The sequence below is a fragment of the Channa argus genome, chromosome 5 (genome assembly GCF_033026475.1).
Source record: "Channa argus isolate prfri chromosome 5, Channa argus male v1.0, whole genome shotgun sequence".
NCBI classification, from domain to species: Eukaryota; Metazoa; Chordata; class Actinopteri; order Anabantiformes; family Channidae; genus Channa; species Channa argus.
The window spans coordinates 25,360,751-25,504,917 of record NC_090201.1 but is presented as its reverse complement, the minus strand read 5'-3'; the positions used below and the strand labels follow the sequence as shown (position 1 = coordinate 25,504,917).

General features: G+C 41.4%; 2 protein-coding genes across 3 annotated transcripts; one reads left to right on the top strand and one right to left on the bottom strand.

Moving 5' to 3' along the window:
• Positions 1-7,010: 7,010 nt before the first annotated feature.
• On the top strand, positions 7,011-22,863 carry asip1 (agouti signaling protein 1). The gene is made up of 4 exons (XM_067506007.1): positions 7,011-7,340; positions 20,858-21,027; positions 21,125-21,174; positions 21,923-22,863. The coding sequence occupies exons 2-4, from the start codon at positions 20,862-20,864 to the stop codon at positions 22,085-22,087; spliced, it is 381 nt and encodes a 126-aa protein (XP_067362108.1). The 5' UTR covers positions 7,011-7,340; positions 20,858-20,861; the 3' UTR covers positions 22,088-22,863.
• Positions 22,864-36,402: 13,539 nt separating this feature from the next.
• On the bottom strand, positions 36,403-129,639 carry raly (RALY heterogeneous nuclear ribonucleoprotein). 2 transcript variants are annotated; one of them, XM_067505754.1, is made up of 9 exons: positions 129,480-129,639; positions 72,331-72,651; positions 67,216-67,288; positions 64,682-64,729; positions 57,337-57,500; positions 53,253-53,372; positions 47,637-47,821; positions 45,354-45,401; positions 36,403-36,579 (listed from the first exon to the last, which is right to left on the bottom strand). In XM_067505754.1, exons 2-8 carry the CDS (start codon positions 72,584-72,586, stop codon positions 45,357-45,359), a joined length of 891 nt encoding a protein of 296 aa, XP_067361855.1. In that variant the 5' UTR covers positions 72,587-72,651; positions 129,480-129,639; the 3' UTR covers positions 36,403-36,579; positions 45,354-45,356. The 2 variants fall into 2 exon arrangements, with proteins under 2 accessions (XP_067361855.1, XP_067361856.1); XM_067505755.1 differs by lacking the exon at positions 64,682-64,729.
• Between the last annotated feature and the right edge of the window lie 14,528 nt (positions 129,640-144,167).

Genomic DNA, 144,167 nt, shown 5'->3' with positions numbered 1-144,167 from the left:
TGTTTGGCTGCTGTGAGCCCGACTCTCTCCCTCCCCGACTTGGTTTTTGTTCTTCTTCTGCTGCTAGTTTGCTCTGCAGCATTGGAGATGGATAAAAAGAGACTGGTTTTGCTTTAATGTGCTATCAACACCATAACTGCGCTCATGTCGAACCCGTGACATAAATACGTTAAAATGAGATGTCAGTCTTGTTTTTGGGGGCCTCCGGGCGAGCAATAAACCACTTCTCTGTGGGAAGAATGTCTCTGTCCTCAAGTATGATGCTGGCAAAAGTCACACGTCTGAATAAAATCTTGTGAAGGAAGAATGCAAACTTTGTCGTGCGAGCGGTTCGTGAAGAGCTGCATCAGTCTTGACACACACATTAAAAAAAAAGTTTCCCACTGGCAGATCACAGTCGATCGGTATCTGTTCCGATCAGGGAGGGAAAAAGCCCAACAAGTATGCGCGTTAGCCGCCGCACTAACTCAATGTGGTCTCAGCTCGATCTGAGGCAGTTCACATGTGGTAAGAATGTGAACCGCCCTCGACCAGGCCCACAGCAGCATGTTTTATCCCAACAGTATGTATGTTTCCTCGAAGAGCACTCAGCATCTGCTGCGACATTTCGCTGGGTTTAACCAACTGCGTTCGGCTAGTTCACGGATTCCGATCAGAACAAATCAACTGCAGGCCTGAAAACAACCTCTTCAGATTCTTCAGAGTCGGCGGATTCAACACACACGTGTCATTTTAAAGGGCACCGTCACTGGTACTGAACAGAAACGCCATAAAAACTCCCTATATTAAAACGTCCCTGCTTCTAGCTGAGAAACGCCTACGGATAATAATGGAGGAACCTTTTCTTCAGTTTCTGCCGTCTCTTTGCTCACACCATGAAGTTCCAAATATTCAGGTTCAGTACCAAGCATCCGTCCCCTGTAGGCATCAATGATGGCTGTAAAAGTCCATGTATTCATGTATCCAGTTCCCCACTGTCCATCTGTTTGCTCGAAACCTTTGAAAGACCTGGAGTCCGGATGAACACAATGGTCTTGTTTGCCACTCGCTCGTAATCGGACGCACTGCAAATTAAAGTGGTCTTAGGCGTCTGCTTTTCTGTTGCAGGAACATCCTGAGAGTACGGAAGGACATCAGGACATTGCTTGCACCTGAGGAACTGGACTGTAGCCAATCCAACCTCTTTGTCGTCTTTCTCTTAGGCCTCCACAATCCACCTTTGTTAAGGTGTCGGTTTGTTGTTTTCATTGCACGTCTTCCCTTTTAAGGTCTTTAGCGATGTTCATTTATAATCCCCTTACTTTAAGTGTATTATGAATTGGATTTACCATTGATTCACTTTGAGGCAGGTCGTGACAAATGGGGGAGTCTCAATTTGGGTTGAGTCCTGGGCCGCGCTGTAACACCAAGTGACATTTACCTGAAACTCAAACTAGCAGGAACCTAAAATTAAGATGTCTTGTCCTAAAGCGAATAAAATCTAAAGGCACATATTAGCAGCTCTGGCACTTGCTGTGTGCTGCTGATAACCAGACCTGGAAATATTGTCAGGATGAACTCAAATCACCATCAGGGTTGGTGTTGTTGTCGTTCCATAGAATCAAATAGGAGACATTTAAAAATGTCAGTAGTGTTTCATTCAAAAATTAAATGTGTCCCTATGTTTGTATTAAACTTTTGGTTACGTAGTTCAGTTTGAAGGACGTAGAACACGAACATTCCCAGTATTATTAGGTTTCAATTTTTTTAAAAACCGGAGCAAAACTAAATTACAAGTCTAACGTTGACGGGGATTCTCGATTGTTACGTGAACACCGGAGCTGTGCCTGTGTGCACGCCGGCGTTTTTCACCGCCCTGTATAATGTGTGAGCCGTCTTTTTGAAGCCGTACAGATGCACGTGTTGAACACTTTGCTTGGATGGTTTGGCTGCACTTTAAACCTTACGTGGCTTAATTTAGTAAGTAATCTGAAATGGGAAGTTTCATACTGAAAACCAAAATATTGGACCCCACTAGTATCAACTTAAAAGGTAACATCACATTGTCTGCATTATACCTGGTTTGAAGAATTCAGACACTAAAGCCAACAACGACCTGTTTCCACTCAAAGTCGTGTCTGTCGGTCTGCAGCCCAGATTTGCTGGTTTCTATGTGCTGCAGACAGACCCATAGAGGTGGGCACGCACTGAATGACTGGTCGGCCTCTTTGGTTCCTGGTCAGTGCCGGTCTGGCTCAGTCGGCAGAGACCACTAATAAGTTTGTGCTGAGAATAGAATTCTTGCCGCTTGCTCTTGTCTTTGGTTCCTTTTACGTACAAATGAAGTTCAAAAGTGAAAATTCTTGGTTTCAGACATTTTTTTTGCCAAACGAACACACAATAATTGTCTGGTCTCGCAGGATTTTGGGGGTGTGTCTATCTTCGGGACGTCAGACGGATGGTTTTATTCTCTGCATTGAATCGTTGGAACTGAATTGTTGATAAAGATGATTATTTCGAAAGTGACAGACGTTTTCATTTATTACAATGATAACCGATGTCATTTTATGAGCAGTGCTGACTTTGTGTGCAGCTTCAAGGTAACTGCTCGCCACAGTCACGACACAGACCAACTGCAGCTCCCACTTTACAAGCCAAAAGGCCGCAAGAGGTCAAGAGGTGAAGTCAAGCTAAAACTGTGCGGTTTGAACTCTCTTCTTTTTCTTTACACAGACCTCAGAAGATAAAAACACTTAAACTGTCTCATTAGTTGCCTGAGTTTTTAACTTTCAAAGACAAGAGACCTCTGGCAGAGGATCAATCAGCTTGAACATCTGTGTCACATCTACTATGTGACACTTAGGGCACATTGCTCACTTTTACCTTTCCTCATACTTTGTTTCCCATATTGTATGTTCTTTCATAGAAACACTGCCTAACAAGTAAAATCCTGTGAAATGTTAGTGGTTTGTAAAGAAAACCACTGAAGTCGGGTAAGTCGGTTTTGCTTTTAAATCTCCATAAGGTGGCTCTTAGTTTAGCAAAAAGAATAAAAAATTAAAGGCCACATGATGGGTTCCATTAATTATGAATATGAGAGGGAATGAAAAACTACCACAAACTACCTTTGATGCACAAACAGTGAGGTCAAAGACACAGAACAGTGAATGCATACACATGCACACATGGTCCTGCTATACGTGCCCAGTGACCTCTGACCCTGATGCTCTTGTTTAGGGTTTGTTTTAAACCCCTGACTCCCTTTAATCTGCTCAGAAATACAATTTATGAGCTTTGCCTATTAAACATGATGCTGAACTAAATTTCAGCACCTTTGTTTGGGCTCTAAAAAAAAAAAGCACGATGATGTTGAAAGCGCTGCTTTATTCTGCGCGAGAGGACAAGTCTTAAAAGTTTAGCATGATGCACTCATTTCTTCTGAGGAAAGGTGTCCAACCACCGCATGGGCCATCAAAAACCAAAAAGTGTGTCATCATTTATAAATTCAATTGGGATTTTCCACAGAAAAAGTTAGACGTTAAGTAACAGCAGAGCGAAATATGAAATGAACATTTTTATTTTATTTCTCCTTTTACAACGAGGCTGAACACTGACAGCACGTGAAACTGAGAGTCAACGTTGAAGATGCCGACTTCAGAAGACTTGATTTCCAGCACATTCTCATCCCACATTCTCATCCTTTGGTGTATTATATGGACGTTACTCTTGGGAACGACATATCCAAAAGGATACTTCATTTTGCATTCGTGAACGTTACATCGATACAGGTCATCCAGTCAAATTGGTGCACGTGCTAACCGATGTGGGTTTGAGCCCATCTCCCTCAAAGCCTCTTGGTCCTTGCACGTCTGGTTCATCTGAAAACACCAGTTGTTTAGCGTCGTTCGGATACAGTCAGACAGCTAACTGCATGGCCATTTTGTGAATTTCCTGTTACTCTCTTTCCCTATGAACTGGAACAAGACTGAGTGTTAGCCCAGGGCTGAAAAGTACCAAATACATACAGTAGCGGGGGAACTAATCAAAAAATATCCCTGTTTAAAAGAACCATCTGCTACCGAGTACTAAGACTGGAAATCTAAAATGGCTAATTACGGGACAAAGAGGCGAAACACCGGCGGTCAAACGGCGACTGTAAATGCTCTGAAAAATAAAACAAGTGGTGAATATCTCCGAGCCAGAAAACGCCAAGAAAGCAAGAAAGGCTGAAGTCAATTACTCTCGTTCACACCCTACAGGCAAAACAGATGAAAGTCTAAGAAGATGTGAGAGTCGAGCTTTTGAACGATGTCAGGCAGCGAAACAGTGCATTGCATGTATGGCAGAAGAGTCAAAAACATTCTTGTACAGAAGAAAAGAGGCGGTGCAATCAAGTCCATGTGCTGGCGAGTTGAAAGCCAGGTGGCCTTCACTTTTCCATATTGATGAGGTAATTGCACACTTGATTTTTTTTTTCTCTCTCTCTCTCCCCCAGTTCACTAATTGCACAAATCACACATAACATTAAAGGTTCCAAAAGAAATGGAAACCGATAAACCTCCTATAAATAAAGTGGATTTTATAGCTGCAGTTTGATTTCTTATCACATTAATTCCTTTAGCCCTTGAGAGGACAGAAGAATCCCACAGCAAGTTAAGAGCACAAACTCTAAAAATGTGATAATAAAATATGGCTGGCGGCGGTTTTTTCTGTATCACACCTAGTCATTTTATCCACTTTAATGAGAATAACATAAGTGTCGCCATAACTGTGACTAACACAATCACAGCTGATTTGCAGAATCTTAATTTACGAGGTTAAAATTAGAATTAATCATTTTACAAGACACAGTAGCCAAAAAAGACCCTCACAACCGTGACTGACTGTGTCGCTCTTTTCTTTCTTTTCTTTTCCGTGCGTAACAGATGAATGCAGAATTCCAGCTCAGAACAACATTCCTACAATAGAAAACCTTCGTGGCACGTTTGGTCATTTACCCTGGCGGACATCTGTTTTCCAGAAGAAGGGAGGTGTTTGTGGACAGAAGCTGGCCAAACATCTGGAGGTCTCACCGGAGGTAAATACTGTAGGTTTAGTTTTGGGTCTGCAACTAATTCCTATTTTGTTATTGATTAAACTGCAGATTATTTTCTCACTTATTTTTAAAAGCTTCGAAATAGTGGAAAAAAAAAAAACATGTTACTATTTCACTGATCATCATACAACACAAAGAAAAAAATCTTTACAGAAGCTGAAGCTGAGAAGCTGAAAGCAGCTATTTAGCATTTTTGTTTTAAAATCCCTGAAACTAATTGATTGAAATATTAAGTTTAGACACCAAAAAAATATATAAATATACACGGATTTTAGATAAACATTCCGTAAAACGCTAAATGATGAAATGAACTAATTCAGAATTAGTTTCAGTGTCCATTTAAAGTCTTTACTTACACATACGCGTTAACATGAAGTGCAAGTATGTTGAGTAAAATCAACGTGATGCTATTTGTTTTAATTTTTTTGCAGCATAAACTGAGCTTCAAAACTGTCATTCACTTATTTAAATTAATGAATGGATTTTTTCGCCCACAGTGAGTAAGATCAACAATTGAGTCTTTCTGTCTTCAATCCGATGTTCTTGTGAATCAAAAGGGAGAAATAAACACACGTCCAAAGATGGTCCTAAAGAATGATGTTAAATTTTAAAATATATTCGTTCTATAAGCAAATGAAGTAGTTAGGAAGCATTTCAGATCTTAGTCTGTATAAAAATACGGATAATTCACGGCATTCAGAAGCCTTTGAGGCCTCCAAAGAAAAAGTGATTAATCCAGTCCGTTCTTTTAAAGTTCAACTTGGACGCACGTAGAACAGAATAACCGGAACTGGCCTGAGTTCTGTGTGTTTGTCCACCCACAGTCGGAGACGTGTCTCAATTATAAGATCGAGGGTCATTTTTCCATCGGCGTCTTTGCAACTTCAAGTGCAACCAGAGCTATTTTTCGTGGTCATTTGTTTGTTTGGTTTTTTAAACTATATTTTGCTACACATTAGTTAATAAGGTCTAACATTTATGGAAAAATGCAATTAGTATGAATTTTACATACAGCTGTGGGGTCTGTGGCACAGCCCCCACTGCACAGTATCTTACAAACAGATACATGTCGTTTAATGTTATTAAACCTGTAACTTCTTTGTACTAAAATTACAGTTTTGTGGTTTTATCATTCAAGGATCCACTAACTGGGAGCTTTTCGGAACAACAAACAGCTCTGTTCGCTTAGACCGTGAGTTTCCTCTGGCAGCAGGTAAGAGCTTTCACACGTCTGGATGAAAGCTGGGAAACGTATCCACACATCAACACTCGCTGCCGTGGCTCGCGGGGTAGAGCTGATCATCCATTATTCACCGAGTTGGCAGTTTAAGCCTCACTTCTTCCTGTCAACATGGTCAGAAGGTCCTCGAGCGAGATGCCAAAACCCCACATTGCTCTTTCAGCACCTGGTGCCGTTTGATTTGCCTGTTATTCAACAGCATGTGAATGAAAGGCAAACTGTAAAGCACTTTGAATAAAAGTGCTACATACGTTACATTTTACTGTCATATTCTGCGTGGAATTGGAATTGCAGAATTCAATACAAATGCAAAATACAATTTGTTCCATCCTCAACTGCTTCCGTGCAGACATTTCCTGACTTCCCCTGTGGGGCCAGCAGCAGTACACCTGCTGACTCTTTGTCTTTGTCTTCCTCTCACTCACATAGGGAACGAGCTCCTGACTCAACACCTGCTCGGTTCCACTGAACGTGTATCTGTAAATGCAACACAGCTTGTCGTGTGTTCTTCATAGGCGTTTTAGGCAAAGCAGGAAATCGCAAACATAAGCACACGAATATTGGGCTCCCAGACCTACACAAAACAACACCTCACAGGAGGGTCTGGTTCCCATTTCTCTGTCCATCCTCTGAATAATTTGACCTTTCCCATTATCCAGCCCACTGCAGCACTGGTCCCGCCTCCAGTACAAACCCTCCTATGTCTTCATTATCAACAGCAGTGCAAGGTACTACTATTTAAGCAGAGATAAAAGAAGAAAGGAAGGGGATTGCGATAAAAGAAGATTTGGAGAGAGAAAAAACGGACGGAGGCAAGAGAACCGAGACACAAGGCGAGACGACGACCAAATCGGAGGTGAAGGGTGGAAAAAGGGAGGGAGGGGAGGAAAAGAGAGTGGTGACTCGTGGACCAAAGAGGCAGACAAATAACCAGAAGGAAAACAGAGGTGAAAGGAGAGCAGAGCGTTTTCAGAGGCAAGAGAAAGCGAGAAACTGACTGAAAGACAGACGGCCTGCAATCCACAGGTAAGGCACATGGAAACTTTCACTCTGTCTTGTCTCGTTCAAACATTTCCAGGAACTCGTCCGAGCGATGGAAAAGCACGGTGAGAAAGCCCCTCGGAGCTTGGATCAGAGTTGTTAAAACATACTGGCTCTTGTGCCCTAATCTTAGTTGTTGGAGTCGAACTAATCCTCTGCAGGCTTGTTTGAAAATGCTACATCAGTATTTCCTCTGAGTGCCAGCTGCTTTTGAAGGATTTCCCTGACTGTGACCTGTGATGTTTAGTGGGTGCCGTGCACATTACGTGCCTCGCACGGCAATCAATACCCAATTATAATAAACGGTTAGCTGAGGCGTTCCTCAGGTTTTGCTTAGCAAGAGGAAGAAAGCAGGCTGGGAATTGTGCCCGAGCACTGCAGCTGTTCACAAAAACCTCCACTGTAAATTACTGTTGAAGTAAACTCTGCATCCGCGTCGCGTGCGGCCACAGCGTTCGAAGAACCTGGCGTATGTAATGCGATTTGCGTTCGAAGAAAAAGCACCAGTGGCATCAAAGTATCCGGCCCCGTTCTCAGCAGGTTGTCGAATAGATAAAGCGGGAAAAGCAGCAGAGCTAGTTGTTACTGTACAATCAATAGCACATTGTTAAGAAGAAAGAAGAAAGAAGAAGTTAAATCTGCCAGACTGAAAAAAACCCCCATAAAAAGTGGCCTGTACACAGGTGCATCCATACAGATCGTCTTTGCTAAATAACGCCGTTTAAATATCTTAAGATAATCCAACGAAATTGTTTTGGGCCTGCAAAGTTTAAAACGCGGTCAGAGGTTTCATGAAAAGCCTGCAGAAAAGTCACCACAACATCATGTGCTTCAAATCCAATCAAGGTTTTACTTTTACTGTTGTGTAAAAAGGTTTTTCCGTTGCCCCTGAGTATCAGTGAAAGGCCAACATTTTTTTATCGTGCTGTTGCTTTAATGAGGAGACCGCGTAACGACAAGTTCTCTGCCTGCTGGCTCATGGCACAAAAATGTAAATAAAATAAATACAAATGTGAGCAAGCATAAACGCAGAGGCACGAGCTCATTACTCGAGCCTTGCATGCTGCCGTTGCTCCTACACAAGCGAGGAAACATTGTTTCTGTTTATAGCAACCGACGCGGTGTAACCCTCCCAAATAATCTACACTTAAACTTCCCACGAGAGATCACTTTGAATTTTCGGCCATAGCCGTAAAAAAAATCCACTTGGATGCAAAAAAAAAAATTCTCGCGCTGCTAAATAGAATAGAATGAATAATGAATGAAATAACCACCAAGACCTCCTTTAAAAATATTGTTGATTAGGAAATATTAGGCACTGAATGCACCTTTACTGTCAGTGGCTGCTGGGAATCTGTGTTATACGATTTCTTTTGTTGCCAGGAAGAATTCTGTGTAAACAAAAGAATATTTCAATCAGCCACTTGATGGTTGATTGAAGTCATTCTTTGGAAATGTGATCACTACTTTTCCGCTGGGTCCTTGAGATCTTAGGAAACTGTGGCGGAGAGAAGCAGAACCATCCAGGCCCTCACTGCTATTAACACACTCGAAGACCAAAACATGTGTTTGAAATTTTATGTCACGACTGATACAACAAGTGCCACTGAAAGCTTTGATTTCCATCTTGACGAGGTGGAATTCGGGGGAGAGCTCCACGACGACGACTCCCCCCGATGTCTCAGGGACAATGTGAAAGCCTGCTCAGCCCGGCTTCCCACTCTTTTTACCGCTGGTGAAAACACATATGGACGCTTTGCATCCGTTGCTAAAATTACCGTGCAAATCAGCGCTTTAATGCATTTTTTCGTGTTTTGCTTTTTCTCTTCTGTTGCTCGTTGACTTTTTCTACTCTGGATGGTGAAGCGTGAAACGCATTTGACGTGACAGTGTTAAAGAAATGGTTTATTATGGTACTAAACACAAGTTAGTGTATAGGTGAAGAAATATAACAGACCTTTGTTTTTCTAATACAGATTTACCAGTTTTAGTGGATTTACATTGTGTCCCAGGCACCAGTTTACTCATAGGAAACTAGTAATGTAGCAAATGTGACATGTTTTCACTGTAGTAACCTCATTACTGCAAAGGAAAAGAGACCTGCAATAGGTTTAGTATGAATTTTACAGTTTTAGCAGATTTTTTTGAGGCGTATTATTCATCTCAGTTGGTGCTTGCTCCAAATTGCAACTGCACAAAATTGTCAGAACATCAAACCTGTAATGCTTGAATTTCTTGCATCACTCTTGGTCAAACCCAAATTGTTTTAATTCGGAAAACACATTGCTACACAGTCTCTCAAGCTCGTTTGCCTTCACTTTAATAAATCTAAAAAGCTGAGTTGAAAAAAAGGCCAAGACATTGATTGACATCGGCTTTCTTAAAAACCCCGGCACCAATGACGAAATCCAGATCCTTTGTCCAAATGGTGTGTTACGTTCTGCTTTTCATCATGTCAGAAAATACCACCAAGTGATAAAAACCCAATAATGTGCGATCATCCTGATTTATCTCGTTCTTCTAACACACTTGCTCCAATGCTGTCCAACAATATTTAAAACGACGGGCCGTGCTGTTGTACCCCTTTGTCTCTGAACACACACACAAACACACACACAACTAACTAGAGCCCCAAATGAGACCTAAGCTGCAGCTGAAAACTGTCCCTTCCACCAAGTGTTTTAGTAAAATCACTTCATGAAAGACAAAGCTGATCTATGTACTCGGATCCTCAGCCATGGTGGTTTTTAAAGTACCACTCCGACAGGTCTGTGGCTACGCGGCCCCCATGCTCAGTAAGCTGAGATGCACTGGTTCCAAACCCATGTTCGACCCCTGTCCAGCACATTAAAGGCCCATCTGGTCAGATGTAGTTACGATTACAAAAATATTACGTATGTGGTCATGAGGGGAATCTAAAAGAACATTTCTGACCGTAATTCGATTTAAAGAGGCCAACAGATCCACTTATGAAATTACTAACAACAGCATAATACCATTTCCTGAACTCTCCCATTCTTGTCCATGTGTCTGCGTCTGGGTGTCTACATCATTTTTAGACAGAAACCTTTGTTAGAGGGAGGTTAGGGTGGATGGAGGTCCGTCCACAGGAGACTGGAGTTTGGGTCCGTTTAGCGTCTAAACCTGATTTCTTTGGGCCGAAACCCAACGACTTGGTATGTTTGCACAATTGTAATGCAAAGTTTGGGACTGTTTGGGACAAAACGTGGTAATGCACCCAAGCTGTGTTCGTAAGGCAGATGGCTCCTGGGTCCTTATGGTTACTATTTTTAAAATACTTCCCAGTGCTGATTCCTGCTGTGGAATATGTTTGAACTCCTGACATGAAATGAAATGTCAACAGTTTGTAGAGTGGGACGTGCTGGATGTAAGGGGGAGAGGAACCGCGGCGTGTAGGTATTGAGAGTCACAGCATGTTTGCTTAAACGAGGCCAATTTCATTAAAACATCAGACACCGTTCCAACGTGAAAAGCTGGAGGAATTACTGGAGGAATGTCGTCTCTCCCGGATTCCCCACAGATTGAAAATAATTTACCTGGGAAACCACAAACAGATGAAAGGTGAGCAGTGTATGGAGCCGGACCAGATGTCAGATGACGTGACACAGGCATTAAAACTACTGTCAGGGTGATTTATCTTCTAGAAGTCCTCCCCGAGTCTGCCAGAAGTCCCTCGTCTTCACATATATTTGTCTTCTGACAGATTAAACGTCCTTAGATTCCAGCGAGCACAAACTGAAATTCCGAACACAGACGAGTGTTATCCAGAAAGCCACCTTTGACCTCTTCACCTGTGTTTTCTCTTTCTTTTTTTTTTCTTTTTTTGTGTTGTTTGCTTTTAATAATTTTTATGTTCATAAGGAGTTATACATAGATGAATACCATCTGCTGGATTTGATGTTGTGGTGGAGAGAGGTCAGCATGGGCACTCTTGCCTGTCTCAAACTACAAGGCCAGCATCACATTTGTCCCACTGAACCACCAGGAGGTCTTAATGTTGTGGCTGGTGGGTTTACAGTGTAGCTGCTCATAGGGAACGACAGCATGAGATTTAAATAAACAAAAATCATGTTCATGAAATTCAAATACCCAAACTTTGCCTAATGGTTTTTAGTTCGCTTGACAAACGTTCATGGGAGCGGCCAGTGATTTCAGGTAAATCCGTTTCTTTAATGTCAACGTTAACATTTTATATTAAAAAAAATTGAAGAAATTATAGGGCCAAGAAATTTAAACACAAGTTTTCCGCTCTTTTTTTTTTTTTTGATTAGAATTACTCTTGTTAGAGATGTTCAGAAAACTGGGTGAGCTCTCACAGTTTCAAACAAAGTATTATAAAATGGCTGCTTAATTTCATAATTCATTTCTAAATAGAATAGGTTTTTTTATTATTAAACTACTTTGTACACATGAAATAAATTATACACAATTTTAGTAAACCTCTAATAACTTTGATCATAGGTTTTTTTTAACTATGCTTTGCTTTAAGGCGTGTTTACAGTACCTGATGGTTCATTCTCATTGATGAAATAATAATTTTTTTCAGTAGCACTAAGCAGAGGGTTTGTTTGCAGCCATGTGTGTGAGATGTTTCAAATTGTTCTTTGTGTTTTTTTTTTTTCCTCATGAAACCTGTTGCACTTCATCATAACAACATATCCTGTCAATCAGTGCAGTTTACAGTCGCTAACAAGGAAGACGACAGCAGGTGACACGTGAGACAGCTGTGATGCAATATGTTTTAAGCAGTATTTGTTGTCCTGGTGTCCACAGAGACCTCTGTCAGTGTCCCTGTGGTCTGTTTGGTAACTTGCTGGACTGTGGACAGCTGTGGTGAAGAAAATGTGGACAACTTAGTTCGGCAAGTGAGAGAAGCCACAGATGTGACCACAGAGCTGGCAGTGACACATAAACTATTTATATTTAATATAAAAGTATAACTTGTATTGATAATATAATAATTCATTGACTGATACATGTTTTATTATAGATTATGTAAATCATGAAGCCTGTGGCCTGAGAGACAAAGCTGAGAGCAAATTTAAAAAAAAAATATTTGTGTCTGACACAGTTTGATTTTGAGACATAATCTCGAAAAACTAACACTATTTTTGTCAATATTCCTTATTGTTTTGTTACCATAAAATCTAAATTTGTCATCAAATGCGCAGTTCAACGTAAATTTGAAGTCACTGTTGAGAAATGGACTCTGCGTTTATTCATCTCTAACATGATTTTAACACGCGCACTAAAAGTCGATAATGGATCATGTCTCAGACACTTAGTGTGAGGGTGGGTCGCTGCAGCGTGTGATAAACCGGTGGTCCTGGTGCTATAGATGCCCACAGTGCACGCGCGCTCTCAGTCTTCTTCAAGGGAACTTCTCCTTTGACTCGCGGTGAATTGGGGGGAAATAATGCTCGCGCACGTGCGCTCATCGCCATGATTTGAGATTTGCAGGCAGAGCGTGTAAATCTGGCAGAAATTGTAACGTGTGCGCACAGTTCAGTCCCACGCGCGCACACGCAGTTTTGTGCATCTGGACATTGGGTTCACTGCCTCCGTCCGTCGCACGCACCTGTTTTCTGTTGTAATCAGCCTTTTGCCGTTTATAACGCCATCACTCACTCACGGTTCCCCGCTGGCTCGATGCTAAAGTCCCACGTTTTGTCTCTGCGTTTTGTTTGCTGGACAACGCCACTACGCCGGGGATGCACTTCCGCAATGTGGAAGCATTTAAGCCAAATCTCGGCGGCATCTTTAAACAGCAAGGTCACGTGTTATCACCTTATTAGCGTGCGCCGCCTTAAAAATGCTTTTAACTTGTAATGCAGTGTTGCTAAGTCACGCGGCAGTACCCGATTTCAAAATAAGAGACTGATGAAACTTGATAGCACTTTTGCTATACGTTAAATGAGACAAATTAAAAACCTCTTGTCAACTTTGTATTTAATGCAGATTAACTCATTATCTGAGTTTTTTTTTTTTTAGAGGCAATTAAGCAATGTTAACATATCCTTGTGTATACTGTAAAATATAAATGTCTAAATGTGGCTATTGTCGCTTTGAAGATTTGTAAATTATATTTATGCTTATTTAGAAAAGCAGAGGGTGAATAATTGGAGTTCAACATGTGTGTTCCTGCTGTTTCTCATTCAATTTCTAAACTTTTTTTTTTTTTTTTTTTTTAAAGCATAGGAACTGATGCAGGCCTGTGTGTGAAAGTGGAGCCAGCAGCCTCTGCAGCAGAGCAGATCAATTTAAAAAGGAACCCCGTGCGTTTATTGTCGACTTCCCTGGTGATGGAAATTGCTGAAAATTATTTCAAAATGAGAACCAGGCCACCGGGGCGCTGTGATGTTTCCTGGACATGTTGCGCGCGTTTGTGTGCGCGCGAGCGCGCGAACAAAGCATAAAGTGGGATCCTTGGGTTTATTTTGACTCGGTCAAAGTCAGATATTCTGTATGAAGAAAAACCTCCGACGGACCACATTTGATTGATATAATAACCAAACTATCTGAACAAGATTAATTAAAATTTCTGATATAAATCAGTTTAAAAAGTCCGATTTGTCTTACTTTTCACCTATAAATTGCTGTTTACATATATACATATGTAAACAGCTTTTTGATATTAGTAATCGTATTAAAATAATTGTACAAGCACAAGAACTGCTGTTTTACTGTGAGCCAGTAATCAAGAGGCGCATTATTTGAAAGTGATGCCATCTGTTTGCTCCGGGCTCACCTGCTGTCTGGACTTGAAGTAATTAAAGTGAGCCTCTTTTAATGAAAGTATGCGGCTGCAGTCCTTCGACTTTAAATGTATAGCACATAATTGGGTCCAATGGTTAAAAACAATTATTTGTGGCATCACTGATGCATCGTTAAACATTTTTGTGATCTTGTTTGCTTGCTGCAATGGAGATTGTCACATCTCTCTCTCCATCTATCTATATATATATTTGTGGACCTGATCAAAAAGTAGTTTTGCGGTTTGGCATGTGGAAAAATAACCTAAAAACAAAACCAATCAACTCTGAATGGCCTGATTTACATTATAAAAACATATTCTAATCAGATTTATTTGGAGAAAAGGGCGGACAGGGCCGCTAACAATGCATGAACTATACTGCAGCATATTCCAAGACGTGTGTTAACTGCTTTTGAAAGAGTCCGGTGCAAACATTACACCAGGAACCAGAAGCCTTTTCAAACACACGAACAAACAAAAAGAAAACTGTGCAGTGTCGAATTAAACCACGTAAACACGAGGAGATTGAGATGTTTTTCATTGTTTCCCTATTCTTAACTGTGAAGGAGCCACTTTATGAAGTCTGTTTTAAACATGAACATGCCAATCGATCATCTTTCAGATGTTTTAATGCAGGAGATTGAGACGTCAAAGCCACGGAGGAATGCAGTTATAGGTGCTAAATCAGTGCTGCACATGGCCACAGCTGTGCGTAACAGCCACGTGAGGTAACAATGGCTTAATGTTCCCCCTCAATCTGTCTTTTCTCAGGGAGAAATTCAGTCTATTTGAACTGAATTGTGGGAATATGATGATGATGATGATGGGGGGGGACACAATGAAACGATCTACTGAAAAGAACGCAAATGCATATGTCTGTCTCAGTTTTAGTTGCAAATATCCAGAGTTTTGAGTTTAGGGAAGCAGTGACAGCAGTTCGTTCCACCAAAGACACAGAATATTTGCACAACTCTAACGGTGACCGTGGCAATTTCTAGCTTCTCGTTGCAGTAATAGTCTGTTAACAATTACTACTTTCACGCTCGAGTGCAATTTTAGAGGATCAGAGGTGTTTGCTAACGTTGTGTGTCCGGATCCTCTGCTGGGTTTTCTCGTTGGAAGCGCGCATCTCTCTTGAGATTCCGCAGAGGCTGCATCTTGTCAAAAGTTTTCCCCGTCACTCATTCGTCGGATTCGTCACGCACGGGTGAGTCTTAGTGGCCACATTCTGCGCACCGTGACTAAATCGGCCAGTCGTGAAACCGTCCAAGCTGTTTATTGCGCAGTGTATTTGCTGTACTGTGTCTTTTACTGTGGTTCAGACCTGCGACTTGGGCAAAGTCCTTAGACTAGAACCTCCCTGCAGATCACCCCAGGATTCATCAGTATGCAGACTCACAGATCAAATGATGCATAGAGACATTGCAGGAGCGAGAGGCAAACTGTTCTCCTTTGACTGCACATGCGTGCGTGTCATTCAGTGAAGACAGCCGACACAAAACAGCTCGACATTCTTTTCAACCTCACCACATGGTGAACGAGCAGCTTCCCGCTGCCCAGCAAGCTTCACTCGAAAAGAGGCCGTTCTTTCCTGACATAGAAAGGTAACGCAAACGTGCCACAAACATCTCATTATCGCACACGCGATGAGTGATGGTGTGCGTCGGCGTATTTGGCTGCACATCTGCACAGGTGTTTGTTTTGCTCGTTAACTCGCCCTCCGCTTAGATCTCAGTCATTGCTTCACCTCTTTAAATCTCGGAGAGAAGACCGGTGCCATAAAAGTTTGGTTTCCATAACCTCATGAGAAACAGCGACTCAGGTTTGCTGCAGTTTTAAAGTTGAACCAGACACTGGGCAGGAGATGTGTCGAGATGGTTTGAGGTGATTTTTGACATACTATGTGTTTAAGTTTTTTTTTTTTTTTTTGTTTTTTTTTTGCTGGATGCTATGCTGCTTTCAGAGAAACTGCATAATGCTAAAAATGTGAAACCTTGGCTAAAATCGATTTTTCTTTTTTAGAAGTGGCTGTAAATAGTCAGTGGTTTTATTTGACACAAGGTACAGTAGTGGTTTTCTTACAATCAATTATAGTTGACAAAATCCAACATTTAAAGCCCTAATAATAAAGCACATGGTTTATTTGAACTCCATATGTTGTTGCTGGATAGTTTTCTGTCAGCACCAGACGGATACTGATGAAGTTAGATTAGTGCAACCTCAGTGTCTGGATTTACTAGGCCGTAAACAATCTCACATTTTACATTGTTGTCATGGTTGGGAAAAAAAAAAAAAAACATAAACGTGAGCATTTTACTACCTTAGCTTATTTTACTTTGTTCAACTAGGAGGTACTGCCAACGTGGTTGCACCTGAGTTCACTGAAATTGTCCAATCACATACTGCAGATTTGACCGACTGTGTGGCCTCTGCAAAAATGCTGAACAAAGAGTAAAGTTTCAAACTGCGTGCACTCAACGAAAATACGTTTTTACAGAATTAACAAATTACCTGTTGCAGTGATTTAAATTACTTATCAAGTAATTTTACATGGATGGAAATGTCACGCAGGGTTGTAAAAGTACATGTTGCAGGTCTTTGGGAGAGTTTAATCAATTAGCTACAGTTTTTTGTTACATGGAACATTCACGATTTCAGAAATGGTTCAACTTTCCCATTTTGCCAGTAAAACAAACAAACACAAAAGCTTCCTAAAGGACATTAAGCCACCTTACTTTGTATTCTACTGACCGAAACAATGTCCAATTTAATCTTTGGTCACATTTCCTTTTTAATTAGGTCTTTGACTTGTAGCTACAGTTCAGCCAAGCTGACAATAGAATAACGGCCACCTGCTTTATCCTTGGTAGCTCGTGTTTTGCTGATGCTGAAGCTCGTCCCTAACTTTGGATGCATAACGACCAGAAAGTGTGACTACTTGATTTGACGATGGAAAAAGGCTCAGTTTTCATATCCGGGTCTGTTTTTGGGATCAAGGAACAGTCAACAACTAAAACTAGAACTGCAACAACTTGATGTATCCAGTAATGTCTCCTTTTGTGTAACTAATTCATCATTATTTTCTTTAGGTTTTTCGTATTTCCCACTTGTCGCTAAGCTAAGTGGTTTCTGAGCGAAGCACATCTGTTTTTCAAAGTTGTTGTGGCTCTGATTTTTTTTTTTTTAACACAATTTCCTTTAAGACTCCCATTGTCAAAATATACATTGTGTATTCTTTGCATGTTCTCAGTCGGACACGTTGCTCCATGCGGTGACATGGTTCTTTATCCCAGAGCTCTTAGTTGAGCAGTTGCCCCAAATTGCCATAGTGTTTTACAGTGGTCGCGCATTCACAGTTGATGCTCGGTTTTCAAACGCCAGCTCAACCACATTTGTTGGAACGAAGAAAATGACCACCCAGGGGAACAGCCACAGTTTCCAGTCTTGCATCAGACAGAGCAGATCGAATAGATGCCTACACAGTTTGCAAAGCACACTCGTGCTTTTCATGCAGGATCATGTCTCAAATACATTTATGCTTCAAGTGTATTGTCCTGCACATGCATAATCCCAATCATTGTCTATTCATCTGGGGGGTTTTCCAAAACAAGGACACACACTTTGTGCTGCCCCAGAACTCCTCCAGTGGACACAAACACACGCACGCTGTTAAATCTTAAAATAAATAATATTTTTTTCCTTGACTCATATCTTCAGTTTAGCTAAACCAATCCCAGGTGCACAGCAGTCTAACTAAGAGCTGGTTAAGAAAAAGTTCCCGCAGATGCGGATTGTGCGGCACAATCTGTCCAGATGTGTGACGTATTCCATCCCGAGTCTGAGCTGAATCGTGAACCCCCCCGTGTTAATGTAATGAACTCTGACCTGCCTTTGTCACGCCCCTAAACCACCGCCTCAGAATTCAGTTCCACTGCTGTGTTGATCCGTCAGGTGGAGCAGTGGTTGGGATACTGCAGTGTTTAGTCTGAACTTCCTGTCAAGTCAAACCCCCTCAGTATAGTCCGCCCCTCTTTCTCTGTCAGTGATCTGCATTGTGGCCTTTGGGCTTCACACACGTCACCATAGCAGACAGGTGGAGGTCTGGCCGTGTTTATTTGCCCTTTAGAAAAACCATCAGAAAATAGTTTTATTTCTCCGATTTACTGCTTTGTTCTCTTTACTACTGCTCGCTCTCTTCCGCTGTCAGTTCACAGGGTCCAGTTCCTATAACACAGCGACTGTCCCTGCAGCAGTAACTATGAGTGACAGAAGTGCAGCTGTGCAGTGATGCCTGCATTAACCACGAATGATCATAATCTCTCCAAACTCCAGTCAGTACTGTTTTTTTTTTACTAAACGTGAGAAAATGTGTAGTCTAGCGGTGAGAAAATGAATAAACGAGATGAAATTACAATCCTACAAGATTAGAAACGAAATTGTGAAGATCGGTGGGAGAAAAGGTTGCATTAGGAAAATGGACAGAGCATCAGATTCAGCAGTAATTGGCAGCGGCCGAGAAACAGCTGAAAAACATTATGCAGCCTGGCCGAACTTTGCTTTTGGCTCCACAGCTGCAAACCTGTCCAGCAGCTCCCAGCCACTCGTCCCACACTGCTGCTGACCTCTGCTTATCATCCCGCACATTAAATTTAAATTTTTTTTCTTTACTGTTAATTAGAGTTTAATCAGTGTGAGAAATGCAGCTGAGTCTCTCGTGTTCTGCTTTATGCAGCACCGACGCTCAGTGGCCAGTGGACGTTTGAGGGTCTAGTTCAGACTGAAGAACACGACTCCTGGATTTTGACTCTGTGTTTTTGAGCAATTCAAAGAAAAAGGTGATAAAACTGTTTGCTATGTCCAACAGGTGGGAACAATAATTGATTTTACAATAGGTGTGATATGACCCACACCACCGTGCTCCTCAAATACCTCTGAACATCTCTGCCATAAATAAATATAAAATCAGAACAGTTCTTCTCCTGCTGGAATTTTCCTTTTTCATTCATTTATGATTTGTTTGAGCAACATGCAGATACAGCCCTTTCATTTCTATTTTATGAGCAGCTTGAAATCTCCACTATTTTGGGCATTTTCCATTTATGTTTGAAGGAAGTTGCTGTTATGCGATATGAGTCCTAACCTCAGACCAACCTGAGGCCTGAATGTTTTTTTTGTTGGACTAATATTGATAGTGGGGAGAAAGAAAATCCCCATATGAAGACTTCTAGTGGATTTTTGCCATTTTGTGACTACACACATTATATTATCATCAGGTGACGTGCACACGTTTACTCCAGAGCTCTAGGGATCGAAGCATGGAGTCGCTTTAAGCCCTCGTTGCGTGTTGCTTTCATTAGCTCCTCGATTGTGATTCAGAATCACTGTTTTCTATGTAGGAAAAACAGGATTTGGAATTAAATGACTATTTTTGGTAACTCGTACAGCCCTTTCCCCGAGTTTCGTAAATCAGGAATTTTTTTTTTAAATACACTCCACAGCCAGAAAAAAAAGTCACATGCTCTAATATTTCGTTACACTCCCTACAGCTTTGATTGGTTAACGACATTTCTTTCCGTCCAGAGTTGCCTTCATTTGGCCCCCGAAAATCGTTTGTGGATGATTGCAGCGTCTTCAGCACATCCCAAACATTCTCAGTGGAGTTAAGCTGGTGAATCCATGTGTCGAAATGACGTTTAATGCACTCGTTGCTCGATGAATCCCGTCACTGTCGTGTTGTCACGTCAATGTAGCAGCATCGGCGGAGGAAAGAAACATTAATGGCGCCTGGTCATTCAGTATGTTCAGGTAGTCAGCGACTCATTGCATCGGTTAGGCTTCAATGCCTTTTTACCAGCGGAGACATATTAATCACTGCAGTAACTATCCAGTGGAAAGCTCTTAGGCATTTGCTCAGTTAAAGCCATCTGGTGAGTTTTTTTTTTTTTGGCTAGTCCACAATTGCTGGGAAAAAATAGTCAGTGAAGACTTTGAAGAATCACTTACTGTGTGCTCCCACCGTTCCATGCAAACAAATGTCGGGAAGGCAAGCAGAGAGACATGGAAGTGATGTTAAAATAATTATGTCCACGTTGAACATTTGACAGATTTATCCTATTGAGATTTCTAACAGCTTGTCATCCTAAAATGTGTGTGAATAGATGCTACAGTTTTTTTTCATTATGCACCTAATGGTGCCTTTTATGAAAGGCAGTGTCGTGAGTCCACCACGTTGACCCAGACCGAAACCTACTGTGTTTTCCGCGCAATCCATCAGAATGTTCAGAACGTTGACATTTGTGGTTTTCAGTAAAATGTCTGTTGGGTGGATCGGCATAAAACTTAGTACAGATGTCCACGTTCTCCCAAGGGTGAATAGCAATGCTACTCCAATACTATTGACATCCCCTGCAGCCTCAGCTGCCTTTTGGTGACAACTGGCTGGCAAATGTGGGAATGTTAGAACCCTAAGATTCTCAGACCATGGTAAAAATCAGCATGTTGACACTGGACCATCCTGACGTTAACATCTGTACAGAAATGACACTCGAATAACTGGCACTTTGATATGTTCTTGTAAAATGTAGGTTTGCACTTCAACCCTTGTTGCAGAATTAGGCCACGTCATAGTGTTTTCATTGAGATGATTAATTCCTGCAGGGAACACGGAGCTATTTTTGCTGTTTTTTTTTTTTTTTTTTGCTGAACATCTGTATTTGTTGATCTATAGAAAAATGCACACTTTCCTGCTGCTTGGCTGCTTCATCCTCGCTGTGACAGAGTACTTCCTTGGCTCTGCCCACATGGTCCCCGATGAGAGACTGTCCACCAACAGGGTTGTTGTATCTAATGCTATGTCTCAAAGCTTAGATACAGACTCACCCCCTGTTGTTATCGTAGGTAAGTTGAACCTCAGTGTTTGCACTTTATTTGTTAAGCGTCACTTTTTGTGAGGTGAAACTTCTCACAGTGTGTTTGCGTTTTTGATTTCTTTCAGAGTTGCCCAAATCGGTGAAGAAAAACAAGAAGGCGGCGAAAACAAAAAAGGTAGGAAGAAATAAATGTACAACTGTGTTGACTATATGTTGAGAAACTGTTATTGTTGTGACTAAAAAGGAAAAAATAGTAGCTCGTCCATCCATCCATTCATTATCTTCCACTTATCTGGAGTCGGGTCACAGAGGCAGCAATTTCAGCAAGGTGGTGCTGATATCTACTTCCCAGCTACATTTTGCAGCCAGCAGCAGGATCTCAAGGCTTTCCCAGGCCAGTGCGTTCTGGGTCTACACCAGGGTCTCCTACCAGTTGGAAGACCTCCACTGGAGGCGCCCAGGAAGCATTTTGATGAGATGCTGGAACGGTGGTTCCACTCTGAACTCACTCGGGATGTCAGAACTCTGTGCCCATCTGACCCCGGCCGAAACTACAATGGAAACTCATTTTCGTCCACTCGTATTTGGGAATTCATTCTTTCAGTCATTTCCTCACAGGCTCATCATCATAAATGTGGTACAACATCCGCACTGCTGCGGATGCTGAACTGAAGAAGTTCAAGCTTTTCAGTTCTAGACGATCTTACCATGTGTCCTGGTGCTTAAGCTACGACCAAGATTTTGTGTTTTCTTAAAAAACACGATAACCTCATTTTATCATAGTCATATAAACCAATCAGCTAGAAATGTATCACGTCCTGGTAATTTTGGTGTTAAGTTGAAGTAACCATGTGGACCTAATGCGTCGTTGTACTTTTCCTAATGGTTCTTGCTGCTTCTCCCTTTTTTCTTTTCCCTCTCAGAACAAATTCAGTGTGAAGAAGCACCCTCCACCTCCAGCCGACTGCATTCCCCTGTTGGGAAACTGTAAATCTCCAGGCAACGTGTGCTGCGATTTCTGCGCCTTCTGCCAGTGTCGGCTCTTCAGAACTGTCTGTTACTGCCGAATGGGCAACCCTCGCTGCTGAACGGCCAGCTGCCCACCAACTCATCTCAAAGCTGATGGAACGAAACTCAATGCAAAAGCAAACCAACTCGAGTGAACACTGAGATGCAAATCACTTCTTGGTTCGGTCCTTTGGTTCACAACTTTGCCTAAAATTTGCTGCATGAAAGCACTTTATCACAGAGGACTACAAACAGTGAACTATCCCCAAATCTTACATTATATAATGTTTATAGCACTGCAATGGAACTCACATTTATTTCACTGTTTAGCATGCATAAATCCAATATGTTTGCACAAACAGCTTCATATGTTGCTTTATTTTTATACTGAAATATATAAATGTGCAATCACACACTTTAATTCCAATGGATATTGAATATTATATGAAGACATGTAGGAATAAAACTCCTCTACTATGCTTTATATGACCGCGTTTTGGTTTTATGTAGTATCCAGACCACAGGGCCACAGGGTACGAACATGTCATCCAGGGTGACTAAGAAGATCTAAATACAGTATATACAATTTTGGATAACAGCAAAAACCATCAAGGTCTATCACGCCAACATTTTCACTTAAAGATTTCACTTGAATGTGTAATAATTTTTTGTTGCTGTTGTGGAGAAATACTTCTAGTTAGTTCTCCATCTTACTTGTGCAGAAACATCTGCATCAGGCCTCGTCTTCCCGGGGACAATGTCGAAGCTCAAACAGAGCAACTACCTTTTTTGTCATTGAGCACATATAACATATTGCACATACATCTTACAATGAAATTCTTTCTCTGCATTTGATCCATCCTTCTGGGGGGAGGAGTGGGCTACCATGGTGGGGGGGGGGTGGTCCGGGGAGCTGGCGCTGAGTGGCTCGCTCAGGGACACACCTGGTGGGTAGGCTGGGATTTGATCCTGCTGTTCTACCCACTGAGCTACTAAGCCGCCTAGTGTCCAAAGTGGCCAGTATTGCCATGGGCTGGACACAGTGGGAGCAATTTTTCCAGGTGTCAAATATAACTGCAAGTAGATAAACATGAGTCAATTGGACCAATGAACTGGAAAACATATATTAGTGGATTAAATCACTATTTGACTGCTGGGCACATTTTCTCTGAGCTTCCGGTTCAGATTTTCCAGGTTCCAATTTCCTTTTGTTGATGAATTCTGAAGAATGATTAGACATTACTGAGAACTGTGGCCTTTTAAATGAATATTTAGATTGGAACGTCTGTAGCCTGGACGGTCATCAGGTTGGACTGGAAGGCAAATCTAGTCTGGAGGAGTGAAAAGGAAGAAAAGAGGGTCCATAAAGACCTCCACAGCCTCACAAACCACCAGTAAAACAGCCTTAGCCTAGACAGTGCCTGCTGCTCTATGATACTAATGTACAGTGCATTCAGAAAGTATTCCTAACACCGGCCATGATGTCCAAGGAATTTTCTGTAGACCTCTGAGACACGATTGTATCGAGGCACAGATGTGGAGAAGGGTACAGAAACATTTCTGCAGCATTGAAGATCCCAATGATCACAGTGGCCTCCATCATCCCTAAATGGAAGACATTTGGAACCACCTAGAGCGGGTCAGCTGACCAAACTGAGCGATCAAGAAAGAAGGGTCTTAGTCAGGGAGGTGACCAAGAATGTGATGGTCACTCTGAAAGAACTCCAGTGTTTATCTTTGGAGAGAGGAGAACCTTCCAGAAGAACAACCATCTCTGCAGGGTAAAGTGGTCAGATGGAAACCACTCCTCAGTAAAAGGCACATGACAGCCCGCCTGAAGGACTCTCAGCCCATGAGAAACAAAATTCTCTGCTCTGATGAAACAAAGATTGAACTCTTTGGCCTGAATACCGAGTGTCAGGTCTGGAGGAAACCAGGCCAATAAAATCCCTACCGTAAAGCATGGTGGTGGCAGCATCATGCTGTGGGGATGTTTTTCAGCAGCAGGAACTGGGAGACTAGTCAGGATGAATGCAAAAATGCACAGCAACGTCCTTGATGAAAAGCTGTTCCAGAGCGCTCCGGACCTCAGACCTGGGCGACGGTTCATCTTTCAGCAGGACAATGAATCTAAGCATACAGTAGTGACCATGGGACAACTCTGTGAATTCACTTGAGTGGTCCAGCCAGAGCCCAGACTTAAACTGGATTGAACATCTCTGAAGAGGTCTAAAAATGTCTGTGAACCGATGGTCCTCATCCAACTTTATGGAGCTTGAGAGGTACTGCAAAGAAGAATGAGACAAACTGCCCACAAATAGATGAGCCGAGCTTGTAGCATCATACTTACAAAGACTTGAAGCTGTAAGTGGTGCAAAAGGTGCCTCAACAAAGTATTAAGCAAAGGTTGTAAATACTTGTGATGTGATTTTTTTAAAATTTTTTATATTTAATAAATTTGCAAAGATTTCAAACAAATGTCTTTCACACTGTCATTATGAGGTATCAATTGTAGAAATTTGAGGAAAATAATGAATGTAATCCGTTTTGAAATAGGGCTGTGACATAACAAAATGAGACAATCAGTTCCAAACTGGTTTAATGCGCTTTTTGTAAGTCACTTTGCATGAAAGTGTCATAGAAATGTATTGCACAGAGTTTATTTGCTGAAAGCTTTTAGATCACGACTTCGTCCGATTAGAACCTTTAATGTTCTAATCGGACGAAGTCAAATCCCTTAAAAAGACAATGTTTAGGGTCAGTAAACAGGGAACGAAGAATGTTTAAACCTGCATCCAGTGAAATCACACATAATTAAATTACATTTTCATAATATTATATTATTTAGAAATTACCCAGTACTTCCCTGTCTGCCTTTGTAGATGGTGGCTGTTGTTTGTCCCTCCCTGACATTATATTTTAAAAAAGGGAAGTCGGAGGGACATTTAAAAGCATCATTTTACATTTACACCCTAAACTAAAGCCATAAAAAGCAAGTTGAGCATAAGTGAAGTTGCCCTTTAATTGGGATTGTGCCTACTTTTACTGCGTACGTCTGTTTTGAATCTGAATGCGTTTGATTCCACAGCAAGTTGTTGAGTAAAACTATGCAATTGTATATATTTTCATTATTATTTATATTTGTAAATCTCCAAGTTTTCATTTGCTGACAATTGGAACACAATTCCTTTGAAAGGTTGTGCTTTGTGCACCATTGTGAGCAAACTGCAGCTTTAAATAATTAGAGATATTAGAACACACGCACATAAATGAACAACTGGTACAAGTAGAAAATGAATGGGTCAGATGTATGTGTCCAACATCTGCCACATCACATGGAAACAAGTCTGACCATTTGCCATAAATACCGATAATAAAATTCATATGAGCGGAGTTCCCAGAAACATCTCTGAGTCTGGTAATAACTAATCAGGATCCAGGTCAAACAAGTGTGTAATAGTTGAGCAGTGGACTGAAAACAAATATGTATTTTGGGCAATTTTATATTTACAACTTCTCTTTAAGATCGTTTACTTGGTTCAGCTTTGTCCTGGAGCTTCTGGCGTGATGTGGATCTTGTTCTTGCTTGTGTAGATTTACGTGAGTATATGCCGATGCACGATTGCATTATTAGGAATTTGTCAGTACCCCTGATGAATATTCTTGTTCGAAGATCTTTGACTTGGAAACTTCACAATCAACTTTTTTTTCACCATTTTTACAGAGTGCAATTGGCAGATTTTAAGCGTTTCAGGCAAAGAGGATTTGCCCCAACATTACGTGTGTCAGATTGACTTTATTGGGTTGAGGCTGTATCATAATAGTCCTGAAGTGGGTTTTAAATCGTCTGATTTGGAAAGATAGGACGGAGGGGAAAAAAAAGATTACCGCACACAGCTGGGAAGCAGGCCGAGCTGTGAAAGGATGCGGGAAAAAAGCTGACAGAGAAAAATCATATCCAATCACCACCAGGGTCTGACGTTATGGGTTTGTTCCAGCTTTTTAGCTCACTGTTGTACCTCTGTGGCCCTTAAAACGTGTCTTGGGCACTAAAAATCTTTACGGCATAAAAGAAATTGAGGACATATTATATATGAACAACCCGCTGTTACTGCTGTCTGTGTAAGTCTGCACATTGGTGGTAGTGAGACACACGTTTTAGTGGGTCATCTACTGTCCCACAGAACAGGTCTCTCTATCAACATGCTATCAGTTGTTATTAGCCCATAACTATGGCTAAGTAGGCAACCTACTGCCTGCTCTTTATGTCATAGTTCCAGAATCTGAACTCCTAATCATGAGAAACTCCTCTGGATTATGTCAACTGGAGGAGTTTTTCAGCTAGAAACAGGGAAATCTTTTAATATAGGGAAGTTGAAAAGAAAGCAGGTTGAAAATTGCTGAATTCGCCCTTTGAGTTTAGACACAAAACCAGCACGGTTAGATTTAGGGAAAGATCTTAGTTTGGGTTCATAAAACAAAATAAGCAACTTTTCAGCTACATGGCCAACAGTCACTGCTGCCTCTCAAGAAATTGCCCTATTATCAGGCTGGTTTCCCACTTACCCATAGTTATGGGCTAATAACTAATAGTGGCAAATTAAATGGTGTTAACAACCCTCAAAAACAGAAATGGTAAAGCAGTTGCTCCAGCTACGATAGCGTGTGACCATGAGCTGATGTAATGCACGTTTCTTTTGGCTGTTTTTGTCAGTTTTATGCTACAACCTTGTTGTAATTTGGTAGCTATTAGTTTGTGTTTTGATCATAATTGCCCATCATATTGGCCAATAATCACAGGCATTAGAAAGGACGAGGAGCTAGTGGCCATAAAGTCGTAGTAAACGGAGTTCGGAAAGCATCTGTCGGCAATGCAACACCAGTCACAAGTGGACACGAATGTCTGTGCATGGAGCATCTGTTCCCCCCCTCCCTCGGGGGTGTCAGAAGACAAAGCAGAGGTCTAGTCTTGAGATAGTTTTCCAAAAGCAAAGCACAACACATGTTGAGTCAGAGGTCATGTTCTCAAGTTAACTAGCGCCCTGTGATGTCTGATCTCTTTTGGACCATAATAAATACTGCTTTCCGGAGCAGCTTTTGATGATTGAATTGATAGGTGAGAAATTACTGTGGCCAATGGGAGAGTTTATCAAAGCCCTCTTTGGTTTTTTTTTGCTGTGTAAAACCTTGCAGGGAGGGAGCAGCATGACTTAAAACATCAGGTAAAATGTGCAGTGGAGTTTCGCGTTCCGATTGTCTTTTAGAGAAACATTTGCATCTTTAACCAGTTTCTTTTTTCCTTTTTCATCAAAGTAAAAAAATTGTTCAATCAGGAAAGATGAGTTCAGAGAAAACTCTCACAATAGGTGTAATTTTGAAAGAGAGGATCATGAACTGGTCGTTCTAGCGGTGAACCGCTTCACCGCCAGAACGTTCTTGGATCGAATCTACCGGCCAGCTGTGGCCTTTCTGTGTGGAGTTTGCACGTTCTTCTCCTGGATTACGTGCTGACGCTGAAGGCGTCCGGGTGTGTCCGCGATTGACGTGCAAAGCTTTCAGTCTCGCTAATCAGAAAACCTGGCACTTCAATATTTGACACCAAAATTGATGATGTAAAATAAGAAGATAAAAGGTCTCATAGGGAGGAGGATGGGGGTGGTGAATGCTACAACAAGCCTATAGGTGTGGATGTAAGTCTGGTTGTCTGTCTGTGTATGTCTCTCTGTGTTGGTTCTGAGATGGACTGGAGACATGTCCAGGCTGGACGCTCCATCTTGCCCTATGACACCTGTGAGCCTGAACTAAATAAGTGGTTTATAGATGGAAGGATGCAACATAAACATCAGTCATTTTCTATTTTTTTTATTAATCACCTCAATATTAACCTGGTGGTGGGGAGGGTCAAATGGTGGCCAATAAAAGATGGCAAATGAAGATTACATGATTCTGCATGGTAGTTGAGAGAAGTGATAGTAATAATTAATAATTTTAGCTTCATACTTTTATTCTGGTGAAATAATTTTGGACAATTTCTCCTTTTGCACCTTTCGGCAGTAGTTCTCCAGGAGAGAGTCTCTTGAAGTAGCTGGAACACAGCACAGCAGACAAATGGACATGAGATTTAGTTTCATACTTTGGAACTTTGGCGTAGTTTAATACCGACATCCATCATCACAACAGTTGTATTCCAAAAATATGAAAAAGCAGAATATGGTCTGGTCAGGCAAACCTCTGTGTCTGACATTAATTAATTTTTTATTAATAATCATTTATTTGAATCTCTTGTGTGTGTCTGAGACATATTATATATTACACAAAATAAGTGAGGAAATGCTGTTTTGGGTGGACTGATCACTTTTTTTCCCCAATCTTCTCCTGATCCACAAGATGTTACAACTCGTGACTTTGAAGTTTAGGTTTGTTTTATTAAAAAAGAGGTAGCAGCCAGAGATGAAAGAAAGTCCAGCGAGACCATGTTCAAACCATTTATACATTGGGGACTAATAAACTACACACAATCTGTGCAAGTTATGAAGTCCATGTGTTTTCCAGTTTCAGTGGATTCTGGAGAACAAACAGAAGAGAATCACATAGAACACAAAATGCAGATGAAAGCTAAAAAATGTCTAGGAAATTATGGCTCATTATTCATAAAATATTGAGAGAATAACAGCGAGAGGATCAGTTCTTGTGTTGTTCTTGATATTGGTTTATATTTGGAGAACTTTCAGAAAATCAAACGTATTAAGCTTCTGAGACATTACGCATAGATGGTGTTGTGGCATCGTTTCAAACAGGAACTGATCTGAAGGACAGAGAGTAAAATCTTTACAAAATAAAATAAATGTCTGACTGTCACAGGATTAGGATTTAGCTCCAATGAGACCAATGAGAACATCATCAACACCGATCTGTCTCTTCGACATCTGACAGTTTGTAATATCCAAACACAATCTGTCAGATTCGACAAGTTTTACCTGCAGACCTTTGATTAAAACATCCATGTTCACATACACAAGCAGCTAATCACAAACCACATTCTTTTCTTATGCGCGCTCATGTTTTAAGTCCTCATAAGATCAGATGCAGCGTGTCCCTTCATCGATGTACGATGTCATCACGTTGTACAATGTACGTGTGTAAATATGAATTCATTCACATGGTAAAGTAAGTGCCGAACACAGCTTAGTGACCTTATCGGTTGGGAACGGTCACAAAAGGCCGAATGAGTCGCTCGGACCAGGAGAAGGTTCGAACAGTTAAAAAAGTCTCGATGGGCAACAGATGTTCTCAAGTTCAAACGTATGAGTGTGGCTCAAAAACACTGCAGCCAAGCTACAGTATTATTGCTCCTACTAATGGCACAGAGATAAAATCCTGCCTTCAACTGGTTAAAATAATTGCCAACATTTTACAGATGATGGTACAATCAGTACACAAAACCTGGCTGCTTTCTCCGAACTTTCTCCAAACGTCTGCTGGTTGGACTGGTGGCTTTTCTGTGTTGGATGTGATGTGTTACACTCTGATGTAATCTCTTCAAATATACATATCTTGCTTTTCACTTTGGCTGATAACATGCTGATAAATTATAAGGATGAAAACAAGAGGTCACATGTGTTTAGCCTGCCTCTGATTTGAAGTACTAGTGGTAAAATGCCAGTGTGCAGAGTGCTACACACCTAAAGCACCTGACTTGTTCAGTGAAGAGATTTGAGGCCTCTGCATTAAGGCTTAGTGTCACTTAGCAATAGGAGGAATGTCTGTAAAGCTCAGGGAGAACACATATATACGTAGAAACATTCAAAGCTTAAATGCTCCCAGCTGTGGAGGTTGGGGTTCAACTTGGATTTTAAAGGCCATGTGGGCTTTTAAAGCGCTCAGGTGAAACACGTTGCTTTGGAAACGGAGAAGAGCAGCAGCTTCCTTTTTACTCTTTTGAGGCTTTTTAAAGAAGGTGATTTCCATTACTACTCCCACTGGAGCACCCTGGTGCCAGTGTTTATATGTTTCATATGTTTCCTCCCGTGTCATTAGGGTTACGGCAAAGTGGGGTTTAGCTTACGGGGTGCCATTTTCGGCAGGCATGCAAAATTAGGCGGAACACTGGTCCTGTGAACAACAGGAGGGTTGAAAGCCGTTGATCGTCACATAATGAAGGCACATACTTTTATCACGTCAATATTTAAGATTGAATCATTTTTAACAATAAATTTTAAAAATTGTAAGTTTAATGCTGCGTCCACACTACGGGATAATTGGACGGACAATGGCAGACGTCGATTACTAAGCCTTCGGGGAAGTGATGTCTTTGTCACGTGACAATTCAGGAAGTACAGAGCTGGTGCTGGTGATTCCAAAGCCGTATGTTTTATTTGCCAGTATTAGCAAGAAGTTCATGAACTGATTCATGAAATTAAAAAAGACAAATCACAGTATATATGTGAACTACTACAATGACAAACCCTTCTACGCTGATTGTAATTTGACTTGAAACATCAGGTTTTATGGAGACGCTCACCAAGCTGATACTTAACTTTTACTCAACATGTTAGAAAATCCTGTATTTTTTACTCTGACTACTTTCAGTTGAAGGTTGCATATAACATACAGTAGGAGTAATTCTGTAACTTCTTGAACAATGGGACATTATCACTGAACATCAAAACATTTTTGGAACAACTTTGTCAGACCACCGAAAGGGTAGAATGTCTCTGAAAGGGTTTGGCCGTGGCTCTAATTTAAAGCTGACCATCTCAGCCAGTAAGCTTCACATACTTCTACAGGATCTGTCTACAGGAGAAATAGAAGCGATAAACGTGGTGGAAGTCTTTACAGTGAGTCAATTAAATTGGGTGATTGACATGATGCAGAGAAGGAAGGTGGATATACTGTGATTGGGGCAGATTTCAATGGACATGTAGGTGAAGGGAACAGAGGTGATGAGAATGTGATGGGCAGGTTTGGTCTTCAGGACAGGAACGCAGAAGGACAGATGGTGGTAGACTTTGAAAAAGGATGGAAATGGCTGTAGTGAACACTTTCTTCTAGAAGAGGCAGGAACATAGGGTGACGTATAAGAGCGGAGGTAGAGGAACTGAGACAGACTCTGGGTGGTTTGGAGGTGCTTCAAGATGACTGGAATACTACAGCTAATGTGATCAGGGAGACAGGTAGGAGGGTACTCGGTGTGGACAAGTGGACAAGGAGACTTGGTGGTGGAACGAGGACGTTCAGGAGTGTATACAGAGAAAGAGGTTAGCTAAGAAGAAGTGGGACACTGAGAGGACTGAAGAGAGTAGACAGGAGTACAGGGAGATACAGCGTAAGGTGAAGATAGAGGTGGCAAAGGACAAACAAAGAGCACATGAGGACTTGTATGTTAGGTTGGACACTAAAGAGGGAGACGTGGATTTGTACAGGTTGGCCAGACAAAGAGATAGAGATGGGAAGGATGTGCAGCAGGTTAGTGTGATTAAAGATAAGGATGGAAATGTATTGACAGGTGCCAGGAGTGTGATGGGAAGATGGAAGGAGAACTTTGAAGAGTTGTAAGAGTCCTATGTGTAAATGAGAGGGACCCACATGGAACAGTGAGGTTACAGGGAGCAGAGGTGAAGAAGGTTCAGGACTTTAAGTACTTAGGGTCAAAGGTTCAGAGCAATGGTGAGTGTGGAAAAGAGGTGAAGAGGCGAGTGTAAGCAGGTTGGAACGGGTGGAGAAAAGTGTCAGGTGTGTTGTGTGATAAAAGAGTATCAGCGAGAATGAAAGGAAAGGTGTTCAAGACGGTGGTGAGACCAGAGATGTTGTTCAGCTTAGAGACAGTGACACTGAAGAAAAGACAGGAGGCAGAGCTGGAGGTAGCAGAGCTTAAGATGTTGAGGTTCTCTTTGGGAGGGACGAGGATGGACAGGATCAGGAATGAGGACATCAGAGGGACAGCTCATGTTAGATGTCCCATTGTAGCACCCAAGCTAGCTGCTTAGCCTAGTTAAATTAAGCTAGTTAGCTGTAGCTTAGCCTTAGCTTCCCTGCCTCCCAGTTAGCTCTTCTGGATGTGGGTTGCTGTAATATGTACATTTGTTCAGCAAACACTAGCTAAAATGTATTTATCAGAACACACAGTGTAAATAGGTCCACGGTAAAGTAAAATTAAGGTAACAAAATGCTTACTTAATAAAATTAGAAAGCATAATGGAGCCCACAATTTAGAGCACATGGAAAGTCCAAGCGAAAAGTAAGAACAAAATGGTGGCACCTTTGTGTGTTTTGCATAGATTGTTCTAGTTAAACTGAAGTTAAATTATTTTGTTTTAACATGGAAAATATATCCTGGAATTTGGTAAATGTTATATATAGGATTAATTAACACATTCCAAGCCTAATTAAAATGCGTATCATCTAATGCTGGTTAAAACCCCCTTTTTTCAGTGCAGTTGTAAGTTGCTGCTAAATTACCGATTGTAACCACCTCAGACTCTTCTGCAGCCACTTTAGATTAAAGATCATTTTCTTGTGCTGAGTTTTACTTTGCATCTATACCTGTGCTGAGTAAACTTTGTATTTCGCGTAAAATCTTGTGTTCACAAAAAAAAAATCCTCATCTTTTAAAAATACGGAAGAAAAAAAAACACGCAGCTTCAATTAAAGCAAGAGTTCATATTTAATAGTTTTCTTATATGATCTAAAAAGTGGATTTTTTTTTTGTTATCTCAACGTTTCATCTTGACTGTTGGCTAGTTTGGGAAGGATTTACTCACATTTTTGCTGAGTGTCAATCAGGGACAGGTAAGCTGGTCTTTATTAAGCAAAGATCGGGGCAGCGTGCTGGCACATGGAAAAACATAACTTTAAAAGTGATGTTGCTAATAATGTGAACAGTGCAACCTTGAAAAACAAAGTCATTTTAATTTGAAATGAAAATAAATTAAATGAATGTGCTATGAAGCAACAATGGGAAGCGAATCTCATTAAATAACCAGAGGTGCAGCTGATTGCAGTAGAGAGAGAGAGAGAGAGAGAGCAGTGGTAGTGAAAGTGTTCTCACTCATTTTTATTACTTTTTGCAAACTTTCCTCTCTGTACTTTAAACCCTGATAATCCTCACAACACAGTTAAACAATTTCCATGTACTTGCTGTTTTAAAGAAGAAGGTGTGCAAAGCCAAAAAGTGATAAGAAAAGATTAACATAAGAAAAGAAAATACAGTTTTTCATATTAAGAGCACAAAAGTCCTCAGACATTGAGCACAAGTTTTAACTCTTTTTTTTTTTTTTTCTCGGATTATTTACAGGTGTTGTAAAGGCATCTGGCACTCTCTCAGTGCAGACAGGGGTCATCGTCATCACGTTCATCGTACAGGATAGTATGCACAAGACAGCAGAGATAACAGCAAAGGCTATTTCACAATGTCAGCGTGTACAAGTCATACGGGAACAAGAGGTCAAGCTGGAGTGTGAGAAAGATGTGAAATCCATTCAAGGTAAAGGAGAGTAAACTAAAGTCTTGTGCCAAACTTTAAATGCCCATATGTTCCCATCTCTTGGTTAAACTTAAATGAATAAATGCAACATACTGTAGTTTTGGAAATTGCCTTCACCTCTAAGCTCCCTTTTACATAAAGTCACGTGTAAAGTCTCTTAGCAAACCTGTGTAGTCATGGGATGTGTTTCCAAAGACGTACAATATCCGAAGAGGTGAACTTCAGAACGCCAACGCTAATTTCATAACTTTACTTTAAACAACTGATGAAGCATTAGGGATTATAGGGTTTTTATTGTATACTTTTCACCCCCAAATCAGGCCAACTACCTCGCGGCCGCTCACTGTCTGATGCTCGTTTGGCACCTAAGGACAGACTTCTTTCTTGGCTCTGAGGAAGTTCTGTGAGCCACTTTGTGTCATAAGCAATAAGTGCACATGTGAAGTGCCAATAGGAGATCAACAGTAAAAACGTGGGGTTCCCACATTGTCACAGAGGAAAAGACAACAAGACGGTGCTGAAGGCTCAAAGCGCAGCAGCTTAAAGCTACAATATGCAACTTAGGTTAGTTTTAAAAGGAGATTTACAAATCAATCCACTCTGCTCTGCTCAGCCCTCCCTCTCTCTGCTGCTGATCTTCTACCATGTGATTTGCCCCAACACGCTCTCCACAGCATGTCACACATTGGTCATTATCAAATTACAATAAATAAGAAGTTGTGAAACTTACTAATCAAGCACATTATCATAAAGATGATATAATTGGTTCCAGAAGCTAAATTCTGAGACTTAATTCACAAGAAGCGTCTGCAGCACTTCTCCAGATTAAGGTGACCTTTGGAAAATATTTCTCCAAACAAAAAAAATAAAAATACACATGAAAATGCACAAAACACAGGCAAAATAACCATAAAGAAACATCTAGACAACACAGGGACAACACAACCGTAGACAGACTGTATCCAGAATAATACCCGAATCATGCAATCAGAATTAATTCAACAGCGTACAGGTAATTAATTCCCCAACAAATCACTCAGGCCCACCATAGTGGGCCCACCGTGAGCACAGAAGACCAAGAGGCCTTTGTCTTTCTCCCCCTCTATCCAACATGAAGGGAGAGAGGTGAGAAGATGCAGGGAGAAGGAAAAATAAAAAATAAAAAAACAAGACAGGAAAATAAAGCATCGTTTAAAGAAGAGGAGGCAGGAAATAAAAGTTAAAGTGACAGATGCAATAGAGCGAAAAGTTAAATGAAAGGAGAAAGGAGGACGACAGGAGGGATAGAAGAGGTCAAGAGGACAGCCAGGAATAAATTACATGAATGGAGGTAAAAGACGAGCAAATGCTTTGGATTGATCAAACACTTATCAGAGACAGTGGTTGGACCGAAATATGTGCATTACATTTCCATAACGTCTTCCTGAAAACATGAGATGAATTTGCACCAAAGTGAATATTTATGAATCACTGTGCAGCATGTTAATTTATGTCATGACATGATTTGTCCATGTTTTTGTAAGAATCATAACACAAGTTATGAACTATGTTCTGATGAAACATATTTTTAAATGAAGCTGTATTGATGAATGGAATAATATAATCACAACACAGGTCGGTTTTATAATTCACAAGACTGTTATGGGCCTGGGTGTAACTCCACAGCCTTTTGTGTGGTTCAATTTAATCAACAAACACACTTCGGTTAAGGTTAGACAAAGATTGTAGTTTTAATTTTTGTGTGTTCAAAGTTTAATCCCTTTATTAATAAGGTCACCAACGTTCTGCAGGATTTCACAAACATATACTGACTGGGACAATTTTGTTGTTGCGCTTCGCATTAACAGATGTTTAAGTTAAATGTTATGTCATTATGTCAATAGAAAGCTTCAGATTGGAATTGTGCAAAAATCTAGTAGAATTTGCAGGGAAAGATCATTTGTTACAGTACAGTAGTTTTCAGTGTGTTTACTACAATAATGTGTAGCTGGAAAAGGGATTTTCCTTAAACAGCAGCTGAATTTCAACCAAAGTTAAGCTTTTATTACTGGGGAACCTTTATATCCAGTATGTTGAATTCCCCATTTAAACCTGCTCATCTGAGACTAAATGACGTGGCTGCGTTATTATAATCAGTGTGTGTGAAGTGTGTGTGTTGAACCCACAAATATTTAAAGGGAAATGAAATTTCAGATCCTAAATGAAATCGAATGAAATGCATTTACCTTTAAGCTGATTATGTCATGAGATTTGGACTAAGTTCACATATAAAAAGATGAAGAAAACTGTTGATAATACTGGTAAATGTTTTAGCTCAGTCCAACAGTGCATTCAAAGTTGTTGTTTTTTTCATTTGAAGATAAAAAAACTCCGATTTCCCCGAATACGTCTTCTGTCCGCTGCAGAGCTCTGCTGTGACTGTGTGTATTACTCATGTTGGCTGAACATAAATCTCTTCACAGTCACAATATGGGGAGTACATTTCCTTTTGAGGACGAAAAGAACCCGGGAGCTGTTATGTAAATCATTGAATTTTACGTTGAGAACTGGGATTAAGACAAAGGTGGGGTAAGGGCGATGCCGATGGTCGGTGGGACGTCTCCAGGAAGTCGACGTAAGCCACATTAACGTCGCCTTCATCGATGAAAACATGACTGTACGTGTGAGAAAATCCATCAGTTTTAGATGGATTTTGACAGCAGCCTGCTGTTTTACTATCTTCCTGTGGCTTTGGCGCAGCCTTGGATCTGTCTCCATCTTTGTGTGTTTTTTTTTTTCCTCCTCCTGGTGTGTGTGTGTGTGTGTGTGTGTTAGTGTGTATAACTCATCAGTTTATGATGTGTTCTGGCAGTAGCCTGCTGTTTTATTACCTTCCTGTGGCTCTGACAAAGTGACAAGTTTGTCTGTTCGCTGTGTGTGTGTGTGTGTGTGTGTGTGTGTGTGTGTGTGTGTGTGTGTGTGTGTGTGTGTGTGTGTGTGTGTGTGTGTGTGTGTGTCCGGCTCCCTGCTGTTTTGATGGCCTTCCTGTGCTGTTATCCAGTTTGGTCTCTCTCTCTGCCTGTCTGTCTCTTCCTCTGTAGTCCACAGTACCTGAAACACAGAGGCCAGATCGTTAAGAAGACAACGTGATAAATAATAAATGATAAGAATAAACATTCTCTTAAAACCAATGCACAAATTGATGTTCAGGAGGGTGAAAGGTTTGGATTAGATGTTCAGTTCGCATATAAAATGATAATTCATTTCACGGTTTCTCCTCTGCCGACAGTGAGCACAGATGGATTACGGCATGGGTTTATTAGGTACAGGCCCAGGGAACTGAGAGGTTCTGGGGCTGTGGGCCAGACCCTCTGAAATCCCGATTCATATGTTGTACTTTGAAAGAGCTCAGTAAAACCAGTGTTTGTGAACAGTGCAATCATCAGGAGAAAAGAATATTCTGGAGGATACTGGGACGCTTGAGCTGATTTTAAATATTTCTAGAATCCACTTCAGATTTATGATTGTTCCCTTGGAGCTGATGGACTGTACAAACAGGAGTTGCATGATTCCAACCTACAAGGTTTAAAAGATTTGAATCATTTTCTGACATATTTACTCACTTCACTCAATGCCAAAGGTTTTGTGGCCTAAAAAAACTGCAGTGCAATAAATTGTTGGACTGATAGCTTCAGCTAAAACTAGGGACTTTTTTAACCGTTTGAGTACAAATACAAATACTTTCATTTGAGTACTCCCTGACATGGAGTACAAATACAATGTAGAGTACTAAACTGTTATGAGTCATTGGACAGTAAAATCCTCATCAGTCCATTTCAGATAATAAAATCCCATAAGAACGGAAAATCTTGTGCATTCTTGTGATTAACAGAGCAACTTTCGCTGAGAAGGAAAAAGGACGATCCGGGACGGAGACGCTTGGACAACATGCAATGTGATGTCTACACAGGAACATGAATCTAAAATAACTTTGCAAAAACAAAGAACTGTTAGTGACTATCGACTTTAGCACAGTTTGAATTCGGCTTTGCTTTTGCCGTAAGAGGCAACGGTGGCTCAGGAGGTAGAGCAGTTGTCCACCCATTCCAGGGTTGTTGGTTTAATCCCCAGCTCCTCTGGTCACATGTCAAAGTGTCCTTGACTTAGGCCAGCTGCAAATGGGTGACTGAGAAGCAGTGATATTTGGGTACCAATAAGGTAGAGAGGCGTTATATTACCACGTTAACCTCTGCAGGTAGGCGTAACAGGCGCAGAATGGAGTAGAATGGAAGATTTACGAGTACAAGTACACAAAGGCAAGATCAGGCCGGATGTCCGATGCTGGTATCAGCATCCGGACATCCCTATCCCTACAATTCCAATCGCAGCTATACGCATCTGAAGGACACAGTGAAAATGGTAAATGGTGAATGTTCTGCACTTATACAGCACTTTTCTACCTGTTGGCTCTCAAAGCACTTTACACTGCTTCTTATTCACCCATTCACACTCACAACCACACACACACACTCACACACCGATGGAAGGAAGCTACAGTAGGTAGCACTTATCAATAGGACACTTATAGGACACAGGCATTCTGCTACATTTCAGTGACATATTCCTTTATTTTAATTTTTATTCTGCAAATGTGTTTCCTTTAGTCCATCGATGTAGCACAGCAGTGTAAACACAGATGCTCACAACAGAAATTTCAATTGAATTCAACTTTATAGTCGTGACTTTATTCTGTAAAGTGCTATATAAATGAAGATGTATAGATAGGACCCAACAAGGAAAAACTCCCTTTTAGAAAGTAATGTAAAAGTCACAAACACTATGCATAAATGCACCACGGACTCAGTAAATCATAGAGGATCGTAAAGCAGGTTGCATCCAACGAGTTCTCATCCCACATCGCCAGACACCGACACTTCCTGAGTCGCCAAACTGTGCCGCTTTCTACATCCTTCGGCGTATGGTAATGAAATGACCATAAACGGACATAAAGGTCCCACAAATAGGCACAAACATCACATCACCAAAAACCCACAAAACAACAGACACAATAACACAAATCCTAAACAAAAGCAAGTTCACCATTAATATTTGGCTTTTCCTCAGGCGAGCCCAGGGCCCCTTTGTCTCAGTGTCCACTCGTGGCCCGTTAGAAGATCATTTACTGTCACGAACAGTGACTTTGTCGAGTAAAGTTTAGAGAGAAACAGTGTCAAAGCAACACAGACCATCAGTACGTCCATCAAAATGCTGATGTTGCTCCATGTGTTTAACTGTTTGCTAACAGTCACAACATCACTTTTATTAGCTGAAAATGCGACCGACTTGTTTTCACTCCGTTTCATTGCCTCCGAGGCCCCAAAAGCTAAAGTAAAGTCGAAACGTTTGTGCACTCATTGAAGCTCGTCTGTAGCCGTCTTCCCACACACACACACACACACACACACACACACACACACACACACAGGCACTGAATATGATTTGAGAAACTCTTTGCATAAACTAGTTATTCGTCGTGTTTCTCTGACAGCTGTTTGTTTTCAAGCTTATGCATTGCAATTGCGGCCCATGTGTGAACAGTATGATGGCCTCGGCGGTTAAAATACGGCATGATGTGTTACATCTGAACAGGATGTAACACATCAGGAGTGGAATCCCGCACAAATAAAAGCTTTGATGTGCGACAGTGGAGAATGTAAAGAAGCTGGGCGATGTAAGGATAATACACACTGCACTCTTTCTTGTGCTGCTGCAAACTTTTCCAGGCAACTCAACACTCTACTACGCCCTAGTACCAGGCTGTTCTCGGGCACCACGTTGCCTGATGTGATGCACCTCAGGGCTCTTTCTGCTGCGTTTCATGCTCGCAGTCTATAAATCAGTTCAACTTTCACATAAAAGCTCAGCTGGAATTCATTTTCTGCCTGACGTTTTACACCTTTCCCACATTCCGCCTCGCCCAAAGAGCGACAGGTTGAACGCCACTCGTGCTAAAACTGTGTTGAGGTGATGTTATTTGGCACTAATTCATCTCGATAATCATTGTTCCTTAACTGCACCGCTGACACATGCTTATCATTAGCGCCGTTTGTTTAACCTGCATGAAGCTCCAATTTCAGATTCAAACCACCACAGGCTACCGCTTTGAAAAAGGCGATGATGTACAAGGATACGAGGATAACGTGATCACAAAGGACATATACTGTATGTGAAAATTATAATTATTATTATATTTATTATGTTTATGATGCAAACAGGACCTGTTTAAAGGTAATGCAGTATTATGGTGCAGGTTACTTTACGTTTAGTAGCGTAAAATACACAAATCTCAGATCAAGAGTATTTTTTTTTAAATCCAGACTGAGCTTTTAAAATGTATCTTTATAACTTCACAAATTCATGCTTCTGATGATTAATAATTATTTTTTCAAACATTGTTCTAGGAATTGAAATGTGGGGTCTGTTGGTTGGCCATTTGTATCCACACGGAGAAATGTCTTTACTGATAATGGTTAGTTCATGGGACCTACAACTGACAGCTGACTGCGAAACGGGTCTTAAGTTTGTCTATTAACAATCAAAAAACACATCAATCACAGAAAACAAAATTCATTTTATCTTTCGCCTCTCTTTTGGATAAAAGTGAAGCATCGTTCAGTCGGCTCTGGTTTCACCCAGCCCATGGGGGTTGTGTGATCTAGTTGAAATCACTATGACATAAATTACAAAATAGCAAATGTATTTAAAAAAATGATGCTTAAAGTAATGTATCGTATTTCACTTTCAAGCTTTAAAGCTGCAGCCGATTAGACTCACATTGGATCACAGACATGTTATCCTCTGAAGCTTGAAGCCCAAACTCTGCAGGTCCAGCCTAGTGGACTTTAAGTACACAAGTGCTAAAAAGGAACCAGAAACCCACATCTCTTTGTACTGGACTTGAATGGAAATTCCTGCAACGCCGGTCAGATCCTCTATATACAGGGACGGTCACCTTTCACCTCACTTCAGTCTGTGGGTTAACACTACACTAAGACTTCTGTAGGTTGTGGTTGGGTAGTGATGAAACGTTCTGTAGTGTGTCATCAAAAGCACTAAATTATGTAAACTTCCCCCTGCATACATGCATAACGTAGTATTACTTTAAATATTACCGTAGCTCCAGAGATAATATTTATATTTATGTACCATATTAGGAATCTGAGCAGACATGTATTTTATGGGAAGTAAAATACAACACTGTTCTCCAGAGGAATTATTGGTAAGGAATTCAGCCTCTATTTTTAGCCTCCATGTGTTGTGTATTATATTTAGAAAAAAACATGTGGACCACAGCGAATTAACCAACATTTACCGTGGCCGTTTGGCCTCAATTCTATAGTAATTTTTATCTGCATTTTGGAAGAATACGTGGATTCCCTACGAAGGATGACATCTAGCAGATGGGTGCCTTTAATTACTTTACCTGCAGGAAAGACAATGTATCTGAATCTCCGAAGAACTAACATAATTTTGTTTTTTACAAAATCCCAATTTTGTGTAAAGTGTGAGCAATTACTGTAGAGTTAATTGTGATCCTCAAAACCTTTATTTTTTATTAAATATTTTATTTTAATAATGTGATGGAGGACCAGGGTCTGCATGGCCGCTATGAGCCGTCTGCACGGCAACATGTGATACACTCTGTGCAGAGTTGGTAGAAGTACACAAACTCAGTACTCAAGTAAAAGTGCATGTATTGGCCTCAAAGAAAGGATCCATTTAAAGTAGTACTTCAACTACTAAGCAGATCATCCGCATTTTACTTAAAGTAGAAAAGTAAACTTACTCCACTAAGAAAACGAAATACTGTAAACAATTATGGGATTTAGGTCAAAACATGTACAGTAATTAATCAAAAATAAGGGGGTCAAAGGTCACAGTTGGTAAAGTTTTGTGCTGATTTTAACCACTTTATGTCCTGACAGGTCGTTAACCCATAATGATACAAAGCTTAAAAAAAAGCAGTGCGGCCTTTAACCTGATCTAAAAGGCTTTTGTAGGAGGCTTCAGTTTCCACGTTGACACATGAAGCTACTGGCAGTGAGGGTGTACTAATTTTTCAAACCACTCCAGGCATCTTTCTCTCGAAATACACTGAATTAAAAGCAGACAGGCTCCTTTGTCAGGACATGGGACGTCAATTCTCACTCTGGATTTGAGGGGGGCGAGTGAGGGGAAACCGGGGGGGAGTACAAGAAGCATGTATGAGAGGGAAGCAGGCACAGACTGATTTAACATTCCTGATTTAGTGGTAAAGGCGAAACAGGAGATCACTTTATACAAAACACAGCAGATAAATACAATTATTGATCCGTAAGATCAATAAAAGCCAGTAATGCTAAAGACACTGTAAGACTGACCATCAACTCAGAGTCCCTGAAAAGCTTTTAGAGCACCAGCAACAAGTCCTCTAACCTTAATGCCCACGGTAGTCATTTGCCCCATACTCGCTCTTTACCAACGCACGCGTGAAGACGACGGCAGCGTCAGCAGCATCCTCCACGCACTTCCATGGGTACTTGTATCTGTAGGATTTTAAAGCTCAGCCATGAGCGGGCAGACTCGAATCTACTGTTCCTTGACTAGCAACAGCCGTCCTTCCACGTGTACGTCCATTTTTCTGCAACATAAGGAGCCATGGCAACACTGGATAAGATGACGGCAACGATGACGCAAATGACTGGCGTTTGGAAGCTGTGGACAAGCTCAATGAGACTCAGCCGAGACTGATGTGTGTCACCATTTGGCAACATCTAACATCTCAAGTGAATATAAAAGCATCAGGTATTTAGAGCTTGAGCAATTTGGAGGAGGTTGGGGTGGTGCAGCAGACGGGTCACAACACACAGGAATTCCACACAGTTACAGGAGAATTCGATACTTTCTAACCTACTAATGTAGCTGATAGTTGCAAAAAGGCTTTTTCATTGTCAAAACTAGGTAGAAACACTTTTCTGTGTGAATTAGCGACATATTAGTAAAACAAATAAATACCCGTTTTATTTGTGAAATTCATATGAAGTATTTATATTAATTTGATTATTCACAAACAATGATAGTATGGAAATAGTCGGGGACTAGCTGCGATGCCTCTGTGGACCCCTGGAGGGGCCACGCACCACTGGTTGAATACCTCTGCAAACCTTCACACTCCACCATACTGTTCTTTTGAGGCGAGCTATTTTCCAGAGCTGCATTTTTTGTACGATTACAAATGTTACTGGCATTTTGAAGAGGCTCATTTCGTCTGACTGCTTTTTCCATACGCCTGCCCGGCCCCCCACAACATACCCCAACAACAAAAACCAACGAAACAATTCCTAATGGACTAATATGTAGGGAAAGCAAATGACTGGGGCCCAAACCTACGGTGGCCCTGAGAGCCCACAGCTTTAAGCAAACACAGGCAAAATAAAGACACAACTTCACCAATGTGACAACAGCTGCTTGTGTTGTGGCTTTTTGGAGTCTCGTTCGTAACCACAGTGCTTCGGATTCATAATTTGAAGCAAGTAAATCTAATTTAATTTCTATTTAATTACTCTGTGATCACTTTGTGAGAGAAATCAAAAAATCAAAACATCACATTTATTCTGCCAACAAAGTGGCAGCTGGTGCCGATATTCCTCAGCCTCAAAACGCTTTAAGCCAATGAAATGTTCAGTAAAAACAGCAGGACAGCCCACCACAGAGAAGAGACGAGCAATACACTATGAAACAATGCCTATTTGTTCTTAACTGTGGCACGATCAAGTTCTCAAGTTGTACTTCCACACAGCAATTTGCTTCTTTGTTTATCTCAGATGATCAAATATAGAAATACCCAGATAACATCCTGGTTCATAAGCACTTAAAGTCTCCTTTGGCCGATATCTGTGTACATTATCAAACACGAGCCGGAGGATTCAATTACAAGAAACACACATCGGTGCTCGTGTTTCAGATGGTATTTAAAGATAAGGGTCAGGGCTTAGTCCATGAGTTTCCTGTCAATTTCTGATAATCAGAAGCTTATATCCAGAGGTAACGGAGAATTTTTCCAATGCTGAAAGGCACAGAAAGAACAGTGTGTATGTTATGATAATATGCTACAACTCAAGAATTTATCTGATAAACTTCCAACAGTTTCTTTTTGAAGGAGCTGTGAAAACATTCACATTAGAGGACGGAATATTCAATGGATCCATTCACTCCCATAGAAGCAAGGAGAGATGAAAATGACAGTAAATGCGGGTCATGTGTCGAAGCCTTAATGGGAAAGGTGTAAAATCCCACATGGCGTTGGTTTTAACGAGCAGCTCCTCATCTTTGTTAGATCAGCTTAGCGGTTGGAGTTCAGGTAACTTATTCAGTCACAAATGGACAAATACATAAACAAACCGATGGACTAAATTTGAAAGATTTTTTTTTCGGGGGACGTTTCTGTAAAACAGAGATCATCTTATGTGTCGGCGCAACAGGGTCCTTTTTAACTCAAGCTTGGTTTAGTTCTGCATGTGAGAGCATCAAAACAAGCTTCTTCTGTGTTTGTACTAGTTTATTTATTGTTTTTTTAAAAAAAAAAAAAAAAAAAGAAATCCCTTCAGGAGAACAACTGCTGTGCACAACAGTTTAGAAATAGCTAAACGGGGCCAAAAACTAAGGAGTAAATTTGTATTTCTGCTGTAACATCAGGAGGAATCGGTGCTAAATCAAAACCAGACCTAGGACTCTGTTTAGATAAGATGTGGATATTTTTCCAGCCAATCATATTTGCTAAAACATGCAAGAATTAGTGTGTGTGTGTGTGTGTGTGTGTGTGTGTGTGTGTGTAAGGTTAAGGGTTAAACAAGTAGTGGTTACAATTAGGGCTGAGTTGATTTTCCAAACATTTTTTATTACGTTTTTTTATTTTTAACGCTGCTGAAATCACTAGTTCCTTTCTACCTTGTTTTTGATTATCAAATTTCCAAAATAAAAACACATTGTACAAATTTCACAATCTAAATTTTGATTATTTCTGACTTTTTATACACAGCTGAATCCAGATTTAATTTAAGATGCCTTTCATTTTTATTAACTCCTGATCAGCATAGAAAATGAATTTGTACCAGAAAAACAACTTATTAAAGAACATAATCCAGTGGAAAACAACTTATAAATGTCCAGCAGATCAGTATTGCAGCTGCGCTGAGCAGATTCAGATCTGAAAATGTGTAATTGTGTGTGATTTCTTTTCGCTGTGAGGTTCGACAATCAACCGTCTGCTTGGGTGCAGCATGAAACTTTTAAAGATTGAACTTGACTGATAGAAAGCATTAGTCTGGTAATGTGTTTATCCTTGAAGTCAGGTTCAAATGAGAAAGAGTCAAGGCTGATATTCATCTAATTTGCCCCTTCAAAGCATAAAAGAGAGCACTGTGAAAAAGTACTGAAGAGTAAATTAAGGCAATTTCATGTGATCAGGCCGCCCCAGATCATTTCAAACATCTGATGAAAGTCTAGAGCGAACATCGACGAGGGAGACTTTAACTCAGTGCAAATCTCCCACAAAGCGAAGGTTTTTACGAGAGGGCTTCAAACAAGCCTCCGCTTCTTTAATGGACGTTGAACTTTGGTCTTTAATTCAGTTTGGTTTTTTTTTTTTGGGTTAAGATGGAGGAAGATTTATCCGCAGAAAGCAAGAGAAGAGCCACTCATCTTAAAAACTGTAAGTGAAAGTGAGAACGACTGGTGTCGTAATTTTGAGCTAGTTTGATATTCAAGAGATAAATGTTCTGCATAAAGCGCGCGTGTGTGTGTGTGCGTGTGTGTGTGTTGCAACCCATCCGTACAGAAACACTCACCTCTCAGGGGTGAATGGAGTCCATCTCTGGCGATAGGTGACTGTTTTCCTGAACGAAATAACAGAAGAACAAAGCCGAGTGAGAACACACAGATATGAATTTTTCTGAGGGAAATGGCTTCGGATTATGTGGCTTAGCAGATGTATTGTAAGCGTAACAGCAGAAGGCCTCAATACTTTCATACACAAAAAGACAACAGAACCTGTAAAGTTTGCACATGTTGCATATCTGCATTCTCAAGACTATCAGTCCATGTCAAAACCCCTTAAATAACGCAAGCGTCAACAGAAAAAGAGTGAAATAAATATTGTACAATTTTTATAACAAAATCTTTTAATCGTTATAAATGATTTCAGTGATTAAACTGTTCTGAGCAACAAACCTGAACGAGTCCGATGCTAAAGCACAGCATTTCCTCCATGTGAAGGTTTTACAGTGAAACGTAATGGAACACTGGGATATTTAGTGATTGAAAAAATACATGAAATATCTGATAAATTGTAAATTGTGAATTAAAAAAAAAAATTATGTTTAATGTGTGTATAGTCAAAATACACATTTACCCTGTGGATGACAATTTAGTTAAAATCTTCTTTTGTCAGCAAACAACGGTAAAAAGTAGGAGATTTTATGCTGCCGTCAATAAACACGATGGTCTCTGAATAACCTGAACAAGCTTCATCATAGTTTAAAGACTAACACATGTTAGATTTAGGTGCTTCAGGTTTCCAGTGCTGCTTCTGGCTCAGTGAACTCGGGCTCACATTCCTCCCGCTCAGGGTCAGACTCATCGTGTCACATTTGGCGCCATGTTGTGCACGTCGCACATCGACACAGCGCTGTTCAGTTCCACACACACACACACACACACACACACACACACACACATGCACCATGCAAACAGTTCAAGATTCTTGTTTTCTGCATTTCACTAAAAAATATGAGTACAAAATATTTGAACAACAACAGGGGATGAGTTAAAATTATATTAAATTAATTTGTTATATTAATGTTTTAGTACAGAAACTACTTACATCTTTTTTTTATTAGATTTTTTTGCTCATTGTGTTAAATCATCTTCCAACTGATTGTTTAGTGCAAACAACATAATCATGGAGGACAAAGATCAACAAGCCGAACAGCAAATATCTACAACTGAAACACTTCAGCATTTGATTGATAATTTAAGTGGTTGCAGATTCATTTTCTGTCAAACATCGAGTTTATTAACCAAATTGAAACAGCCCAAAACACACTTTTGGTTTATTTTGCTTACGTCCGGGGGCCGGAGTGCCGGTAGGCAGTGTGAGCTAATGTGTATTCTGGACTGGGCCGACTGAGCGGAGGACACCTGCAGACTCTGGGTTAATGGGTCTCCAGGTATTTTTCACCCAAAAAATAGCTGGATGTCTTAGTTTTCCTCTCTGACAGATCACGTTTTTTTATTTGTCGGCTCCTGCAGCTGATTAAAGCTCTTAATTTGTGCCTGTGTTTTTGTTTTGTTTTTTCCCCCTGTGTTTTTAGGTTTTTACTTTATATGGGAAAAATGATTTTTAAAATGGGCAGTAAAAATGTGTTCATCAAGAAAAGCACAGTAAATAAGCGCTGCAGACCCTCACAATATTTAAATGAACTAAAACTCATTAACTGACATCTGACTTGTGTCAATGTCCTTAAAAAAATAAAATTAAATTAACAAAGGAAAGCCTTGTAAAAAAAAATGGTAAAAATACCAATAATAATGATGATAATAACAACAGTTAATGTCATTAACATTAATCAGGAAATAGTTAAAAATAGTCACAAATTCTCCTCACAACTAGCACTAGAGCACCACATTACCAGGAACCCAGTGCTAATGTTGACCTAAACTAGGACCAAACTCTAAATACTAGTCAGGATCCCGACATTTTTGTTGGGATAATGTATATAACAGATATATCGATTTAATGCAATGGCCCAACGATAATGCTGTGCTGGGATTTAGCTTCATGTTTTACTTGTCATGAAGCTCAACACGTACCGGGAGGAGGAAGCAGACGCACGTCATGTCGATACATCAGTAAGTTGTGTCTAATATTAGTCAGACGAAGGGAAAGTAAAGGAAATATAATAAAAACACAGGAGCTTTTGCCTCGAGGTGTTTTCAGGAGGCAGTGGGTTTTGTTGTGGGGACGTCAAATGTCCTCACAAGGCTGTAAAAGTACAAGAGGAGTTACTGTGTCTTTCTCACTCTGGCGCTAACTCTCTCTCTCACACACACACACACACACACACACACACCATGTGGTTGTGGGTATCATCCTGTGTGTGCTGTCCCTCCTCCTCCTCTTCATCTACTCCCTCCACCTCCTCTTCTTCGGCTTCGCTGTTCTGTCTCAGCTCGTCTTCATCCTCCACCTCCGAGCTCGACTCCTCCCCTTCCTGCCACGCCTCCTCGCTTTTACAGTCCTCCTCCTTCCTCGAGTCTGAGCAAAACACAGAGAGGGAAACAAACTAATGTTAGAACAACGTGGGATGTGTGAATTGACATGGACGCTGGTTGAATCACCCAAATTCTAACTTAAAATCCTCCAGTAGAAAGCAGAATAGTAAAGTCCTTTTTACAATCAGATCACAAATGCACAGTTGATGCCGTGCTGCTGGTCCTCACCATGTCCTGCGCTCGAGAACTATTTTGGCCAGGAGGCATCAGGACACGTTAGGGTTAACACCACAAAAGACGTGGGGACATGCATCCCAGGACCACCTCTGCAAATTATTTGACTGGTTGTAGTTTGGATGTAAACGGGGTTGATGATTCCCAAGAGCTTAGTCTGAGAGCTGGGTTTGGGTTCGATTTACGTCCTGTTACAGTGCTGAAAATGATACTGTTAAGCTTGATTAATTACAAATTCTACTGTCCCATCAGGATAAATGGATTTACCCTGAGTATGGGCTCCTGGAGCAGGGCCTCGGTATAAAGTGAGCGTTAATATTCAGTTAAAAGAAAACGACCAAGATAAACGTGACCAAGACAACACGAAGGCGGCCGCATTTGCCATTGCTCCACTTATTGGTGAAACTCCGTCCATGCCAGCAGAGTAAGTTGTAGAATGTACGATCAGAGGTTCCTTTACTTGTGCTTTTACTGCAGCCTGCAACTAGTGTCGTTTCATGCTATGACTGGCACTGAACTGTAAACAAGGAAAACACGCAACTAGTAAACTAGTCAGTTTCCATCCACAGGTACTAAACTGTGATTTGACAGTTTCCTGCTCAGCTACTGCCACACACACACATACTATAACCTTTTACTTCATTTTATGAAGCCATACTTTAACAATTTTTCATAGGATATTTTATGGTTACCGATTGCACAGAAGATATGAGCAGGAAATGTGTCATGTTTGCATTTCTTGCAGCATCTGTTTTCAGGGCAAAAAAAAAATAGCTACGCACAAAAACACGTTTCTGCAAAAATGCTGCTCGGAATAACGGTATTGCAAGAGGCAGTTTCGGAGAACGCAACGTGTTCACAGCGCTGATGGCAGCAGCAAGCATTTTAACACGCCAAAGGCCTCACGTCGAGCTTCTCCCTGTCAGACTGTGCAGGTCTAGCTCCAGAGCGGATTAGACGAACTATTTCTTGGTTTCCACCCCTGGAGCCTTTTTACAACAATCATACTCAACAACATGGGCAGATGTGGTGATTGTTTCCAACTGTTTGTCCAGCAGGGTTTCACATTTTTGTGGGATTTCACTGATCTGACTGTTCAGTGTTTATTAGGTTCGTACAAAAATGATAACAAACTAAAAAAAAAAAAAAAAACACGGTGCGTATTTTCCTGTTTCTGATTCTGATATGGTTTTAAAAGTCATAATAACATGGGTTTGACATGAGCATAAATGAAAAACTTGACACAAACCCGTGACACAAATCGCTGGCCAACGAGCTACAGATGCAAAACAAAAGAATGAAAAACCTTGTAATATTTTTTTTAAGTTAGAACTTTTTGGATATGTAGCTGGTATCGTTTGTGAGGCTAAACTGCAAGTGTTTACTTCAACGTGTGCGTTTAGTTTTTTGTTGGTCGTTTTAATATCTCCACTCCACACTCTGATTTAAGTGATGGTATTTATAACATGTATGACATTTTCGTCTTTTTGGCCAGATTATACACGTCTGCAGAACTACCGCACTTGTATTCCAATTAAATACATTGACCGTCTTTTATAGATTAGAGCCGGACGAGGAGACTTTTATAAATTGAAGATATCAAATTTCTAATTTGGTTGAGTTGAAGACATTCTCCCATTAAAAGTACATTTGTGCATTGTGTGTATTCTTTCTTCTGTTTTCAATTTTTCAAAAAAAAAAAAAAAAAAGTTTGCTTGATTCTTTATATTAGAGAGAAAGTGCTCATAAACAGGTCAAACTAAAAAAAATAAAAAAAATGAATCTAAGCCACCAACACCAGTTTGTGTACAGTCAATAATGATACAAATAAATTACTGACATACATTCTCACGTATTCATTAAAAAATAAACAATGGTTTGTTATTTGCAGGCTTTTTTCAGCTGCTATTTCGCGCAACACTGAGCCCGATTCCCTGTTAAAATAAAGATGTGGCCTCAGACACTTTTTCATTCATCAAAAGAAGTGTTTCACGTCTTCAGACGAAAGCAAGTGGAGCAACATCACAGAGACGAGACATATTTTACGTTGTTCCCCGCTCGTTCCTCTTGATGTGACAATCCTATTTTTGGTCCAGGAATCTGAGTCGCGCATGTGGCTGCCAGAAGTAGTTAATTATGGAACTGCCCCTTAAACTCTGGCGTTAAAGTTCAAGTAGCACAATTTCAGTTGAAGCAAACAGGTAAATACATACTGAGAGTTGAATAGGTAAAAATCTATCAGGACGGTGTGATTTGATTAAGAAACTAATGCTAAATTCTGACTGGTGCATAGTAACGTATTCATCCATAAATATGGATGTTATCATGCATTAAATTCTAACTTGTACATACAAATAGCAGCATATTTAGTGTCTCCTTTGTACAATGTACCAATATGACACATCATTTTCCCACTTCAGTTTGACAGGAGACCTGATGTATTTCAGTTGTCTGTTCGTCAGTCCCATTCCTATGAACCCAATATCTACAGAACACCGTGGGGCTATTTCTTAAAATTTTGCGCAAAGATTCAAGTACTCAAGGATGGACTGATTAGATCAACAGCTTTCGGCTGGTCCCTTCAGGGGTCGCCACAGGGTTACTTTTTCCACACGTTGATTTGGTATGTGTTTTTTTTTATGCTGGAGGCCTTTCTCGATGCAACCGCGTTTAGCCATCAGGGCGTCCTTAGAAGGATGAACTGATTAGATTTGAGGTTAAAAAGGTCAAAAACCACAGTTACTGTGACATATGTCATTCAAGCCATCCCATTGTTATAAATGTGATTTCACACGAATGCTTTAAGGGAATTCTGTCAAATTGGACTCAAGGATGAGCTGATTAGATTTTGGGGGTCAGGGGTCAATCGTCAAGGTCATTGTGACTTTGCAGCTGCCCAACTCTTGTAATAACTAAATCACATGAATGCCTTGAAGGACTTTCTTCAAAGGTAACACAAGCATCTACTCTGTTTCAAGGAGGAACTGTTGAGGTTTTGGTGGTAGACGACTAAAGGTCAAGGTCACTTTGGCCTCACGTCCTGCTCATTATCGTTAATGCAATGTCACAGAAAGGCCTTGATGGAATTTCTTCAAATTCTGCACAAGCAAGTACGAGCAGTCAAGGATGGATTTCGGTAATTACGGTGGTCAAAGGTCAAGGTCCAAGGTTTAAACTCAAATCCAATGACTTATTTGTAATTGTTGTCAATGTTACATCTCAGAAATATTTCATTACCTCTGTGGGTGAACATTCAAACTCCACACAGAAAGGCCCTGTTCGGTCCGAACCTGGGAGAGCGCGAACCACTCTTCCGCTGTGCTGGAACTAGAATATGTCTCAACAGACATGCATCCAAACTACAACTTGACGTAAAAGCTCCCAAGTGGCAAATGACAACTAGTGGAAGGAAAAAAAAAAAACTTTCCTATGATAAACCTTAAAGTGTGCTGCTGTTGTAAAGCAGCAGGCAAAAAACTTAACAACTTTGCAGTTAGTAGCATGACACAGACCAAAACCAGTAGTTGTTGAAACGTACAAATGCCTCCTTCATTGCCCTTTGAGATTTCTCCCACTTGGTGAGATGTTTTTTGAAGAGTTTGTCCTTATTTGATTTAAGGGTCTAATGACAGAGTGTGTTATATGCTGAAAGGCACCTTGACGCAAAATTTCATTTGTGACAGATTATAAATAAATCAACATTTACTTAACGAGTCACTTGTTAAGATTTTTAGAAAGTAGTTATTTATGCCGAAAAAAGAAAAATCAGTACAAATGATAAGTATTAATGATGACGATATAGTGAACAGATTACATTTTGCTTCAGTTTGTCTAAGTTACATATCATAACGGTATGTTGGAAATGAGTTATATTGATTGTGTTTGAACTGCAAAATCAATCACAGGGAGTATGATTCTGAACTTTCCCTGCGAAGAAAAGCCGATTGTTCATGATTTATGTGACAAGTCTGGACGGTTGGTAAATTCTGTTTTTCTTTTCGAGACAACAAAGGCGGTTTGTGAATGCAATAAATTCTCCCAAATCACTCATACGTGCCTCTTCAGCATGAATCTGTTACCATCGTCTCCAAAGCATGAACTTTGGTTGTACTAGATGCGTATTAGGCAGTTTATTTTTTTCCAGATTTCATTTTTTAACTCGTTGTTTTTGCCAAGATGTGAAAACCCGTCAATGCTGACTGTTGTCAGTCTTCCAAGTGCTTTAACTGCCAAAGACCGTCCACTTCATTTCCTATTAAACAATGCAGTCCTTTTTTTTTTTTTTATATCAGACCATCCAAATGGTAAATGAGCAAATGTTTTGGAACAGATAGTTAAAAATAAATTAAAGGAAATGCACTTGTCTTTAAATCCCTTGTTTGCAATAACAGCGATAATCCTGTGATTTACTGACATCACACACACTTCTCCTGGCTTTCACTGCAGCCTTCTTCAGTTGTTTGTTTTTGCCTCCTCTTCAACGGGAACAAACCTGATGTTCCGGTGGATTAAATCCTTCCACTTTTTCCCTCTGTTGACGTCCTTTGATAAACTGGCAGTTTGATCTGAATCAGTGTCTTGCTGCACGACGATGCTCCTTCCCCGTCTCTTTTGATGCACGTCTCTGGAAATTTGCAGACCTTTCTGTTCACCTCTGAATTCATGCTGCTGCGACCATCATAAGAAAAGATCAGTGAGCCTGTTCCCGAAGCAGCCATGCAGTGACACCACCTCCATCGTGCTTCACTGATGAACTTGTATGGTTGGAGTCAAGAGCAGATGTTCCTCCACAGTTTAGCCTTTCCATTGCTTTGGTTGTCATCTTGGTCTTAGCAAGACCCATAAAATGGATTCAAATCTTTCGAGATTCATCCAAACTGGCTTTTGTTTATGCTGATGATCGGTTTGCATTTCTTCACAGCCATCACAGTGCGTTGGCCATCACCTGTTGTTTAATCCAGGCTTAATCCAAGAGTAGAAAATCAATCTTACAGGCCCGTCAGGCATGTGTTCCAACACTTTTGCTCACTTAATTTAGGTGATCTGACTTTGAATATAATAATCCTCTGACTTCTGTGCTTCTTTTTTTTTCTCACTGTAGCTTAATGTTTGTATGCATGGGGCAACTGTGGAGGAGGAAGTATAGTCGGTTCGATCCCCAGCTCCTCCGATCACGTGTTGAACCTGGTGAGTGTGTGTGTGTGTGTGTGAGTGTGTGAGGGAGACAGAGAAAGAATCACCTGTGGCTGTGATGTGTGTGTCCTCTGTGATCTCCTCCAGTCGGCCCAGCAAAGCTTCGATGTTGGCTTTAATCTGAGTTAGCTCCAGCTTTATCGCCTGAAGTTCTGTACGTCTCACCGCTGTTAGAGACATCAGCATACAGAGGAGGACAATGAGATTGAGAAAGATGCAGAGAAAGAAAAAGTGAGGACAGAAAGAGAAAAATGCGTGCAACCATGTTCTGATTATGATACCAGCAGAGTTCCAGACCTTTCCGTTTTACATGGTCAAAGTCTCAGAAGCTTCAGTCGACTGTGTCGATTTTTTGAGATCGTACATTTTGTGAGGACAACGCCATGATTTAGAAACACTGCAATGTTCGAGTCCTAGTGTAGGACGGCCACGACATCACCTTCACCACTTTATCCAAACTTTAAAAACACATACAGACGTGATTCTTATAGCGAATCCTCCAAAAACAAACCAGGTTTATTGTCTGCTCAGTTTGTGCCTTGTGTACAAGTTGAACATCACTCTTACACATCTGGGAAACATTTACATTCAGTTTGGCGTTTGGCTTTTATCCAAAGCGACTTACAAGTGAGGCACGAGGCAGCAAAGATCTAAGTCAAGGAGAAAACATCAAAGCAAAGCACCATGAGAAGATGCGAGTGCGAGGAAGAACAGACAGGATCGATTTTGTGTTTGTACGTGGCCTTTCAGATTTAAGTGCGTGGGAAATTGTGGAGGAGTTCTGTTTTTTGAAGTGAGGCTGCTGAGCGTGCACAGTTTGGAAGCTTGTCCCACCATCATGGGATCACTGAGCTGAGGAGTTTCGCTCGGGATCTTTTGTGCGATGATGGACAACCGGACGCTGTGGACGGGTGAGACTGGAGAACCGAGAACCAATCATACCTGATTTCATAGCCAACATATACTGAAATATTCTAGAAGTGATGGGTTAGTGACAACGTTTTAAGAATTGTAGTTGCGGTTACATTTATTTGGAATGTATCTATTTTCCTCCAGGTTAAATAAATAATTAAATTAAATTAAGGTAAATAATTTATATTATATAATAATATCTATCAGTTACAGTTGTTTTATTTTAGTAGAACATATTTTAGCATCTTTTTCTTTGTGTAATTTGTTGTCTTTTCTACTTTTTAATTTTTATCTGCATATTCATTGTTTACTTCTGTAAAATCAACAAATGTAATGTGCTATTTTGGCTCCTCTTTCTTTGTTCAGCAAGAAAAGTGATAGGAAACGAAACCCTAACCAGTCACTTTGGTAAACAATTAAAAACAGGTGAGAGAAAGAGAGAGGGGGCGGGTTTGAGGGAGGGCAAATAAAATGATGAGTACATTAGTGGCAACACAAAACAAATGGAGACATGCAACACATCTGGCAGCTGTTTTTTCTTAAAGCAAACTCACAATCGCGTGTGTGTGTGTGTGTGTGTGTGTGTGTTTGCGTTTGTGTGTTGCTCAATACACATTTCACCACCATCCTCCAATTTTTCCTTTGGCCTGAGATCTTTGATTCTGTCTTTTTTTGCTTGTTATCTCCACCTACCGTTTGTCTTATCTTATTCTTTTACCTTCTTCTCTCCATCCTGCATCATTATGTACCTATTTGCATCTTCTGTTTAGTCCCCATCTCTCTGATCTTTCCTGACTTTTTATTAAGCTTTTTCATTTCTATCTCAGCATCATGCTTTCACACCTTCTCTTTCCTCCCTCCTAATGTTTTCCCCCTTAGCTGTTTTCTCATTTCTGTCTCATCTGTGTGTCTCTATTAGGTTTGTAACTAGAAATGTTTCTCTACAGAAAACGATCTTAGTTCAGACCAAATCATCTGCCTGGACTCATCTGCATACTTAACCTGTTAAAATCTACACAACAGTGAATTTCCAAACACAACTGAATACGGTTTTACGCATTTCAAGGACTGGATTGTGTCCTCCATTGTTTACAGTGATTCAAATGAAAGGATCAGAACCATATACATGAACCAAGATGCACAGGAGGAGATCAGTTAAATATTTTCCATTGAAAACTGTGGTTTAATAAGAACTAATATATAGAACACAGAAACCAAGTCAACTGGCCACCGAATGTACAGGCTGCCTGATAAATTAAAGTCCTCAACACGACATCTGTCTATTAATTCCCCAGTTTTCGTGTTAGATCACGATTAAGTGCTAGCTGCAAAAGCTGACCCTTGCGACCCTTTTTCGTCTGCGGTCGGGTTAAGATGTTCCTCAACACAGAGATGAGTTTTCACCCATACTGTCCTGGCCTCCTTTGGCCCGACCTTAACGCCGACGCTGAATTAGACAATGACGTAAAAAAATACTTGAAGCACCCAAAGTAACAAGTACTCCACAAATAATGGTAATTTGCGTTACGTTGACAGTCCTAGGTGTGTTTAGATGTTCTGGTTCTGTTGTTACTTTAAGTGGTGCATGCCCTGGCCGGCTTGTGTTATAGGAGTGACCCTCGAGGTGAGCGGCCTCTGTTTGGAGGCTATCTCTGATTAAAGGAGTAGCCCGAGACTCCCGGGGTCGTGCCGTGTATGGGGCACTGGTGTTCCTCGTAGAAAGGTCTTCGTAAGTCGAGTTGTACGGAGACGAGTGGACGGCGATTCACCGTCTTTACCAGCATCAGTCATTCTGCTGTAAGCTCAGTCTCTCCATCCTCAGAGCTGTCAGTACTCATTAAGAAGCAGGAGCACGTGGAACCCGCCTGGACACTGCCAGTGTCCTCGACTCTTCAATAGGCCTTTTGTGTCATGGCACAACGTTATCGTATTTTATTCAATGCTTATACCGATATACTGTATTTTTCAATCATCTGACTCCGGCAATTTTATTTACAAGACAAAACGGAGTCTAAAAAGTCCCAAAGTCCATAATCAGGATTTGATCATTTCATAATGATGACTTTAGGGCCAATGGTGGAAAGACTTCTAGTTGCACACTAAGCATTAGGGGAAGAATACAAACCGTCAGCTCTTCTTCTTCATAACGAGTGAATGCTGGGGAAAAAATATAATGCGTGTTCTGTTTCGATATTGCTTTTCAAAACCATTTCAAGTGTAAGTTTGATGAGGACACAGAAATCAATGACATGAAAACTGTGTGAGCGGAGTGAAATCCTGAAAAAAAAAAAAATCCTGCTGTTGGGAATGAAAAGGTTCAGGTCGAAGTCAAATGTGACAGGAGCTGACAGGGCATCAGAATCTCTCCTCAGATCTGCAATCTGAACATAATGTGAAATGAATGTTTAATAAGCAGAATGCAAAAGTAAAGTGACAACAGTCGCCCCCGATGCGTGAACTTTCCACTGACATGTAAAACACAAAAGTTGAAAGATAGATGAACAGGAGGTTCGGGTCAGAAGGATAGAGCCAGATTTAGGAAGATAAAAGAGAAGAAAACATGAAAGAAATGGAGGAGGGACATACAGAGAGAGAGAATGAAGATGAGTATGCGGCAACATGAGATTGTTGTTAAACTGCTTTATTACCATTTCATTACTATTTACTGTAATTGCATCAGCACCTATTTAATCAGTAAGGAAACATATTTGCTATTTTATTTCCCCCGATATTTTGTTACTTTGTTTCAAGTCACAGGAAATGAGAAAATGTTTCAGTCCGTGACAAATTCAGCTGAGATTTGTTTTTCTACCTTTAATTTCAACATAATATTATTTGTCTTATTATCATTTTATACTATTTTTATTTGACATACAGTGAAAACACCGAATTCTGGTTCTGGCTTCTATGAATTTATGGTGTCTTGTAGGCACATGTACACGCGATACTAAAAGTGATTTGTTTTTATTTTTGTTTTTTTAAACGGTGAAAGAACATATGTCAGCTATTGTCATAAGAGTATAAGTAAAAACAATTACAACTTGGAAAATAAAATTGTAAAAAATTTAAAAAAGAATTTGGGAGAAAAATGTTGATCTAAAGTTGTTAAGGATTTGGTAAATCTCTTTGAAGACTTGTTGTCATTGATTAAAAAAAAAAAAAAAAAAGAGGACGTGACCTAAATGTAAATATAACACAAATGCAGAAAGTGAGACCTACATTTCTGTTTGTTACCGTTGCTGGCGGTCAGAACGGAGGCGTTATGTGCCAGCAGCTTAACCGGCAGGGATTTGACCCGTCGTACCAGCGGCACAGCCGCCCGTGGTCGTTTGACCGGCACCACCCGAGGAACAGGAGACACTCTGCCGCGGTACTCAAATAACCTGAAGAGAGAGAGAGAGAACAGATAATTTACATCCACATGTCAGAAATGCAACGCTGGCCATGATGGACAGGTGTCAGAATACACACCACGAATATGCACCACGACGTGACAAACCACCAGGTGCTGATGACATCTGATAAAACTAAATATGACATCTTTTACTCAAGTAAAAATACTAAGGAGATTATGTACATTTTACTTAAAGCAGGAAAGTCAAAGTGCTCAACTAAGAAAACATTTTTAATACTGATAATGTGGATTATGATAATTCTAGCAAAACGTGTACAGTAACAAATGAGGGTCAAAGGTCAGCGTTGATAACGGTGGAGGTGGTTACCACATAATGATACATCGGCGTTTATTAGTTCATCATATTTTTATCAAAACCAGATCATGTTTTAATGTTGTAGCTGCTTGGTTAAACACATCAGTATGATATAAATATCATTTCTCTGAGGCAATGAAGCTAAATATAGTGTGTCTGTAAAATCAAGACCTCAACCCTTCAATAACAACAGAGAAATGAAACTAATCATTCACAGAATTCTTCCATCGTTGTGGTTTTGCCGTACACAATATGTACCAATGCTCAGAAGTGTGGTGTTTGGCAGTAAGTGTAAAAACGATCAAACTTTGATGAGCCCGTTTCAGTTTTTTGGAGCTTTACAAATAGTTCAACTGTTTTCTCTTATGATTTATTCCTTCGTATTGCTTTCAGGACTTTGGAATTATTTTCCAACATTTGATTTTACTTCTTTCCAGAAGAACATTGCGGGTCCATCAACATCCCACTCAAAAAAGCTCATTGGTTTCAATCTGCACAGTGACATTTTTATGTACACTTTCTTTTTGATTTGTGTGGATGAACCACATGCAACAGATTTCGTGATCTTGTTTTTAATTAGAATTAGGTCACAGCTTACGTAAATGGTAGATGGTCTGCACTTACACAGTGCTTTTCTACCTTAACAGAGAAACTGTATTCTCCACTTAACTGCACTTTGCACCTTTAGCACACTTGACTGTACTGTGATGTAAAATCGAAGCATACAATAGGTTTAGTGGACGGCACGGTCTCAGGTTTTGTGTCCTGTCCTGTGTTATTTTGTGTTGTCTGTCCACACTGTCTGTCTGTACTGTTTTTCGTCTGCACTGTTTGCACTCGATGCACAGCACCATGGTTCTGGAGGAACGTTATCTCGTTTATCCCAAGGAAACTTCACCACATAGACAGAAGTAGCTGTGGAGTAAAGCACTGACCCTGGTATTCGTGGACAACTGCTCGACATCCTGACCCAGAGCTGCAGGCTAAGGGCAACCAACCCACATGGGCGTTGAGATTGGAGGACTTATTGGCTCACATCTACAGTTACATCTTACCAAACCACCACCCAGGTTATGCACTCAACGGGTACTGAGGTCTCATGTGGTTCGAACTGGATCTATAGGATGTAGAACTCTGTATGTTTCCTCTGGCTGTATTTGACCTCTGAGTGAACAACAGAGAGAAGCCTCTGAAAGGACAACAAAGACGTGTGAGCAAAAATGGAAAACTTCCCAAAAACTGATTCTGATTAACTGGTGTGGAACAAACTTATGCTGCAAATGAAACATCGACCACAGCTGATTTGAACCAATACTTTGGTACATGTTTGCTTTGACTCCAGTAACTAAAGAGCTTCAAATCTGTGCAATATTGGCCCCGACATTTCAATGATTGTGGCTAGAAGGTTTGGGGAAAAGTGGAATCATATTTTGCCATTTTAGATTAAACTTATCCCAAAAACAAAACAAAGTCCAAACTGCTGCTCAGTAGATAAAACGTGAAGACAAACCAGAACGAGACGACACGGGAGAAATAGTTTTGGTGCCGGTTTTTCTAATGGTTAAACCTACACAATCCAACGATACTTTACACAGTGGAGTTGAATCAACATTTTTTTCCCCCCATGCAACCATCTGGTCTCTCCACACCGAAAAGATGAACCAATACTCAGAACCTCTCCCGATGAAGCAACGGCTCTCTGGACCTTAGACCCTTTCCACACTTTTTCCTCCAGAGACTCAATATCAGTAGAGTGAGGCTCCTGAGTGTGCAGAGCTCGACATTTTGTTCCACCATTGTGCAGCTGAACAGCTTTGCTCGGCATCTTTTGCCACCCGATGCCATTCACTGATGAGTGCAGCAGGCGATGGAGCTGGGAAGGTGCTGTCAAGTTAGGGTCAGACTACTCTGCAGGCAGGCATCAAAGCTTTAAAGCTGATGGGATCAGTGACCAGAATCCAGAAGAGAGATTGTTTTGGCTGATCCAAACTCAGACATGCTACTGTATTTTGGACTATCTGGAGAGGCTTGAGTGTGCATGCTGGCAGCCATATTAGTAGGACATTGCAGCAATCAAGACAATCTAGGACTAGTACCATCATGTCCAGAAAGGTAGGATCTGATCTCTCTGATGCTGTAGGGAGCAAATCTGCATATCCTAGTATATAGATTTAGTACACACATCATATTTTAGGAGGCCCATAAGTTTCCATTTCTGTTCAGATGATGTCAGACCGGGTCAGATGAACTCAATTAAAAACTAAAGGGACACGCAGGATGAAATGATGCAAAAGCAGCTCTGCAAACAAAACGAATGTGTCTGCCCAACACAACATTAGTGATATATTATTTACCGTAGATGTACATATATATCGTGAATTTATAGCTTAGAAATCGAAAAAGACGGTCAGATCAAAGTGACAGGTGTAAATCAGCATCTGTTAAACGCAGGTGCATGTCCACTAACGCTCAGCAGGATTTCTCTCATTCCAGGTACATGGAGAGAGGTCAAGGAAGACGGTTTGCAGCCACCAGATGACTGCGCTACTCTGATTCTTCGGCAGGTCGGGTGGACGCCGAGCGACGGCCAGAGAAGCACAGACATCTGGAAGGAGTGCAACTGGAATAGCATAGCCAGAGAGAGATTAGTGTCGTCCTTTGGACGTCTCAAAGTGGAGGACTTACAGAACAGCAATCAGAAATCGGGTGAAAACTTATATTACTATTCAATATTACTAAATGTGCAGAGGCCCTTAGTGTCAGTGGAGAGAAACCATCATTCCACGTATAGCTTACCATCACAAAACAAACATCAATCTAAACGGTATCTAAAATCTATTCTGCTGAACCACTGGGACAACAGATGAAATTACGTCATTCCATCAATCAAATTAGTATTATGTCGGTATTTTAATTCAAACGTAAGGAAGGTGCATCTCTCTCTCTCTCTCTCACACATTTTGATTCAGAGTTCATGATTTTATACAGAAATGATCAAATGCAATTGATTTGATTCTGTTAAATTTGTTCCATATGACAAAATATACAAACACAGTACATGTGTGTGTTGACATGTTTAACAGAGCAGTTGTGCACAATAGGAGCTCGTGCACAGTGCAAACTTTAACAGCTTCCAGGTAATATTCAGAGCGTAATAACAAATGGTCCTTCATTTCCGTTTTTTACTGCTTGTAATGTCATTTAAAAAAAAAAATGCAAACTTCATTCCCATCTGATATACAATAACTAATGATTGCACAAATAAAAAAATCCTATAAAAACTGGTTCGCTGAACATCTGGTCATGTTGGGGATTGTACGTTCATCTGGATTAGAAAGGAAAAAAAAAAAGTTAGATTCTTTGTAAAAACTGACAGCTGAAATAAAGCAGGCCCCTAATGGGTTGGGGGATCTGACTTTGTTATAAAATACAGACTTGGCTTCCGGATGATTATGTAGCAAATCATATTACCAAATTATTGATGGTTAATACTTTAATAGCCTGACATTATGTTAAATGCAGGTATATGTATTACAGAGAAGTTAAGTGAAAAAGAAAAAAGTGAGCAGGAAAAAATATAGAATCTTACCTTTTGCCACCATTAGGATGGTGGCACTTTCCTTCTAATCCACTTCGAGGGAATTGTGGAAGTGATGGGAGCATCACAGTCGTGGTTACTTCAAATGCTGTAGGTGAAAGCGTTTCAACGTGTACGGACACATGCTGCATGAGCTTGATGATGCTAAGCTGCTCACTGGGACCCATCAGTGCTGCTCGCCTCACTTTGGCATTTTTTTTGCGGGACCAGTCTGTTTGTGTGGGCAATGCATGAAATATGAAGTGTCGTTTCTGGCTCCAGATCATATTTCATGCATTAAAGTTTTTTTTCCCCCCCATTCGATGAAAGCTTACCTCAGTATTGCACATAATTTTCATGGACCTGTCTGGACAAATATAATGCACAGTACTTTTACATAAATTGCCCTTTTGGCTTGAGAAGATGCATCCTATGCACACTAACACTAGAGGATAAAGAATCAAGAGAAATTGCAAGAAAGTTACTTTTAATGAGTTTCTAATGTTTGGGTCTATTCAAGGGTCCATTGAAGAGCGTTATAATTGTACAGAGCACATATACCTGGATTCTACAACCATCAACCCAATAAGTTCTTCCTCATCCACTCTGATATTTTACAACATGCTTGAGCTGTTTCTCATTGAAGATGTTATAGGATCCAATAAAGGTGATACACAAAAGTGACAATGGCACCAATGGCAACTGTGTGCTAGAGTGCAACTGGTTGCTTGTGGTAAAGGTCACTAGATTTAGGGGTCAAAGTTGAACTTTAGCAGAAAAATTCCGAGGCAAGCAAAGACGGCGCGGTTTGGTTTGTGTAGCAACACGTGAACGACAGCGTGAAAATATCGGACTTTTTCTGTGCATTGTCGTACTTGAGTGAAAGCAGGGCACTCAGACGCCCGAGCTGTGACAGAAAGGGGCCGTGGTGGTTTAAAGGAAGCATTCCAGGACTGGAAAGGCTCATGTTAATTTCAGAGGACAAGCCATGTGTTCAGCAACACTCGGGAGGGTTACATTCTCTGGATTTTCCCTCTTTGTTCTGAGTGAGCACAGAGAAAATATCTGGGTAAGTGCTGTGTCATTCTGTGAATTAAGAGACACAACTGCTCTTCCTGGAGAAACCCAAATGTCCCTATAGTGGACTGTTTCACATCAAGAGACAAGAGCTGATGTCTTTTGACAGCAGTTTTTTTTTTTAACTCGTGCATTTAAACGATGCCTTCACTGACACTGAGTCTAGTTTGAGTAGTGCATGTAAATGAATGCCATTAAAGTTCTCCCTGACTTCCCTATATTAACATATCTCCCCACCTCTAGCTGAAAAATGCCTACAGATGACATCACTTGGAGGAACCTTTGATCCTCTATGGAGACTATGATTACGACCTCCACTATGGAGTTCGGAATTAGGGTCAACCTGCTTTCCCAGGTGATATTATCTGAACTCGTAATGATGAAGAACTCCTCCGGGGAAAGCTTTCATCTTCTCCTACCCACCTGCCATTTAAATGTTACAAAGCTGTTGACATTCAGGACATCAGTACTAGGACGATTTGCTCTGCCTCTACTGTACATCACCTCATGCAAACCCTGCTTTACAGCAGCATTTCCCATACATGCTGAAGTAAACACCAGAGAATCCTAAACACATTCACCGGATTTCCTTCATGTGCTAGAGAGGAACATTAGACTCAGCTTTTTGTGGCAGCTTAATATCTGAGGATGACTATGTTGTAGTCTTATTGCTTAAAACAGTAGTAGAAACCTGAAACATTGAGATATTTTAGAGCTCTAGCCCCAGAAACATGTTGAGGGAATAAATAATCCAACTTCCTGGCACCGAGACTACAGATGCAGTTTTTTCCTTTCACCCTCACCACAGTGATGGCTTTGATGATGACATTCTCCTGTCCTTGTCAAAGCAGTAATGGTTACCAGACTGTGACACGACTGCAGAGGTCAATGGAAATGTTTTGAATTTGACCAGATGTTGCCTTATGGTGAGACAGGTACAGCAAAGAACCCCCTGCTAATTAACTCAAATGGCCTGGGCCTGTGGAAATCACTGGGGGAATAAATGGTTAATAATCTCCAGACAGAGCAGTTCTTCTGAGGTCAATAATACTTTAAGACCCCATGGCGTATTTAATGTGGGGTGAACAGAGGGGGCGGACACGCACCAAGCTATGATGCATTGTGTTCTGACACCCATCAATCATGGCAAACGGCAACGTCGAACCCGCCAGATGGCTGAACATTGTCTGTTTAATAAAATGGTTAAAGTTGTGCACAAAACAACTGCAAATCTGAGCACGACTCAGACAACAATTTGCCTCGAGTGTCCATTTGGCTCTTGAACTGAATAATTGTCTATTAGCGTGTAAGAAAATATGTAAACCAGGAAAATATCATGGCCGTCATCTTGTTGTACAGCGGTTTGCTCAACTACACGAGGCACGTTATTAAGCAGCAAACAGGCAAACACACGTCGAAGAAATATATGACCACAAACATTCGGACCACAAAAACGAATGCAGGCACTCATTTGGGACTGAGATCTGGAGGAGGCACCGAGCCCTCAGGAAATCCACCGCTGGCTACGAACACTCATCCCCGAGGGTTTAGGGCCCTCAACAATTGAAACCTTATGTTGGACAAGATATATGACACTGACAGACAGGGGCTGGGGCCAATTCTAGCTGACAGACGGCAAAAGGCAAGGTACATCTTAGTCAGGTCACTAGTCTGTGTCAGGGTCCACACAGAGATGCACAACCATTCACGCTCACATTGACGGACAAAGGCAATTCAGAATCCTCCAGTTAAAGAAACAGGATCTTGTTAGTCTCGGTGCCAAGTACCTCAGCTTTGCGGTCTTGTTTTCAATTAAACGTCGGGTCATTCTTGAAAGCGATTTTTAAAGTCATACCCACTTGATATTGAAGCCGACGTGCAAATGAAAAGCAGGGAAAAAAAGCAAGTTAAAAGTGCCTGCTCCAGTAGCATCGCTTGTTTTTTTCTTTCATTTCCTTTGGAAAAAATCTTGTAATTTCTGTGTCATGTCAGGGTCTGTATTCTGCTATTAGAGCAATCGTCAAGATGCCCACCACGCGTTTCTCATGAGGAATATTCCGTTATAACTTTCCATTATTAATGATTGATAGACACGTGGTTAACCTGAAAACACGATTCGTCTTTGGTTTGATAGCTGTGAAGCCAATGTACGTCTGGTGGCTCAGAAATGGAGAAGAAAGCTCCCCGTCCCTCTTCTTACCTGTCATAGAAATCTTCTCTGTAGTGATCATAGTCAAACTCGTAGCCACTGGGGGAAAAGCACAACAGGACTAAATGACTGTACAAGACAAATGTGATACAATGCTGTTCATCACACAACCACATTAAAAGCTACACATGGCAACAAAAAAAAAAAAAAAACATTTTTTGTGGTATTTCTGTGCACTTAAGAGTTGCAAGTACAAAAAAAGAAAAATCATTAAAAAAAAACAAAAATACAGAAAAGCACAAAAGATGTGATAATTACAAACTGTGAAAAAGCAAGAAACAAACCACAACATCCTTCATTTCACCACAAGAGACAGAAAAACAGACACGAAAAGACAACGGAACCTGCCAACAGAAACTGAATTCTTGGGAACGTTCAGTGTGACACATGTCCAAACACACATTCATTTAGCCGAACAAGGATGACAAGAAATATCTTTAATTGAAAAACAGCTACATGATGATGGAGCTGAAAAACCTGCTCTAACGACGTGACTTGGGATTGGTGCTCTCTCCTCGACCATGCAGAGGGAAATTCTCAACCAAATCTGCAGCTCTACAAGATGCTTAGTGTTCAGGGTTTTGGTTTTGCAGTTTGCAGATTTAGTGTTGGGGGTTTGAGCTGCACTCTTGCCATCAAGCCTGTTCTCAGCAGGCTGGAAGCAAGTATACGCATAGTAAAGGGGAAGTACACTCAATTTTTACGTATAGTTTTGTTAATATACGACATCCACAATGGAGATTTTTTTGTAACTAAACTGTAAATTGTGAATTGTGGTGAATTGGAGCTATAGAAATAAAGTTGAATTGAATTAAATAAAAACTGCTCTTCGTATCACTAACTATGGTGGCCTAGACCTGATTTTGGGGACCTTTATACATGTTGCAATGAATACAAAACACATATTTGGTAGGAAATTGACCTTTTTAAAAATCCATTACAACCCTAGAATAATCCCAATGTGCTTTGATGTTCTTTCAGCCCAGTATGACAAGCTCCCTCTTATATAAGAGAAATGAGGCAACTGCTATCACGATATATATGATGACTGTCACCTCGTATTCATGCATTTCCTGCAGCTTTAAAATAGTTCTATGCTTAGCTAAAAAAAAAAAATCTGTTGTCATATTCATATATATATAATTTAGTTTCTTTCACAAATATGCACAAATCCTAAAAACAAATGCAGGTGCTCATGTGGGACACTGGATAACAGCACCGTGATGAAGGCAGAGACTGACGCGTGGGTGTTCAATGATACTCAATGCCCTGAAGAAAGTCACTCTTCTACTTTCTAACATCTTAGTCCTTGTTTTCATAACTGTAGGAGCATATAGTCATTTTGTTTTTGCTTTAGTAAACACTTCGCTCATTTCTTTTGCTCCATCTAACAACTTTTTCTGATGATTAGATTCATTGTTTAGTCTTCCAGCTGAAAAAAAATATTGGGGAGTTTTGCCAGCTCGAAGTCCCGCGTGAGATTTTCTGCATTGCAACAGTTTCAATAATCTTGTAAAAGTGTCAAGTTTGTTTGGGCGGTTTGGGTTTTTGGGTTTTTGGGTGTCATCATGGACACTGTAACAAGCTGTGAGAGCAAAACCGTCAAAATCAATTGCACTTCTTTAGAAAGCTAAAGATCTACATAAAAAAAAACTGTTCAATTATTGTTCCATACATCAAATCGAGGTCTGGGGGTAGTGACTGTAAAACTCACACTAATACAAATAATCATTTAACAGAAGGAAGCTGGACGATTTATCAATACATGTTCTTACCAAGAACCCAAAACCAAAATCTTTGGTTAAGGAAATTCAACACGATCTTTCAAAATAATGGGTTTGATAAGTACAAGAATTGAGTATAACATGACTTTGTGTCTCTTGGGGCAACGTCGTCCTCGTTTTTGTTCCTTGTTTTCTCATTGCTTGAAGAAGTCGTATAGATCTTTATTCATGGAGGGATGAAGACAAAGCCTTAGGTTTTCTAAAAAGGCCTTTTCAGTCTTACATGAGAGGACATCAATCCCCATGTATTAGAGCAGTGATTCAGCAGTATATTTTCCAAAGATGCAGGAGGAATAATATTTGAATTAAAAGAAAAACTGATGAAAAGTTGTCTGAAACAATCGCCTGCTTTTTAAAAACAAATCTTGTTGTCATAAAGAATTTAAAGCAAAACCAAAATTAATCTCACACACATACATAGTTATATTTCTTTCACGTGCCAAAGAACAGGCAAAGTGAATGTAAGAGTCAGAAGAGTAAGAGTCAGCGTGTTGTTCATAATACACCTACAGGTCTGGGCCTCCACCATTATCAGGGTGTTGTTATCCACTGTAGGTAGTTTAAAAGCCTTCGCCCAAGTTAAAGTGGATTAGATTTCAGTCCCACGTGAGCCCCCACCTGCATTTGTTACCGTGGCCAACATGGATCCGGCTGTTCTAAAAGAATCTGTGCTCGTTTGTCGAATTAGAATTACTCACATGCTGGGCCGTCAAACAAAATCCAGTAAATGCTGGTTTGTACCTGTAGAGAGAAGCAGCCGATCGCTTCAGGCCTTTGGGTCTGTTCGGCTTCGGTTCTCCTGCCATGTTGATATCTGAAAGACAAGAAAATTACTGGTTGCTTTTTTTTTTAACTTCTATTAAAAGTTCCAACGGAAAATGAGAAGTATTCCAATATCTAAAAATCATTTCAACCTTTAATGCAGTCAGACAGTCATTGTCAGTATTAGATTTGAAAAGATTTGGAGACAACTGTCATCGAGTGACGGTGAAGCATCGCTGCAGGATGTTTCAGTGCCTCTCTCCACTAACCAAAATGGTGCTTCAGTGCGTCACTCTCCTATCAGAGACATCTAATTTTTATCCTGTCACATGGTGTGATTAGTTTTTGCACGACCACTTATATCTCAGATTTACTTCTATACAAACACAACATCAAGGACTTTGCCAGCACATGTCAACTTTTCTAAATGGGTCAGTTCTTCAACAGAACGCTTTGTTTTCTGTGTCACAAGTTATTGATGTCTGAAGCTGGTTGGTGTGCTGCCTGGTGATCTCCACTAGAGGAAGCTGTTGACCTACTAATCATCCCCTAGACCATCTCCCCCACAGTGCAAACAGCTGTTCAGTCAGGCAGCTTCGGCACTTTCCATCGAGGAATTTTATCTCACATAGCCATAAGTCATAAATCTGGCGTCGATTTCCTCCTAAAGCAGCGGAGTTGATGTCAGTGGTAGGTCAAAAATTGGGATGCATTTTGTAATGTTTTTATGATGCAAGGTTGCACAAAATTCACTGGGGGTGAGTAGATAAATTAATCGTTGCAATCACAGCACTGCTCGTTTGTTTTGTATTGGTTACTGTATGTTGCAGGTAACTAAAGGGTCATCAGATTCCACTGCATCTACAGAGACAGCTGAGAAATGTCAAAATGTAAACTAGAATTTCATACATTATTGCACTGGCCATGGAGAAGATAAAGTTTTGTAAACTTAATAATAGAAACTGAAGATTAATGAGAAATGTGCACGTTTGTGAAAAAAAAAGGGTCGGGATTTGAAGTGACCATATGGAAAACATGAGTTAGAGGAGAAACCGTTAAATATTTAGCCTGCACAGTTATCAGTGGAGAGAGAGAAAAAAAAATCCTCTAATGTTGCAATAAAACAATATAATGTTAAGCAGTATTTGGTTAAGACTGTGAAAAATGTACACATCACCACATCTGTTATGAAGTATAAAAACATCAGAGATACCCAAGAGGCGATTGCTACTTTGTGTTCTTTAGACCTTCTTTAAGGTTCCCTTTGTTTCCCCCCAAGCATCTGTGGGTGGTTAAGAGCTGCTCTGTGCCGCTAACGCAAGGAAACAGCCGTGTACTTTCACCGATCAGCCACAGCCTCAAAGCAACGCAGTGGTTTTAATGTTATGGTGGACAGGGGTCAGCATGGGAGCCATGATACATCTGCAGCTATGCAGCAAGCTGCGATGCACTGTGTGGAGCGTTTTTTTTCCCCTCTTGACCCCTGTTGAAGAGGACTTTAAAAAATACAACGGGGTTGTGGCTGATTGGCGTATGAGTCATCGCACCATTTTCGGAAAAGGGGGGCGGACACCGTCCCGTCGTGCACCGGATGAAAGGCGAGGGACAGACTGCACTAAGAAAAAGACGGAGGAAGCACAGACACTGAGCCACCAGTCATGAATCAGTGGAGGTTCAAAGTGAGCGGCTGGAAAATCCCCAAGAGAAAAATCTGCTCGGGATTCTGTGTAACGTTCAGAGTCACGAAAGAGAAATCACGTGATATAATGGCTTTGCTGCACACCTGCATGGCTCATTGGGAGCCGAGCAGCTGTTAGTAAGTTTTTACATGTGTTTTTAGGATGCGTGTGGTCACGTTCACGAGCCTTCCAGGGTTTCCAGGGTTACAGTCAAGCTAAATCAGCGGTTCTATGCAGGGGTGGAGCTGGACGTTTTTCAGTGGGGGGGCCAAACTGGGGCACGAGTCAAAATAGGAGAATGATTTAAAAACCTAGTTGAAAACGTTTGTTTAGTGTCGACGAACCGTCAAATACATAACTTATCCACCACGTTAAGCTTCAAGCGGCACTGAACAAATGATCATAAACAGTTGGGGAGACGTGAATAATCTGCCAGGTTATAGGGACAAAATATAGGAAAGTGCTTTGAATGTAACTAAATGTTTCCTAGAAAGCTTCCTGTGCCTGTGTATGTGTGTGATCCAACACTCTACACACAGCCAGATGTGTGTGTGGCAGGAGTCCAGTAGTTGCCCCCAACACACACACACACACACACACACACACACACACACACACACACCTCTGTTATTGACCCTATCATTTATGTACTAGGTCCTTCAATTTATTACCATGGGGAAATTGTTGTTGGACGGCTTTACACTTCCGTGTCTTGTCCATGACACTTAGACTTGAGGCTCGGAATCGAACCACCAGCCCTGGTGTTCACGGACGACTGCCTTTCCACCTGAGCACTTTGTCTGCCGTCATCGTCTCAGGGATCTCTGGTCACATTGCTAACTTCTAAACTGGTATAAAGTAATATGATAATGAGAAAAAGGTGTAATAACAATGTGGGGAAAACATTTTATAGTAACAAAAGAAAAACTAATTGTGTTTTCAGCCAATCAAGCAACATGCTGCTGTAATTCAAAAACTAATTAAAACCAATACAAATCTCTCATTTTAATGTTAAGGGAGAAAGTTGTATTATTATAGTGTTAATATAGGATTATTACAACATTATCTAAACCCATTAATACTTTCAATGCATGAGCAGCTCAGGCTCATCAAATCAATCTTTTAATTTTTGTTCTTAAGACTCATTACAGTATTTGGTCTACTGATAAGCTTCAATCTCACATTTCAGTAATTGTTCTGTTACCCCCCCCCCCCCCCCCTCCACCCACTCTCTCTCTCTCCTTAAAAGCAATCTTTATTAATATTATTATAGTATTTTTATTGTGTGAGACAGTACTTATGTGTTAAAAGAGATAAATGTGTCCAAATAGAAACTCTACATCATCCCAGCAATGCGCACAGTGGGCTGAAATTAACTGGGGAGCTAAAGATGAAAAGAGACATAAAAAGAGAGAGAGAGAGAAAAAAAAAAAGGGGGTTGAGGACCTGAGTGGTGCAGAAAAATATGGCAATACAAACACACACACACACAGTCGATCTTAAAGTACGTTACCCACGCACACACGCACAAATTAATAGAGGTTATGTTTCCTAAAAGGTTTCCTGTGTGTGTGTGTGTGTGTGTGTGTGTGTGTGTGTGTGTGTTGCTAGGGAGACAGCAATTAAACATTGAACCCAGAACGCACACACAGAGATGCACACATTTTCACACACACATGACCTCACGCTGTCGAGCCGGAGTCATTCAGATATATTCTTTTCCGCCACACAGCGAGAGAGACTATAAAAGAAATGTGCTCGCAGCTCTGCAGCGACTGAACATAAAGTAGAGTTCTTCACAACGGCTCACTGACAGCTCGTCTCGGCCTGCTCCGTAGGGGGAGGGGTGGGGTGGGGTGGGGGGGACTGATGGAGCTTAACTTAAAGGCACTCTGCTCAACTCTGATTTCCCCTCTGATGTCTTACTGCACAGTAACACAGAGGAAATGTGGAAGAAGTGGTTTATGTACAAACTCAAGAACGGGAAACAGTTGTGAAGGTGCTGTAGGGGTCGTCAGAGGTCACAGCAGGTTCACCCGATGTTAGTATGGATCTTATTTATTCCCTGAGAGCAAACACGGAAAACATGTGCACAGGGGTGTTTGGTGTCGTTGAGGACAGTTTCAGTGCATTGGATGAACTGGATTTTTTTAATAACCTGTCATTTCAGCTCCTTCTTATTGCCGAGGTGCCAAAAGCGCCGCTCTGTGTCGGTGATCGGTGCCCTGAGCTTTCAGCCCTGAAGTTGTTTTCCTTAACCGTAACTCAGTATCTGCCTGTATATAAAGTCGTTCCCATGCCGTCAAACGGTGGCACTTCTGGAGCCTCCTGACACCAACGTGTACTAGGAGCGTCAATATCAGACGCCGTTTGTTACCGTGGCGTCAAAAAAGTGGTTCTGGTTAAAAAAAGCAACGCAATTTATTGGACGCTGCGGGATGAAAATGTGTTTCTCATTTACAAGTGCGAACCAAAAATGTCCACAGAAAAGCCTTCAACATCGAGCAGATGTGGGTGTTTCACGAGTTTTTATTTCCCAAACCAACACTCAGTAAGACCTACTGTGATGTTCTTACAAGTCTGCTAAATCTGAGGACGTGGATGTTATTTGTGTCCCTCACCTTTATTGTTCCGGCCGAAAATCCCTGACACGTGCTCTTATGCAAATATTGCAGGAGGCGGCACATACACTTATATACTGACCATCATCCGTTGCAGCCTACTGTACATACCGGTTTATGCTGCATCTGGCTAAATATTTTTCGAGAGAGCAAGAGAAATGCCGAAACTCGGAGTTACAAATGTGACTTTTAATTTTTTTTTAGCTGCTGTTGACAGTCCTGACATCTCCAAGGGTTTCTGTAGGTTAGCGTATAGCTCACAAGCGTGAAGAGTCTGCTTGTCAAATCAAGAAATACACATATTGCTGAAATAAGGAATCAAAAAAAAAAAAAGTACCAAAATAAAAGTAAACCAAAAGATATTTGATATTTTAATTTCCGGGCAAAGATGAGTTTGAGAACTTCCTATTTACATACATATTGGCTTTGAGTAGTTTATTAGAGCCTTTAGGAATCCACAGTGTTTAAATTGGGATTTCGGAGAAAACTCTTGGCACCACAGTAACTACATTATTCCGTAGATGTGGCAGAAATCACTTAGAAAAACTCAATGGGCAAGTAAAACCTTTAAGTACCTGCTTAAAAAAGTTACTTCAAATTCTTCATTCCACTGTAAGTACTGCCCAATAAAAGTACAAGTACTCTAAGAAATAGATCTCGACTTCAATCGGAGTTGGTGACAAAAAAAGAAGAAGACATTTTTAACATTTAAGTACAGGTAAGTATATTTATGTTGTTCCTGAACATGATGTTGTTGGACCACCACACTTTGGACATATTTCTTCCACACTCACCCAGCGTCTGTCCAGCCAGCACCCTGCCGTTCTCCCCAATCACTGCCCCCCTGGCGTGTCTCTCGCTTGCGTACTGGACGAAGGCGTAGCCCTTGTGCACGGAGCAGCCCAGCACCCGGCCGTACTTGGAGAAGATGCTCTCCACATCTGACTTCTTCACCACCGCCGTGTTCAGGTTGCCAATAAACACCCGGGAGTTGATGGACTTTGGGTCTGTCTTGTTGGTCACATTACTGGTTTGGACCTTCAGCGACATGCTGGGGGGACGTGCACAGGTAGCGACTGACAAATGGATGATTGGGAGGGAGGTAATAGGTGGATCTGGGGAGAATAAAAAAAAAAAAAAAAGTGATCATTGGTGTTAATCACAGAAGACAAAACTGCATTGGGAGACATTTATGTAAAATGTGCTCATAGCTGAACAAAAATGACCAAACCAGCTGGGGAAGCGTGAGTCAGTAAAGGGTTGAGTCTGTCTGAGGCTTAGTTTGAAGTTCAAAGTAGATTCAAAGTAGGATCATTCATTGTTCGCACAGACTTCACAGTGGTGCTGCACTCAAATTGGGCTTTTGCAAGAATGAGAGCAGAAGTGAGAAAAAGGTTTCATGGACTGCTTGGAAAACGAGTTCACATAGTTCAGAGAACCATTGTAAAAGCTGAAAAACGATTCCGATTAAAACAACAAACCTGTTAATAAAGACAACTAGAGGAGATACGTTGATGATGCCCACAGTTCAAGCAGCTTTTGGTCTGGAAGTCATTGGGATTTTCACCTGTTTTTCTGGTTTGTGTGGTTATGGTTTGCCTCCCTCCTGGTTCCTACATTCCTACATCTGGCTCCCAATCCAGTCACCTGTCCCTCCAACTGAACTCAGCATTGGTTTTTTTTTTCTCCACCTACGAGGAAGCCCTCTGTGGCTATCAGCACCTTTTGCCCCTGAAGAAAAATATTGAACCCACCGCAATTCATCAATTCACAGATGTTGTTACTAATAAACATCCTCGACCTTCCCTTCTGTGCTTCTGGGTCCAAATACAAATCGTCACAGAATCAAAGCGACCAAATTTCAAAGCCTACTTCACAGTTTAAGTACAATCTTTCAGCCCCCCCCCCACCCTTCTCAAGAGGCACCACCTAAAGAGTAGTCTTAATGCACCACCCTGCCCTCCCGATCTTTTTTAGTATTCAGTGTTTCAGTTCATTAAGCTTGGCCGATCAATTTTGATGGAGACGGAAAACCAGTTTTCATCGTCATCCACACTACAGTTTATGTCAAATCCACGTAACTAACGAACACATGCTGAGACCACACAGGAAGGTTGAGAGGATTTAAGAGAGGAGAAACAGTGGAGGGAAAAGAGAACCTTCCTAAAGGCAAGAAGCCCAAAGACTCCGATAAAGACCTTAGACAACGGTCACCGGCGGCTGCAAGGCTCCCAGGGATTAGAGCTCACACACCGCTTCGTTTCAGAGGCTCTGCATATTTGGCATTTACAGACAACAGCTGTGTAAATGAGTGAATGACTCATGAAGCACTGATACCACAGTAGGTGGTAGTGAAATCTGACAGGTGAGTCAGGAGACAGAAAACAGCACTGGGTGTTAGAGATGAAGCTGGGGAAACATCTGGACATGGACATGCTACCGTAACGGCCTCCGCTCTACTCGATGGGATATGTTGGACGACATTTTCTGCAGGGAGCAACGTAAGGACGAACGCCAACGCTGGCTGACGAGGAAGTCGAAACTCCAGTTTAATCCGAAAGCTTTGCGCGATGTGCGAAGGCTGCTCAAGTTCCTGCAGAGCTAAACTGAACACAAGTCTAAGTGAACTGAGCCAAAAAGACTTTGTGCAGAGAGACTTTACCATGAAAGAGACTTTGTGTATTTAGCTGTGAGGAAAGATGTAATTCAAGTCAGCGTGTGTTCGTTCCACAAAAAGAAGAGATTTTGTTTTCAGACCTTTCAGAAAAGTTAAAAAGTGAAAAGGTTTAAGCTTGTTTGGATTGATCAAAGTTTCATTAATGATTTGGTTTGGCGCTGAAGGACCTCTGCGTTTGGTGTCGGTGACCCGATGTTAGCAGGCAACAGAGTAATGTTAAACCCTCTGGTGAAATATGACTAAGTAGGTGGTCAAACAAAAAGTGTATTAACGCAGGCGAAACGTAGCAACTGCAGCAACCAGAACACAGCAACCTTTCTATGAGCCCCTTTCACAAACACACAGGAATCGCAGATGTCAGAGTGAGATGCTCCTCACATTATCCAGACATTAACCTGCGAGCCCCCAACACCAAATCCATATTATGTGCGTTAGCTGTGTCCCAAATTGTGGATTAAAGCGAGCAAGTCGGCGGGATGGGCCGTTTCCCACAGTTTTCTATTTTGTGGTTCCTCCCGTGAGGAGGCTTCTGACATGGACGATACAACTCCGGACACTGTCCGCAGCGGATTTCTCCTGACATTGTCTATAGTTCATATGTGAAACAGACTTTAGACAGAAGGTGGTTGAATTTGATGGTTGGGTCAACAAAGGCGAGGACTTTCTGTCCTCCCATGGCGTCTTTGTGGCTCAACCCAAACTGTGGGGCCGATATTTTTATGTGGAGTTCTGCGGGTCATAAGAATGTGTAGGGACAAATGACCTGTATGTGCATTAAGGTCGGAGGTCTTCTTATATTTTAATGTATATGCAGGAGAGAAGAAATAGTTAATATGCTGCCAACTTCATCCACACACACACACACACACACACAAATAACCAATATCACTAAATGACAATAACATTTCACATTTCTAAAGTATTAAAGAGTTGATCTTCCATCTCGGGATCTAACAGAGGATTTATGAGAAGCGTCTAAGTCCCAGGATGTAAACACGCTCCCCGTATTAATCAAGCTTCAAACTCAAATGGGTCTTACATGATACGAATATAAGTAAACGTACAAGAAACGTTCGCACGTACACTCGAATGTTAAAGCTCAACGATCTCGTTGATCCTCTATAAGCATATTCGGTTTAAACACCTCCTCCTTCAAGGTTTGATGACATACACTCTGCATACATTAGCATAAAACAGGATAAAGCTTGTAAGCTCTATAAATGAGCTACACAGCTGACTGCAAAGCTTTAAAACTACTATGAGCTTCATATCAGTGATTTGTCTTCCCCGCCACCTCCCTAATCTTCCCAGGAAATCTGCTAGCACACATGTATTTCTGAAAAAAAAAAATATTAGTGAGATATAGGATCATTTGTCTGCTTCAAATCCTAGATCTGCTCAAATGTTTGCCTTCTTGTTAGAGTGTAGAGGACAAAGACAAACCCCGAAATATCAACATTTAATCCGAATCAATTTGAACCACACATTTAAAATAATGCAATTAATTCGGGTTCTGTATTAATAGTCTAATGATTGCACATAGAAATAGACACATTTATTCCCCCTCTTTCTACTTTTTTTTTAATCTATTAATGTGTAATTAAAATGCAAAGGTAATTTATCAAGTGGCTTTTCTAAAATGTAACATTTATTCGCTGTATGTAATTAAAGCATATAATTATTCTGCTGCCACACTCCAGGCTTTTTGTACCAGTTTACACTGAAAGCTCCATGTCCATCAAACCGAAGTGTCTTTAAAAAGCAGACTTTGTGCTCGCTCCAGCACAGATCGATGAAGTCGACCAGAATCAGTCCATAGGTGGTTGTGGTGCTTATTGAACTTCTCCCTGGCTCTGTGTGTATAATTCGCAATTTGAATAATCTCCCCCAGTTTGACAACTCACATCCTTTAACATCTGGACCTTTCGGGTCCCGGCTCTGAGAAGAGAGCAAGCAGTTCCACATCCTAAGCAGCCGTTCTGTGTGATACTGCATGTGTAGGATTAGCAATTAAACCAAACACTGCACTGCACTGATTATACAGACATTGTTAGATTAAGAAAAAAAATTTAAAATGACACCACTCATCCAGAAGATTGATGCCCAATTTGAAATAACTGTCAGATCTGAGGCAAATACATCTCTGAATATATTCTTGAATTGTTCCTGCAGTTCAACGTATTTAGTGACTGACCCACAATTAGGCATCACATCTAATATGATGCCAGTTCTGCCATTTGCGTTCAGTTTTCCATTTTTAAATCATGTGCTCATGTTTGACTACATGTCTCTTGTTTTTTTTTAAATTCTCTCACAGACTGTCTGCTGTGATGTGAAGCCCAGGTTGGATGTTAAAAAATCTGCAGTTTGAATTGGGCTCTAAATCCCCAGATTAACAAATCCATCAGTTTTCCAAATAATAAAGATATAAAAAATAAAAACACAACACAAAATGATGCTAAACATGTTTTTATCACATAAACACCCAAATACATTCACCGTATTCCAGCCAATGAGGAAAAAGCTGACCACTGTATTTATACGAGTGGGCCCGATAGATCATATTTAATTTTTTAATTTAAACATGCGTGATCAGGCCAAAAAAAATTAAAATAAAGCAACCAGGAAAATACACCGGACATCGATTGACACAAGTGAACTTTGATAAATAACAAGGGAATATGTTGTGATTCCAAATAATGGGATTTTCAGTCTGCGAGACAAGAAGTGACCCTCACCCTCAGTGAGGGACGGTAGCGGTCAAACACTTCATAACAATAAATGCGGGACCGTTTCACAAAGTGTGTTCACAACACATGGTGGTATTAATGTGGTAGAAGGAATCACTGTGCGTTTCCAGTCCACAGTCCCACAGAGTCTCACATATATTCACACTTTGACCTTTAGGACGACAAGATCATTTCAGCTTCGGCTTCACATTGACTTGCGTTAAAAAGAAAACGTTTCCCTTTCTCCGCTCTCTCTGATAGGTGAACAACCCCCTCATCAGCGTTTATCCTACATATTAGCAGCACCATCACGGATTAATAATCAATCTACAGGGGGTGGGTGCGAAGAAAAACACACGGTCTAATGCAATCCAAAGCAATTTCCCTACAATAATTCCAGCCTTTGAGAAGGGCATCTTTTTTTTTTTTTTTCCTGTGAGAGATTCAACTCTCTGCAAATTTCTGGGGCTGTATTTTATGTTCATGTTGCACTTGTATTGCATTAGACTGTGCAGGTGTTCATGTTGTTGTGTCTTCCTGCATTCAGGAGGAGGAGCCCGGTCTCATTTATGGATCTAGTTAGTGATCGTCGGTTTGAGGCAGAAAACGCCCACTGGCAGCAGATTGAGCCGGAGCAGCGTTTGGTGTGTGTTAAATTTTCTCCATTGACCTTTAGGTACAAAAATATCAACGTGCACCCATTGTGCATCTATTCAAATAATGAATTTTTAAAATCAGACTCATGCCTCAGTTAATGTTTTAGGCTAATAACTGATCTCACTCTTTGCAATTTATGGGCATATTTGTACACATGCTTTTGCACATGACTATTTTCAATAGTTCAGGCCTCTTATGGTGTTTTCCACCACATGGTACAGGCTCAACTTGACCCTGTAGCCACAGTATAAAAAAAAAGTGAGGCTTTGCACGGTCCCTTCTGCTTTAAATGCTGATGCTTAAGGTACCAGTTCGTCTCGGTGGTTGACGCTCGGTGTAGTTAATTAGAAACCCCGGCACCCTAAACGTCATAGGGAGGACGACAGTCTTCCACGGGAGACTGGGGTTCGACTCTAGTGTGAGACATTGTGCGCTTTATTACCAATCGTAACACAGTGTGGCCGACATTGATACTATAGCAAAGAGGCACGCGGTCGATTTTGTCGCTGTTTGTAGCGTTTTGTCTTAGTGTACTGTTTCGTCTCACTTAACTTTACCGTGAAGGTTTTGTATCTCACCCTAACCGTAGTCGTATGTAAAGGTACCTGTGACATTTATACGATACGCTAAAGGACTTACAAAGTGGTACAATTACAATATAATTTTATCTGAGGCTGTGGAACGAGAACGCGTTGATAGTTCCCCATTATTGTAGCTGGTTGTCATAGTGATGCCACACATGCTGTGGCGTCCTCCTTAACGCAACACGCAGGAACGGTGGAGGCTATAGGAGGAAGGCTGGCCTTGTTTCTCGGTGTGTGCACAGCAAGGAGATTTATTTTTTTTTAGAGGAAATGCGGATTTCTTGAGTTCGATGTAAACAGGAAGCTGGTTTCCGAAATTGGGGTAGGGGGATCAGAGAAAGCTGGTTTCCCCAGGTAGATTTCTGTGAAGGAGCATCGATTTCTCTGGCTTTCACCAACTGTCCATGTGCGAAACAAAAGGCTGCAGGCAGTAACACCCTGCTGAGCGAAAGAGTAAAAGAAAGGACAGATTGAGTGGGCGACGCCGCCTCATTTTAAAACAAAGTCCGCGTAAAGCACAATGGAAATTGAACTATCACAAAGTGCAAAGTGGAAGTCTAGATGCGGATTTTTTCAATTCTGACAGTTACTGTTGTGGATCTGTCAGCTGCGTTTTCTGTCTGTCAGGCTTCCAAAAAATGTGGAGAAGAGGTGGAGAAGAAATCAAGTTACTCATCTAATGCATGTATATGCACATTTGCCATAAGTGCGTGTAAACATCTTTTCCCCGATAACCACAGAAAGACGACTTCTCTGACTACCCCGGTTAGTAGAGGTGTTAAAATAGGCACCAAAATGGCAGGTGCAGTTTTTTACAATGAGTGTGTTTATATGCACTTAAGAAACCTGGTTATTGTAAATCTGCATATACATGTAGCAGCAGAAAAATTTCTCCTCCAGCTCTGACTTGTTTTAGAAGCTTCCTGACTTTTAGTCTTTTGTATGTGCGTTTGCAAAAACATCAGCGTTTAGCTTAAGGATATTAGAAAAGTTGCGGTTGTTTTTTGACGAAATATTATTTTTAAATAACAATAACTGATAACATATTTGCCTGATATATTATATTGTACTTCTGATAAATATGAAATTAGGGATGTCCCAATACAACTTTCTCCCAATTTGAGCTTCTAATTTGAGCTGGTGGACAGTAACGTTCTCATTAATTCACTGCAGCTAATCCACACAAGAGCAGAAACTCTCGCACGTTCTTCACGTCAAAGCAAATATGGCCGTGGCACCGAAAAGAACAAAAAGAAAAGGAAAAATACATCTAATTCCCAAGATCTGGTGAAAGTGCCTCAGATCTAAAACAACAGTTCGTAAATGCCTGTGTGTGAAGCGATTCATCAGAAAATACATAAATACATTAAAAAAATACATAAAATAATGTTGCATAGTAAACTTTCACACAGCCACACACAGTGTCCCTTCATTACTACTTGAAATTCCTATAAACCCTTATTTCCAATCTCGCCCATGTTGTCCAAGACCCTCTGACACACACACACACACACCCTCAGGTTCTTGGCTTAATGCGTAACTGAAGAGTGGAGCTGGAAGCCCCCCGAGCAAGGCTGCAGGCTGAGCTGGCAAATACACACACCAGACACACACACACCGTACACACAAATCCATATGGGAGCACACCGCAATTCATACATAATCACAGGCATTTAAGACTCTGCGTCAAGGAACTGAGACTCCAAGTAATAGGAGGAAAACCTTTAGAGAAGTTACATTCACATACAGTACAAATGAACTGCAACTGCACATGTGTTTCGTAGCAAATCATCTCTGGAATATTCAGAGGAGGCTTTTTTGGAATGAATAAAACTTCTATAGATGGATCGTGGGTCAGAAACGTTGGCAGGAAACAAACGAATGACTACTGATATATTCAGCATGAAAGTATTTGCGAGTTGCCAAATATGGAAATTACATCATATGCACATTATGTTTAAAAAAAAAAAAAATCCTGTTGCAAACAAAACAGAATCGCTATTACAGTTTGGTTGAGTCAAAACAATTTGTATGTAGATGGTAAATGGTAAATTGTTTGCACCTATTTAGCACTTTTCTACCTATTGGCTCTCAAAGCGCTTTACACTGCTTCTTATTCACCCACTCACACTCACAACCACACACACACCAATGGCTGCTATACAGCTGCTATATGCAGCTGGCCAACGCTCACCGGGAGCAGCTAAGTTCTCAAGGACACTGACATGTGACTGGAGGAGCCGGGGATCGAACCCACGACCGCTCTACCTTCCTGCGCACCAGTCGCCCCTGCAGCGACATTGTAAAAAGGCAAACACACTTATGTTTTAAGATATTACAGTCGTCTTCTTTCCCTTTCAGGGTTCGCCAGAGCGAATCGTGCCTCCATCTAACCCTGTCCTCTGCATCCTCTTCTCTCACACCAACTTCCCTTCACCTACATGTCCACTGAAATCTGCACCAGTCACCACTCTCTCACCTCTGGAGATGCTCTGCATCACTTCTTCTAACTGATTCCAGAATTTCTTCTTCTCTTCTAACTCACATCCTACCTGTGGGACATAACCACTCACAACATTGAACATCACCCCTTCAACTTCCAGCTTCGCACTCATCAACCTGTCTGATACTCTAATCACCTCTAGAACATTCCTCACCAACTCCTCTTTCCGTATAACTCCAAATGCATTTCTCCTCCTATCTGACCCATGGTAGAACAACTTGAACCCTGCTCCTAAGCTTCTAGCCTTGCTACCTTTCCACCTGGTCTCCTGGACACACAGTATATCAGCCTTCCCTGTCATAGTCCCAACATTCAAAGTCCCTACTGTCAGTCCTACATTCGTAGCTTTCCTCTTCTCTTTCTGCCTACGAACACACCTTCCTCCTCTCCTTCTTCGACCCACAGTAGCCCAATTTTCACCAGCACCCTGTAGGTCAACAGCACTGGTGGTGGTCCTTAACCTGGGCCGTGACCAACCCCGTATGAAAGTCAGATTGGGCTTGGAAGTCACGATTGGCATGTTTGATTTAGCATGCGTTTTACGTCCTGACACAAACTGACAGTTTGTGGACCGCTGTGGTTGCCTTTTTAAGATGATGCAGTAAATTCTCAAATAGAAGCTTTTAAATAATTTGGGTGATAAACCCTAAGTTGGCCCTGATGTTTTGAAGTACAGTTATGGAAAGGAAAGTCATTTAGCTCCTTCTCTCCGTCTCCTTTCCTTTTTTTTGAGCCACAGTTTTATCTGCTCCCCCTTCAATATTATTCACTTCGTTCTGCCGCCTGACTGCCGAAGCCGAGCCAGCTGAGCAATGCCACACAGTCAGGCCGCTTATAAGTACTATTCATGTCTCCTGTAATCACCGAGATTTGGTGAACCGAGCAGAGAAATTTGATTTCAGAGTCCAAAGCAAGTAAGAGGGAGAAAGTAAGATACAGTTTGTAATGACTACACATCAGTGTGTAATCTGAATGTAGTGGAAATATTACAAATACATAACCATTCAAGATTTGTAACATCTATTCTACTAATGCAGTAAGAGTGCTTTTACGGTAAAGGTTAAACTTTTTTAGGTTAAGGAAAGATTTAGTGAGCTGAAGTACAAAGCTGCATCGATGCCACATCAAACCAATCAGGCATAAACATGCTTTTCCCTAGAATGTGGTTGGTTGCAATACACCACATGTCTAAAAGGTCAAGTGGGAACTGTCTCAAAGAGACAAGTCGTTTTTCTAGCAAAAACAAAACACGGTAACAACAAATTGCTGGGTATCTAAAAATTAAATAAAAAAAAAAAAAAAAGGTAAAGCGCAAGAGAAAATAATCAGAAGTCAAACGTGACCGAATTGTAATCACAGGTAGAATTTTGACTTTTCGATAGTGAGAAATCTCTTGATGAAATGCTCTCTCAGCTAAATCCCAAGCTGTTCGCATGAGAAACCTCGAATAAACTATGCGAGACAGGATGTTAAAGCATTTTATCTGTTGCTATTTCTTAACACTGTGAAACATTTTCAACAGCCTGTAGGAATTTAGAAAGTCCTCTGATTGGACAGACATGCATGTATACCATCAGATGGGTGGGTTTTAAAAATTGTTATGTCTGATTTAAAAGAATTGTTCACATACGAGTCTCGGGTGAAGCTCCAGGTGCACTTGTTTTTTACAACAGGTTTTTAGAGTGTAGTCGTAAAACTCTGGCAGACCGTGAAAAGCAGAGTTCAGAGTTCAGTGTCGCCACAGCGGGTCATAGTCCGCGTGTTGATTTGGCACAGTTTTTACGCCGGCTGTCCTTCTTGACGCAACCCTCCCCAATTTCTACGGGGCTCGGACCGGCACTGCACAGCGGGGGAGGGGAACGGGCTGTTGGGGGGTTCAGTGTCTTGCTCAGAGACACTTCGACATATATCCGGGACCGGGACGACTGCCTTCACTTTGTTACTTGCGTATAAAAAAATCCGTTCCTATTAAAACCAGCTTCAAAGATTGATCCCCAGATTATTTTCAGTAGATTAATAGCTGCATCACCCGTCTAACCATCTAATCATTATGAGCATGTCCTAATTCGACAAAAGCAGATTCCCATCACAACTAACCTTTGCATTGGTTTTGATTCACGGGTTCCCATCAGCGGCCTTGAATTAGCGTCTCTTCTCCACAGTCTGACCTTCCAGCTCATTTCGCACTATTAAAGGAAAAATTCCCTTCGACACCACTCGAACATTGGCAGAACTGTACCTGTCATTTCTGGGTCCATTTTGCTGTTTGAAAGTTTGTTTTACTTGAGGCAAAGTGGGCTCGGCAAGTAGTATATTACAGCCTTTCATCACAAAATAACTCCTGCAATGCTTTGAACATCACAGAGCGATGATGCACATTTAAGAGTGTAAAAGCAGCTTGAGGCTTCGCTTCTTATTTCAATAACTGACTGTCATCACACATGAAACACTCATAATTGTCTGCCAGCGCATTGGCACATATTTGTTCATGCAATCTTTCCATTTTACGATGTTTTCTTTTCATACTCATTTTGCCACAAAGACAAAGACCACAGTGGAAGGAGCATCTGCACAATGGTTAGTCACCGTGTCACCAATTACCCAGCACCCTTTGCAAGAACATGCTAATTGAGCAGAGCCCGGTGGAGGCAGATTGAAGTATTGAGAGGGATTGAAATAAACTGGTAAAGAGTCAAAGTGGCCCTCAGACCCACTTTTACAGTGCATCATCCAGGGTTCGGAAAACATTAGGACCAGTACCTGCGCTCCGGACCGGACACTGTGGGCTTCTTCCCAGTTGGCTCTTGCAGTTGTACTCTGGGTAACATTAGCTACCTCCGTTTCCTGCACAGGTAGCCTATAAATCATTGCCATGCAGGCCAACAGGCAGTAATAGAGACAGATAGTCTCTCTTAGACCGCATTAATGAACTGTTGTTCCTGGAACAAGGACAGCTGATGGAGGGATCGATACTGCATTGTTTTCCGCTCTGCAATCACTGCAGACCCGACATCGGTTCACATCAGCGTGGGTAGGCTATTAATAAGAAGGGCAATTTACTTAATCAATGATTGAATAACTAACGATTTTACAGAATCACAAGAATGAGTGTTTCCAAGGCCAGTTTGAGTTGACTGGTGGCGAACGGGCTGTGGTCCAGCTTTTCTCCAAAGCAGCAACTCTCTGGTCACGTTTCCCATTTAGAACCTACCTTTTACCGGCTGCTCACTTGCAGAGGGGTGAGAAATCGAAATTAAAAAGGACAAAAACAGGAGAATCGTGGTTTTCCGTATGTTAACTAGTTGAAAAAAAATGACTGGGTAATTCTTTGGTTGTTGTCCTTTCGGTTTATCCCGTGAGTTCAGTGACGTGTGGTTGGGAAAATTGGGGCTTAGGACAAAAGGTGCTTCTTTTACAGCCGTGCATTTTCTTTTTTTTTAATATATTGAGTCACAGTAAATAGATCCGACTTCAATATATGTGATGCATTTGTTACACTGATTAATGACTGTTGTGATGCAGTTAAAGGGAAAATCCAGCGTATTACCGTTAAATATCATAATAACTAATTTAATTAAACTGTAGAGATTTGTAAGATTTATGCTATGGTTGTAAGTTTTCCAATAAGAGCTGATTGGAAATATTTCCAATCAGCTCTATTCTCCCTGTCTCCCTTTATAAACCAGCTGTAATGTATTGAGCGTTTGCCTGTCAACCTTCGCACTGTTTGGCAGAGAACGGGTGACTTTGTCTTAACATTTCGCAAGGTTTCGGTCCCTTTGCCATGATGGGAAGAGGAGTTTCTACAAGGAGCCTGAAAGTGTTTAAACCCAGGTAAATGTAATCTGATGAAACGGATGCGGTTGCTGAGGAAATAGAGGAGGAAAAGATATAAATTAAAAAGAGAAGAGAAAAAACAGAAACGAGGGTAAAAATCAATAGAAAAGTGCAGTGGGTGGAGTTTTATCCGGCAGACAAAGTTCCAGTTTTGACAATGTTTGTTCAGATTGTCCACCAGATTCCCCACCTCCTCTGTCCTCCCTTCTTTATCCATCTCGGATTCTTTTTTGTTGCTGCAGTTTTTAATACCTCTGACTTCCTCAGGTTTTTCTCTTCCTCCTTCCCCCTTAGTTCTCTTCCTTCCTCAGCTCTCTTCCCTTTCCTCCGTTTACTCTGTCCCCTCATCAGCCCGAGCAATTTGCCCCCCACACCCTCCCTCCCATCTTGTCTTTTTCCTTCTCCAGCCTCCTCGTCATCATCCCTCCTCTTCCTTCCTCCCCTGTACCCCTCCATCACAATGTTTCCTTCCTTCCTTGTTTCCCAGATGATGAACGACTGGTTGTTCCACTCATCCATCTGCTGGGCAGCCTCATCTATCTACTGCCTGCCCACACACACACACACACACACATACACACAGTGAAACACGTAACAGACACACTAACAGTGCCCACAGACAAAAAGATGAATTGTAATTTGAGTGGGCTGAGCACTGAAAACACACACACACACACACACCCTCCTTCCCACAGTGTGTGTCAGTACAGCTTGTGATTAAAGAGCTTCTATAGAAAATCAATACCTCCTTCATTACAGCCTCACCTTTCTCTATCTCACACTCTCTCTCCATCCCGGGCAGCTTTATCCTTCCAGCTCTCCATTTTCATCCGTGCCATCTGTCCATCTCTCACTTCACTCGTTAGTACTATACTGTTAAAGAAATAAGGCCCTTTGTGTGAAGTCGAGTCAGTTATGACACATTTAGAAACTGACACATGAAAAAAAAGTCCAATAATTAGAAACGCGGCGAAGAAAAGCTCACGAAATAAAAAGATGCGGGTTGACTCTTGTCGGAACTAAATTTTATGTGCGTCTTGATTCAAATTGTCCATCAAATCACAAAATGAAAAAAAAAAAAAGCTCTGATTGTAGAATTGTGGAGATTGTCCGGAGATCTAAAGCTGCACCGTGTAACTTGGAAATAGGCTCACTGCATATGCATTTGCTTTAAACGTTCTTCAGACCCATCAGGGAATTTCAATGATTTTCTAAATGCTCAGTACGTTTCGCAGCATTCTCCTTTAGTTGTGAAGTGCAATTTCAACATGACTAATATCTGAAGGGCTGTGCAGAGGAAGGAGAGGGAGGGCTGGGGTAGAATAGAGTGGATGGATTTTGAGACTAGAGCTCTGGTTTAAGTTTAGCTAAACTACACTTCATCAGAAACTATGTTTCTACGATGTTGGGAAACAGAGGGGTTTTTAAATGAATGCACTTCCGTAGGGTTGCTGTGAGGTGACCGGGGTGGTTGGGTGTCCGGACTCCCACAACTAAAGGGCTTTGGCTAATGAGCTTGATCATAAGATTGTGGGGTTTGGTTCATGCCTCAACTCACTGTACACTTTTATTTTGGAGACATACTGTAGCCAACTGCTGTCAGGGCCAAGTGAATGGGAAGTCATGCTCTTTGAATTCGGGTTATTTTGTTCATGCAGCCTAATGTGAGAATGCGAGTAGGGCTGGGTTCCACCTTGGTGCCGGTCCCGAGCTCGAGTAAAAGAGCGTAAAAACTCATAACGAATTAACGTGCGGAACATGTTCCGGGACAAGCCGAAAGCTGTTGATCATTTTGATGTGAAAATTCTGCATCATTTATGTCCGTAGCTGGAACCTCTAGTTTGATAGCCGATAGAGTTTTGGCTAAAACATCTGTCAAATGAAGGCCATACAAAAGCATAACACACTATAGCAAATTGAAACACAATAACTGTGGTTTAGGGACTTTACGTCGTAGGATTAAAAGGCGTGAGTGGATTTTCTTCTCTGAAGCCTAAGGAGCACACCGACAGGAAGCATGTAAGATTTTGAAAAAAGCCTTTGTCTCCACAGATTATGCTTCAAATGAGAATGGATTAAAAAAAATTTTTTTAAAAAAGGAAATCATAAGTTAAGCAGTACCAACTCACTTTAGTGAGGCCGACTCGCATCCGTCTACGGCAAAACGGTTGACGAGCTTCAAAGGATTTAAAACTTTTAAACTTTTTCAACCATAAAACAAGATAATTGACAATGTCTGCATTTGTGAGTGGGAGTGGTGCGTCGGGGCCGGTAATCCAGTCTTGGGCTGCCAAGTCATTAGGGTCCACCTGATTTATTGTTATACATTCAAATAATTCTGCTCGGCAGGTCAATCTAATTTATCCCTGTGGAGCCCCTTTTCTTTCCCTCCATCTCATTTCTCCTTCATCATATTGGAACACGATGTGAACGTTTTAGGGAGACGAAGCAAAAAGTTATGCAGGTGCCCATAAACGCACCGCGTGCTGTTCATCAAAAGAAACATTAACACAGCATGACTTCACCCTATATTTTGAGACTATATGGGAGAAAAATATGTCAGTAAACATTTTACTCATGATCCAGCATTAAGTTGTTGCCATTTCTTTCTTTGGAAAAGGTCAAAGGTCAATGGCTGCCATTTCCGAACGTGTAAACGAAGCCTTTGTGGCGCGGCGTTTGTCTGTGTAGTACCAGTTTGAACATCCTGTATATGTCCTAAAATATCAACACCCTTCTTTTTGCGACAACATAAATGTGGTTATGTTTTTTTTTTTAACGCAGAATTTAAGATTTCTCTCGTGTAAACAGCCACAGTATGAATAACCTGTTCCTCCACATTCAAAAACAGGTTTCCTAAATTTGAAGTCTCCAGCCTTTGTCAAGGTGTCAAGCTTTACCTTCTTAGACCTCCCAGAGCCGCGGAGGGCGCTACATGACCAATGAACTGGACTTCTTATGTTCTGCAGTAAAAGAAAATAAGAAAGGGGAAAAAAATCACACGTTGGAAGTAAAAATGTTTACACGCTTCCCCTTGATGGACATTTGATGTCAGTTCTGACTTCTGAGGCTTTCTGAGCCAATAACATTTTTCAATAGAGTGTCCATACTGTACATCCTAGTCCCCCGAAAGCTTCGGTGACCTTAATGGCAGGGTTACTTTAAAGGTTAAGCTTCTGATACTTTTCCCTTTCAGAATAATTAAATTCGCCCGGATAAATTGAATCAAACGCTGAAGTGTTCTAAAAATGTTGCGTGTGTGTTTAACGAAGTAAAGGGTCACGGATGCTGTGGTGTCTGAAGCCACTTAGCATTCGATTTCTTTCACCACCCTTAAGTATTAATATACGGTATTATTGCAAATGCCCCCCCCCCCCCGACCCCTTCTTTAAAGTAAAGTAAAATATTTTTGAGTATTTTTTATTTTAATTTAAAGAGGAGTTTAAAGAGGAGAATTGTTTCTGCGGCTGTGGTTTACGGCACCAGCATTTACTGTAAAAGAAGAGAGGGGCTCAAACACACACACACACACACACACTGGCTATAGGCTCGAGTCTGGGGGCGTGTTTAATTTATCCTCCCGGAACAGATTATAGCTCGAACTGTTAAAATCTGTCCACCCCAGCCGTGCCTGCTGAAATGACAAGCCCTCCTACACAGCTCACATCAGTGGTAAAGTACACACATTAATGGTTTCTGCTTTTTCATATTGAAATAAAACAAAAGCACGTTTTAGCTTGTGAAAGCGTGGCGGGAGACTAAAATTCATCAGGGAGTAAAATGTCCATTTTAAGCGCCGGCAGCTGAATCTGAGGTTCAGATTTGTTTCGTCTGCATTCAGCCCGACAAGAGACTAAAAGCTTTGCAGCTGCATCACACATCTCCTCACAACCAGCTGCTTCCATCACGGAGGATTTGTGCAATTTGATCATGGGCTGCCAAGGTTATAAACTAGAGATCCACTGAATTTACTCACACTACTGCATCTAAAATAGCTTGTTGTGGTGTGTGTCAAGCCACTCAGTATTTCATTTTCATTACCGAAGGCCCACTAGCTGCTGATGCATTGCTCTGACTTGGACAGAAAATCCAGTTCACTCTGAGGAGGCTCATTCAGCTGCTTACGTGCATAAAGTAAGACCAACATCATTAAACGCTTCTGGACTTCAGACAGAAACAACCAGAAGTGATTGAACAAATATTAATCTAGCAGAAGATCAGGTTGTCGGTCATAGAAGGTGTTGATCTTGCTCCTAATGCACACTGAGGCTGGGACAGTGGTCTGTCCTCTTACTGTAATTCCGTGAAAAAGACACTGATGTGTGACTTTTCTAATGAGGACAACAGCTGCAGAGCTTTGACTTTCAGCAAGCGCATGCGTTTCCATCGTCTGTAACCGCACATCCCGGTCAAGGTCACTGGGGCTGAAGTCTAACCCAGCTGTCATTGGACAAGAAGCGGATTCAAACCAGGGACTTTCTAGCTGTGAGTGCCACCCACTCCACCACTGTGCTGCCTGATGCTGTAATAAATAAACAAAACAAAAACATAATTATTATAAATTACTGAATGAGTAACATGGACTGTGACTGATTCACATTGTGAAGCTCCCAATTTGCATCAAGAGCACAGCGATTCTGGACCATCTGCCTTACATGTAGTATTAATATTTCCCAAACGTGTCCTTGTTTCTCTTTGTCTTTCACAGCATTAAATTACAATGAATAGTCCTTCAATGTCCCGACCAAAAGCCAGGATTGTACTGTATGGACCACTCACATACTGATGAGACACACAGACACAAAACCAGTGTATATGGACATATATGCCACATGAGCATGGATTTAATTAGCCAACACACACACACACACACACACACACACACACACAAGTCTTAAGCAGATCTTAATTGAACCTTCAATCATCCTAACGCAGAAGCTGAACCTTTACAAAGATGCAGCGCTTTCCCTCGCGCGCTCACAGACACACACGGATCAGTGTCAGTCTAAGTGAATTGTCATTGGCAGCAGACCCTCTCTTGTCCCTACTAAGCAATTCATTTGCAGTCCACTCCAATCAAACCGCAACCGAGATGGACGTGCGAGACTCCCGACTATCAGCGGATTCATATGCACATCAGCACAGTGAAGCCCACATTACACTTTAATTATTTTCTCATTTTAACTGTCCCCCCCCCCCTTCTTCCATCAACTGGTCGGGTCAGAGAAGAGGGAAGGTTTGGTTCTGCAAGACCTGATATGAACCCTGCTATGGATAAAACGAGGCTGGTAAAGATGAACGTACAATTCTCAAAATACAAACCAGACGTGTCCTTTCTACCGTTTCGACTCGCAGCGAGTGCTTTTAGCAGAGACCCTTGTGCAGGCACCTTACACAAACTGTTACTCCTAAAAGAGACATGGAGGAAATCTGCCGGCAATACAATCCCACAGTTCTCCGTGTGAAATCGGGAGTTAAATCAGGAATAATGTTCAAATCCCATTTCCAGAAAAGTTGGGGCTTAAAAAAATGCAATTAAAAACAAATTACATTTTTAAATTGTCTGCTTTTCTAGCTATCGGTAGTCAAAGGGCTTTAGAGACGCTCCACAATGTTTAGGAGCTTCGCCCTCCGAGTCTTTGGCGGATGATCCTGACTCAATCGTGACCGACCAACCAGGGGCCGAAGCAAATTCCTTGAACGTGTTCGCAGACTTGGCCACGAAATCCAACTTTGATGATCCCATCACACGTGGCCCATTAAATTGCTACTTTTTGGAGTCATCTGCAAAAAGTCTTACTTTCTATTAACCTTTCAGTCGTTTCTTGCCTCTTTTTCAACTTTTTGGAAAGTGTTGCAGGCATCAAACTCTACACTTTGCTTAATTTTGCAAAACACAAGTGACTCCTTCAGTGAAAAACATTTAAATTTGTATTTGTACTTAAGGTGATTGTCGCTCTCCTCCCCTACACGTCCACCAGCTAACGGTCTTCGTAGGGTGTTGGTTGTAAAATAAAACTATGAGCTACAACAACAGCCTAAAAACGTTCTGTAGAGCTGCAGAGTTGGTGATAATAAATGTACGTTTTGTCAGAAATTGACAGCTACCTTCTTAGTAGAAAAAGTGAACATGCATCACTGCAGCTGAGTGTTTCTCTGCGGTTTATTATCACCATCAAACACCCTGACACAACACATCTGCCGACTGGTCGTAGATCACTTCTGACGAACAGAAACCAACCACGGACTCCGAGACTCTTCGAGTCTTTTCTCGTTGTTGGATTACTCTGGGTATGAATGGCACCTTAAATAATTCAGCATCTTATTAAACCCAGGCCCAGTATTTCATCATTTTTATTTTCAGAAAAATGAGACACTATTTTACAGTGTTGTTTTTATTAAATTATAGCAAGGTTTTATTAGATAAAAGAAACTTGGGGGGGAAAAAAGTGATGTATGAATTGGAATATTTTGAAATGAAACTGCAACAACTCCACTAAAGCTGTGTTATGAGAATGATGTAAGAATAATGAGACTAGTGAAATAATGGAATTTTTTGAGTCATTTCATAATTTATTGTTTCCTATTAAAAAAAAAAACACACACACACACAAGTGCTTGTTGTTTTATCTTGTTTCTTTGAACAAACACAGCTGCCATTAAACAGCTGCGTTCGCATAGTGCTGATACTGCAGCATCTTTGTCTTCAGTCCCTGCTCACCCAGACCGTCAGCACCAATCTGAGACTGGATCTGAGACCCAAACAAACAAATCCGACCAGATGAACAGCGTTGACAGGGAGGGGGATCGAACCCCGCTGACTACGGCTCATAATTTAAGAAGCTGTTTTTATTGACTTTTTAGCGTGAGGATGACTTTGATGCAAACAGTGTCAGAGAGAGAAGATGAAGGGAATTTCACACAAGGTGCTCATCCGGCCCACCAGGAGCAACTCGGGGTTTAGCGTCTTGCCCAGGGACACTTTGACACGTAGCCAATAGGGACCGGGAATCAAACCACTGACCCTGTGGTCCGTGGACGACTGCCTTACCGACTGAGTAACAGCCGCATTCACCGCAGATTCCGGGGTAGTTTTGGATGAATTCAATAACTGTGGCATCATGTTTTCTTTCCATCTGCACCTACTGCGTCTTCCGAGTTCTGACCAGAAATATTTGCTAGATTTGTCGCTAGTAGCTTTTTTTTGAAAAACAGTTCCGAGAGGGGTGTGAATCCAGCCAACGCTGCTTTTTCTTCTGCTCCCCTTAGATTTTATTTCTGTGCTGCCAGAACTGCTACAGTATGAATTCAAAGTCATTCAACGAACAGAAAATCTCCCCTGATTCTTAGAAGTGTCCTTGGGCAAGACACTGAGCGCTGACAGTTGCCATCGGTGTGTGAATGGGTGAATGGGAATCAACACTGTAAAGCGCTTTAGATAAAACACTATACAAGTGACTATTTTTAAAATATGTAACTTTGTTCTGAAAGTTGACAACTATTGTTTGTTTTTTTTATATATCAGGATGTGTTGGTTCTCGCAGATCCCATTAAACAGCTTCTCTCTGAAACAGTGGCCCTTTGTTTGTGTTGGACATGCAGTATAAAGGATTGTCCAGCTACTGTGTCTCCAAGTCTCTGCGTCTGTCGCCACATTGGCTGCTTTTTTTTTTTTTTGCCCCCCCGTCCTTTCTCTTTATCTGTTTCTCTCTACCTTTGTGATTGTGTGTTTCACCCCCATCTTCTTCCCTGCAGGAAGCAGAAAGGAAAAAAAAAAAAGAGAAAAAAAACATAAGATAGCAGGAAATAACAGCTCGAGCTCCTGCCAGCGGCTGCCAACTGGCATTTCAGCTGATTGACACTGCAGGCGGTTAACAATGCAGCACATAGAGGATGTTAATAGGAACCATAGCCCAGGGACACACTGATATTCTGGACAGTGTGTGTGTGTGTGTGTGTAATTAATGGTCACTTCTGGAATTTTGTTTGCAAGACTTCTATGTTCCACACCGACGTCTGAGAATCAAATGTGTTTGTGTATTTCTAACTGCATTACCTCCGGCAATAAATGTACATCTACTAATAGTTCCCCCCCCCACCACCACCACCCCCCACCCCAACCCCCCCACCCCCCGGTGTGTCTGCATGTCTGATTAATTCATGAATCAATCTCTGCACTCTGTCAACTCCAATTACCTGCCACTTTATCACACGGCCCTGCAGCTTCATACCCCGAGGTCTCACGTTTGAATCCCATAAGGAGGAAGTTCAAGAGAAGTGTCCTCAGTTAACCTTTGGTCTCATGCGGTAAATGAGATGATTTGTCTCCGTGTCTCTCTGGAAAACATTTATCTAGTGGTGGAACCACTGAACTCTCAATTCAGTACCTGAGTACAACTTTGGCATCTTCTCTTTGTGCCAATTCTTACTCCACTGTGTCTCAGAGGCTAATTTTCCAGTTATCCTGTAGCTGTTGGTCACTAGATATTTAACCGTAAACCACATACAGATTGAACCTACTACGATTCCTTCAGTCTGAAGTTTTTGCTCGGTGGCAGACAAAGGATTAAATCATCAAGCAATAAAGTCATGTTCCTATGCAGCTTAGCTAAAACCGTGATAACATTTTGTAGGGACATATACAACTTTATGAATTTGACAACATATGTGCAGCATTAAAAAATTTGTTGCCAAACGCCACAAACTACAAAACAACGACAAATGTCTCCTGAAAGTCAACTGAAAAAATGCATCTGCTAAGTCTAAATGTCCCTTTTTCAGTGGCCCCTGCTGACATTGCTATGATAGTTGTCTACAACAAACTTGTTGCCATAGTTTGTGATGCACAAATGTCCCTCTGCAGGTTGGGAAATCAGCTGGATAACGCGTGAGCTTTCTGAATTTGTTTCCTTCACTATATTGCCGATGACCACTGTTAACCTACTGTTAGCATGTTGCTAACGAAATTCATCTGAACAAACATAGTTAACAGGGTTGACCGGTGCTTTTTAGTTGCTCACTGAGACATTGCGGTTTTCTTCTGTTGTTGTTTTTGGCAGCAAATGTCTTAATTTTTAATAACCTTGTGATTTGTCTATTTGCTCGTGGGTTTTTTGTTTCTTTTTTCTATTTGTAGTACTGTGAGAAAATAATCAGTGGATAATGTTCAGATGCAGAGTATAATTTTTTTTCATCTAGTAACAGAAAGTCAGCTGCAAGGAGCTGGGATGGGACGGCGTCAGGCGTCTACCACAGACTTAAGTTGGACTCCAGAGTCCTGCATGTGCGTCGGGCTAACTTGGTTAAACACTGTGGTTTTGCCTCAGAGTGAATAAACCTGTTATTTGTAAAGTCAAACCTTAAGCGATTGCCGTGAGCCGCAAATAAAGTTTGAAAGACACTGTAGTCCGACAAACTGGATGTTGATCAAACTACGTTGCCTGTGAAAAATCAGGGCATTTTTTCAGCGATTTGCCATTTAAAAATGAATTTTGTCAACATATCGTTAGCAGTTTCCCACAACGATGTAACAGACTTTTTAGGAGACGGGGTTAACTGGTGAGCGGGTGACAACAGTAGACCTTTGTCTGTCCCTCTTCCTTTATTCTCCGTCCCTTTGATGTTGTTCTTTTTGCCTCCATTCATCCCCCGTCCCCCCACTGTCATTGATGTTTTTTCCTTTACTTCAACATTTCTCATCCACACACACACACACACACACACACACACACACACACACACACACACACACACACACACACACACACACACACACTTCTAGGACAGAGCAGACAATGCTCTTGGGTGAAGGATGGTGAATGCTCAGTGATGTGAGGCTTATTTTAACCTTCACCTCTCTTCACTACATTTTGTCCATAAACATCAGCGTTTAGTCCTTTAAGTGAAGTTTGAATGTCTCTGAATTTATCTCATATCTGCTCCATGCATAAGGTTTTTATTGAAATACAAATACAATATTTGGAAAACAAAGGTGTGACCTTTTTCTGAGGTTGGAGAAAAGGTTGCTTAGTTGATTTTTCTTTTTTTATGTTACATTACCAATATTTAAAAATTACCCAAAAATTGTCGGCTTTGATTCATTTAAGCACATCCTTGATCAGGTAACCGAGCGCAGGAAAAATGAACATGAACAAACAAATGTGTCACGTCACATCTGGACACGGTCAAAGCGAATGCTGGAGAAGGACTTTTTGATCCACGTATCTTAGCAAACTACGCCTCTGAAAACACGACGAGGAGCCAGTGTGTGACATAGATATGGAAGAAAAACAGAATCTGTATTTACAGACACATAATTTATGCCAGTCCCGAACGAGCTGCAGATAAAACATCAGACTGTGCGGAAGACGGCGTCCCATCTCTGCCTGCTGTGAGAGGTTTGGCACCCTGCTGGCTGCACCGCGGCGGCGAGCAGCGAGTTTCCTCCATATCAAACAGCTTGATATTTGAAACTCATCACGAGGCTCGTCGTCGTCAACAATCGCGCGTCAGCGTTCAGCAGGATACTACCATAGGCTGGGAAACTTATTTTGCTCATTTATTTCCAATTTTGTAACCAACAAGCGTAAAATATTGATGAAATAAAGTGATGACTGACGAAATTGGGATCTTTGGGTTTGTGTTTTTTGGATGAGTTTGAAGTGTGTTCGAGTCTCTTCATGGCTCCACGCACATCTGATGTTCATGGCAGCTGAAGCTTGACTTATGTTAAACTTATACGCTTCACAAATTTCGTGATTTTGCGCTGAGCTCTGTTTTAATTGACCTGCCAACGTCTCCATCTTAGAAAAAGCATAAACTTTTGGAATTAATAACGTTTCCACTATTTCACTAGTATTTGCTTTTGCGTGCAGATTGAAAGTAAAATCAATGAAGAGGGAATCTTGTATAGATGATTTGTGTGTTGAGGGGATTCAAAATCAACTTTATTGTCAATTCTGCTACATCCAGGACATATAGAGGATCGAAATCACGTTTCTCTCAGTCCCTAAACAAGGTGATTAGAGATTTTGGTCCATCCATGATGTGAATCTCCTGTTTCACCAACATCTCAAAGTTGCTCTGCTGGATCAAGATCTGGTGATTGTTGAGGGCAACCAGGAAATCTTTTCCTTACAGGAAACAGATCGATGTGGTCTTCTGCTGCTGTTTCTGCTGCTGTTGTTGCCCATCTGCTTGATGTGTTGCGAGTTCAGTTCAGAGATGCTCTTCTTCACACCTCGGGTGTAACAAGTGTTATGAGTCACTGTGCGCTTTGTATCAGATTGAACTAGTCTGACCATTCTTCTCTGACTTCAGGCATCAACGGGGGCACTTTCACCCAGAGAGCTGGTGCTCACTGGATATTTGATCTTTTCCGGACCGTTTTCTGTAAACCCTGGAGAATGTTTTGGATGTAAATCCTAGTAGATCTGCGTTTTTTTTTTTGGAAATACTCCAACTAGTCCAAAGTTAAAGCGCGACTGACACCGACCACTAAAGTCACTTCTTTCCTGTTCTTACGCTCGGTTTGAACTTAGAACGTAGCCAGTTAGATTATTTCTTCAGAGATGATGTGTAGCCGGCACGTGCAGCTCTGCATGTAAAGACGTCCCTAGTTTCAGTCAAACCCCATTTACAGGTCTATTGCTTTTATTTACCATCTTGTCCTTTTTGTCCTCCCTTGGTGGCCATGTCCAATTTTCCTCTGACTGAAACACTTTAGACATCGTACACACACACACACACACAGTGGATGTCTTTAAACAGGATTAGCTCCGTACACTCTCACAGCCTCATAGTTAAATAAAGGCTTCACTAAGTACTTTAATGAGGCAATTGGATGCAAAGTCAGGAACTCTGTCGCGCACACACACACACACACACACACACACACACACACACTGCTTATGCATGCAAACTTGCTTATACAAATATTTATAAATCCTGTTTATATGCCAAAATTTTAATTCAGGTAAACATATACAGTAGCTGCACACACACAGACACACACACACACACACACTGCAGTGTCTTTTAAAGGAGATAACAGAACATAATGAGTAAGGGGTTGAGCGAGAAGAAGGAATAAAAGAGGGAAGGAAGAGGACAGACGATAAGAGAAGAGAGAGCAGAGATGAATTAAAAAAAGAAAGAGCCACGGAAGGAAAAGAGGCAGCAAGGAGAGAGAAGCAGAGGAGAACAGGAGCAACGAACAAGGGAAGAATAAGTGAATTAAAAAGACAGGAGGAGGTGACTGAGGGGAGGAAGTGACATTCATATGCTGACTGACACCTGACAGGTTGACATATCGCAGGCACCAGGTAACCATGGAGACAAGTGATAATAGTGAGGCGGGCCTTTCCCCTACACAAGCGCAGGAAACAGGTTTCAAGAACCAGTCTAAGATGGTCATTGTGGCTTAACACTACTTGGCTTGTAGCGGCTTCAGTGGTGCTGAGATCACTTGTTATCATCGGTTTGCGTTGCAGGGCACTTAACTGCCAACCATGTCCGTCATAGGAATAAGGAAACGTTGTAATTTTCCCTGGAAATTTCTCTGGACTCAGTAGGGAAAATTGAAGGATGCATTTAATTCGTACGGATGGAACTTTTTTCAGATTCATGTGTTGGAAAGCCTGCAGCCATGTGGTCAAAAGGCCAGTTACACATGCACACGCTGAACAGGGGGGAGTTGAGATGAGTTCGGCATTTACGACAATCACTTGAACTACGCCTTATAAAACAAGATCTCCCATCGGAAAGGGTTGAAAATAATAATAATCAAAATAAAAAAGTTTAGGAATAATCTCTCTAAATAGAAATGATTGATCCTTTTAAGTGGGCATCCAAGCGCAAAGGGAGTCCAGAGTTCCAGCTAAAGGCATGAAGGAATCATTTGATCAGATTAATCTCTCGTCCTTGGTCGACCTTTTGCAAATTATGATGCATAATTGCCTGGTGTCCATCCAGCTGTTTCGTGGAGTGTTTTCTTACTGCAGCTCTGATATGAAGACGTAAATCCAGTAGAAAACAAAGATCCTCCAGGTTACTATGAGGGTTTCTGTCCTGTCAGCAGATGGATATTTATCCTCATTGGTGCCTATGTAACACTGCTCCATAAAAGATGCTTCTCATAAAAGACGGCACTAATGTGTCTTAGATCTTCTTAAATCTCACAATCTAGCCACTCTGCTCCACCCAGCCCTCCCCCCCTCCCCCCTTCTGCTCCCACCCAGGGTTTTCAGGTCATACCCCATCACAATATTACAATGAACGAGAATGTTCCCAATTGCTCCTTTGACACTACGTGATAATCCCTCAAACGTCTCCTCAGACTTGTCCATCACTGTGCCGACAGAGTTTACAGCAAAACAGAACCTAATGTCACCATGGCAACTATTCAGCCGTCGGTACTGCGGATTAGTAGCTGTACAGTACGAAACATAAAAAAAAAAAAAAAATCTTAAAGAAAAAAAAACACCAATTGCCATATGACATCAACCTAAACTCATGTTTCTCATCCCATCTGTTACTACACTGTAGCTGAACTACAAATCAGGGTTTAAACACCCTATCGACCATATTTGAGGAGGAAGGTTGACATCGATTTCAAAAATAGCCCATTTCCGTCATTAAAAACCACCTGGCTGAGTAGAATCTACCAGGTTGTTTGTGCATCTCGGCAGTGACGTGCATTACTGACATGAGACTTAGTCAGACGCGACCCCAGCAGACAATGAATGATGAACTCAGGTTAATGATGTGTTTTACTAAGATAGATGTTTGGTGTTTGGGACCAGAGATTGGTGACTTTTCCAAAGCACTTTTGTGGTGGTTCAAAGACTCGCTGCAGTGCACTGTGGGACACAGCAGCTCATATCAGAGAGGCTTATGGGATGGTCAATCATCCTGACATCTCTGGTATTGTTCCTGCTAGCGCTGTGTGTGCACAAGTGTGTGTATGTTTTTGTGTGCGAATACGTGTGCATTCCATGAAATGAGAAACTCAAGTTATGTGTGTGCACATGTTTCATATACAGTATGTGGGTGTGGGCTGGATACAGCAAAACTGTTTGATTATGGGGGTTTCTTCTGGAGCTGGCCCTGAACCCAGCTTAATATTCTCCACAACACCCTGCAACAAGTATAAATAAGTCACCTTCCCAATGTGTTTTTTAAAATTACTTTCATGTTCTGAAGCTCTGCTGCATCCGTCTCGCGATGCACGGAACTGACACAGTGCAAAAATAAAAAATAAAATTAAAAAAACAGTTACAACGGACGTCACGTCACATTATCAATGATCCGCTGTAACCAGGGTTTTTTATATTGCAGTTACCTAGTTATTATAAAACAGACTTTTCCAATAATCACACAATACACGAGCAACACTGGTGACTGGGTTGACAGATTGTGCTTCAACATGCCTTGGTGTTAAATACTTAAAAAAAAAAAAAAAAAAGACTAGAAAGTAATTGAAGAGTTTTGAGACTACAAAAAAAAAAAAGTCAGGTGCCAAAATTTTACACTAGATTACGGTTTTAACTAAACCACATAAGACTTACAGATCTACATTTGGCCTAGAAAATGCCAAGATACCGTTGTGTTTTGCCAGTCGGCCTAAAAAAAAAAAAAAATAGAGGTATAGCTTATTTTAAATCGCCCATTCAGTAAAACTCGTGTGCTCATTTGTCTCTTCTTTTTCTATCAAGCAGATTTGTTTTCTTCAACCCCCCAAAAAAATCAGCAGCAGACCACTTTATAAGGAAATTGAAGCTTTATTTCCTAACTCGTCTCTTCAGGTACAGCCACATACTGTCCATAATACAGCACAAGCACCTCCTAAGGACGTCTGTGCACACAGACTAACAAGTGTGTGTTCTCATTCCATCAAACACGCACATATCTACGTCCACACACACACGCATGTCCACACACAGTGCCAGCAGGAACTATACCCGGGATGTCAGGATGATTGACCATCCCATAAGCCTTTGTGATATGAGCTGCTGTGTCCCACAGTGCCAGACTTTGAATAACCAAAAACACACATTAATCTGTGTAAAACTCATCATGTGTTGGAGTTCATCATTCATATCTACTGGAAGTCATCGGCAAGTAGCACGAACGTCTGTGGAGATCCTCAGTCATCCAGCTCCTGGTCGTCCCCACAGGGCTGCTGAGGGGCAACTGGACTACATGCTTAAAAAGGCTGGAGAGGGATTTCAGGATTTCACAGTATGTGTGAGTGAGAAGTATCAGCAGCATTCAAAACCTTTCTCCTGAGAAAGTGGATTAAAAATGCATGATGCCCAAAGTTGTTCAACATTGCAGCCTGGTAATACAGAGCTCAGGAGGATTTTTTTACTTGATGTCGGTGGAAACAAACAGCCTCTGCCTTTATTACGAACCCACTGTTGGCCTCACGTTGTTTCTGATCCGCTCCTTTATATGAAACATCCAGAGCTTCTCTTTCGAACAAATGGTTTTCATTCCTGCCACCTGCCAACACTACAAGCTTGGAAAGAACCGAGGAAATTAAAGCTTTGGGTTTGTGGTCACAATTAATCCCAACAACCTTGTTTACTTCACAAAGATAACAAGAAGAAGAAGAAGAAGACGGTTTATTCAAGCGAGGAACAGCAACACTGTGGAATGTGGGCGGAGGAGGAGAGTGTGTGCATGTTGCCATAGAGCTTACTGAAGCGAAGCAGTGTCAAGTCATATGAATCACACACACACACACACTTATTTCCATAGATGCATAAAGAAAAACACAATTAAATTGTGCTTCTGCTCTGCTACAGTGACGGGGTTAGGTCACATCATAACCATGCAGACAGCTTGCAGTCATTAGGCCACTGTCAAGTCTGTTCAAAGTCTTTGATAGAAACGTAAGATCGGCTAATGCACAATGTGAATAGAACTATATCGAGCTCCAGCATCAACTCAAATATACCAAACCCCCATTTCCAGAAAAGTTGGGACGCTGTGTTGAATGTAAATAAATGAAGGAAGCAATGATTCCCCCATTTGGGACGGGGGCGTTTACGTGTTGCATCACCTTTTCTTTCTTTGTAAGCATTTGGAAACTGAAGAGACCAACTGTTTTTTTGGACATTAAAAAGCAACATGGTTTTCCTCCCATTCTCGCTTGGCATAGGATTTCGACTGCTCAGCATTTCAGGGTCTTAATGTGTTCTTAGTTATGTTCACGTCCAATGAAGTCAAATGACGACATGTTTCAAAAAACAAATTCATTTAAAAATATTAATGCATTGAGATATGTTGGTTTGGATTTGTTCTCTTTTACCCTTTTCCTCCAGCAAATGGGGGGCTGCAGAGGCTGGGTTTAGCTGTATAACATGGGTGTGGTTGGTCCAAACCAACTCATTTGGATCCAGGCTTATTAAATGTCCAATCCATGAGGAGGTCAGCAATTAGCAAAACAGTCCAAATAAACGCAAACAATCCAGAACAGAAAAGAAAGGCCTGTTCTGGTAATAAGTCCTCGCAGGCAGAAACCAGGAAACCAGACAGATTAGGGCTGGGACTCCATGATCAGAACTGCCAACAAACAAACTGGCACATGAGAAAACGGCCATTTATACTGAGCTGAAGAGACAAGATGGCCACCAGGTGTGCGATTAGTAGAGCAGGAAGGGAGGGAGAAGAAGAATCAGAGCTCAATAGAAACTCTGGGGACATCTGGTTGTAGGTAGGTGAAATATGATAATATTTCCTATGTAACATGATATGTATATAATAATAGGGCCATAACTGTCAGGGTCTTGTTGCACTTCCTGTCCCTGGACTTTTATTTTGTGGCCCCTTCTCCTTACTTCCTGTCCTTAGTTCTTTTCCCCAGCTTTGCCCTCGTTGTCCCTCATTGTTTGCACCTGTTCCACCCTCTATTTAAGTTCAGTCTTCCCTTCACTCCCCTGCCAGATCCTCGTCATTGTTAATGTGGTCTCTGCCATCGTGATTACTATCTTCCTTGTTGCCGTTATTATCCTCACCAACCCCACAGTAGACTCTGGATTTTTGGTAAAACCTGAAACTTATGTTTCTTGAACTCTTGGGAAATCTGGACTCCAGCATCTTGGACTTTGGTATTCTGGACTCTGTGTTTCCTGTGTGGTTTTGGTCTGAGGTTTGCCTTTTGTTTAAATTCAGTATTTTGGCCTAGCCCCTAGTTTTCTCCGCTTGTTTTATCCTGGTTTTTTCATGTTTAGGTTTGCTTGTGTGCTCTTCAGTTTGCCAGTGCTTTATGTTGAGTTTGTTTGTGACTGCCTCCCCTTAGTCCTTGTGTGTATGTGCTCCCCCAACTCTGTTACTTTGGTATTGTTCCCTTCCAGTGTGTTTTTAAGTTGTGCTCAGTTTTACTTTAATCATTATTACGTCTTAGCCTTTGTTCAGTAGTTTGTTCTTTGATATTTCTTAGTCTCCTTAGCCTTACCCTTGTGTTTACCCGCTCTAGTGGTTTAACGTTTATCTGTGCCTTAGTTTATCAGTAGCCTCTGTTAGTTCTTTCTCTAACTTGTCCCCTGAGCCCGAGCTGTGTTTGTTTCTGGTGGTTCGGTTCCCCTCTTGTTTTCAAGTTAACTCCTTTCGTGTGCTGGTCCTGTTCATCATTTACATCTCTTTCAATAAAAGCCCCTTATTTTGCAAACCCTCGCTCTGTCACTTCTCTTGGGTCCATCCCTTAACCTAAACGTGACAATAACAGTATGTAGAATATGGTTTGGCATTGTATTGGTGTAATAATGTCAGGATGTATTGCTCCATGAACTGTACGTATCTCTCAGCATTAATAGTGCCAGGCTGTGTGCACTAAAGCGTTAACTCCGGATCACAGACATCGGCTTTTGAACGGTGCGCTAACAAGACGGATGTTCCCAGTCCTCTTAGGCCCCGAGGATGCAGCCTCCATGGTTCCACCAATGGTTCCTCCAACAGCAGCTTTCAACTTTGCCTCGGTTTATTTTAAACGAGCTCAGACTCAGAGAAAGCATCTGTGGTGTCTGGACCTTGTTTATATATGGTTGTTTCTAAGCGTTTTAACTTGCGTTCGCAACTGTGGATTGTGAATACCACTACAGAATCGTGTCGGTTTGTAATGGGCCAAAGATCATGGCCATGTGTTTTTCGTTGTTAGCCTTCTCTCTTTCTTTTACGTGTACGCGTGTAGCCAGGTTTTCTAATCGGCTTTTCTCTAACTGCAGGTGACAAAAGGCTCCAGTCAGGAACAAGCATCTGAGTGAAAGACTGAATGAAATAAAGAATACGATGCCGCCTCATTTTTAAAACAGCGTCCAACAGACACAAGGTGCCTTATAGAAATCTAAATAAGCGACTTTTCCTTTGATTCCGACAGTTCCCATTGTGAATTAGCAGCAGGCATCTCCCCTGTTTACTTTCCTTTTCCTTCCGACACACAAGCCCAGTGTTCCACGATTATCCGAGACATTTGACAATGTTTCTTTCAGAAAAAGTTTTCAGCCAGAAACGTTTTATACTTTTCTAGGTTCATCTGTAATTGGAATCCACTGAGAACTGATACAGCAAACACGACCAATGTTTCTTTGCACTGCCGGCACTAACATTACTGCAGTATTAAACTTTCAGCATCCATTCATTATTATCTATTGTTATTTATACAAGGAAAGGTTGGTCATCGCGGGGTCTCCCGGCTTAACATGCCTGCCTGAAGCTGGCAGTTCCCAGTACAACCACAGACTGTTTGGCTTGGTAAGCATCTCCACTGGAGATGTTTGGGGGTTTGGTGCCGAGCTCAAGGGCACCTGTGCAGTGATTAAGATGGAATAGTACATCAGTTTTCATGCTGATATCTTTGGTCCTCACGTGTATAACTACTACTACGACTGCCACTGCCACGCACTGTTGGTCCTACGAGGGGTCAAGGACAAATGACGTACACTGTGCTGTCCCTGAACACCTCAGAGGTGTGGCACACCAGAGCCTTCGGTTTCAACCAACTCCATGTTTCAAGCAGACGAAAGGTCATCAAAGGGTGAAACAGACTGCTAGTTAACAGCAACTGATGGCTGGATTCTGGGGACCTTTCCAAAGCTGAATATGTGACATAAATTTTAATGAAGCATGTTTCTGACTCCCGGCTCTCTAACCTCGACCAGGCTTAAGTGTCTACAAGCCAAGGCAGCATACGCACCCAAACACCACATCAAATATTAAGAGGCCTGAGCTGTTTGCTGCACAGAGGCCCCGGCACATAGGAGAGAGGTTCTGAGGCGGAAACTCACAGGACAGTTTTGGAAATTATTCGGGATTGTAGCAAAAAGCTTGGTTTCTATGTAACACTGATAAGAAAATAAACGTTGAGAGCAATTCTATGCTTTATCCCTTTGGTTTTCGAGGACACCTTTCGAGGTATGTGCTAAAATAAAAGGTATAATTTTCGTTTCTTCATATCTGGTCTCTTTATTTCTTCAATTGCTCTTTCTTCCATGAGCCCCCCCCCCCCCCCCCCCCCCCCCCACAACCTAATGGTATTTTCTTTTGTACGTAGCATCCTCTATTAACTCATCGTCAGTTTCTCATTATAGACTACATTTTCGCCTCCACACCTCTTCTGATCTCAAATCCATTCCTCTATCACATTCTCCATTTTCTCTCTCTCTCTCACACAGTTAACATCGTTCCCTATCGGTCCTAGAAACCTTTATAACACATATCATTTATTTCCTCTTGCTCCTGATGAGCATGCTACTAATGCTTGATCTTTTTTTTTTTTTTTCAATCAGCACGATAAGGGAATTTCCACAGCAATTTTGACGTCATCAGCATCAGGAGGGTTCACATCTGCCTGTTAACTTCATTTAATAGTCTTAATGTCCCCTAATGTCAAAATGTCCTGGAGGTGAAGGGCATCCGGCATAAAAATTGTGCCAAATCAACATTAAATGATCAATGATCTGCTGTGGCGACCCTGAACTCACGGGATAAGCCAAAAGAACAAAAAGAGAAATAAAAAATTTAAGAGATAAGTGGTGTCGTAGTCCACCCGCTCTGTTAAGGGATTGTTGTTCCAGGTTGACAAAGATGGTTTCAGAATGAAAAGACAATCTGCTCTGAGGACACAGATGTTCACATTCTGGCCGGAGACGATGGAATTCCAACATGTTATTTACACGTATTTATCCTAATGTTACACCTGCTCTGGAGTAAGTGCTTATGTTATGATCTCAGCAGCTTTACTTAGCTCCATGGCATCAGCTTTACCACGGTGACGGTGCATAAGATCTAGGTCCATTTCACTCTAACAGGATCCCCTAGTGGTGGGGGAGTGGATCACCAATGGTCTTTCTTTGCCTAGAGTTCATAGAAGAGCACATGTGAACGTAGACACAACTCTCCCGATAACCAGTGAAATCCTTCTCGCTTTGGTTGTGTTACCTACATTTTCTTTTGAATTACAATATTACAATATTACCAGATAATTTGCTTGTCTGAAATAAAGGAGTATCTTTATTGTTCATCATTGTTCATCAAAGTCAGTCTCTCCATTTATCCCATCACGTGGGAGCAGTGGGCCGAGCGTCTCTTCGAGGACACACCCGACTTCTGCATCACAGCCTGATGCTCTACAGGTTGCTGAACCTACACACTGTCCAGTGAGCTAAATAATTAGTGCTTTCTTAGGCAAAGCATTAACAATCCTCCGTCTATTGTAGCAACCAACTTAACACACCTCCATCAAATAAACATTAGTTACAGCAGATGGGAAACGTAGCAATACAAAAACGTCACAACCATCAAACGCTGTGCCGTGGATGCGAATAATGTAGGAACCACAACTTAACATGTCACAGCATCAGCTGATTATAATAAACGACTCTTAAAAAAAATTGGCAAAGGCAGAAGATGTGAACTGTGGCTCATCAGTTGTAATCGTACTAGGTTTTCCTTCATGTGTAAAGACAGAAGAAATGACTGACTTTGCAGTAGGAATGTGCCATTTTTTGGCCCCTCAATGAAGGTGATGAATCCGCAATCGCAGGTCCCACACTCAAAAGGAGGCACAATGTTAGATCGGCACATGGTGACAACGGGCCCCCAACAAAATACAGGGGGGAGGGGAACTGAAGAGCTACACATGGGCAAGATACAGAGGAAGCCGTGTGAAGCCATACAGGGGGAACGAAAAACACACGGAGCAGATATTAACAGAACCAGCGTTTTAAAAAGAATGAACTAACCAAAAGGTGGGATCGTGCAAAAACAACCAGGGACAGATCTTAAACAAACTGAAGATTACACACATACCAGAGCCAGTCTGATAAAACACAAAGCATAGAGCAGAAGTATGCACATCTCTAGAGGATATCATTTCCCTTTGTGCACGGAGTTCACAGTAAACCAACACCACCGTATAGCGTCTGCTTTTCCCAAAAGCTGCCGGTCTGCATGCAAGGTGCGTTCAGGGACGCTACGTCTGCGTTTCGGCCACGCGTCTCGCCCCACATAGATCACAAGCACAAGCAAGGTCAAAGGGTTTTCTGTATAAATCAAAGGCACACAAAGACAAAACATTTCCTTTTTCGGTTGTTTAAAGAAAAGCTCGAACTGATCATTTTGATCACAAAATACACACACACGCAGTAATATGTTAGAGATGAAAGCTATGCGTGTAATTATTTTCCCATTATTGAATATACTGCAGCTACCAGTGTGTGCATGTGTGTGTAAATCACTTAGCAATCAATCATGTCTGAGTGTTTCCTGGCTGTACACACACAAACACTGGCCGGCCGGAGGCAGTGTCTTCTACACACACTTAAGATGGACAGGACAGCTGGCAAGACAAAGTCACGCAGGTCTTTTTTTAATTCGTGAATGTGCAATTTGTAGATCTTTTTCAATTGATAATTCCGCCCTTGATTGCTGTAAAAGCTTTTATATTTACAGTAGCTATGTTCACTTGTGAGTGGGATGGTTTTCCAACAATGAAAAAAGCTTCTCCTCATGAAAGCTCTGACACGTTTTCAGATTTATTGGGTTGTATGTTGTTTATTGCCCAGCTGTTTTTTTATTCTTTCCAGTTGAGAAATGAAGTGAATGAATCTCAAGTTTTCTTACTGATGCTTCTTCATCAGCCAAGTCGACTTCCTGTACTGTATCTTTGACCCGTCCTTCAATTTTTTGTTTTCGATTTTGGATCCAGCTGGTTTATTGAAATGTTTCTTTCACCGTGATGTTGGAATTTAAAATTGTGGACTAAAGACAGATGTATATGTGAGAATGTGCAGACAAAGCAACATGTAAAGTGCCATTTACCATTTTCCCAATAAAAGCCCGAATTATATAATTTGCTCTTAAAACACGAGTCAAGCCACGTCAGACACATTCCCAGAAGAAAAACACTGACTTGCAAACTGCCAACAATCACCAGTAAACCTATATTCCAGTTTCTGTGATAGTCAAATGGTCGTATTGGCGTCTACATTCATGCTCATATTCACCACGTTTCAACGGCTTCTAAGCAGCCACATAGGCAACTCAAGCAGCATTGTGAGACTACATGTGACAGATGAGGAAAAAAAAATACCCAACTGAAAACAAGTGAAGAGAATCATTCTAAACACAAGGTGTTTGAAATCCAAGAATGATCAATGCAGCTTTAATGTGTGTACCAGCACTAATGCAATAAACCCAAACAGTGATTTTCCTGGTCTCCTCAGGTGACATCGACATTCTCTGCAGTTTAATATGATGCGACAGCAGGAAACTCTTGCCGCTTCGAGCCGAGCTCCCCGGCGCTGTCATCCGAGCAGCAACCCAGGCAGATACGAGCCGTCAGCAGCAGCATGCGGGCAGCAGCCTGCAAAGTCAACACGGGGATGCTGACAATGCATAGAGACAGCTCGTTAAGGGACCTGTCGTTAAAGTTGGGTTTCAAACCCGAAGAATACATCGGACTGATTAGTCAGAAATTACATTATACATGAAGGAACTGTCAAAGAATCGGACAAAACTTGAAGAGTTGAATAATTCTCAGTACTTGGAGCCTTTTCATTGAAACATTCCCTTATGTATTTCATTGCTGCAGCAAATACCCATAATACTTTGGTGCATTTGAGGCTTTTATTTTGTTAAATAATATGAGCCTCTAGCATCAGGACACTCTGTCATAGTTATTCAAGTCTACCTGCTACAGTGGTGAATGGCATTTTTCCATTTCTCATTTAATGTTTTGCAATGCGCTGTCTAACATGCTGCACCCTAATCTTTACGGCAATGATGCATTTGTACCCCAGAAAAAAATGAAATGGTTTGTCGGTGCAGCATGTGGCTCACATTGAATGATTGAACGTGCATTTTACCGACACCTGAAATTCAGTGGCCGTCGCTTCCGGTTCGGGCGTAAACTTGCGATTGTCCCGATTTGATTCCGAAACAATGCAGCACCCTGATGAGATTACTATGTTAATCCCTCTGCTGCTGCTGCTTGCGCTGACAAGTTGACAGACGTTCTGCTGCTGGTCGGGAGCGTCAGTGGCTCCGGGTGACAGTGTCAGCTGAATGACAAGTTAAATGTCAAAATGTAAATGTCCCGTGTTATTGTAGGTGGTCAGAAAGATTCAGATGAGTGTCAAAACAGGATGATAACTGTCAAAACTGTTGCCGGTCTCTCTACACACAAAACCGGACAGACTGGGACCAAAGTGAAAAGAGTTACAGACGCTTTAAAGCTGCAAAGCTACAGAATGTTTAGCCTGTTTTCTAATCACAATAGTCAAAAACGCTGCTTTGCCAGAATGGAAACAATGGTTCGGTTGAGAATTCATAGGGGATTTTGTTGCATTAATTGCTGCAATTGCAACATCACAAATCCCTGGAGGGGGGGGGCTGATAAATAAAAACATAAAATTATGTTTCTGTACAACTAGTACAGAAACATAATACATAGTACATTTTCCATTTTCGTTCCCCACATTATGTTTCCACATGCTGAGAATATGTTGGCGTGTAAAGTAAAAGGCGAGTTGGAAAGATATTGAACCTGAACATAATACAATGTTACAGAGCAACTTATTTATAGCCGCCATTTCCTTATTTTTTTGTCCAATCTTGCAGCAAAGTGTCCAGTTTTCTTTTCTGCCATAATACAGTATGTGATCCTGTCATTAAAGTATATCACGGTTGTGCTTAGGTATCGGGGCTGGTTAGGGTACGACAAAGACCGGGGGCTTAAACAAATCCACAATCTTTCTTTAACCCTAACGTCAGTGGTTTTCTTGCCTGAACATAACCAGACATCCAACTCGGAAATCAATCCCGTGTCTTTGGCTTGACGGGCCTGTGCTTTTTACACCTTCCTACAGAAGGCATGATTCCAAATTCCATTGTGATTTTGTATTTTAATCTGCTTAGGTTTTTTGATTAAATGTGACCCCCCCCTCTCTCCCCAGCCACTTACCTCAACTTTTCAAACCGAGCCTACACTTGCGTGAATCCTTACACACAAACACACACTTGATAAAGTGAAGCAGACAGTAATCAGATGCATCCAGAAAGGTCAAAGCCTTCACATTTCCATGGAGTCTTTCACTGCCTAAACACATTACTCAGTGGATTAAATTCAATAACCTCATTCCCACACAGATATGATTGAGCAATCCATATTAATACCACTCACATCATTATTACGACACCCACTTTCATGCGTGTTCATTATTCACAGCTTGTCAGTAGGTTGTGCTTCTGCATATTCACATAATCAGAGTTGCAGTGACCTCCAACTAATGCGCTGGAATTATCCTTGATGACCGAGAGATGAGGGGAATTATCGAGATACACGATAGCGACAAGGACAGCAGACCCCCACCTTCCCAGAAGCTACATGTAATCACTTTCAACTAGGTGTTATGGATTAAGACAGTGTTTCGTTAAAAAGCCTATAGTGAAACGTTGCAGGCATTTGTCCTAATTCGGCCTAAATCTAAAATATTACAACAGGATTTTACCGACTTAAATGTGTGAGTGCGTTTGCGTTCAAATATTTTTGACCTGACTATGTCAATTCATCATGCTGTGAGTTCTCTATTGAAAATCCTAACACCTTTGCTCCATGTGCATCCATGCCAGTCTTTGTTAATACAAGACAAAGCCAGGTGTGTCAAACGCACAACAAGGCCAAATTTGACCTGACACGAATCAAATAGATCCTTGTGCTGCCTTGTTTGACCTTTAGGTAAAGTCCATCCTCATATAATCTTGTTAGTGGGAGCTGCAGAACAGAACACAACCGGAGCAGAGATCCTCATGCACAGTTTTAAAAACTGTCAGAGCTGATCTGGACATCTGAAGTATAGCTTTAACTTGCATCGATCTATCTATATTCAACTATAATCTAAACATTAGAATATTTAAGCAACAGTTTCTTGGATGTTCTGAAAATCTACTGAACTGTGTCACTATTTTTGTTGGAAAAACAATTTTAGTTCAGTTAAATGTTTTACGACTAGTCCCGTTCGGATTGCAAAGCTCTTCCCTCGAAGGATAAAACCAAAGCTGCCATTAACACCAACGATTCTATCTAAAAACCATGTGTTGTTCTGTATGTGGCCCTGAGACAGACTGGGGACCCGTCCCGCCCGACATGTGTTTGGGTTCTGTCATTTCTGACAGTAGGTTAGTAGGTTTTCGATTTGAACCACTGGCATTACCAAGTTGTACATCCACTTTTTTAACAAATACTTTTGTTGAGGTTGTGTTGTGTGTTTACCACCTCTCACTTTGTTGAGGGACAGTAAACTTTCTTTTTGCATATCCTTCACTTATTGACCTTTGAGCAGAGCACTTGTGTATTTATTCCACTCATATAGTGCTGCAGGGGTGAAGGCTCGCAGAGTGAACCTAGAGGGCTGTGAAGTGTGGAAACCGTGTGAAAAGAACCTTCCTGAACATGGGTCACAGTTAAGGAATGAATACGGAAATGAGGCTGTGGGTTTTTCTATAATTTAGAGAAAACAAGCTTCGCTCCAAAAAACAAAAAAACATTTTGTTTACGTCAATATTCACTAATTGTCATTTTCGAATCAGGCACAGTGTGAAGAAACTATCAAAGCATTTCACCTTGTTTTCATTTTTGTTTTTTGGAATATTGTCAGCCGCAGCCGTTAGATTGGCCAAGTCTGGGCTTTTTTCAAAGAACAAACGTGAGAATGGTGAATGTAGAGAAGCCCAAGAGCTGATTCTGCCTCCTGAACTATAACGCAGCCACACGGAAATGCACTGCACTACAACCGGTATATTTTAGGAATAACAAAAGCCCTTTTTTTAAAAAAAAAAGGAGTTCGAAGGAGTTTGCTTTCAGGTATAAGCAGGTCTCTGCAAATCAAATCAACTCAGCCGTTTACATATACAGAGCAAGATAACACAACGAAGACACAGGCAGGAATCCTGAAACGCTTTCTGCAGGTGAGACATTGACTTCAAGTTCACTTTGAGCATGACAGTGAACTGTAATAAGTAATAACATTTTAGCTTTTCATAATGAAGCTCATTTTTGTGTTGCTTCTATTAGCACATCCTCAGTGCAACAAGGGTTTGCTCAAGGCAGATTCATGGGGTTTTTCCCTTCTCCACTAGGACTGTAGTCCAAACGATGCCTTACACTCCACGCATGCATCGCTGGTGTAGCAACACGGGGAATGGTGAAGAAAGAATTTAGGACTGTATTACGTAGAGAAGCAAGCTGCAGGCCAACTGCCGCGATGGGCTTGTGGCCCGGACTGTGCACACGCTGGGGCTAGGTCCACTCTTACTGGGAGGAAACGGATCCAAAGTAAAACTAATAAAAAGTGAGGAGACGTTATTGAAAGATGAAAAGCCATCAATATACTGTAAAGTCCAGCCTGTTTCTGCACCACTAATAATATGAGCTATTTGTGAAGTAAAAGGCAAAATATTCTTTTGGTGCATTATTGGTTGTTAAATGCCCCAGTTCCCAGAACCCCACAGCACTGATTGAATCAAAGAGCGTCTCCTTTAATGTAAATACTTTTGCAATGTGTGCCACACGGTCTGAAAGCTATTTCTCGGCTATTGTAAAGTGACAGTAAGGGTTTAGTTTTCATATCAAGTCAAAGGCTGTTGGTAAATGCCACAGAAGGAAATTCAATCTGCTTGGAGGTAAACGTTCCAGAATACCGAATGCACCTGTAGCTGCCTTGACACAAAGGGACAAAATGGAAAACAAAATATTCTTCTCCTTACAGCTAAAGGATGCGAGGCGCCGCGCAGCCACCTTGTATTTGACAGATAGGACGTTTGTGTTGCGTGACGACCGAGGAGCTTCTGAACGACAATAGGACGGAGAACAGGCTGCAGCCGGTTAAGGAGTCAGTGCCACATGCTCACAGGAAAGGTAGAAATGAAATAAATAAGAGAAGCAGGTGACACTTTAAATCATGAAAATGTCCGATGTTTTCTTATTATGTCACTTTTCTTTTTGCTTTTATGGTAAAACTTTACATCTGTCCAACAACAGATGAACAGAATAAGAAAAATATTTACAGAAACGATCATTTATATGCATTATATCTGAAACAATAAATAGCTAAATAAAACTCTTATTCTTTCAGATAGAACTACACGTTGTAAGTGTTTCTGCACTGAAACCATGTTTCTGAGCTTGAGATAAACAGTAAAATGTACTTATTCGCAGCTTTGATATTTCTGATTACTTAACCCCTCAACTTCACACAAGAAAGACACTTGAATATATGAAAGCGCATAAATGAGATGGTGTGAAACCAAAGCACTGGTTGTATTTGGAAAAAAGAAATACAAATGTACAAAGTTACACACTGCATCATGCTCTAATGTGCATTCAAAGCCATTTTGCAGATAGATTTGTGCATCTCTTTGGGGGTTGGACTGGACACTCAGACACTCTGGATCTTCTTGTCTGGCGTGTTCTTTTGTAACACACACACAAGCTTGCACATCAAACACATTCGAACAAAACATCATTCAACATTAAACATTCACAGAACCCACCACCCCCAGTGCTCTTTCAGTTTGGATTACAAGTGGCCCAAAGTATGAACGTCCTTAGAATCTCGTAGCCTGGATCCACAGCTTTGAATAATTACCCACATTTGTCTAGTAACCTGGAAAGCTTTGGCTGTGTACAGGTGGAAAGTGTGTCCTGCTGGCGATGTTTCTGGGTGTTGTGATGCAGCCGTTAGCTGAACAACTCTGCATCAGCACCACAGAGTCTGCAATTTTAACACACTGATACTGTAGGTCTGATGACAGCCGGCTAAATCCGACCCGTGAGAGGCGATTGTGGAAAATCATAATCACAGAGAGCAGGTGAAACTACTCCACGTCAGAAATATCCCGTAATGCTGCAGTCACTTCAAGTATTTGAAGTCCTGCGTCTCTGTTAAACACACACACACTGGCACATGCCTTCACATGAGTCCTGATCTTGCACGGCCGTCCTCCCTGTGTGTGGAGGTGAGCTCACGTCTGGATGTGCTCTGTGATTTGCGAGGCTCTTTTCAATGCAGGAGGCAGCAGGAGCAGATTAAACTATAATTCAGAGCTCTGGCCTGTGGCATGGCTCACAGATATGCATGAGGTATGGTGGCCACAAATGCACACATCAAACACCTGAAAGACACACACACACACACACACACACACACACACACACACACAAAGGCTGTACAGTCGACAAACTGCTGCTAAACTGAGCTAATTCAGTCTGAGGACTTTCTTTCTTGTCTTTTAAATTCACTGCCCCCCCCCCCCCCCCCCTCAACCCTCTCTTCCCCCCTTCTACCTCCCTCCTTACTTTCTCTCAACACACACACACTAATACAATGTATAAATCGTAGCTAAACTAAAATGCAGTGCAGGCAAGGATCAAATTAACAACTCAGCACTTCAGTGTAATCAGTCATAGATTAACATGGTGCACACACACACACAAACACACGCACAATAAAATTGATTTGTACTAAAAGGACGGCAGTGTCACTTAGGTGACAACAAACTCCTGGAAGATGCAGCACGTGCTGCAATTTGCCAGCATGAGACAACAGAAAACCAGGCTTCATCGTTTCATTTGTTTCTTTAGCAGGACAGCAGAGAAAACTAGTGCTTAGTCCAGAAGTTTGATCCAGACTGATATATCAAGAGCTATTTGATGGATTACTGTTACGTGTTTGATCAAATACGTACCAGAACATTGACTCATCGTTTTGATCGTGACTGCACTTACAGGAAGGAACAGTTGCTCCCACACATTACTTTTGCTTGTGACCAAATATCTGCAAAGGAGCCGACACTTCCATCAGTTTCAGCTCCAGTTTGCATTTAGAGTTTTTACTGAAACATGACAAAGTTCAAAAAAAAAAAAAAAGAGCAACATGTTGCCATGATACCATGTAGCTCAAAGCACCACATTTAGAACCTGGTCCTGACAGGAAGGACCTGTCTGGGTTTACACGCCTGAGTGCCGGCGTGGTTTAACCTCCAGGTACTGCAGTTTCCTCCCACACTCCCACATAAACATGCAGCTAATTGCTTGTAGGTGTCTTTTCTTTTCTCTCTCTTTCACCCAATGTCCGTCGTGTTTGGCTCCATCCCCTTGACGGCTGACATGCACACGCTTAAGTATCATCTCTAATTTTAAATTATCACCTATATGTGTCATCAATGAATCAAACAACAGCAGCCAGCAGGAAGTAAGAGCATAATTATGTAGTTACCCTGTCGCCAAAGTGTTCCACACTTTGTATTAGGATCAGATAGTTGCTGACAGAAGGACTCAGTGGACGTGGGCTGCTGCAACACACCTTCCACTTATGGTTTGGAAATATTTCAACTAGCTTTAAGATCTTTAAACTTCTATTTTTTCTTGTATTTTATGTTTGCATCTATCTGCTGGTTCACCTGCAGATTGTGTTTGACCCATGGTCTGTGTCACCAATGCTCACATTAACACTATAATGGATCATATGAGATTTTTAAAATTGCCTATTGTGTCTGTACTATTATAAGGGAAACACAAAATTTCAGCTAAATCAATGATGTATTCATCCGGCCGCCAGACTCTATACGCATCTTATTTGTTGGCACATTTGATCAAATGAACCTCATTCACCAATATCTTCCCCTATTTGTTTTAAGTAAAGGCCTAAGAAAAAACTATGTTGAACTGAATTTCTTTGCAGCCTTGTTCTTATGATGGATCCCGTCATTGCCGAGTTAAAAGCATGTTCTACTTGTTCCTACTTAGCATCACCCTGCCAGTGCCCCCAAAAGGGCGTGAGACTGCAGGGCTGTCAGTCAACCACAGAAAAATGAGCTGTCGTATTTATCACAAAAAAAAAACACAAAAAAGATGCATGGAGCACTTAAGCTTGGTCTGTGAACACTATCTGACCACTGTGTGATTTTAAATCTGTGGAAATAAGTCAAAACAACCGTGACCATGAGGTGTTTGCTCACCTCCCTTGTTAAGGACCTTCTCCACTGTTGTTCAGTTTGGCCGGGCGAGCAGCTCTTGGAAGAGTCCTGGTCTTGCCAAGCTTCTTCCATTTGAGAATGATGGAGACCACTATGCTCTTGGGAAACTGCAGTGCAGCAGATTTATTTATTTGTTTGTAACCTTCCCCTGTGTTGCAATAAGCCTGTGTCTGGCAGTTCTTTTGACTTCATGGCTTTTGCTCGGATACAGTCTGCACTGTCAATTTAATTTACCACAGATGGACTCTAGTGAAGGTATAGAAACATCTCAGCAACGATCAAGGGAAATGGGAGGCACCCGAGCTAAAGTGTTGTTGCAAAGAGTGAATTCTTAAGCAAACGTGATATTTCCATTTTCAGCCATTAGCATTTATTTTGTCATTATTGGGCTACTGGGCAAAAAAAAAAAAAAAAAAAAAAAGGAACACAAGATTTGAAAAAGCGAAGGGGACCTGAAAACTTTCTTCCACATCATCACACATCATGATGATGATAAAGTTTAGCATCAGCTGCAGAAACTTAGTGCATCTGTGTCTTTGCTCTTTTCCCCAGTTTGCAGCCTTCCTACTGTATAAAACCCTTTTGTGGATGCTGCTCCACTGAGCCTCCTTAGGGGGAAAAAAAAAGATTATTCATTCATTCTGAGCAAAGAGAGAGAGAGAGAGGGAGAGAGGGAGAGATTGAACAGTCCTTAATTTTGCTGACCAGCAAATTTCCACTAGGGGAATTGGGAAAGCAATACTTCTCAAAATTAAAGCGAAAAATCTTTAGATATTTTTTGATTTGATGAATGTATGACAGTCCCTTCCCAGAGGTATCAGTTTAATTTCCCGAGAATCCATTTATTCTCCACTGAGCAGCCTGAAAGGGCAGCAGATCTTATCCGGCTTCTACCACTGAGGACTAGTGAAGTATGAACTGTGACCGTTTCCCAGTTGCTGCTAAAGGAGGCACCTGTTTGTGGAGTGGAACAAACAGCATCCACTGCCAGTTCTGTGCACAAACGTGTAGCATGGTTTGACTTGACAGTCAGGAAGTTTTATGCAAAACACTATGAATAATGCGATATGTATCTCAATTCATGGGCAAAAATGTTGAACATTAGGATACAGAAGGATTCAGGGCTGATTTTTATTTCACTTCTATTTAAAATACAGTTTAAAGTGTCTGTGTTTTGCAGTAATTGAACCAAGTGCATTTACCTAAGTGCCACACGTCACTGCAGTATATGAAGTAGTAATATTTATTAGACAGCTTTAGTTACTTTTCAAATGCACGTTTTTCATACAAAATATCAGCTAATTATGAAGAATTATTATGACTGCAGATTAATCACACTCAAGTACTTAAAGTAGTTTGCAAATGCAATACGAATACCACATATCTGAAATGGACTATTCTACAATAAGCAATAATTATTTTCTTTTTAAGTCTCTCTCTCTCTCTCTCTCTCTCTCTCTCTCTCTCTATATATATATATATATATATATATATATATATATGCTCTTTCGGTGTCATGGTGTGGATTTTACTGTTGCATGGTCTGTGCACAAACAGGATGACTCTTCTCTCATCCTGTTCTCCTGATGTGCTCCGATAAAATCCACTTAACACTTGAGAAAACTTCAGAACTAACTAGTAAAGCTGCAATAGTTTAAATTCTCTGAAAGGTTAGAAGTATTAGGATCAAGTGTGTAACTGTGTTGAGCCTTGGATTGAACTACTTCAAACGTGCCGACGGAAAACACAGCCGTGGCTTTGAAAAACAGGTGACTGCATTAAAACCAACTCCCATTTTCTCCTAGTTATGTGCTTCGGGTTCCTTGTGTTTAAGGAGGGAAGGCGTGTTGGGTTTGGTTGGAGAGGCTCATTTCTGCTGCTTAAGGTAAAACCAGCATTTTTAGGAGACTGGATGTGAACTGCACCTTGACCCCCTTTCTGTTCGACAGTATTCTGCCGTTATTGGCCGTTATTATATAAATATATATATAGCTGAGCCCTGTGTCTCATGAACACTACATCTATATGCAGTACAAGCAAATATACTTTGAAGGGAGTATTACTGTTACTGTATTATATTTTCCATTAAGGATAATGAGGTTGCAAATCTTAAATACATTGACACTGAATACATAAGTAAAATGCAGTGTATAATTCACTTGGTTTGGGTTTGGAATCGTCAGTTTTTTACGGAAAGTGTCAACGAAGAGTTGGGACACAACTCTATATATTTAACCAAAACCAACATTTTTTCCTAACTCGCAACAAACTGTCTGATCCACTGACGGCTAGTATTGATTTTCATACGCAAAGCCGACTGATCGATGGGCTTGTCAGCGTTGAAGGAGCTCAGAGACGCACTACCTGTGGTCATGTGACACTTTTGTGGAGATGGATTAAAGGCTTCACGCAGACACAAAGTTGGTCCTGACAGAGGGACCTATCCAACAAATGGGAAGCTGGACAGGTTCCAGACACAGTTGGTGGCTGAGAGGAATCGGTTTTTAGGACGAATGAGTGGATCCCTATAGGTGCAGGAAACGGGAGCCAAAGCATTTGGCGGAGGTCGAGCTCTGGGCTTTATGGGATAAGATGCATCACTAACACGGCAAAGCGTGGAAGAACACAGGCAACCAGAGAAATGGTTAATCATCACCACTAACCACCAGACTTTTGCTCCTCCCTTAATGAGCCAATATTAGTCAGCACACTTAGACGTCCCGGGAAGTTTGACTCAAAAATCGCATCTGCACTGTCAGTCAAACTGTGTGTGGGTGGGAATTAAGTTGGCTGTTTAGACACTGAAGCTAAAAGTTCACTGCATAACATAGTTATGTTCCATTATGTAAAACATTTCCAGTGCAAATAATTAGTTGGGGCTTAGATGTAATTTCACTATTTCTATGTCATTGCAAACTGTTTCAATACTGTCAATCATCATTAACTCGTTAAATTAAGTTATTAAGTCTAATAAAAGTATAAATCTACTTGCATTTCAATGACGATCTCGGTGGCTCAAATCATGTGGAACAACTGTGTTTCCAGCTAATTAGTTTATCTAAAGAAACAACACGACAGATACTGAGTGTAAACACTGATAAATGGAAATAAGCCAAAGACGCGCAAACACACTCACACACACACAAATGATCTGCTTATGCAATGGAGGCCAACTTTAGAGGAAGGGTCACATTAATTAGCTGACAGGTAACGAAGACGATCATGTGTGTCCTCCGCTCTGTCACTCGCCTGCTGTCGGCCAATCAGAAGCTTGGCCAACATGTTCAGCTGTATAGTAAACCTGTTTAATTCATCCAGTGTTGTTGAGATTTTTCTGAATCCAGCCCATGTTCCTGTCTCAGCCTGTTCAGAAACTCAACGGACAACTTCCCCCTTTTTTTCCACCAATTTTGGCTTTTGGGTGTAAATGTGCGTTAGCGCGTTTGAACATCCCTCTGCCTTCTCCGTAATAAAGTATTTCTCAGCTTCTAGCTGAGAAGCTCCTCCAGGAGGATCCACTCCCCAGCGTTACCACGCTCCACCCAAAGGCTCCGATTTTGTTCATCACACCAGCTCTTTAGCAAACGTACTGCTGCTTCTAACTTTTGCTGTCTCTTCTCCATCTTCCCTGCCTTCATTCTCGGTTTCTTCACACTTCATCCAAGTCCCATTGCTTCCTGTATTTTTTCTCTCAAATGTTCTTTTAATCAAACCATCTCCGTCATTCTGTCTTCTATTCTCATGTCTCAAAGTGTTTTGTTATTTGTGTGTTACGTAGAAAGTTCAGAAATCCATTAGAGAAGTTCACATGGTTTGAGCAGCAAGTGTTTTTGTCTACAATTATCTGTACATAAGGCTGTATCCTGTTAAACTATGCTTGATTAAACGCTGTGACATCACAGACAGTTTGGACGGATGCTGTTAATGGTTGTGGGCCCAACTATTGTTAAGCAACACTTCAAACAGGCTCAGCTCCCTCACAAATGTTTCTGATATGAACATTCGACACTATCATCGATCACTTCATATGAAGCGGCTGTGGCTCCGTTGGTCGGGCAGTTGTCCATGAACCACAGGGTTCAGTGGCTACAAGTCAAAGTTTCCCTGGGCAAGACACTGAATCCCCACGCTGTCCCTAGTGTCTGCTGCTTAGTTTTAAGTCGCTTTGGACAAAAATGTCCGCTAATTAATTGTAAATGTAGTCGTCGTAATGATTTTCTCCAAATCTAGATGTCATTCAAAGACAAACTGAGCTTTACCGATCTCTGGGTCATACAAATTTGCCCCCTAAAACATCAGAACGATCAGACCCTCCACCCCTTTTTGAATACTGGTCATATCTCCTCTCAAATAGTGCAACGCCCTGCTGACAGGGCTTCAGCAGCACAAGATGATCCACAACTACTGAACTTTTCCACACCTCCCAATACACCTAAACAAAAAAGAGAGAAAAAAAGCTTTCTGTCTTATTTTGCACTTGCATCTCATTTCTTCTCAGACATTTTGTTTTCTTGATGATCATTTTGTGGTCTGTCCATCCCCTCAGCCTCCCTCCATCCTAACGCATACGTTTCTCTCTACATACTACATCAAAAGACTTCCTCCTTTGTTCGTCTCATAATTACTACAGCCCGTAGGTCACGTAACAATACAAGTGGGTCACAGTACACTGCTAACAGTCAGTCTTCTTCTGTTACTTGCTTACCAGCTGAGTAATGACTGACCTTTATAAACCTGACATTTCCCACCATTATGATGGAGATACAGTAGGTTGATTCTAAGGATATCTGCAGCTGGTCTCTGCAGCAGCCCAACACTCTCCTTTTGTGCAAAATTGTTGACTTTAGTTCAAATCTACGTTGCTGTGAGGACACTCACAGCAACATAAGCAACAAAGTTCTATCAAAGAGTCCGGATTTTTCAAACGTCATAGTGCTACTCCCATTGGCTTTTAAAGAATTTTGGAAAAAAAATGGAAAATCAAACACCCCATAACTATCCGACCGTAGTAAAATTCCCATGGTTTTTGTCGAAGCATTTCGGTTCCCTTCAGTTTTTCGGATAGCAGATTGAACCGGAGGAAAGATTTTCCGACTCACTAAAGGTTTGAAAAGACTGTGAGATGCTCCTTAGATGAATGACTGCCACCTCAACAAAATTAGACTTTAAAATTAATATTCACAAACATTAAATTCAATAAATATTAGAAATATGAAGGTACAGCACAAACAGATAGAAAGTCGATTATGAGGAGTGGGGAAGCAGGAGAAGTACATTCCTTCTGCTGAATCAGGGAGGGGTTTCCAAATGTCAGGACTCCTGACTGCACACACACACACACACACACACAGCTTTGGATGTAGCAAAAATGAGAGCAGAGGCAATTTGCATTAATCAGATTAAACTTGAAAATTTTGGCAAAACCAAGAAGATAATGAGACCTGAGGAGAATGGAAGGGGAGAGACGCTGACAGAGATAGTGAATGCAAGGACGAAGACAGACGAGTCAGGTTTGTCCATTACTCAGTAAACAACCAGCCAAGTGCATCAACAGTCAGTCAGCTGCACAAACGCATATTCATGAGCTCAAGGGAAAAGAGAAAGAAAACAGCATTGTTAAAAAAGGACACAGTGTCTTTTCTGGTGTAGCGTCATCGTTCGTTATCAGGCAGCTGACAGCAAAACATCCAGTGTCAGAGCACCTTCAATGCAGCACGGAGCAGCTGCGAAACGGTCCCTGCTTTCAACGTCCTCGTGATTTACCTTCACTGACAACATGAAGTAACATTTCTGCATCTCTGTTAACTTCGCTGTTCATTTCAAGTGCAATGAATAAACTGAAAGTGATTAATAGCAGGGGAAACAACAAGTAGCTTATATCCAGAGTTTGCATGTTTTGACATAGTAAAGTATTGTTCATATATGAAATAATATTGTTTTGATAAAGGTTCAAACTCATGACACCGAGCTCCAATAACAACTCTGTTATGTAGACAGTTACCAATATGAAATAAGGGAAAATTATATTATATGAATTAATTTTAAAACTAATATTAAAAATTCTTCTCAGTGTCAGAAATGAAAAGAATCCATCCTTTGCAGGGATAATCTGCCTTGTTGCAACAGCTGGAAAATTCTACTGTGACAAAATGTATGAAACCACCTTAAATGTACCTAATAAGAAAATGTTATGCATCATCTGAGCTTCAGATTTGTGCTGGAAATTCTACAGCAGGCACCAACCGCCTCGTCACTCTGGCAGGGGGGGCGGCACCCGTGTTGGCTAATCAGATTTTGCGTGTGGTCAGTGCATAGTTAACATTCTCTGCACTTCAATTAACTTTCAAATCGTGTGTGTGTTTCACCTCAACCCCCTCTGGGGGTCTATAGGGGTTAAGGTGCTGACAAAGATTCCCGACGTCCCTGATTCGCATGCATCCCGGGTGCCTTGTCCCCAGTGTCTCTCTCTCTCTCTCCTCCTGTCAACGTTCTACTCCAGGTGTCTAAGCATTAAATTCAGAGTTTGTTTTGGCCGTTTCATGTTTATAGGGACGTCGAAACGCCGTCTTGTTGCTGCAGCAGAACTGATGAGTCACAAGAGGGAAATTCAAACGAGGTAAATGTCTCGTGGGATTTTATTTCATCCCAGGATCGGATCCCTCGAATCACATCAAACACTAATTTACCTGACAATGTTGTGACAATATTAGTTTCAGATCTAGTTTCTGATTTTGTCTACATTACGGTCTGACAACGAGTTCCTGCTTTTGCCATAAAACAACAAGAGGAGACACGGACTGTCATACTGCTCATGTTACTGTGAAAGACAGAGCCTGTTGCCCAGATATCAAACTGTTGGCAGCAGGGCTCCGTCCATACGATATGGCCTGAGAGTTCTCACACGTGATTTTGATCACCGTCTATATTCCTCCCTCCGTCTTCACAGATGTGATATCATATACTATGTCGCAGTCGCTGACTTTAATCCTCACACAGTATGTGGATTGTCACACCAGGGGGGGAGAAGACACTGGACCTGAGGCCTGCAGCTCCTCCGCCCTTCTGCCCACTGGGCAGGTCTGACCACAACCGAATCCACCTCCACCTGTGTACAAGACCCTGGTTCAAAGGCAGCCTCCCCCACTACCAAAACATGATCTGAGAGGGGCCACAAATGCCCTGCAGGGATGTTTTGAGGCCACATATTGGAAAAGACTCTGTGAGACACATGGTGAGGACATTGAAGGACTGACAGGCTGCATTCTAGATTGCATCAACCTCTGTGTTGACATCTGTGGACCAACAAAAACTGTCCGCCGCTTCTTAAACAACAAGCCATAAGTCACCAAAGATACAAAATAATCCTGAATAAGAAGAAGGCAGGTGCAGGTTGAACAGAGGCTCCAACAGAAGGACACCAGATCAGTCTGGAGTGGCATGAAAAGCATCACTGGATACTAGACCAGCAGCCAGAGGACAGAGGGGAGTGTGGACAGAGCTAATGGTTGCAACACCTTTTACAATAGATTTGACGTGGCTCATTTCCAGCCCTGCATCTCGCCCCTGCATGACAGATGTGTGTGTTTTTAGTAATCATCAGGATGTGACAGCATTAAAAACATTCACTTCATATGTTCCACGTTTTTTAACCACGTTAAACAGGTTCTTGGTGTTTATCTGCCTGCTATTCTGCTGCTTTAAACTGTGCTCGGATTCATTTTGATTATATATGCAGCACTTTCTTAAAACACTCTTTTTGTTCCAAATTGCAGCGCACGTTTTGGACAGTCATCCGCTGTGAATTGCTCCAGCTTTCGGTAAAACCACAAACGGCTTTTACAATCAGAAAAATTGACGAGTTTGTTTTTTTTTTTGTATTCCTCAGATTGCTGCGAGCGGCTGAAATGCTGGTGGGCAAAATCAGCAAAACAGATTAAATGTGTCAGTCAGTGGCAGATTTTAAATATTGCGTAGTTGGGTAGTTTATCTTTGAAACAATAACTCCACACTGACTCCAGATGCACATCTTTGTTGCAGGCTCTAATCATTCCGAGGTTTGTGGTCAGAATTTTCTGTGTATGTGTTTGGTTCTGACATGCTGATTGACTTTCTGGGACTAATTGAATGGTTGAATGGCTCCTATTTAGATACTTAGATCATGACATACAGGCAAGGGTGGTTTTAAAACACAAACTTTTCTGAGTCTTTTTAGACAAAATAAGGAGTTTGTTTTGCTTTTGGCAGGCTATGGGAGCCCAAGGCCTAAAGGTAAACAGGTAAAATGCTGTGGCACTGGATTCCTGTAGACATGAATCTGCTTTCTTTCATTTATGTTTTCATTAGTTTGTCATCTCCCCGAAAAATAAAAATTGTTCCAATTCTTTAGCTTAGAATTAGCCTTTTACAGAGGTGGTCAGAAACTATTTACTCCAACGCTGTGCTTAGGTACAGTTTTACAGTCCCTGTACTTTTAAACTACTTTTACTCTACAAGTGTAGTTACAAGTTACTTCTTTCAAAATCTGATTAAGGAATAAATCATGTTGTATTGTTATGGATTATTATTAAAATAAGCTTGAATATTACCAATGTTTGGCTCCAAAGTAACTTTTTCATTAATTACCATAACTTTTCTTTGCCATATCTTTACCTTTACAGCTGGTCTGGATGAAACTTCAACATTTATATAATAATACTGTCTATAATAAATTGCTTTCTTAGTGGAGTACTTCTTCCTCTTCTAAGATTTTGACCATGCACTTTTTTACTACTACTTTTAGAAAAGATTGTACTTGTGTAGTTAGATCCCCCTGCACTGAATGTGCCCCTCTTTGATGGATAGCACCATGTTGTGCCACCATGTTTGTACGGTTGCCTCAAATGCACAATTTAACACTGGTTCTAGAGGGAATTTTACATTTTACTTTTTCAGAGGAAGCTTGAATTTTGCCACAATTCTGTGTCCAGAAACAATTTTTCTTTACTGAACCAGTCTGAAACTTACTGGTCTTTTTTCAGTAACAGCCACAAACATAATGCACGTGTACGGTGATAAAAAGACTGATCAGCACCTCAAATCAGTTTGACTGATGCGAAGTAACACATAGGAAAACAAACAGTGACGAGGTAAAGGGCAAACATATGGCACTGACATTACAGGGGTCCCTTCAGTCATTAGAAATTGTTAGCAAATCATTTGTTTTAAAGATGGTATAAAGGTCCATTAACTGGATACATCATAGCTCATGTCAGGAGCTTTAAAACTCAACCTTCCCCATATAGTAATTTACCACGTCCCACAGGTACAGTGACAAACCGTGACACTTTGAGTATGTTCAACCCACCTCTACTTTCGAGTGTTTATGCAGGATAACTTTTATTACCACGGGAAAAATTGATTTGCAGAAGGGGAGCTCGCATGCATAAAGGAAAAAAATGAGCTGAGTTACTGTACACACAGCATTCTTGTGTCTTCCTTCATGCATTTACAATGTAGACACTGTATAAACGCAACAAAAACGAGTCCGTTCTTTGCAAAAACTGAAAGAGATTGTTTTTTTTTCATATAACACACTGTTCTGTGTTCGGGCGAAGCACAAAAGTTGCATCATCGCACAATGCGGCCTTCATAACCTGACCGTTTTTACTATCAACCCTGTGAAGCCCATTAATGCCATTCACTGCTTCATTCTAACAACCCTGCATTGTAAAAAAAAATAAAGGAATAGGACCTGGTGGGAATAGGTGGGACAATGTAGTTTCGGGTATTGGCGAGATGACGAAATACAATTCTTTATGATTCTTTCCTCCGTCTTGCCGCCATCAAGCACATTACTTCTTGTTAGCGAGTAAAGCAATGTGTATCGTAGAACGCATCAAAAAACACAAAAACAGCTTTGTGAAGCTCGATTCTAACAAAAATCTGCACCTCGGCCCTGTGGGCTCAACATAAAAGGGACAACATGTGAAACCACGTCTACAGTTTTCTAATGAAAATCATTTGGGAAGCAAATGAAAGGTTTTAACCTCAAGCAGAGATGTACAGTCTCCACAAAAACTAAGATACAATGGAAAAAAGTCAAATCTCCCACTGAAATCTTAACCTGATCTTAGGAAGTACACCGACCTGTCTGACATGGACAAAAATATAGTTATCATAATATAATATTAATTGTTCACCTTGTTCTCACTGAATGTAACGTAACAAACAGCTTTTAATTTGAAATGCAAAGAGTGTCTTCAGTCCCAGTCCTTCGTAAATCCAACATGTGTTAACGATGTAGACTCTTTTAAGCAATCTGCAAACAGCCTTGCTACAAAAGAAACATCCACTAAAAACCTAAAAAAGCCTTATAAAAGTAAAACTGTTCTCTATAACCTAGAATCCACTTTAACATCACTGGCTTGCACAAGCACAACATTGCAGAAAACACCAAAATCAACGAGCTTCTACATGTGACATCCGAGTGCAGCAACATCGCATTCATTATCACAACAGAGGCAATAAATTATTAATATGACCACGTGTAAACCTCAGTCTTTATTTTTTCACTTTTCACCCATTTAGTGCTGCAGTCTGGACACAAGCAGTAGTGAAATGACGCGAGCAGCATTTGCCGACAGGCCGCTCAGCTGCAAGTCTGCAGGTGCCGTCGCATGCGCCGTCACACGCCGAGCTGACGGTCAGCTGACGGTCAGCGTCGGGGGGCGTCGGTCACCACAGTTGTTACAGTGTGTGGCGCCGTTGATTTGGGCCACTGTCGACAGTTTTTTTTAGCCTAGTCAGCATGTTCAATCATCTGCGGCCCCCATCAATAAGAGAGACGCACTTTGTCGGCTGTTTAGCGTGGCGAGAATCAGTGCACGAGAAGAGAACCAGAGGAAATAAAGCAACGACTGGACCCGGTTTTTCATCCGAACTTACAAGTATATTTTTGTAATGACGTGTGCAACTGTACCCAAGAAACTAAAACCATCTATGAGGAAGAAGGCTGGTGTAAAATGTTGAGCAAACACCGCTGTGTATCCAGACTCCTATAGGTCTTTAGCTGAATAACAGACTAGAGTCTTAAAGCACCTTTTGGATATTACAGTGAAAATCCACCTCTACATTTAATCCCCATCTTGCCTAAGGATACACCTGGCGCATGGGCCGGGATCGGATCCTGCGGTCTTCGGCACCCCACCATGATGCTCCACCCATTGAGCCACTAGGCCACAAAGCTCACAGCACCTGTCATTCTCAGGCTGAAGCTCCTCAGCTTCCGAGATCAGATGACCTCACGCATGGTCAGGCTGCTACAATCACGACTTCCACTTCCTGCTGGTGGAGTTACTTCCTCTTATGCAGGGGCAGAACATACGTTCTGCTCGGCCTTGACTCCGTCTCTTAAAGCTCTGTTCTACCAACTCCCGGTGGATGTATCTGCTTTTTGTTTTTGCTAAACGCTTCACTGTGCTCAGTATCTGCTGCTGCTGCTGCTGCTGCTGAGCAGGTGGTGCAGTTTTTAAACCTTTGACACTGAAACAGCTGCTGTGGCTGAAAGTGGCACGATGAGATTGTTGAGCATGAACTGGCAAACGTGTGGGACACACAGCAAAAGAAAATGCTCATCTACATTATTATTGGGACATTCACAGCCAGATGAGAATACGTAGATGTTTAAATGTATTCTTCATAGAGATTAATGGGGGGGAGATGAATCCACTATCTTCTCAGTGAAGGTCTCACCAGCCACAGTTAAACACTACGAAAGACCATGAGTATTTAAAAAAAAACCAACAATTAGCATTGCATTTAACAGTGTTAGTGTTGCAAATTAAATGGTTAAATCACATGTTTGCAATGCACCTCAAACATTTTATAATTAGCCTTCAAATGATATAAAAAAAACCGACTTCCTTCTGACCAGAGCCCCGACTTGAAGGACAGACAGACTGAGCCATACGTAGTGCCGTTAACAAACACACCAGGATCATAAATCTACTTATTCATGCTGTTGGAGAAGAAGATGAAACACTTTCACAGTCGAGCCACAAACACACAGCAGCAGTCAGCAGCCTCCCTGATCTTATCCTGCAGACTCGGTTCTTCTCCCGAGCTTCACATTCCTGCCTGGAGCTGGATCTCGCAGCACAACTCCACACACCACGGTGCATGTCAGACCATGAACACTTGCAAACACACACACACACACTTTTCTGCCTTTACCTTCATTTCTCATGTGCCAAGATCATTTGAGTGTGAAGATTTAATTTATCTGCAAACCTGTCGTTCATGAAGCTCTGCCTGTGACTTTAAATCGGATGCTTTTGTGTGGAGGACGTGGATTTTGATCCCAGCGGTGGGTGAACTTTCTGCTGTGTCTTGAAACTTTCACGGGTCTCCACATTTCATCCATTTCAACCAGGAACCTACATACAGTATTTCACCTCAAATGCAAGCAGTTTAAGGAAGTGATTCCTCCATATTACTCATTAAGTGCTGATGATGCAAAAGACTCCACTTTGACATCACATTTAAAAAAACACACACACACAACACACAAACCAAAACAGGAGCTCGCTGCTCGAAATGACCCATTTAATTTGCAAAATGCAACACAACTTGCAGTCAAGCTTTTACACTCTTTCAATCAGTCACTACACAATAGACATCAAAATACAAAATAATAACTCAACCGAATCAATATCCCTTAATGGTTTTACTAGAGATAACAAAGCATTTGTACTCTATTCCTTCTTTAGTGAAAAAGAAAATTCACCTGAAAATGATTTTTTGAATTTTTTTTCCCATTGTTTTTCCGTCTTGTTCAAGCAGAACAACTGATTGTGTTTACAAAGCTAAAATACTGAAATGTAAGAAGAAATCACATTAAACTTATGGGTGGAAATTTCCAAAATATTGCAAACGAAGACATGAACTTTTACCTTTAGTCCATTGGCCGCTTGTTTTTATCCACAACTACGCTAAGACGGAAATGATGAAGATCACATGGATCCCAGTTTCTTTTGAACTTGCTTCTTTTGGTTCTAGTTTGGACAGTACATGTACATAACTGCCCTTAAACTTCCCTCTCACTTCCCACTATATTAAAATATCTCTCCTCGCTGAAAAAAAAAACGCCTCTAAATGACATCACTTGGAGGAACCTTCAGTTCGGATTATGTTTTCTCGCTGCTCACACTATGGAGCTTGTGATCATGGTCAACCTGCTTCTTCAGAGCTCCTCCAGATGACATCATCTGAACTCTTAATGATGAAAAACTCCTCCTGATGACATCACCCGGAGGAGTTTTTCAGCTAGAAGCGGAGAAATATTTAATATAAGGAAGTCTGAGGAAAGTTTACATGCATTAATGTTCACTAACACCCTAAACTAGCAAATTGAAAGTGAAGCCCTTCAAACACATTTCAGAAAAACTGTAAATGCAGGTTTTTGTTAACTTTGTAAATGAATAACACATACAAATGAAGGGCTTTTCCTAATATCCCTCCTGCTTTATGCTTAATATTAATCTTTGCCTGCTACAGCTTCAACGATTTAACAACTGAGGCAGATCCGGAGTTTTGGTGGCCATGCAAACGCCAGTACAAATCCTGATCCTCACCACGTTCCGACAGAAGGTTTGCAAGATGCCAAGAACGAAAAAAAAAAAAAACCAACAAGCACCGACGGTTCACATCAGATTTGCAGTAGGGACATGACAGAGTAACAAACCAGAACTGTCAGCTCCTCCTTGTCTGATTCAACGGGGATCAAAGTGAAACAAGCTGCTGAAATGTGAGTGTGTCCCCAAACACACATTCACGCAGCAGTAATGACAAAAGACTCACAGCCACTGTTTGAAAAAACTGTCCCAACAGAAACATGTGCAGTTCCATAAATGACAAACAGTCAGTGCAACACCTGTTATCATCACCATCACCACCAGCAGCATCATGATCCCGGCTGCGTTGTGCCATGCTGCATGCATAACATTCAAGTTTTAGTCAATGTTAAATCCCATTGTGCTTTATTAAAAAATATTAAAAAAATAAAAATAAAAAAAATAATAATGAATAATCAAAATGCAGGATTAAGATGAAAGAGGAGAAACAGAAGGATAAAGTCCAAGGAATTGAAAATACATTTTGCAAGATGAGAGAAAAGAGGCATGAAAAGAGGGGGGGGGGGGGTCAGAAAATAGCACAAAAAGAAAGGAAATAATCTCGAAATACTGAAGATGGTTTTCCTTCTATCATAAATAGTGCATTGATGGAGGTTTTGGTCGAGCAGGTAAAGCAGCGTGTAAAAGCTCCGGTAAAGACTCGCAGAAACAGACAAATCCAACCAGCTGCTGACATTCAGTAAAACCCCCCCAAAAACTAAAAAAAAACACATTAAGAAAGAACGAAAGACGAAGAAGAAGCGAGGACCTACCAAGGCGGGGTGTGGTGGGAGGGGGGATGGGGGTGGGGGATGGTTAAAAACGATCAGAGACACCGAAGCGAGAGGAGGAGAGCGGGCAGCGAGCAGGCACTGAGGCTCAGCGTGCGCTCGGTTACCGGGCTGAAGCTCCGACTGCGCGCCGGCCAGTGAGGCGGGGATGAACCGCAACACAAGCGATCTGGAGCGAACCATTGAGAGCTGGGAGCAAGGGGGGGTGTTTGGGGGTGGGTGGGTGGGCGTCGTAGCAGTTTGGTAGCAACCGGGAGCTCTGTGCGTAATTTGGCACCTTGCTCGAAGCGCACTGACAGACACCGGCAGACTCTTAAAGGGACATCCCAGTTTTACCCAGAACGTTTCTGGGTAAAAGTCCTGACGTTGTACCATGATATGTTCCAATGTCCCTTCTCACACACAACTGTTCCCTTTTCCTGTATCAGGTTTCTTCCTCTTCCTATTTCTTTTTTTTTTTGTAAGTCCTGACGCCTGTTTCTGCCTTCTCATGTCATTTCTCCCACTTTCCTTTGAATTTCCTTCACCGTCTGCTTAATAAAGCTCTTTTGTTTCTGCCCTGTAAGTTCCTGTAACAGCCAGATCAATGCATTTCTAGCAAAATGTCTGTTCACATAGCTGTAGTGCAAATTGCTTAGTGCTGAACTTGAATCTGAACAAATCAGTGATCCAGTATCATCTGACTAATGCAGTGCTGAGAGTGTCGCTGTGTAAAACGATAATCTTTTTCCCTAGTGACCGTGAAACTCTGGAACAAAACAAATCCCGCCCCAGTTTTATTAAATGAGTTTTGTGAGGTGTCTGCATAGACCTGAATGTGTAATAACTATGATATAATTTTATTTTATTTTTTTGTTTTTGTCCTTTTGGCTGATCCCGGGAGTTCAGGGTGGCCGCATGTTTATGTGGCACAGTTTTGACGCCGGATGCCCTCCCGAAATTTCTACCGGGCTTGGACCGGCACTGCGCAGCTGGCGATGGGAATGGGCTGTTGCCGGGACCAGGGATCGAGCCGCTGAACCTGTGGTCCGTGGACGACTGCCTTACCACCCCGACGGCACACATTAAGCGAGTATGTGCTTACAGTCAATGTTCGTAGTGTTTTTATCTAATTTAACTAAACTTTGCCCTGAAGTTTTGGTGTCCAACACAAATCGATGCTGTTTCTTAGCACCTAGCACTGAAGTTGTTTTATTTAACCCTAACGTAGTGTTTGTGTGTATACAAAGTTGTTCCCATGGCAACAAATAGTAGCGCTCCTGGAGCATCCGGGGGGGCAGGAAATCGACATGTGGTAATGGGAAAAACTAAACAACCAAAGTAAAACCGAACATGAGCTAAAATACAGTGGAAAGGGAAGAGTTACTGAATCATGGAAGCAAGGGAACAAACTCAGCATAAAACACAGACTGACAGAAAGGGGACAAATAAATACCCAAACACCAAACCGGGGCCTGGGTATAAATCCATGGGGGTCACAGGGGAAAACAATCAAGGTCAACAAGGAGAAAAAAGCTCAAGAACCTAACAATAGGAAGTGGTGCTGAGCGATAACAGAATAAAAGCCAGGGGCAGGAAGTAAAACTGTCGAAAACTGAAGTCCCGGGACCCTGACAAAAACCCCCACCCCCCAAAACAATAGGACTTTAATTTCCTGGGTTTGTTCCTGGGTGTCTTCACGTGATTTTCCTGCGAGAACAGTGCAATCGTGTTAGCAAATCCCTAGTTTCTTCATTACTTATATTCTCTGCTATGGCAGCTTCTCCTTCTCTTTGCTCCTCTGCACTGCTATTATTTCACCATCAGTTCAAACTGGATGTCAAACTTATGTCTTACCGCATTCATCCTTTTTATCATTTTAGTAAATTCTGTGTCTCTTCCTTACTGAATGTCCTCCAAGAGGATTTATTCCCACTCTTTCTTGTATTAGCCTTTTATATTGAACAGGACTCTGAACACTATGAGTTCTTTTTTTTTTTAATGTAAAAGCTTTATTGTGAAACTTAATTGCCTTATCACACCCTTTTGTCCACCATAGACATGGACTTCTTTTGATTCTTACCTCCTATCATTGACCGCATTTCTTTGTAGCCTCTAGTAGAGCTTCACGGAAGCCATTTGTTAAATGTAATCATTTCAGTCCTCAGCATCTTCTTTAATACGTCCCAGTCCTCGTGTTTAAAGGACAACCTTTATCACCATCCCTAACCAAAGTTATCCTGCTGTTGTTTCTTTGGCAGCTGCTTGTCTGGTGGAAAGTATTGGAAACCAATGTGAGATGCGTGGCTGACTCTGGAACTGTTCTGACGTGGATTCTTTTTCACTTCCATCACTGAGGCAAACTACATTTTAGATTAATTAACTCAACCAACATTTTATTTTCATCATTTGCATTATTCCATAGTTTGCTGTGGGTTTTAAATCCTACACCTTCCTTTTCTGAATAACCAGCTGCCCCTTAAAGGATCTTTGATAACATCATTTTTGCATATGTTGACACTGTTCATTTGGTGACTTTTCAATGTTCCACCACCACTGTTACAGCATTTATCCTGTACCTTATCTCTACACTCATCAAGCGTGTAATCGTCTCCACATCTGGGACACTTTAACTTTCCTCTGCATGTCCACAACCTTTGGCATTTAGCTTTTGAACTGATCTTTTAGGTTTCATCTATATAGGAAAACCTTTTATCACTCCTCAAATGCACATGTCTTCTGCGTCTCCTACATCTGACAGCTGGTGTCCTTTTACCAAACTCCATGACATTCTCATTGTCTTCTACCTGAGCTGCCTAATCCTCATCCAGTCACAAACAAGTTATCAGAACATCATCTTCAAAAGTTTGTATTACTTATCAAAATGAGTTCAGTCAGCTGATCGCCGAGATGCTACTTGTTATTATTGTTATTAATAATAATATCATTAATGGTGTTGGTGGTGTTTTGGTCTTTTCTTTTCTTTTCTTGTCAAATTTTAATTTCATGATGAAGTGAGTGATGAATTCTAGTGAATTCAAACAGCTTGAGAAGAATCTTAAGTTTAATTAATTTATTTTTTTAAGACATCACAGTGTGTGATATTTCAGAAAGGACAGAAGTGATTTATACTTACACACTGGCAGGAAATCGTGTGAAGTGGACCAGACAGATTCCAGAAAGGACTGTGGAATAAAGTCAAGCGGTTCACACCAGACATCTACGAATGCAGCTGATCTGAACAGCTTTGCAGGGAAAAGTGCTCCCAACAGTGTCGGGTCTGATCTGCAGACCGAAGCGCTTGTTTGAGCTTGTTGCTGTTGTTCAGCTTCTGGAAATCCGAGGATTCACTCACATTTCACTAGCACTTTAACCGCTGGGTGTTATTGTAATGATTATAGCATGAAGCATGTTGTGTTTGTGACATGAAGGAAGAACAGGTGACAACAATGCAATAAAACTGCTGTTTCCAAATGGTTCGTGCACTAGACTCCTGCAAATATCTATGAGTAAATTATTAGATACAGTGTGGCTGACGTAGATACTTTGCAACCTGAATCACAGCCAGGTAATAAAGTAAAAAAAAAAAAAATAAATCAAGGTTCTTTAAGTATTGGAGCACACAAAGAAATTGTTTTTGTTTTTTTCAATGCAGGTCGAAGCTCGTCGGATGCAGGGCCTTTACTCACTAAACATACAAAGCGAACAACACAACGAGTGGGAAGATGAGGGAGGCAACAGGATGAATCCGGAACATTTTATTAGAGAAAAGTGCAGTAAATACAGTTGGCACACAACACAATCTCACCTGTATCCACCCCATCATAAATCACAGCTCTGAGCAGGCCCAGTAAACATTCTCAGGACTTGTTCTGTTGTGTTGTTTACCTCACACGCCAGCTGTAAAGTTGCTGGAGGGACTTCATGAACTTTGAGCATCAGGCTGTTTGCTTTCATGACATTGGTGAAGATCCAAGCTCTTGGCATCTTTTAAAAGCTAAAGAGCAAACACACACACACACACACACACACACACACACACACACACACACACACAAAGAGATCAAAACAGGACAGGACACACAGAGATGGGATGTATGTGATAGGAGGAAGTGCAAGGTTGTTTATTTTGTTGTTGTGCTACTTGTTTCAGTGTTTTTTTTCCTCCGAGGGTGGAAAAGGAGGGAAAGTGAGGAAGAGACAGAGACAGAGTGATGCTGCAAAAGATGGAGACTGAACAGGCAGACGCAGACAAAAGTGCAGAAGATGCAGATCCCCAGTGGGTTTCACAGTCGGGTTCGTGTGGAGAATGAAAGCAGACACTGGTAATTGGGCCGATACAATCAAAGTAAAAGCCTAAAGGTTTCAAAGTTTTCCACTTTTTTTCTTTTCCTTTTTTTCGCTGATAGAGAGAAAATATGTTCCGGCAGGTGCCTGTAAATGTAAGTCAGATCTTTTCATGGTTGCCTCCAACATTCCCTTGTGTTAGGAGCCGTCACGTTTGATGGCCAGATAACATTTTCTTGCTGCAGTTGCGGGTTGGTCTTTATTATGCAGCTTAGCTCCAAGCTGTGCTACTCAATGCAAATGACATGTAGGTGAAAGTTTGTACGGTGTGTCAACATCTCCAGACGAGCTTATGTTCAAGCCTTCCGCGTCATCACTCTCATTAGGCAGGTAATGCCCCCGACGTTTCCCTATTGTCAGCAAAAAAGGCCTGATAAAAATCACAGTAACCCAGCTGGTGAACAGCCACTGCGAGACATAAGGGGTTGGGGGGGGTTTGCGTAGACCAGGCAGCTAAGATGGCTTTAATGAAACTGGGATCCAGTTGATCCTTATCATGAGCTTCTTACCATAGCACACTTTTCCAGGAATTGTACACAGTTTCCATCCATTTTTCAGAAGGTTTAAACACACATTCAGTGACCCTGAAGTCCTGTTTCTGATTTTAGGACAGAATTTTAGGATTTCAGGACGGTTCGGTGCAGAAAGACCTGCACAGATTGAGTGCTCGGTGTTTAAGAACCCAAGTAAGGAGACGGCAAGAGGAGGATTTTATCGTCGCGACTAGAGGGGTGAAAAAAACTCAAAATCGCTCCACAAGGAGGACAGGACACACATTACATTCATTACAGCAGAACATTCACTTCGACACTAAAGAAAGGGAAGGTAAATGAAAGTGTGGCTGTGCCGGGGGACCAGGGAAACTGGCTACATACATACATGTGTACGGCTGAACGCACTAAATCAAAGAAGGTGCATATTAATTGACAGAATCCAGGCTGGACAATAAACTAAAGAATAATTGTATATACAGGGACCGGACAGAACGGTAAGGGGACAAATATGGACACACTGCAATTCAGCCGAGTGTAAAACAGAGGCGGATAAACAATGAACACAAACCTCAGACCAAGCACACGAGTACAAATGCAGGGAACAGGCGAAACAAGGAAACAGGAGTCCAAACGGGGGGAAAGGATCCGGGGGGCTTGCTGTCCAGAGCCATGCAACTAAACAACAAGGGCCAACTGGCAGCGAACTGAGGGGACAATCTGGGAAAGTAGACGGGGGCACAGGTGAAAATAATCAGGGCCAACTATCACTTGTGTTTTTTGAGGGAAAATGTTGCTTCTGTTGGGTGTTTTTTTAATATTTGTTTTATAGTGTGAGAGCATTTTACCAGCTTGCATTCCTTTTATTTCAACCCCAAACCACCATCTTTACCTGAACCACGCTGATTCTGTCCCAAAACCTAAGCAATGCACAATGGGCCAAGGGGCAGCGATTTTCTCCTTCGGACTTTGCGGTAACTGTTCTGAAAAATGGGACTTTTTTTTAGCTTTTGGCTAAAAGCTTCTGCCAAAGGTAAAGACCAAACATGTTGTCAATAAACAGGGCAGGTTGGACTCACGTTCAGCTGGTGGTCAGAGAACCAACTCCAAATGTCAAATTGCCTCTCGGCAGTTACGTCGAATTGTTTTTCCTAAATTCGCTGCATTGGCAACATCGTCGCTGGCTGCTTGCGTTCAAAGGAAATGTTTTACTGAATGAAGGACACTGCGCACGAAAACACAGGCTGGGAGTCGGCCCAAGCAAGCCAGAGGTCAAAGGGGAGCAGGTGAAGGCAGAGGTCAGTGATACCAAGCAGCCCCGGGGGCCTGGCAAAGAACGATAAGCAAAGGCTTGGTGTTTTACTGAGAGGACAAACAGTCACTGGGGAGCAAGTGAACGGCAGGTGGCTGTGAAAGGCAGAGCAGGTTGGTAGGATCAGTGGCACAGGCAGCCGTAATCTTGTAAGCACTGTGCATACCTTTAAAAAATCTGATCCATTTTTTTTTTTTTAACACTGGTGCTGGTGATGATTAAGCACTGGTGGTGGAAATTTAGCCAGAAGACTAGAAATCACAGAATAAACTTCATCAACATTTTATTTATTGTCACATCTGGCTTTGTGAATGATTTGCAGCTGCTTGGTTTGGTCCTGAAGGTGCATGATGTTGTTAACATGTGTGTGTGTGTGTGTGTGTTGGACATTAAAGGTCGCCTATAAGCAGATGGGTGGTCCGTCTACATCTTACGCATGAAGCAAAATCCCGCTGTCGCCGCTCGATTGGCTGAAAGAAAACAAACACAAGTGAACTAAAGAGATGTGTTAATAAGAAAATACAGAAAAAATTTAAATATAAAAAATACCCACTTTAAACTAGAACCAGACATTTTCTGCACACACTATATATAGTTAACACACACAAACCAAGAATCCTGTTTACATCTGTTTATTCTGAACAACCAGTGCTGGTTTCACAAAGTCAAAACTAGATGTATAAATTTAATAAGCTACTAAACTAAAGTGCTGTTGTCAGTTTATTATTTTTAAGATGTCCCAGAACTTGGGAGACATCTAGCTAATAAACTTCTACCATGGTCAACTGTTTCCCGATTGTTTGGTGCAACGGGATGAGTGAGTTGTTTGATGAGAGTTATTTGATTTTCTTTAGCAAGATGCGTCGTGTGAACAACGAATAGCAAAGAGAGACAGAGTTGTTCGCCTGTAAATGTTCTCCGTTCAGGGCCCTGACAAAAAGACAGGAGAGAGAGTCTCTCTATAAAATCAGCTCACTTTAAAAGGCGGATGGAGACTGAAGTAATGTGGGAACAGAGAAAGAGAATAATGTCATTGTTCTTTAAAAAACATGCCGGCTTTAAACTCCCCTGACTTAAAACAACACACACACACACTCACACCTTTACCTTGCTGTAATTTAACCATGACAGTGATAATCTAACAGTATACGCGACTTTTGTCAAGTGGCCAAAGACAATCGAGTGAGTAAAAAAACAGTATGATCAGAAATGATGTTTCTCATCTCACAATCTCTCACTATGGAAATCACTAAAAGTCTTGACTACATCACTAAATCGTGCGCATGCCTTTGTGACAGAAAAGCACCGATGCTGCTTTCCGTAAGCCGGGGCAGTGCGGTCGACGCGTTGGTGCAGAACATTAAGGCCAAAGGTGAAGATGTCGTCATGGACACCGTGGATCCGGGAACAAATCAAATCCTCAGCCCCTCCACAGCAATAACACACATTTTTCCATAACGGATTATTGCTTCGAACAGTATTTTACTTCTTATGATGTGCCATTATGAAGGATGTTCTTCTCTTATCTATGATCGGATCATCATCATTCGTGTTTGTGTGAGGCATTTAGTTTGGGTGCTGAGACATCAAATTGGGGATTTAAAAGACAGTATTTTTTTTAAATGAAGCCAAGTTGTTTCGATTTTTTTGATCTGTTTTGTCGTTTAGTCTATTGGAACTGTAATTTCAGCACCAGGAGCTTAAAGGAAATTAAATTGGAAATGTTGGAAATGTAGAGCACAACTCTCACTTCAATGTAGTTTATCACATTAAAATGATTTGAAATTAAAGTGTTTTAATCTGTAAAGAGGAGAAACCTCCAGCCTCTAAAGAAGATCTCCGTTATCTCTTTCTCTTGCCCTGATTTGATCTCGGTCGTTGCTTCAAATTCCCCTTAATGCCAGTTTTTGGAGGAAAGGTTCAAAATTCACTGAGCTTAAATGTGAGAGTGTGATGGGGGAAAATCATTCATGCGCAGTCACTGCTATGTTACACCTGTCCAGGTAAAACTTCACGACGCCAAATCAAAGTGTTTTGCTCCAAAATGAGAAATAAACTTATGATAAGGGATTAATTTGAACTGATTCGATCCTCTCTGTGTTAAATAACAGATTTTGAGCAATTGTTTTTCTCCCTTTGGTTCTGGAGAAAACCCTCCTTCGATAACACAGATAGGTCTCTCAGGTAAAAACACTAAGGGTTCACCCGTCTATCGAATCACATCGGTCCAGCATGAACCCAAGTCCAACTGTCGGGAAACAGAAAAGAAAGCAAATGCAAGTGTTGGTGAAATGCAGACATATATTCATCATAAGGAGACAGGCCCTATTGTCCTCGGACTGTTTCAAATGATGCTTGCGTGAAACAGCAGGTGGGACACGTGTGTCCTTTGAGGCTACTGCACATTTCATTGTCCTGTGTAACAGCTGATTGCGTCTGTAAGTTTGTGGTTCCTGCAGATAAACATGGCTGATTCCCCTTTGCCCCTGATGGCTTCAGCATAAGGAAAGAAACAACGATACAGCAAATTCCAAACAAAGTGAAGCTTCAGATGCAGACGGCAACCAAATACAAACAGACGAAGCAAAATAAAATGTTTTTATTGCACATATTTAAATTTGGGGATTCATCATTTTGCAAGTAATATTTTATCAGCTGGGAATGTTTGATTGTCTTTCGCTTGACACCGTTTTCACAACAGGATGTAGGACGTCATTTACAAGAGAAGACGGTGAAGATGAGGCTGGTGCCAGTTTCAAGAAACTGTAAAGTTGTTTCATTTTGTCTTGTAGCTTTACTTTCTACTAGCCCAGGCATCAGCAGCACAGAGGAGCTTGCAGTCAGAACAGATTTAGGTAGAAACATAATTGCCTTCTTTCCTGAATTAGCCCCAATTAATGCATTTTACACAAACTGTGATAATCCGGCAGGAAATCCTACATCTAAGCTTTCTCCCCTAAAAGCTTCCTTCCAAGTTCCCAATTCCAAAAAATATGTCTGGGAAGGCAACTTTAGAGCTTAATGAGAGGAGGAGATGTTGGGTAAGCAAGTGGGTTTTTAACTGATGTGGCGGTAGTTTCTTCTTCAGGGCTTAAATTCTCTTTAATACTTTAAATGCCGTTTGTTTTGTGAGTGCTAGCAGGTGTGGGAGGAAACCAGAAACGTATCAAATACATTGGTGGGAACATGTGAGTCAGAGAAGTGAACCTGGGGATGGAAGAAGAGCCCAGCGCTGCACATTCACAGGTTTTTTTTTCCCCTGGTTTTAATAATTCAAATCAAGTGTCACGTTTTGTTTGGAAACTCCCCAAGCAAGTTCGCAAAGCACACGGAAAGAACAAGCTCCACGGATCCTTCGCTGCACTCAGATGGACTGAATGATGAATCTAACTTTTAAGAAAATTTACATCCCTCTGAGAGTGAACTGTGCACAACTCCAACTCCTCCTGTGAAAGCAGAAAACACTCTGACCATCTTATGTATTGTGGCCTTTAAGTGCCTCCTCTACATACAGAACCAATCTGTTTATTCACATTTTTATGTTTTATAAAAGTAGTTTTTTTGTTTGTTTGTCCTTTCAGCAAGACACAGCACAGCAGATCGTTAGTCCGCATGTTGATTTGGCACAGTTTTTACCCTGGATGCCCTTCCTGACGCAACCCTCCCCAATTTCTACTGGTCTTGGGACCGGCACTGCACAGCCGGGGATGGACGGTCAGGGGTTCAGTGTCTGAGGTCGGGAAGAGCGCGGCGGGAACCTACGAACCAATGGTCGGTGTGCGGCCACTTTACCAACGGAGCCACTGTTATGTTGTCTAACAGTAAAATGTCTCATGCGTTGGCATCTTTTCAGTGCTGTTCACATCCTCCATCACACCCTCCAGGAACATGACAATACAAAGCAAATTCAACTAATCCCAGTAAATGTAGCCATTTTGTTTCCCACTACTTGGTGAATGCAACTCACAAAAACGATAACTCTTCTTATCTTCTTATGAATTGTCAGATTTTTGGGACATTTTTAATGCGCAGGAGGCAGGAGGCTCCCAGAATTTCAAGAACTTGGACGTCTATGGTTGAACACAAACAAAAGTGAAACTGAATCATGTTTTCCAGTTGTTTTCATGGGAGAAAGCCAACAAAAAGTCTCTGACATCCTCGGTTTCGTCTCTGCACGGCTTGAAACAAATCACAGTAGAGCAGGAGAAAATATACTCACATGTTTTTAAACTTCTCCAGCTGATGATGTTTGCAGATGAGCTCAGTCTTTGTTTAGTGAAAAGGTCTATTTCCCTGTGTGTGTTTGTGCATTGGCACCACGTGAAAACCCGAGGAAAGATTGAAATATTGAAAGCATAAACACACAGCAACAAGGATGAAATCCCCCACTGGCTTCCCACAAAGCCTCGATACTGATACGTCCTTAAACCGAAGGGTTTGGCTTCTCGGTTCCCTCAAGCGAAAGCTCGTGGATAATCTGACTGAAGACATTGCTGTTCAACTTTTCAGATGTCAACACAGCTGGAGGAAAATGTTAAAACCGTTGGTGACTTCAGCCAAATGCTTCCTTACAAAAATGTCTTCCCACAAATTGTCTCTCTCTCTCACACACACACACAGGAGCTGTTTTAAAATTTTCAGTTGTCAGTGAGTTGTATTTATGAGCCCGGACAAATGGAAATACAGTGCACTTTGCTTTGTCTGAAAATGTATGAGGGAGTCAGACCGACACACACTCACACACACACACACACACACACACTCACGGGTTTTTCCAACAAACGTACAATGTTTAGCATTTCCCTTTTGCAGCACATCTTTAAACACCCAATACATATTTGGGTCGTGTAAACTTGTCGTCCTGATTTTGACTGAGCACTGAAGCACGTACACACTCAGCCTGGAGCATCCCCTCATACACCACTGTGAAAAATGCAACAGAGCAGAGGCTGCACGAGCAGAGTCTAGACAGCATATCCAAGTACTTTACAGTAAGACACACAGTCAAGGCAAAGAGCTTCGTGTGTTTTGCTTTATTTTCTGGCCAACGAGTATAAAGTGAGCACACGGTCAAATACAGCTCCAGCTTCTTTTAACACTTATGAGACCGTGTGTGATTAAAGCGATTGTCACTCCGAGCTAAACCAGGTCATTGTTGTTTCATAGTCCTTTCCACTCGGTACAGTCTGGCACTTTCCGCAGTTAACCTGTATAAAATCAGCATTTTAAAGAGGCCACATTTTCTATATTCCACTCAAAGAGACCGAGCAGCCTGTGTGCATCAATAGCCGACCCGTTACTCTGCCTTCCCGGCTCAACAATAGGACAAATAAAAAGACCATACACTTCTATCCCATTCTATATTTTCCTTCTCTAATTAAATTCCTAAACATATGCCACTGCACAAAGACCCATAAGAAGCAATAATCCCGGCTCCTTTCATTCACTTTGAAAATAACTGTTTTCATTGTGTTAAATATCCATTGAGCTTAATCCTGCCAGGGGCAGGAAATGTTGCAACGGATGATGGAGCAACACTTTTCTTCTAACCTTCACCTCAGTGCTGTGTTGAAATCTCTCTCTCTCTCTCTCTCTCTCTATATATATATATATATATATATATATATATATATGTGTGTGTGTGTGTGTGTGTGTGTATCTATATATCTATCTATTTAGATATATCTATATATTTCTCTATATATATAGATATAATTCCCCTTCTTTTTGGCTTGGTCCTTCCTTCAAGCTCGGTTCCTCTACCAGAGGCCTGGGAGCTTGAGGGTCCTGCACAGTATCTTAGCTGTTCCTGCACAGTTTTGGGATCTACCACCACAGCCTTGTTCTTCTCTTTGTCCACAACTGCTATGTCAGGATGGTCGACCATTACCAGTTTGTCAGTCTCACAGGATCTTAGTTCATTCTCAACCCCCTTTCGAGGTGTGTTTCATTTTGACTTGGGGACTTCCAGCTCGTCCCCAGCACCGATGTTTTGGTCCAGTATGGCAGCCACTTGGTTATGGTGTTTTGGTGGTATTGAAACTTTGTCACTAAAATATCCATTGTGTGAAAGTGTGTGCAAAGGTGCAGCAAAATATTTGAAATTTTGCACTTTCTAAATTACATAATGCAACTTTTTACAAACATCAGGACAGAAAAAGTTTGGAAAAAATGACTACTTTCTCTCCACCTCCACTACACTTTTATACTTAGTGTTCTCGCGCATAATTTCCTGTGGCAGCTCTGAAATGCTTAGAGGCCACTGAAGCCAATGTGAGGCAACCAAAAAAGCTAAAACCCGTTGCACATTAGAGATATTGTGAGTGACAAGCTGCTAAAGAGCATGATACTTTATCCTGAACATCGTGAAGGTCAAAACTGAGAAAGACGTAGCGTAAATACTGGACTTAAGGTCTTTGCAAACTAAATGTGAATTGGATTTCTGATGGATTTCTCACATGAACCACTAACCTTTTGTCTATAAGCCTTTTCACATCAAGGACACATTTTGTGGTGTGAAAAAAGTAGTTTTTTTTTTTTTTTGGTGCGCAGAGGAAATACGCAAAAAGGTGGATGCGCTGGACGAGATTAGAGAAGTGTTAAAATACCAATGACTGCTCAACATGTGCAGTTGCTACTGTAGCTTAACGGGTTCACTCAAGTTGTAGCAATGTTGTCAAACGCACACCGAAAATCCTACTGATGTATTTATCAAGGTGGAATATTTTGCCTCAGACACACAGTGAGGTGATTCTTCCAAGTCAGCAGAGCTGAGACATCCTGAAGTGTGTGACTGGTAGAGATGCGCAAAGCAGGGAAATTCTCCACCTTTTCCCCATTTTCTTCTTCAGCAAAATCCGTTTTTGCACACTTGCATAGGTTTTGATAGGCGTTTAATTGGCCTCTCATTTACTCGCTTATTTGTAAGGTGTAAAGACCATCGATTGAATCAAGACGACTTCTACACTGTGTGCTGTGGATGGATGGATTTATGGCTACGATTTGTAGCTTACTTTAAAAGATCCTCGATTCTATTTCAGTTTCTCCTTTTTGTTGCCGTTGATGCTAAGTTCAATGCTTTTAAAAGCCGAATCTCCGCCCGATCACCACACTGTGGTGAATAGGAGCCCAAAAGAATGTCCCAAAAAAAAAACTACTCATTTCGAAACAAGGTTTGGACAAGAGGATGCGAGTTGTTAGAGTGAAAGTTTTTCTGCATAAGATTAAGAAGGCAGCAAACAGGTACCCTCCCTCTGACAAGAGGCAGTGAATGCCGTCATCACGGTAAAAAGATATCAGACAACACATGACAGGAAAAAAAAGCGGTTTTGTCAAACAGGTGGAGGTTTTGTAAATGTATTTCCCGTGAGCCAGCCCGAGGAGCAAGTCCAACTTAGCTTAAATGTCGAGCAGGTGGTGAGGTTTCAAGGAATCCACGGCCTTAAGCAGATCAGCAGGAAGACGGATTTCTTTTGAGATAATATTGTGACAGGGAAAATTCAATTCTAGTCAACTTTATTTACAAAGCGCCGATGTACAGCAAAGTCATCTCAAGGCACTTTACAGAATAAAGTCACATGCATATTCGGTTTGCGAACCAGAAATGTCCGAGTGGACTTATGGTAGCGATTCAAGCGCCACGAGAGACGCTGTCCCCAACCTTTGGCGACATCTGTGACTGGAACTTGTCGAATTTGCCATGACAACCTGTGCCACTTGTTTTAAACACGTCCTCCTAAGACCAATAAATCCGGTCAAGGCCCCGTACTGGGAACATCTCCAGATCTCTGTCTGTCTGCTCAGCCCCCCCCCCCCCCGCTGGGAATTCAGTTGTCTATAAACTCCACAATTTCTGTCAGAACTGAATCTATCGGCCATTTTTGTTTTCTATCTACAAACATTACAAGTTCAAAGGTCTCAGAACTCACAGTGAAAATAAATATATTTTGAACATAACTGTAGGTTACACAGTGGCAGAGACCATCAAACGTTGACTTTTTACGCCACAGTTTCTCGCTGCGAATATTGCTGAGAGTCCTGGTTCACAACTAAAGGTTGATCTGATGGATTTATTGAAATGACTAGATTTGGAGACTGGGATGCGGACGTGCGATGCGCTGATGGTTTAACTCGGCCGTGCCGCTCTTGGAACTAGAGAGAGCCTCCGATTTTCCATCTGTGTTGCAGAGTGATGTAGACCTGCGAAGCATTAACATGCAACAGAAACAAAGCTGGAAGTTGACACTGGCCTGCTAACACCACTAGAAGGTGACGGTGGAATGAAATTTTAGGAGGTGGTCACCTTGCAGTGCACCTAGAGCTCATCAGTCAGTACCAGTCAGTCACAGCATCAGTATGACGCTGACAGAGACAAATGGACCTCTAACTTGTGTGTGTGTGTTCATTTACTGTGTGAGCGTGTCATCTCAGGGTTTATGTTAAGGTGAGGAACCAGACCTGAGTTAGGGTGAGCAGCAGCTAGGGGTCAGATCAAAGGTCACACACTACAGTGGTTCACTGCTGCACTCTAGTCATTCTCGG

Bases quoted from the DNA above. Each gene is read 5' to 3' on its own strand.
- asip1 (XM_067506007.1), top strand. From the start codon at position 20,862: ATGCACACTTTCCTGCTGCTTGGCTGCTTCATCCTCGCTGTGACAGAG. The intron at 21,028-21,124 runs GTAAGTTGAACC...GATTTCTTTCAG, and splicing joins ACCCCCTGTTGTTATCGTAG to AGTTGCCCAAATCGGTGAAG. The intron at 21,175-21,922 runs GTAGGAAGAAAT...TTTCCCTCTCAG, and splicing joins AGGCGGCGAAAACAAAAAAG to AACAAATTCAGTGTGAAGAA.
- raly (XM_067505754.1), bottom strand. From the start codon at position 72,586: ATGTCGCTGAAGGTCCAAACCAGTAATGTGACCAACAAGACAGACCCA. The intron at 67,289-72,330 runs GTGAGTGTGGAA...CTTGTCTTTCAG, and splicing joins GCTGGCTGGACAGACGCTGG to ATATCAACATGGCAGGAGAA. The intron at 57,501-64,681 runs GTAAGAAGAGGG...CTCTCTCTTCAG, and splicing joins AGAGAAGATTTCTATGACAG to GTTATTTGAGTACCGCGGCA.